At 42.5% G+C, this 129,432-nt stretch overlaps 7 protein-coding genes and 1 pseudogene across 26 annotated transcripts in view; 3 read left to right on the top strand and 5 right to left on the bottom strand.

Annotated features, from left to right (window-relative positions):
- Positions 1 to 10,278: 10,278 nt before the first annotated feature.
- LOC110531822 (solute carrier family 2, facilitated glucose transporter member 4) lies at positions 10,279 to 43,436 on the top strand. The gene is made up of 11 exons (XM_021615262.3): positions 10,279 to 10,786; positions 16,029 to 16,124; positions 33,259 to 33,419; positions 38,574 to 38,698; positions 38,892 to 39,007; positions 39,186 to 39,348; positions 39,544 to 39,731; positions 39,932 to 40,036; positions 41,156 to 41,257; positions 41,430 to 41,633; positions 41,821 to 43,436. Exons 1-11 carry the CDS (start codon positions 10,754 to 10,756, stop codon positions 42,037 to 42,039), a joined length of 1,512 nt encoding a protein of 503 aa, XP_021470937.1. The 5' UTR covers positions 10,279 to 10,753; the 3' UTR covers positions 42,040 to 43,436.
- Positions 43,437 to 43,439: 3 nt separating this feature from the next.
- On the bottom strand, positions 43,440 to 48,551 carry LOC110531823 (uncharacterized). Of its 4 annotated transcripts, none has more exons than XM_036987678.2 (10): positions 48,236 to 48,551; positions 46,969 to 47,032; positions 46,736 to 46,769; positions 46,424 to 46,513; positions 45,864 to 46,121; positions 45,398 to 45,480; positions 45,008 to 45,212; positions 44,755 to 44,913; positions 44,513 to 44,588; positions 43,440 to 43,998 (listed from the first exon to the last, which is right to left on the bottom strand). In XM_036987678.2, the coding sequence occupies exons 1-9, from the start codon at positions 48,312 to 48,314 to the stop codon at positions 44,553 to 44,555; spliced, it is 1,008 nt and encodes a 335-aa protein (XP_036843573.2). In that variant the 5' UTR covers positions 48,315 to 48,551; the 3' UTR covers positions 43,440 to 43,998; positions 44,513 to 44,552. The 4 variants fall into 4 exon arrangements, with proteins under 4 accessions (XP_036843573.2, XP_036843572.2, XP_036843570.2 ...); XM_036987677.2 differs by having other exon boundaries at positions 46,412 to 46,513; positions 48,236 to 48,439; XM_036987675.2 differs by having other exon boundaries at positions 45,864 to 46,142; positions 46,412 to 46,513; positions 48,236 to 48,405.
- A 1,697-nt stretch (positions 48,552 to 50,248) lies between these two features.
- LOC110531820 (eukaryotic translation initiation factor 5A-1) lies at positions 50,249 to 60,719 on the top strand. Of its 9 annotated transcripts, none has more exons than XM_021615257.3 (6): positions 50,249 to 50,692; positions 52,888 to 53,060; positions 53,222 to 53,326; positions 54,363 to 54,494; positions 55,838 to 55,910; positions 59,067 to 60,719. In XM_021615257.3, exons 2-5 carry the CDS (start codon positions 52,893 to 52,895, stop codon positions 55,898 to 55,900), a joined length of 468 nt encoding a protein of 155 aa, XP_021470932.1. In that variant the 5' UTR covers positions 50,249 to 50,692; positions 52,888 to 52,892; the 3' UTR covers positions 55,901 to 55,910; positions 59,067 to 60,719. The 9 variants fall into 9 exon arrangements, with proteins under 9 accessions (XP_021470932.1, XP_021470935.1, XP_090040040.1 ...); XM_021615260.3 differs by having other exon boundaries at positions 50,259 to 50,538; XM_090183914.1 differs by having other exon boundaries at positions 50,269 to 50,692; positions 56,379 to 60,719.
- Positions 60,710 to 68,414, bottom strand: LOC110531819 (G protein pathway suppressor 2). Of its 6 annotated transcripts, none has more exons than XR_016483184.1 (10): positions 68,227 to 68,332; positions 67,773 to 67,890; positions 67,519 to 67,628; positions 67,306 to 67,418; positions 66,809 to 66,888; positions 66,522 to 66,601; positions 66,058 to 66,262; positions 61,858 to 62,018; positions 61,307 to 61,642; positions 60,710 to 61,148 (listed from the first exon to the last, which is right to left on the bottom strand). XR_016483184.1 is itself a non-coding variant. In XM_021615255.3 (10 exons), exons 2-10 carry the CDS (start codon positions 67,864 to 67,866, stop codon positions 61,056 to 61,058), a joined length of 1,002 nt encoding a protein of 333 aa, XP_021470930.3. In that variant the 5' UTR covers positions 67,867 to 67,890; positions 68,227 to 68,414; the 3' UTR covers positions 60,710 to 61,055. The 6 variants fall into 6 exon arrangements, 4 of the variants coding, with proteins under 4 accessions (XP_021470930.3, XP_021470927.3, XP_021470929.3 ...); XR_016483185.1 differs by having other exon boundaries at positions 66,058 to 66,232; XM_021615255.3 differs by having other exon boundaries at positions 61,547 to 61,642; positions 66,058 to 66,232; positions 68,227 to 68,414.
- Positions 68,415 to 80,099: 11,685 nt separating this feature from the next.
- On the bottom strand, positions 80,100 to 86,060 carry LOC110531818 (gamma-aminobutyric acid receptor-associated protein). The gene is made up of 4 exons (XM_021615250.3): positions 85,904 to 86,060; positions 81,218 to 81,296; positions 81,005 to 81,123; positions 80,100 to 80,879 (listed from the first exon to the last, which is right to left on the bottom strand). The coding sequence occupies exons 1-4, from the start codon at positions 85,991 to 85,993 to the stop codon at positions 80,799 to 80,801; spliced, it is 369 nt and encodes a 122-aa protein (XP_021470925.1). The 5' UTR covers positions 85,994 to 86,060; the 3' UTR covers positions 80,100 to 80,798.
- Positions 86,061 to 87,676: 1,616 nt separating this feature from the next.
- Positions 87,677 to 99,656, bottom strand: LOC110531817 (CTD nuclear envelope phosphatase 1A). Of its 3 annotated transcripts, none has more exons than XR_016483182.1 (8): positions 97,767 to 99,656; positions 94,869 to 94,935; positions 93,211 to 93,329; positions 91,430 to 91,501; positions 91,164 to 91,280; positions 89,260 to 91,023; positions 88,998 to 89,082; positions 87,677 to 88,887 (listed from the first exon to the last, which is right to left on the bottom strand). XR_016483182.1 is itself a non-coding variant. In XM_021615249.3 (8 exons), the coding sequence occupies exons 1-8, from the start codon at positions 97,869 to 97,871 to the stop codon at positions 88,827 to 88,829; spliced, it is 738 nt and encodes a 245-aa protein (XP_021470924.1). In that variant the 5' UTR covers positions 97,872 to 99,656; the 3' UTR covers positions 87,677 to 88,826. The 3 variants fall into 3 exon arrangements, 2 of the variants coding, with proteins under 2 accessions (XP_021470924.1, XP_036843564.1); XM_021615249.3 differs by having other exon boundaries at positions 90,912 to 91,023; XM_036987669.2 differs by having other exon boundaries at positions 90,912 to 91,023; positions 98,443 to 98,534.
- On the bottom strand, positions 99,434 to 101,179 carry LOC110533008 (elongator complex protein 5-like; annotated as a pseudogene). The gene is made up of 6 exons (XR_016483183.1): positions 101,126 to 101,179; positions 100,961 to 101,018; positions 100,768 to 100,849; positions 100,262 to 100,685; positions 100,073 to 100,173; positions 99,434 to 99,938 (listed from the first exon to the last, which is right to left on the bottom strand). The product of XR_016483183.1 is annotated as an elongator complex protein 5-like (transcript).
- A 19,582-nt stretch (positions 101,180 to 120,761) lies between these two features.
- Positions 120,762 to 129,432, top strand: part of LOC110531813 (PHD finger protein 23B) — an 8,984-nt gene continuing 313 nt past the window's right edge. The window contains exons 1-5 of the mRNA XM_021615247.3: positions 120,762 to 121,362; positions 122,443 to 122,474; positions 122,606 to 122,698; positions 126,539 to 127,187; positions 127,745 to 129,432. The exon at positions 127,745 to 129,432 is cut by the window's right edge and continues 313 nt beyond it. Coding sequence (XP_021470922.1) covers positions 121,335 to 121,362; positions 122,443 to 122,474; positions 122,606 to 122,698; positions 126,539 to 127,187; positions 127,745 to 127,938 — 996 coding nt within the window. The 5' untranslated portion in view covers positions 120,762 to 121,334 and the 3' untranslated portion in view covers positions 127,939 to 129,432. The remainder of the gene's footprint in view (positions 121,363 to 122,442; positions 122,475 to 122,605; positions 122,699 to 126,538; positions 127,188 to 127,744) is intronic.

Genomic DNA, 129,432 nt, shown 5'->3' with positions numbered 1-129,432 from the left:
GTGTGTGTGTGTGTGTGTGTGTGTGGGTATGTCTCTGCATGGGGTGTTAGAAACAAGGTCCCTTCGCATTGTGTACATTTCAAGCTTTCAACAACAATAAGACAAACATCTAAATAATGTTTCTCGGCCTAACACACTGTTGAGTTTCCTATTTAGTTCTCTTTATATGTCTATGCACCGAGCTTCCAGGTGACTCCAGCCTATGGATGTTCGGTGCATGTACACCGGGGAGATTAGAACCCCAAAGTAATAGGGGGTAAGAAAGATCCTAAAGGTAATTTCAGATTCAGGTTTAGGGTTTAATAACTTTAGGGAAACCCCATTTTACACTATGTACAGACATAGAGAGCCAACACATAAAGGTGTAACAGGGATGAATGGATATTCAATGTACAAGAGTAATCTTCTGTAACACGCAATACGTGTTAAATATGTGCCACAGTCAATCATGACAGCCTCTTTATGAAAGGCCTTTACTTATGACTTAAACAGTTTCATTTTCTACCCATCTTATTCATTAATGCTGTGTGATAAATCAGGTGTTTCTTGGTGGGCTTAAACAAATCTACAGTCAAACAAAAGTGTACATTTTACGCACATGTTTATTGACTTTTAATAAGACCACAGTAACATGACAGATATAGAGGAGATGCTACAAAAATCTGCTAGTGGATATTCAATATACAACAGTAGTCTTCGGTAACAAGCAATACGTGTTAAATATGTGCCACAGTCAATCATGACAGCCTCTTTATGAAAGGCCTTTACTTATGACTTAAACAGATCCATTTTCTACCCATCTTATTAATTAATGCCGTTGGATAAATTAGGTGTTTCCCCCTTTATCTGTAAGAAAGGAATAGTACAAATGTTTAATTATAATGTGCTTTAAACTGTATGTACTAAATATTTTGAATAAAATAAAATGGTTTTAAAATTGTATCTCACCCCGGGAACGGGAAGCTCTCGTTTTCGCTCTCACCCCGGTCTGTCAAGACAAAACACAAAAAGTTGTAATATAATCTGTATACATGTCATTCTATATGGAAAACAGGTACATTCTGAAAGATTATGATGATGTGATTTTTAATTAATCTCTCAATTTAGGATAATACTGTTTATTTTATACTTTACTTAAATTGTATTATTTATCATGTCTCATACCTGGCTAATACACTACCAAGCCATGCAAACAGCTATGGAATTAACCCAGAACCGGTGTGTGTCTTTTTTGGATCAATAATTGATCAATGCAGTGGTTAAGTGCGCTGTACTGCAGCGCCAGCTGTGCCATCAGAGTCCCTGGGTTCGCGCCCAGGCTCTGTCGTAACCGGGAGGTCCGTGGGGCGACGCACAATTGGCCTAGCGTCGTCCGGGTTAGGGAGGGCTTGGTCGGTAGGGATGTCCTTGTCTCAGAAGCAGTGCGGCTGGTTGGGTTGTGTATCGGAGGGCGCATGACTTTCAACCTTCGTCTCTCCCGAGCCCGTACGGGAGTTGTAGCGATGAGACAAGATAGTAGCTACTACAACAATTGGATACCACGAAATTGGGGAGAAAAATGGGTAAAAATTCAACAACAAAAAAATATATAAAAAATATTAATAATTGATCAAGAATGCCCAATAGGCTTGATCTGATCCTGAACCCTATTACGACAGCATATAATGCGGTCCTCTCCATTTTTTTGTGTTTTTTTTGTTGCCATTTTAGGAAAGGCCCCAATGGGAATATCGGGATTGAAATCCTATTGGCCACTGTTTTGAGTTGTTTTAAAATGCTACGTATTACTCTTATAGTTGCAATATGAAAATGTGTCAGACATGGTCAGCTTACAAAGAAGAACTGAGATTTGGAAGGCCAAGCCCCTCCAATTCGTTCATGATGACCGTCTCAAGCTAATATTTTTTTTATGTTCAGAGCTTTCTCTGTGCACTACTGTATCAGTTCTGCCCCACATTTTGATGTAATTAAGACATAAAAAAAACGTTTTTAAAAAGAATAGAAAACAAAGTGATAACTGGCTCAGGCCACAGTGTACTGTGCCCAAATACGCAAAACCATAAAACTCTGACAAGAAAACAATGAAAACCTTAGCAGGACTACATGCATTGCCTTTATTTCAGTTAACATACAGCAATGGCTGAGTTGGGTACTTTTTCTTTGTACATGCACCGAGCCTCCAAGTGGCTGGAGCCATACAACATGCTAAATTAAAAAACACCCATATAAAAAGTATGTGAAAAGATGGGGTCAAATGTAATTTTTATGTTTGGTTTTTGTTACAACCAACAGGTCTTCCTAACATTTGACATAACTAGCAAGCCTTACGAGGGAGATTAGAACCCTAAAAGTAATAGGGGGTAAGAAAGATCCTCAAGGTAATTTCATATTTCGGTTTAGGGGGTTATTAACTTTATGGAAAACAATATTCACACTATGTGGATTATAAACATGTACATACATAGAGAGCCAACACATCAAGATCTAACAGGGATGAGTGGCGATTCAAAGTACAACAGGAGTCTTCTGTAACCTGCAATACATCAACCATACATCAACCACTGAATGGTTTCACAAACTCCCTTTAAAGGTTTCGTAAGAAAGTTGTAACAGGCCTCATTCAACAGTCTAGAGATGAACCTAGAGACACCAAAACATCAATGTTAAGAGCAGCTTGGAGATTATTCCCCATGTAAGGGGGGGACAAAGAGCTGATTTACCCGACACTGGGTATGATAACTCTGACGCGTACGTCTAATGATTATTGTAGATGTTTACAACTGAGGGAGTTTATAGTAGGTCAATGAGATTTATAAAGGCATAGAGAGCAACAAATTGACCTAAGTGACCTCAAAGACCGACAGCCGACTTTATAATATAGAATGCAGGGATGTGTACTGAACATGTACCCATTATAAAACAAAATGGTCTACGGTCAAATGCATCTATAATTTTTAATGAAGTGGTCGCTGCATTCATTTAGATTATTTCAACATAGTCTAGAACCAGTAAGAACATAGATTGAATGATCTGCTTTGTGCTATTGAGCAAGAGGCCTGACCCATTTCTATGTAAGAAGCCACACTTTTTATATTCAGCTTCTTCATTAACTAACTCATAAATATGTTAAGTCAGCTTAACGTATATACTAGTACAACCTACTAGGTACATACACTTCAATCATTAGAATAATTTTCGTACACTCGAGAAAACAACATACAGTGCCTTGCGAAAGTATTCGGCCCCCTTGAACTTTGCGACCTTTTGCCACATTTCAGGCTTCAAACATAAAGATATAAAACTGTATTTTTTTGTGAAGAATCAATAACAAGTGGGACACAATCATGAAGTGGAACGACATTTATTGGATATTTCAAACTTTTTTAACAAATCAAAAACTGAAAAATTGGGCGTGCAAAATTATTCAGCCCCTTTACTTTCAGTGCAGCAAACTCTCTCCAGAAGTTCAGTGAGGATCTCTGAATGATCCAATGTTGACCTAAAATGACTAATGATGATAAATACAATCCACCTGTGTGTAATCAAGTCTCCGTATAAATGCACCTGCACTGTGATAGTCTCAGAGGTCCGTTAAAAGCGCAGAGAGCATCATGAAGAACAAGGAACACACCAGGCAGGTCCGAGATACTGTTGTGAAGAAGTTTAAAGCCGGATTTGGATACAAAAATATTTCCCAAGCTTTAAACATCCCAAGGAGCACTGTGCAAGCGATAATATTGAAATGGAAGGAGTATCAGACCACTGCAAATCTACCAAGACCTGGCCGTCCCTCTAAAGTTTCAGCTCATACAAGGAGAAGACTGATCAGAGATGCAGCCAAGAGGCCCATGATCACTCTGGATGAACTGCAGAGATCTACAGCTGAGGTGGGAGACTCTGTCCATAGGACAAAGTCAGTCGTATATTGCACAAATCTGGCCTTTATGGAAGAGTGGCAAGAAGAAAGCCATTTCTTAAAGATATCCATAAAAAGTGTTGTTTAAAGTTTGCCACAAGCCACCTGGGAGACACACCAAACGTGGAAGAAGGTGCGCTGGTCAGATGAAACCAAAATTGAACTTTTTGGCAACAATGCAAAACGTTATGTTTGGCGTAAAAGCAACACAGCTGAACACACCATCCCCACTGTCAAACATGGTGGTGGCAGCATCATGGTTTGGGCCTGCTTTTCTTCAGCAGGGACAGGGAAGATGGTTAAAATTGATGGGAAGATGGATGGAGCCAAATACAGGACCATTCTGGAAGAAAACCTGATGGAGTCTGCAACAGACCTGAGACTGGGACGGAGATTTGTCTTCCAACAAGACAATGATCCAAAACATAAAGCAAAATCTACAATGGAATGGTTCAAAAATAAACATATCCAGGTGTTAGAATGGCCAAGTCAAAGTCCAGACCTGAATCCAATCGAGAATCTGTGGAAAGAACTGAAAACTGCTGTTCACAAATGCTCTCCATCCAACCTCACTGAGCTCGAGCTGTTTTGCAAGGAGGAATGGGAAAAAATGTCAGTCTCTCGATGTGCAAAACTGATAGAGACATACCCCAAGCGACTTACAGCTGTAATCGCAGCAAAAGGTGGCGCTACAAAGTATTAACTTAAGGGGGCTGAATAATTTTGCACGCCCAATTTTTCAGTTTTTGATTTGTTAAAAAAGTTTGAAATATCCAATAAATGCTGTTCCACTTCATGATTGTGTCCCACTTGTTGTTGATTCTTCACAAAAAAATACAGTTTTATATCTTTATGTTTGAAGCCTGAAATGTGGCAAAAGGTCACAAAGTTCAAGGGGGCCGAATACTTTCGCAAGGCACTGTATACATCGTTTTTACAACTCTTTTATAATCTAAATGCATGTGTTGTGCAAAGTATTTTCTATTCTCAGTCCACAGAATGGAACACCTATCATTGAACCATGATAACGTGAGTTACCAATGATATACACTATTAGTTTCTGGGAAATACATCCTTGTTCCTAATCGCTTCTAGCATATTTATTTTGACCCCATTTATGAAAGCTCACCAAAACAGAAGTTTGTTCCCCCACAACGTAGACCAGTTATAACAATCACATATGTGTGGATTATGTCTGGATTTAGGACTAGCAGAGCATACCTATAAAGCAAAAAGCACGAGGATGACAGTTGAGAAAATGTTGCATATACATTTTTTAGTATCTCAATATTGTGTTATATGTTGGAATGTCTAATAAACAAATATATTGTATACATTCATAATATTATTTTGTCCGAAATTCAAGCCGTTGATACAGTTGTGTACTCTATCGCCCGCCCTGCTGATTGTGCTCAATCTGAACTACATTATGCTTTCATTATTTTGCATCAAATCTTTATTGACCTTAAATTATTCTAGAATACGTGTAAAAACTATGTATATGCTGCTCTTAACATTGATGTTTTGGTGTCTCTAGGTTCATCTCTAGACTATTGAATGAGGCCTGTTACAACTTTCTTACAAAACCTTTAAAGGGAGTTTGTGAAACCATTCAGTCATGGATGTATGTAAAACATATTTAAAACGTATTGCAGGTTACAGAAGACTCCTGTTGTACATTGAATATCCATTCATCCCTGTTACACCTTTATGTGTTGGCTCTCTATGTCTGTACATAGTGTAAAATGCGGTTTCCCTAGAGTTATTACACCCTAAACCTGAATCTGAAATTACCTTTAGGATCTTTCTTACCCCCTATTACTTTGGGGTTCTAATCTCCCCGGTGTACTTGCACCGAACATCCATAGGCTGGAGTCACCTGGAAACTCGGTGCATAGACATATAAAGAGAACTAAATAGGAAACTCAACAGTGTGTTAGGCCGAGAAACATTATTTAGATGTTTGTCTTATTGTTGTTGAAAGCTTGAAATGTACACAATGCGAAGGGACCTTGTTTCTAACACCCCATGCAGAGACATACCCCCCCACACACACACACACACACACACACACACACACACACACACACACACACACACACACACACACACACACACACACACACACACACACACACACACACACACACACACACAATCCCCCTCCCAGACATTCCTGCTTCATAGACAACAACCCTAAGGGCAATAAAATAGGGGGTGTGGGGCCATTTTCTTTCAAAAGTTCAAACACAGACCCCCCCAGTTCAACCAGGTACCTAGACATCAATCATCATGACAACTTTAAAGGAATAGATACAATATATGCATAAATTAGCACACCCTCTAACACGTGAGAACAGGAACAGGAACGTGGGCATAAACACGTGATCAGTTCCCGCCAGGATGTCCTGACCGGATGCCCAAATATGGGCATGCACACGTCATCCGGACATAGGGTCATAAATCATACGTTTGACGTGTGCGGTCTACTTTATTCTCTCTGATCTCAATCCCATTGAGCACGTCTGGGAACTGTTGGATCGGAGGGTGAGGGCTAGGGCCTTGTTGGAAGAGTGGTGTAACATCTCACAGCAAGAACTGACAAATCTGGTGCAGTCCATGAGAAGGAGATGCACTGCAGTGCTTAATGCCAGATACTGACTGTTACTTTTGATTTTGACCCCCCATTTGTTCAGGGACACATTATTTCATTTCTGTTAGTCACATGTCTGTGGAACTTGTTCAGTTTATGTCTGTTGTTGAATTGTGTTATCGTCATACAAATATTTACACATGTTAAGTTTGCTGAAAAGAAACGCAGTTGACAGTGAGAGGACGTTTCTAAATTGAAATACATTTGCCAAAGTTCTAGAATTACTGCCAACTGTTCAGAAGTGAACTCATTCAGAAGACTACACCAGGAGTAGCCACCGAGGATCAATAGACTTTTTATTTTTTTACATATTTATTTTTTATAGCCTAGCTTGGATTGTGTGTAGCCCAATCACAAGGCATTGCCTACAGTTGGGAGCGTGTGGCAAATCTGTCAGTGAACTGCATGCAGCCAAAACAGGCATTTTGCAATATTTCAAATACAATCATGGGATAGCACAGTTTGGAAAGCAAATGGCTCCTGCTGAAACAAAAATACTTCTCTCTCTGTAGGCTACTTCCAAATAGGCCTATTGAGTGAACAGCATTGTTTTTGCAAACTAAACCGAGAGAGAGGCTTTTGGCACGAGCTCATCGACCATCGCTGATGAGTGAGCTGTGTGCAATTGGGTGAGTCATTCAAACTGGAAAGCTTTTTTAGGACTATAAATTACTCCTCATATTATACTATATGTATGTTTCCTTCAGGCTATTGATGGATTCAAGACGAGGTCGTTTTTTAATGATCTCACATTCTCAGTTTGTCAGTGTCAAAATAGCCTCACATTTAAATCATTTGTGCGCTATTAAAGTAAGACTCTGCTAAAGTGTCCAGTCATGTAAAATTACATAGAATTTATAAAAAGGCACAATTTTTCCGGGCCCTAGGCAACAAATAAAAAAATCTGCAAGCACGTCTACTCTACTGTCATGACTGTACTGTAAGGATCCAAATAGGTCAGATCAGCTTGGCAATAAATTACTTCAACCAGACCCTCTCTCACCCACATAGGGGGGAGGAGGGAACTGGCGGTGGGTTGACAGCTCACACCCTGTTGCAAATCAAGGACAAGAACATTCAGACATCTCCCTCTCTAAATTCACACAGGAATGTGCTTTTGTTTCACAGACATGTTCCCGCCAAAACTCGTAACACGTTCCTAAGCAAATACTGGAAAAATATTTCTAACAGACAATGTGGGGAATGGTCAGAGGAGACCCAAAGACCACGAATGTTGTTTGGTTGTTATTTTGAGAGAGGTGGGATCTTAGAAACTATGAGGAAATTGTCCCTATAACTTTGTACAAGTAAGTAGTCACCGCCCCCTTGAGTGAGGTCAGAGAGCTTGTCAGCCTCACCAACCACCCCTTTTGAACAAACTGTATAAAACGATGGGTTAAGAATGAACATATCAGACCAGAAAGGTGTCGAACTGCAGCTCACGTTCAAAGTGGTTTGAAGTCCAAAATCGCAACACGAGGTAGAAACGAGTCACATCCCAGACAATCACTGGTATGGCCGATTTATCTAGAAAAGCTCATTTAAGTGGGACCATTCTACTACTCTTCTCAAAACACCGTAATGCGCTACTCTCATCGCCCCACTGAGAACCATCGACACGGCTGGCTAGCCTATCTTCATAGAATTATCTTCCAGAGCGAGTGGAAGCAGAGTGAGCTCTGTCGTTCTTTTCGGGACTACACAGCGGGTCACCGGATGCCGGGCGACTGCAGAGGAGAGCAACAGTATGAGATGGGTGGGGACCCCTTTTGGACAATCGGAGCCTTACAAGCGTGCCGCAAAAAGGCCCAACATCCTTTCCAAGAAGGACTGGTTCCGACAGAAATACACAAAGAACCAAGACATAAATTCATGATTTCTTACTCCAAACGGGCGGCGGTTCGTGTGCAAGTGTATGATTACTATGAGAGTCGTTTCTAAAATGTACCAACATTAAGTGTCTCTGTCTCTCGCCCTATCCATGTCTTTTGTAACAAGCCGCCATATTGTGTCAGTCCGCTAGGGACCTGTTTCTAACGTATTAAGTCTTCCTGTGTTACCATTTAGTTAGCTAGTAAATAAATAATGAAACCAATGTGTGTGAAATTGAATCAAATGCAAGGCCGGGGTTTTTGCAGATGCAGGAGGTTACGACTGTTCAGAATGACGATATGATACGAGGTTATGATTAATAAGAGTTTATGGATATAATTGGTAAAGACCTTTTTCGAGTTTAATTCGGGAGATAACCCTTTAAAGAACCGCTCTCGTGGTGCCCCAGATCCTAATGAGTTAATTGTCACATGATTAATTTAATTGGGTAACAATTAAACATAGTTAGTTGATTAGATAAATAACAGTCATGAGATTAATGAAAGTAAAGTTACGACACTAGTCTAGACCACTACACAAATGCGATGATATGCAATGCATGCAATGCTTTATTATGAAGGTGATTTTCCAGTACCTCCGAGAGCCCCAGGTCACCCCCCTCTCATGCACACTTTTTGTTCCGGCACCACCTGATTTACAGATTAAGCACTGATGTGTGTGCATCATCCCCCTATATATTTTTGACACTCACAACTAGAGTTTATCTTTGTTTGAGCTAGTTCAGTTGGTTTTAACAGGTATTATACATCAGCGTGTCTATCCATGGATGCCTAATACCCTCATGCTATGTGGTCTAGTGGTTTGGAGTCCTTGGGCCACTGTTCTCCTGGTATAGAGTTTCTTCCTCATTTAGTGTGGGCCATACACATGACTCACTGGCCTGGTGCCCTGGCTTTGGAAGATGGTGTCAGGTTCGGCCCCTCTTTCTCAATCTGTGCCTTAGATCAGAGTAGATAAAGGGAGAGAGGGAGGGATGAATGGAGGAAGGGTAGGGGAGGGCTGAGGAGGAAGAGAGAGTGGTGTGAGTTGGGGGTGTGTTCACAGGGGGTGAGGGAGAGCGCAAGTTGGATTGTGTCTAGACCAGACATTTTTCCATTGTGTTTTTGGCAGGTCCTACCTTGCCCCTCACCACCCCTTCTGAGACACACCTCCTAATCCACACCTGCTTGCTGTCCCCAAGTGGTATGTCCCCAAGTGGTATGTTCCCAATTTAGGGCCCACCTGTTGCCTTGGGAATTCATATTTTGGGGGGTGGGGTTGTAGTGGATGGGGTGAGCTCGCTGCAGTGTACTGGTGGGGAGCATGACCCCTTTGGCATGTGTTCTAAAATAGCAAAAGAATTTAGGACCGCAGAAAGATAGACAATGGGAGCCAGTCCAATGCAGACAAGCCCCGAGCTGTCCAGAAGAAGTGTTGAGTTATAAGTCCAGATAGGTGGTGATGGACATTGGCTTGAGTTCCATATTATCTCCAAAATGCCAGGCGTTCAACCTTTGCAGGTAATTCCCTGCAGCGCAGTGGCCAACAAATCTGGACAGTCCCTTTTTCATAGATTCACATTTTTCTGCCAGGTATCAATCTAATCAATAAAATGAAATGTCTTCTTCAATTGCATTTCATCCAATTGTAACCATTCTTCTTGGTAGTGCAAAACATCACATAAGGTTTAAGAGTTAGGGAATACTTTAGACCAACTAGCCTACTGCACTTTTTATAGTGCTTTTAACAATTGCATGATTCATCACATGATTGGTGCTTTTTCACATACTTACATATGTCCAATATTTAAAAGGAGACTTACAGAATCTGAAAGTGCAAACCTAGTAGGAATCACATTGGCCGTTCTGTGTACAGATAACACTCCTCTTGACTTCAGCCAATGGTGAATAAGGTCAATACAGCTCCTGCTTTCATCTTGCCGCAAAAGACGACCTCTGTGACGGCTGAAACTCCCTCCAGTCACCCCTCACACCCTCCCTCTCTCATTTAGAAAATACCAAGAGAGGTGTGCGCCAATGTCATTCTATCCAAGGTAGACCCGGACTCGCCACGAACTTCAAAGCGAGGAGACTCAGAGTTAAAACTTTTGAACTGTTGCAACCTTGTCGCTTTTCACTTGTGTTTCAATTTTAGCCTTGGATTTGACTTTACCGGTCAACATTTAATACAAGTGCCAGGCTTATTGTCCATATTCCAAGTGAGGGTTTTCACGTCGTGTCCAGTTGGGAGTGTGCGTGGGGGAGCGGGACAACTGTCACGGACTGTAATTGGTGTCTCACGCGGTCAAAGCCATGCCGCCTGGGTTTCAGCAACTTGGAGTGGAGGTATTGTCAACATTACTCGTTTTTATAAGAAAATATGAAATGTTTTCATGCTCACTAACAATGAGTAGCCTCTGATGCATGGAGTAGAATTTACGCATAGGTTATAGCCTATTGAGACCGATTTTCAGTAGCCTAACCCATGTCTCTGCATGTGTGAATTTAAATTTATATTTTGTTTATAAAAAGTCTATAACAGTATAAATATCCATTAAATACATACATTATTTACATTTTGTAATCCACGTTTTAGAGAGCCATTAAGAACGTTTACAATAGGCTAATTGATCTCTCCACCCAGCTAAAAGTTGCCTCTTTATCTCTTCGTTCTCATCCCCTTTCACTTTCTTATCTCAGGTGAGGGATGACTCTTCCACACCTGACGAAATGACTGGTTCATATGAACGCCTTCGAAAAATGTGTCATCAGTGAAATATGGAATATTAAAAATGTGAACTAATTTCCGCGAATGAAACGTTGTGATTTTAGAATAATTATAGCAATTGCTATTCATCCATCAGAATCGGCATTATGAGCATTTACATTTAGAACCCCAATAACGTTACACGGGGAATATGTAAAAAACGCTATGTAACTGAATGTCTCAAATTAGACTTTCACATTCTAAAAGTATTCCAGACCCTCTAAATATATGGCTCTAACAAACATTCTACTTTCAGGAAGATTGTCAAAACAATGTGAGCCCTTATTTGTCCTATAGTGACCTTGACCAGGAGATACCTGCTTACAGGTCAGGCCTGAGATGAATATGGGTTGGTAGGTGACCCAGTTCCACCGGTTTGTGTTACATACCACAGCTCATACAAAAAACACTAAACTAGTACATATATTCAAAAATATGATCAGAATTGCAGCATCTTTGTATTTTTCTTCCTGCTCATTGTTTGTGGCAAAATAGAAAAGATCAAGAAAAGGCACTTCAGAGAACTGGAGACGATGAAAACAAGGTCTTAACATCAGCCCATTTCTTTCCCAATATGTATTTCCCAATATGTTCTACATATGCAGGCTACAGTTGAAATGTTGTAAAGCCCATTCTATGAAGTGAAATGGAACACGACCCTTAGGTTCTTTTTTTGTTGTTGTACAATGTGGGTCTCTCGGGCACACAAAAAAAACAGGAAGTGTCTGGACAACCTCTACTAAAACACTAGATTCAGGGATGTGTGAAGGACCACAGGGATGTCGGGCAACAGAGCAAACGCCTGTCAGGACACGTTTTTTTGTCACCACAAGGCACTCCATTTCACATTGGATACTTATACAACAGGGTGTGTGCTTTCTAGGAGGGAAGAGAAATGGAAATCTAAATTAAACATGAAAAGTTAGGCTAGACAAGGCAATTAGGCATACATGTATACTCACTACTGTATCACAAGTTAAACTAAATAATGTTCTCAATTGTACACTATAAATATAAAACATGCATCATATTGCAGTGCCTGAATCAAACAGTGTGGTTATATAGTAAACAGACCCAGGTAGGGTCTGAAGCTAGCATTAGCCAGGTATGCTATACGACTCAGATCAAGCACTGGGCCTGGAAATAATGTGGGAAAGGCACCATCATTGTAACATACAATTATACCAGTAAATATGCACTATATCTGCACAATAAGGGCTGAAGTGTGAGACAATGGCATCAGACTGAACAGCTCCCATGTAGTCATCGTTATGATTCGCAGTGGGCTACAAACATGTAGCAGGCTAGGCAGGTCATGTTAACAAATGATTAGCCTAGCACACAAACGAGTACAAACATCAATCCCTGCAAAACCGACTTTCCTATCAACTCTCAAATATAGCTACTTACACTATTTAACACAGCAAACACTTCTTTATTGCTAGCTCTGCTCCCATGTGTCCATTTCCCTCACTTTATCAGATTAGCCACGCCCAGTAGGCGGGCCCCGGCAAGGTAATTAGAGGACACACGGGAGCAGCGATTGGTTCGTTGGCAGGTCAATCATGGTCTTTAAGGGCCTTTTTAACAGAAACACACACACACACACACACACACACACACAGTGGCTGAAAAAGTACCCAATTGTCATACATGAGTAAAAGTAAAGATACCTAAATAGAAAATTACTCAAGTAAAAGTGCAAAGTCACCCAGTAAAATACTACTTGAGTAAAAGTCTAAAAGTATTTGGTTTTAAATGTACTTAAGTATCAAAAAGCAAATGGAATTGTTAAAATATACTTCAGTATCAAAAGTGAAAGTAAATGCTATAAATCAATTCAATATATTAAGCAAACCAGACAGCACAATTTACTTTTTTATTTACGAATAGCCAGAGCCGCACTCAGAAATCATTTACAAACTAAGCATTTGGGTTTAGTTAGTCCACCAGATCAGAGGCAGTAGGGATGACCACATGTTCTCTCTTGACAAGTATGTAAATTGTACCATTTTCCTGTCCTGCTAAGCATTCGAAATGTAACAAGTACTTTTTGGTGTCAGGGAAACTATATGGGAGTAAAAGTTACATATTTTCTTTAGGAATGTAGTGGAGTAAAAGTAAAAGTAGTCAAAAATATAAGAAGTAAAGTACAGATACCCCCAAAAATAACTTAAGTACTTCAAAGTATTTTTACTTTGTTGCCTTACGCCACTGCTTAGACAAACACATGCACACACTTTACCTTTGTTTTGCTTTTATGTTGACAAAACACGCCCTATCTGGGTACTCAACACTGCAAGGTCATCATGTCACAGCAACACAGACAGACACACCTCCGACACAAACTCAACCAGGTGTAGGATTCTAATGTAATATGCACACACATTTGGACATTTATTAATGAACCATTCTACCATTTTTCAGAATAGCATAAAATAGAATAGAATGATGTCCTCAGAGGGGAAATGCTTTGCAAAGTCTTGTATAGTTTAAATAAAACATAACAGTGAACACCATGTATATGTTATCATTAATAACATAACATATTGATAACATTTTTGGAGAAGGAAACTGTTAACCCTATCTAGTTAATATCGGATATGAACTAAGTAACTGTGCATTACAACCCATGTTTAACTATTGTGAATTCAGTGGTATGTTGGGAAGGCTGCTAGAGCCAGTCAGCTTGCTGTGTCGAAGGTAAACAGATGTAAGCACTAGGAAAGCCTGGTTAGTCTCTCCCAGAGCCCCAAGCTGTCAGTCGCCATGGTAACAGGTGCCTGTGGACTGATGGGAACATAGAACGCAAATATACTTTATATATACTGTATATATATTGTCATCTTCAACCTAGACGGGAACTAGGATGGAACTCAGCGTTCAGTCACCCAATCACACGATACACAGTTAAGTCCTGGCCACAGCTAGAAAGATCCTTTCCCATTGGTATCACAGTTATAAATAGTGGATATTAGAGAGGCTGTCGCGTGTGTGTCTGGGGGGTTAGGTTGTTTTTGCAACAAACCATGCCTTTCTAAGTTATCCATCCTCTCTGTATCCCTCACCAATGGGCACAATCCAACAGTCCTTGTTTCCCTTTATGAACAACCAGAGACACATATTTAAATCTAAATACAGTGCCTTGCGAAAGTATTCGGCCCTCTTGAACTTTGCGACCTTTTGCCACATTTCAGGCTTCAAACATAAAGATATAAAACTGTATTTTTTTGTGAAGAATCAATAACAAGTGGGACACAATCATGAAGTGGAACGACATTTATTGGATATTTCAAACTTTTTTAACAAATCAAAAACTGAAAAATTGGGCGTGCAAAATTATTCAGCCCCTTTACTTTCAGTGCAGCAAACTCTCTCCAGAAGTTCAGTGAGGATCTCTGAATGATCCAATGTTGACCTAAATGACTAATGATGATAAATACAATCCACCTGTGTGTAATCAAGTCTCCGTATAAATGCACATTCACTGTGATAGTCTCAGAGGTCCGCCAAAAGCGCAGAGAGCATCATGAAGAACAAGGAACACACCAGGCAGGTGCGAGATACTGTTGTGAAGAAGTTTAAAGCCGGATTTGGATACAAAAAGATTTCCCAAGCTTTAAACATCCCAAGGAGCACTGTGCAAGCGATAATATTGAAATGGAAGGAGTATCAGACCACTGCAAATCTACCAAGACCTGGCCGTCCCTCTAAACTTTCAGCTCATACAAGGAGAAGACTGATCAGAGATGCAGCCAAGAGGCCCATGATCACTCTGGATGAACTGCAGAGATCTACAGCTGAGGTGGGAGACTCTGTCCATAGGACAACAATCAGTCGTATATTGCACAAATCTGGCCTTTATGGAAGAGTGGCAAGAAGAAAGCCATTTCTTAAAGATATCCATAAAAAGTGTCGTTTAAAGTTTGCCACAAGCCACCTGGGAGACACACCAAACATGTGGAAGAAGGTGCTCTGGTCAGATGAAACCAAAATTGAACTTTTTGGCAACAATGCAAAACGTTATGTTTGGCGTAAAAGCAACACAGCTGAACACACCATCCCCACTGTCAAACATGGTGGTGGCAGCATCATGGTTTGGGCCTGCTTTTCTTCAGCAGGGACAGGGAAGATGGTTAAAATTGATGGGAAGATGGATGGAGCCAAATACAGGACCATTCTGGAAGAAAACCTGATGGAGTCTGCAAAGACCTGAGACTTAGACGGAGGTTTGTCTTCCAACAAGACAATGATCCAAAACATAAAGCAAAATCTACAATGGAATGGTTAAAAAATAAACATATCCAGGTGTTAGAATGGCCAAGTCAAAGTCCAGACCTGAGTCCAATCGAGAATCTGGTGAAAGAACTGAAAACTGCTGTTCACAAATGCTCTCCATCCAACCTCACTGAGCTCGAGCTGTTTTGCAAGGAGGAATGGGAAAAAATTTCAGTCTCTCGATGTGCAAAACTGAGAGACATACCCCAAGCGACTTACAGCTGTAATCGCAGCAAAAGGTGGCGCTACAAAGTATTAATTAATTTTGCACGCCCAATTTTTAAGTTTTTGATTTGTTAAAAAAGTTTGAAATATCCAATAAATGTCGTTCCACTTCATGATTGTGTCCCACTTGTTGTTGATTCTTCACAAAAAAATACAGTTTTATATCTTTATGTTTGAAGCCTGAAATGTGGCAAAAGGTCGCAAAGTTCAAGGGGGCCGAATACTTTCGCAAGGCACTGTATATGGCTCTGCAAGCAACCACACAATTTAACCTTGATAACAGAGGTGTTGTCTTCCTCTTGTGTGTGTCCACTACAGACAGTGACTGGAACCCTTGCTCTCTCAGTGTTCACTGCTGTATTGGGCTCCTTTCAGTTTGGATACAATATCGGCGTCATCAATGCACCTCAGAAGGTAAGACCAACTTGCAATTTCATTAAAGGGGAATTCCACTACTTTTTAACCTCATATTTATTATCTCCAGCACCATACTAGATTTCCCTTTAACCAGTGCCATAGATAAACAGATTCTGGCAAAATCAGGCCCACTTTGGCACCAAACGTTACAGTACATTCAAGACCGTACAATTCTAATAGAATCCCAATTAGAATGTTGTCAGGGGGCATGTTTGGTATCAAATCAAATGTTATGGGTGACATACACATATTTAGCACATGTTATTGCGGGTGTGGCGAAATGCTTGTGTTCCTAGCTCCAGCAGTGCAGTAGTATCTAACAATCACAACAGTACAGGCACATCTAAAAGTTAAAGAATGGAATTAAGAAATATATAAATATTAGATCAAGCAATGTTGGAGTGGCATTGACTAAAATACAGTAGAATAGAATACAGTATATACATATGAGACGAGTAAAGCAGTATGTAAACGTTATTGAAACATAATTAAAGTGACTAGTGTTCCATTATAAAAGTGGCCAGTGATTCCAAGTCATTTATATAGGGCAGCAACCTCTAAGGTGAAGGGTTGCGTAACCGGGAGGAAGTCGACTAGTGATGTCGATTTAACAGTCTGATAGCCTTGAGATAGAAGCTGTTTTTCAGTCTCTCGGTCCCAGCTTTGATGCACCTGTACTGACCTCGACTTCTAGATGATAGCGGGGTGAACAGGCCGTGGCCCGGGTGGTTGATGTCCTTGATTATCTTTTTGGCCTTCCTGTGATATCGGGTGCTGTAGGTGTCCTGAATGGTTTGCCCCCGGTGATGCGTTGGGCACACCACACCACCCTCTGGAGAGCCCTGTAGTTGTGGACGGTGCAGTTGCCATATCGGGCGGTGATACAGCCCGAAAGGATGCTCTCAATTGTGCAACTGTAACAGTTTGTGAGGGTTTTATGGGCCAAGGCAAATTTTCTTCAGCCTCCTGAGGTTGAAGAGACGCTGTTGCGCCTTCACCACGCTGTCTATGTGGGTTAGCCATTTCAGATTGTCAGTGAGGTTTACGCCGAGGATCTTGAAGCTTTCCACCTACTCCACTGTGGTCCCGTCGATGTGGATAGTGGCATGCTACCTTTGCTGTTTCCTGAAGTCCACAATCTACTGCTTTGTTTTGTTTACATTGAGTGAGAGGTTATTTTCCTGGCACCACACTCCCAGGGCCTTCACCTCCTCCTTGTAGGCTGTCTCGTCCTTGTTGGTAATCAGCCCTACTACTGTTGTGTCATCTGCAAACTTGATGATTGAGGTGGAGGCATGCGTGGCCACGCAGTCATGGGTGAACAGGGAGTACAGGAGGGGGCTGAGCACACACCCTTGTGGGGCCCCTGTGTTGAGGATCAGTGAAGTGGAGGTGTTCTTTCCTACCTTCGCCACCTGTGGGCAGCCCATCACAGGGCGGGGTTCAGACCCAGGGCCCCTAGCTTAATGATGAGTTTGGAGGATATTATGGTGTTGAATGCTGAGCTATAGTCAATGAACAGCATTCTTACATAGGTATTCCTCTTGTCCAGATGGAATAGCGCAGTGCGATGGCGATTGCATCGTCTGTGGATCTATTAGGTCGGTAAGCAAATTGAAGTGAGTCTAGGGTGTCAGGTAAGGTAGAGGTGATATGATCCGTAACTAGCCTCTCACAGCACTTCATGATGACAGAAGTGAGTGTTATGGGGCAATAGTAATTTAGTTCAGTTACCTTTGCTTTCTTGGGTACAGGAACAATAGTGGACATCTTGAAGCAAGTGGGGACAGCAGACTGGGATAGGGAGAGATTGAATATGTCCGTAAACACTCCAGCCAGCTGGTCTGCGCATTATCTGAGGACGCAGCTAGCGATGCCGCCTGGGCTAGCAGCCTTGCTTGTCTGTAGACCCTGCCACATACGTCTTGTGTCTGAGCCATTGAAATGCGACTACTGACGTTTTGTCTGTTTGACTGTCATATTCCCAGTCACCATTGTTAAATGCTGTGGTTCGCGCTTTCAGTTTTGCATGAATGCTGCCATCTATCCACGGTTTTTGGTTTGGGTAGGTTTTAATAGTCACAGTGGGTACAACATCTCCTATACACTTCCTGATTAACTCAGTCACTGTGTCTGTGTATTTGTCAATGTTATTCTCAGAGGCTACTCGGACCATATCCCAGTCCGCATGATCAAAACAATCTTGAAGCATGGATTGGTCCGATTGGTCAGACCAGCATTGAATAGACTTTGCACAGGTACTTCCTGTTTGAGATTCTGTCTATATGAAAGGAGGAGCAAAATGGAGTCGTGATCAGATTTGCCAAAGGGAGGGCAGGGGAATGCCTTGTAGGCATTTAGAGAAAAAAAAGCAGAGTAGCAGTGGTCCAAAATTTTCCAGCACGAGTACTACCACCAATGTGTTGATAGATCTTGGGTAGCCTTTTCCTCAAATTAGCTTTGTTAAAATCCCCAGCTACAATAAATGCGGCCTTAGGATATGTGGTTTCCAGTTTGCATAAAGTTCAGTGTAGTTCTTTGAGGGCCGTTGTGGTATTGGCTTGAGGGGGAATATGCACGCTGTGACTATAACCAAAGAGAATTCTCTTGGGAGGTAAAAATATGGTCGGCATTTGATTGTGAGGTATTCTAGGTCGGGTGAACAAAAGGACTTGAGTTTCTGTAGGTTATCACAATCACACCACGAGTAGTTAATCATGAAACATACACCCCCGCCTTTCTTCTTCCCGGAGAGTTCTTTATTCATATATGTGCGATGTACTGAGAACCCAGCTGGCAGTATGAACTGGGACATTACGTGAAACATGTTACAATCCCTAAGTATGTTACAATCCCTGATGTCTCTCTGGAAGGAGATCCTAGCCCTGAGCTCGTCTACTTTATTATCCAGAGACTGAATATTGAATAAGTAGTATACTCGGAAGCGGTGGATGGTGTGCCCGCCTACCGAGTCGGACTAGAAGTCTACTCCGAATACCTCTTCTCCGCTGGCTGTGTTTTGGAGCAGCCTCTGGAATAAGTTTAATTGCCCTGGGGGGTACGAACAAATGATCCAATTTGGAAAAGTCGTATTTCTGGTCGTAATGCTGGTGAGTTGCTGCTGCTCTGATAACGCAAAGTTCTTTCTGGCTGTATGTAATAATATAAAAACAATTATTGGCTAATAATGTAAGAAATAACTAAATACTGCAAAGTTGCTTAGGAACTAGAAGCAGAGCTGCCATATCTGTTAGCTCCACCTTGCCTTTTTATCGTGGAAGACAGTTGGCTAAGCTCTTCCTACTGGAGTCTGTAGCTCCTGCATGAACAACCCAGCTAGCACATAATGGTCTGAGAACCATATATTCTTGTGAGAGCGTGGTTGTCCTATGGTGGTTTTTAATACAACCTTCCCTCAACTTTCTGGGAATGGTGCATGATAGTCGCTTGGCTTTGGAACATACTCAGCACATTTAAGGAAGTTCAAACATGGTTATATTTAATTTCAATTTTGCTAATGTTCTTGGAATGTTCTCCAACTGGTTTGATATTGGGAATGTTTTAAAATAGTTCAGAGGGCGTTAAGAAACAATGTTCTACTGTGGGAATTTCAGTACTTCAGCCTAACATTTTTTACAAGTTTCCTCATAGTTCTATTTAAAGTCATGTTCTCAAATTGTTCCAAGAACGTTAAGTATGTTAGGCTGTGTTGGCTGCACCCACTAATTGGCAACACCTGATCTTAATTTGTGCTTGTTTCCTATCAAATGGTCTCTGTTTTATTAGACTCAAATTAACAGCTTTGTATGTGTCCAAAAACGTACCAAGAACCCAATGGTCACTCTGACGGAGCTCTAGAGTTCCTCTGTGGAGATGAGAGAGCATCTCAATCACGCCTTTATGGTAGAGTGGCCAGATGGAAGCCACCCCTCAGTAAAAGGCACATGACAGCCCACTTGGATTTTGCCAAAAGGCACCTAAAGGACTCAGACCATGAGAAACAAGATTCTTTGGTCTGATGAAACTAAGATTTAACTTTTTGGCCTGAATGCTAAGCGTCATGTCTGGAGGAAACCTGGCACCATCCCTACGGTGAAGCATGGTTGTGCTGTGGGTATGTTTTTCAGCTGCAGTGACTGGGAGACTAGTCAGGATTGAGGGAAAGATGAACGGAGCAAAGTGCGGAGAGATCCTTGATGAAAACCTGGTCCAGAGCCGTCAGGACCTCAGACTAGGGCGAAGGTTCACCTTCCAACAGGACAGTGACACTAAGCACACAGTCAAGTCAATGCAGGAGTGCCTTCGAGAGAAGTCTCTGAATGTCCTTGTGTGGCCCACACAGAGCCCCGACTTGAAATGATCGAACGTCTCTGGAGAGACCTGAAAATAGCTGTGCTAGGCTCTAGGTTGTAATCACTGCCAAAGGTGCTTCAACAAAGTACTGAGTAAAGGGTCTGAATACTTATGTATGAGTAAACCGCCACTACCATCCGTACTATTGGCCAACGTGCAATCACTGGAAAATAGAATGGATGATCTACGATTAAGACTAACCTACCAACGGGACATTAAAAACTATAATATCTTATGTTTCATTGAGTCGTGGCTGAACGGATACTATAGAGCTGGCTGGGTATTCCGTGCATTGGCAGGACAGAGAAGCTATGTCTGGAAAGACGAGGGGCGCGATTTCTCATTTTAAAGAAGTCTCGAGGTATTGCTCGTCTGAGGTAGAGTACCTCATGATAAGCTGTAGACCACACTATCTACCAAGAGAGTTCTCATCTATATTATTCAAAACGGTCTATTTACCACCTCAAACCAATGCTGGCACTAAGACCACACTCAACGAGCTGTATAACGCCCTAAGCAAACAAGAAAATGCACATCTAGTAGCGGCGCTCCTAGTGCCCGGGGACCTTAATGCAAGCAAACTTAAATCCATTTTACCAAATTTCGACCAGCATGTCACATGTGCAACTGAAGGGGGAAAAAACCTCTATACCACCTTTACTCCACACAGAGAGACACAAACAAAGCTCTCCCTCGCGATCCATTTGGAAAATCTGACCATAATTCTATCCTCCTGATTCCTGTGTACAAGCAAAAACTAAAGCCGGAAGTACCAGTGACTTGCTCAATACGGAAGTGGTCAGATGACACGCATGCTACGCTACTGGACTGTTTTGCTAGCACAGACTGGAATTTGTTCCGGGATTCATCCAATGGCATTGAGGAGTATACCACCTCAGTCGCCGGCTTTATCAATAAGTGTATCGACAACGTTGTCCTCACAGTGACCATACATACATATCTCAACCAGAAGCCATGGATTACAGTGAACCGAGCTAAAAGCTAGAGCTGCCGCTTTCAAGGAGCGGAACACTAATCTGGACGCTTATAAGAAATACCGTTACGCCCTCAAATGAACCATCAAACAGGCAAAGCGTCAATACAGGACTAAGATTGAATCCTACTACATCAGCTCTGACACTCGTCGGATGTGTCAGGGCTTGAAAACTATTACAGACTACAAAGGTAAACCCAGCTGTGAGCTGCCCTGTGACGTGAGCCTACCAGACGAGCTAAAGGCCTTTTATGGTTGCTTCGAGGCAAGCAACACTGAAGCATGGCAAGTGTTTTCACTGACATTTTCAACCTCTTCCTGACCGAGTCTGTAATACCTACTTTTTTCAAGCAGACCCTGTTCCCAAGGAAGCGAAGGTAACCTGCCTAAATGATTACCACCCCAGTAGTCATAAAGTGCTTTGAAAGGCTGGTCATGGCTCACATAAACACCATCATCCCGGAAACCCTAGACCTACTCCAATTCGCATACCGCCCCAACAGTTCCAATCTCAATCGCACTGAACTCTGCCCTTTTCCACCTGGACAAAAGGAACACCTATGTGAGAATGGTGTTCATTGACTACAGCTCAGCGTTCAACATCATAGTGTCCACAAAGCTCATCACTAAGCTAAGGACCCTGGGACTAAACACCTCTCTCTGCAATTGGATCCTGGACTTCCTGATGGGCCTCCCACAGGTGGTAAGGGAAGGCAACAACACATCTGCCACGCTGATTCTCAACACTGGAGCCCCTCAGGGGTGCGTGCTTAGTCCCCTCCTGTACTTTCTGTTCACCCATGACTGCTTGGCCAAACTCGACTCCAACACCATCATTAAGTTTGCTGATGACACAGTGGTAGGCCTGATCAGCGACAACAATGAGACAGCCTATAGGGAGGAGGACAGAGACCTGGCAGTGTGGTGCCAGGACAACAACCTCTCCCTCAATGTGAGCAAGACAAACGAGGTGATCGTGGACTACAGGAAAAGGCGGGCCGAACAGCCCCCATTAACTTCTTATGGATGGGGGGCAGTATTGAGTAGCTTGGATGAATAAGGTGCCCAGAGTAAACTACCTGCTACTCAGGCCCAGAAGCTAAGATATGCATATTATTAGTAGATTTGGATAGAAAACACTCCAAAGTTTCTAAAACTGTTTGAATGATATCTGTGAGTATAATAGAACTCATATGGCAGGCAAAAACCTGAGAAAAAATCCACCAGGAAGTGGGAAATCTGAGGTTTGTAGGCTTTCAACTCTTTGCCTATCCAAGATACAGTGTAAATTTGGTCCGATTGCACTTCCTAAAGCTTCAACTAGATGTCAACAGTCTTTAGAACCTTGTTTCAGGCTTCTACTGTGAAGGGGGAGCGAATAAGAGCTGTTTGACCAAGGGGTCTGGCAGAATGCCATGAGCTAAGTCATGCACGCAGCCGTGAGAGCTAGCTGCGTTCCTTTTCATTTCTAAAGACAAAGGAATTGTCCGGTTGAAACATTATTGAAGATTGATGATAAAAACATCCTAAAGATTGATTCTATACATCGTTTGACATGTTTCTACAAACTGTAATATAACTTTTTAAACTTTTCGTCTGGACTAAGTGTGCCTGCGCCTCATGAATTTGGATTTGTGAACTAAATGCGCGAAAAAAGGAGGTATTTGGACATAAATGATGGACTTTATCGAACAAAACAAACATTTATTGTGGAACTGGGATTCCTTGGAGTGCAGTCTGATGAAGATCATCAAAGGTAAGTCAATATTTATAATGCTATTTCTGACTTTGGTTGACTCCACAACATGACGGGTATCTCTATGGCTTGTTTTGGTGCCTGAGCGCTGTACTCAGATTATTGCATGGTGTGCTTTTTCCGTAAAGCTTTTTTGAAATCTGAAATCTGACTTGCATTAAGGAGAAGTATATCTTGAATTCCATGTATAACACTTGTATTTTCATCAACATTTATGATGAGTATTTCTGTAAATTGATGTGGCTCTCTGCAAAATCACCGGATGTTTTGGAAGCAAAACATTACTGAACATAACGCGCCAATGTAAACTGAGATTTTTGGATATAAATATGAACTTTATCGAACAAAACATACATGTATTGTGTAACATGAAGTCCTATGAGTGTCATTTGATGAAGATCATCAAAGGTTAATGATTAATTTTATCTCTATTTCTGCTTTTTGTGACTCCTCTCTTTGGCTGGAAAATGGCTGTGTTTTTCTGTGACTAGGTGCTGACCTAACATAATCGCATGGTATGCTTTCGTCGTAAAGCCTTTTTGAAATCAGACACTCTGGTGGGATTAACAACAAGTTTACCTTGAACATTATGTATAATACTTGTATGTTTGAGGAATTGTAATTATGAGATTTCTGTTGTTTGAATTTGGCGCCCTGCACTTTCACTGGCTGTTGTCAAATCGATCCCGTTAACGGGATTTCAGCCCATCTCATCTCTAAGAAGTTTTAACATCGACGGAGCTGTAGTGGAGCAGGTAGAGAGTTTCAAGTTCCTTGATGTCCACATCTCCAACAAACTATCATGGTCCAAACACACCAAGACAGTCGTGAAGAGGGCACGACAACACCTTTTCCCCCTCAGGAGATTGAAAAGATTTGACATGGGTCCACAGATCCTCAAAAAGTTCTACAGCTGCACCATCAAGAGCATCACCGCCTGGTATGGCAACTGCTCGGCATCTGACCGTAAGGCGCTACAGAGGGTAGTGCGTACGGCCCAGTACATCACTGGGGGCAAGCTTCCTACCATCCAGGACCTATATACTAGGTGGTGTCAAAGAAAGGCCCAAATAATTGTCAAAGACTCCAGTCACCCAAGTCATAGTCGGTTCTCTCTGCTACCGCACGGCAAGCGGTATTGGAGCGCCAAGTCTAGGACCAAAAGACTCCCTAACAGCTTCTACACCCAAGCCATAAGACTGCTGAACAATTAATCACCCCCCCCCCCCCCCCCTCTGTCTTTACACTGCTGCTACGCACTGTTTATTATCTATGCATAGTCACTTTACCCCTACATACAAAATAACTTGAATAACCTGTACCCCCGCACATTGACTCGGTACCGGTACCCTCTGTATATAGCCTCGTTATTGTTATTTTTATTGTGTTACTTTTTATTTTTATTTGACAATTTTTACTTTAGTTTATTTAGTAAATATTTTCTTAACCAACAATGCAGTTCAAGAAAGAGTTAAGGGCTTACAAGAAAGCATTTAACAGTAAGGTATTGTATTCGGAGCATGTGATAAATAACATTTGATTTGAAATTAGATATTTCCAGTTTTTATTTTCAATAAAAAAAAAATATAAAAAATAAATGTTTTTGCTTTGTCATGTAATCCGTTTTAGAATAAGTCTGTAAAGTAACAAAATGTGGAAAGTCAAGGGGTCTGAATACTTTCCGAATGCACTGTGTGCTCATTGTCCTCACCAGGGTTTTGACCTGACTGTAGTTCAGTGTTGTAACTGACATCAGTGGGCAAATACTCACTTTCGATGGCCAGTGGCACGCTGGAAAAGTGAATCCCGGTTTCAACTGTACTCATGCAGATGGCAGATAGCGTGTCTGGCGTCCTGTGGGCGAGCGGTTTGCTGCAACAAGAGGTCCCGTGAGAAAAAAACTTGCCGCCTATAGAAATCAAATGCCCATCCAACTGATTAATTAAAGTTATGTTAGGATATATCAGTTATCCTGTTAGAGCTTTTGTGCTGAATCCACTGTGTTGACTAAGGTGCCATGTTTATGGTCATGTCAGTGTGTATGAAGGAGATTTCAAGATGTGGGAAGTGTGCAGGAAGGCAAGGGACAGAAGATTGTGTAGTTTCAGTGGATAAGGTTGTGTGTGTTAACTGTAGGGGTGACCATGCCGCTGGGGATCGGAAGTGTCCGGTGCGAGAGAGGCAGGTTGAAGTGGTCAGAGTAGTGCAGAAAGTGTCGTATGCTGAGGCTGTGGAGAAAGTAGAGGGGGATTTTATTTTTTATTTTTATCGTTCATCTCATTTGACCACCTCCCTCCAATGATCACTCAAGTCATGAACTTTCCTACCCTCTCATGATCTACCATCTCATGAATGAGGTTGTTGATTTCTAAATTGCGTGTCTTTTTTGTGTTGCTTTAAAGCGCTTTGATATTCTTTATGTAATGAATAGCGCTTGAATAAATTATTAATATGACCTTTTCGGAAACAGGCTATTGTTGTCTTTTTTCTCAGGACCAGGTTTGTCCCGTTCACAATGAAGTAGAGTCTATAGGCTTTAAAAGCAACATATTAATGTCAGTGCAACAATTAAGGATTCAAACTAAATGAAATGTCGGAATAGAGGAAAGAAGACATGTAGGGATATAGAAGAGAGAGGGAGATTGGGGGAATAGAGAGACTGTGAGGATGGATGTACTATTACAGAATAGGAGATGGATAAAGAGAGCAGGAGGAAGAAATATATTGGAGACAAGAGAGGGAAAGAGCAGAAGAGAGAGTGGCCAGGGGAGCATCCGAATAATGTCAACACGAGCCGCATGAGGAAACACACAGCGTTGCCAAAAAATACCCCCAAACCTCACCCCTCACCCTGCCTCCTCGGCCTCCTCGCCCTCCTCACCCATCCGCAAGCCTGCACAGCTCACACATCTATCTACCCCCATTCCTGCACTTCAACCCCCCCACATCTCAGATATCCTTAACAGCCAAGGGTGAAATTGGAGGCAGAGGGGTTTAAGGCAACGATTCTGGTGTCATGGGAAAGAGGGGCTATTTTGGGCTTTTTTTTAGGACGACACTCAAAAGGTTTGTTGAGGCTTCACGCTGTGACTCAGACAAGGGCGGGCGGTGTCGCGTTCGGAGAGAAACACACCATAGTGCACGTACAGCCTCCCTGAACAATATATAGTTAGATGCTCTCGCTGCAATCTAGACAATCTCTTAGATTCACTGTCGTAAAGCCCCCTTCTCATAAGGGGGCTTTAGTTGTGGTTTGGTGGTCATGGCATATATCAGAACATATACAGTATCAGCTAATTACTAATAGATCAAATATAGCAGATCATATATCAGCTAACATACACCAAATATATTAGAACATATATAAGCTAAAATAGCTAATATATGTTAGAATATATTTGATGTAACAGAAATAAAAAAATATTACAATATATCAGCTAGCATACATCAAATATATTGGAACATACATCAGCAATCATAAACTCAGAAAAAAAAGAAATGTCTCTTTTTCAGGACCCTGTCTTTCAAAGATAATTCGTAAAAATCCAAATAACTTCACAGATCTTCATTGTAAAGGGTTTAAACACTGTTTCCCATGCTTGTTCAATGAACCATAAACAATTAATGAACATGCACCTGTGGAACGGTCGTTAAGACACTAACAGCTTACAGACGGTAGGCAATTAAGGTCACAGTTATGAAAACTTAGGACACTAAAGAGGCCTTTCTACGGACTCTGAAAAACACCAAAAGAACGATGCCCATGGTCTGTGCTCATCTGCGTGAACGTGCCTTAGGCATGCTGCAAGGAGGCATGAGGACTGCAGATGTGGCCAGGGCAATAAATTGCAATGTCCGTACTGTGAGACGCCTAAAACAGAGCTACAAAAAGACAGGACAGACAGCTGATCGTCCTCGCAGTGGTAGACCACGTGTAACAACACCTGCACAGGATCGGTACATCCGAACATCACACCTGCGACACAGGTACAGGAAGGCAACAACAACTGCCAGAGTTACACCAGGAACGTACAATCCCTCCATCAGTGCTCAGATTGTCCGCAATAGGCTGAGAGAGGCTGAACTGAGGGCTTGTAGGCCTGTTGCAAGGCAGGTCCTCACCAGACATTACTGGCAACAACGTCGCCTACGGGCACAAACCCACCGTTGCTGGACACAAACCCGCTTTTTGCCAGTCCTGTCGACTGGCAAAAAGTGCCCTTCACTGGCGAGTCACGGTTTTGTCTCACCTACCGTTGAAGGAATGAGTGTTACACCGAGGCCTGTACTCTGGAGCAGGATCGATTTGGAGGTGGAGGGTCCGTCATGGTCTGGGGCAGTGTGTCACAGCATCATCGAACTGAGCTTGTTATCATTGCAGGCAATCAAAATGCTGTGCGTTACAGGGAAGACATCCTCCTCCCTCATGTGGTACCCTTCCTGCAGGCTCATCCTGACATGACCCTCCAGCATGACAATGCCACCAGTCGTACTGCTCGTTCTGTGCCTGATTTCCTGCAAGACAGGAATGTCAGTGTTCTGCCATGGCCAGCGAAGAGCCCATATCTCAATCCCATAGAGCACGTCAGGGACCTGTTGGATCGGAGGGTGAGGGCTAGGGCCATTCCCCGCAGAAATGTCCGGGAACTTGCAGGTGCCTTGGTGGAAGAGTGGGGTAACATCTCACAGCAAGAACTGGCAAATCTGGTGCAGTCCATGAGAAGGAGATGCCCTGCAATACTTAATGCAGCTGGTGGCCACACCAGATACTGACTGTTACTTTGATTTTGACCCCCACCCCTTGGTTCAGGGACATATTATTCCATTTCTGTTAGTCACATGTCTGTGGAACTTGTTCAGTTTATGTCTCAGATTTTGAATCTTGTTATGTTATGTTCTTACAAATATTTAAACATGTTAAGTTTGCTGAAAATAAACACAGTTGACAGTGAGAGGACATTTCTTTTTTTTCTGAGTTTACATCAAATATATTGAAACATACCCAGCTAGCAGATTTTGTTTCCTGGAAGTTGTGAGAACGTATGTTTTTGGTTTCACATTGTTTTTTTTCCTGCCCGGTAAAACTTTTTTTTAAACATTCTGAGAACAGAAGTGAAAATGTATCCTGTTCTGGGAACATTTATTTTTAGGTAGCAGGGAGGTTCTGAGAATGTTTTACTCTGGTTCCTTTAAAGTTTTCCTGTAGGTTTTATTAATGCTCTGAGAACAAAATGATAGGTTATTTGGAGTTTTTTTTAATAACTTCCTTAAAACTTTTACTGAATGTTTCAATAAGACTTTTAATAACACTACTAGCTTATTTTGGGTTTTGAAATCCAAGCACAGATAGAACACGTAAATGTATTTCCTGTATTTCCACATATATTTTTTATTGCGGCACAGTATAAGTGAGATTCAAACCTGTAATCTAATGTTCTCTAACCATGGAATGAGTCCACTGAGTCACCAGGATGGTAGTCTGAATACCAGTCTCTTTAGCTAACATTCCACTCCTTGTCATTGCCAAAGAGACTGGCATTCTACAACATTATGTGGTACCTGGAAAATATAATTAGAATTTATAATAAAGTCAAAAACAAACATTTAGCTGTTAAGCAGGTTCTATTTCGAGGCATAAAATCAAATCTAAGATTTTTTGTGGTTGGAATTACTGTATTTACTTTGAGAATTTAGACTTGAGCTAGCAACAAACAAAAAACGGTTGCTTAGCAACCAGATACCAATGTGTTTTGTGGCGGAAGAAAGTGAGAGGTCTTTGAATATTTGCATAATCGTTGTGATTGGAAGATTGATGAGGGTGATCGAATCAGCATCAAATCCTCTGTTCTCCTTGATCTCATTAATGATAGAATGTTCATATTTGAAGATAGCAGAAAGACCAGTCTCTTTGCCACATGGCATGGAGTACAGTGAGTGGATTAGGTAAAGAAACTGGTACCCATGCTACCACGATGGGGCTAGCATGCCATGTTTTTTTAGGCTTTCAAAACTGTTCATTTTAGTCTATTAATACAGAGACCATTTCAAAGGAAAACATTTATTTTGTAATTTTTTATTTAACCTTTATTTAACTAGGCAAGTCAGTTAAGACAATATTCTTATTTACAATGACGGCATACCCCAGCCAAACCCAGACTATGCTGGGCCAATTGTGTGCCACCCTATGGGACTCCCAATCACAGCCGGATGTGATACAGCCTGGACAAGCACTCATTAAGATCAGGAGTGGCCAATTAATGAGCGTGGACAACACAGAGAACACTTAACAAGATAGAGGATAGAGAGAGTTTTGTTCATGCTGAGAATGGAATGTACGTTTTTAAATAACATTCTCAGAGCGTTCTCTGAATATTACTAAAGTGTTCTTGTAATTTTTTTACCCCCTTTTCTCCCCAATTTCGTGGTATCCAATTGTTAGTAGTTACTATCTTGTCTCATCGCTACAACTCCAGTATGGGCTCGGGAGAGACGAAGGTCGAAAGCCATGCGTCCTCCGAAACACAACCCAACCAAGCCGCACTGCTTCTTAACACAGCATGCATCCAACCCGGAAGCCAGCCACACCAATGTGTCGGAGGAAACACCGTGCACCTGGAAACCTGCTTAGCGCGCACTGTGCCCCGCCCGACACAAGAGTCGCTAGTGCACGATGAGACAAGGATATCCCTATCGGCCAAACCCTCCCTAACCCGGACGACGCTAGGCCAATTGTGCGTCGCCCCATGGACCTCCCGGTCACGGCCGGCTGCGACAGGGCCTGGGCTCGAACCCAGAGTCTCTGGTGGCACAGCTAGCACTGCGATGCAGTGCCCTAGACCACAGGCCTTGTTCTTGTAGTTTTTATTGAAAAATATCTTGACATTCTCAGAACAATTTGAGAACATGACTTTAAATGGAACCACGAGGAAACCTGTGGGAAACGTTTTGCTGAAGTACTGAAATTCCCACAGAAGAACGTTGTTTCTTAACGTTCTTGAAACAATTTGACAGCATTCCCAATTTCAAACCAGTTGGAGAAAGCTCCTAGACCGTTGCCAAAATTGAAATGAAATGTAACCATGTTTGAACTTTTAATCAAACATTCTGTTAAAGTAATGAAATATAAAATAATATTTTTTAAATGTGCTGAGAATGTTCCAAAGCAAGCAATTGTCCTGCACCATTCCTAGAAAGTTGTGGGATGGTTGTTTGCAAAATAACCATAGGACAACCACGCTCTTACCAATCTCTACGAAACATATGGTTCTGAGAACTTTGTGCTAGCTTGGGTACTGTGTATCAGCTATTATACATAAAATACACAGGTACATATATTAGTATATTATATCAAATGTAGAATCAGTTTCATGCTGTATATATTGCATTTTGTGTAGACAGCAGTATCATTCAACTCCTCATCTGACAAGTAACAAATTTATACTGAACAAAAATAAACGTCACATGGAACAATTTCAAAGATTTTACTGAGTTACAGTTCATGAGGAAATCTGTCAATTGAAATAAATTAGGCCCTGATCTATGGATTTCACATGACTGGGAATACAGATATGCATCTGTTGGTCAAAGATACCTTATAAAAAAATGGTCCTCAAAATGCTCCTCAGGATCTCGTCACTGTATTTATGTGCATTCAAACTGCCATAGATAAAATACAATTGTGTTCGTTGTCCGTAGCTTATGTCTGCCCATACCATAACCCCACTGCCACCATGGACACTCTGTTCACAACATTGATATCAGCAAACCGCTCGCCCACACGATGCAATACACGTGGTCTGCAGTTGTGAGGCCGGTTGGAAGTACTACCAAATTCTCTAAAACAGCATTGGACACGGCTTATGGTAGAGAAATTAACATTCAATTCTCTGGCAACAGCTCTGGTGGACATTCCTGCAGTCAGCATCTATTGCACGCTCCCTCAAAAGTTGAGACATCTGTGGCATTGTGTTACAGTGCCTTGCGAAAGTATTCGGCCCCCTTGAACTTTGCGACCTTTTGCCACATTTCAGGCTTCAAACATAAAGATATTAAACTGTATTTTTTGTGAAGAAACAACAAGTGGGACACAATCATGAAGTGGAACGACATTTATTGGATATTTCAAACTTTTTTAACAAATCAAAAACTGAAAAATTGGGCGTGCAAAATTATTCTTTAAGAAATGGCTTTCTTGCCACTCTTCCATAAAGGCCAGATTTGTGCAATATACGACTGATTGTTGTCCTATGGACAGAGTCTCCCACCTCAGCTGTAGATCTCTGCAGTTCATCCAGAGTGATCGTGGGCCTCTTGGCTGCATCTCTGATCAGTCTTCTCCTTGTATGAGCTGAAAGTTTAGAGGGACGGCCAGGTCTTGGTAGATTTGCAGTGGTCTGATACTCCTTCCATTTCAATATTATCGCTTGCACAGTGCTCCTTGGGATGTTTAAAGCTTGGGAAATCTTTTTGTATCCAAATCCGGCTTTAAACTTCTTCACAACAGTATCTCGGTCCTGCCTGGTGTGTTCCTTGTTCTTCATGATGCTCTCTGCGCTTTTAACGGACCTCTGAGACTATCACAGTGCAGGTGCATTTATACGGAGACTTGATTACACACAGGTGGATTGTATTTATCATCATTAGTCATTTAGGTCAACATTGGATCATTCAGAGATCCTCACTGAACTTCTGGAGAGAGTTTGCTGCACTGAAAGTAAAGGGGCTGAATAATTTTGCACGCCCAATTTTTCAGTTTTTGATTTGTTCAAAAAGTTTGAAATATCCAATAAATGTCGTTCCACTTCATGATTGTGTCCCACTTGTTGTTGATTCTTCACAAAAAAATACAGTTTTATATCTTTATGTTTGAAGCCTGAAATGTGGCAAAAGGTCGCAAAGTTCAAGGGGGCCGAATACTTTCGCAAGGCACTGTATGTGAAAAAAATTCACATTTTACAGTGGCCTTTTATTGTCCCCAGCACAAGGTGCACCTGTATAATGATCATGCTGTTTAATCAGCTTCTTGATATGCCACACCTCTCAGGTTAATGGATTATCTTGGCAACGGAGGCATGCTCAATAACAGGGATTTAAACAAATTTGTGCACAACATTTGAGAGGAATAAGCTTTTTGTGCGTATAGAACATTTCTGGGATTTTTTATTTCAGCTCATGACACATGGGACAAACACTTTATATGCGTTTATATTTTTGTTCAGTGTATATTGAGCAGATTCTTAGGAATCTGATAGTATCTGTATTTAGATACAGACAGGGAGTGAGTCAGACAGAGGAACAGACGGAGATAGTCAGGTGAGTTGTGTTACGAGAGAGGCCTTACAACCGACGTGCCCCCGCTGGTATGTACTCTCTGGTCATGAGTCCTGGTCCCTTGAACCTCTTTAAACATGAGCCAAAACCTTGAACCCTGTGCCATCTATTCAACAGGCGAAACCTTCAGGCCCAAAAGAACCTCTTGACACAACTGTGCTACTCGTTGAAAGTCAATCCATTGAAAGACAATCTATTTGCGTTAAATTCTAGGTAAGGGATTAATGATTGGGAAGTTTTCCGATTTTGATAGACCATTTTGATAGACCATATTTGCAAGAAGCACATAGTATTGAAGGTGGTTATACCCGGCCTTCACAGAACAGTTTGTCATAGTATTCACACAAAGCACATTTCTCTCTGTTCCATTGCCAAAGCATTTATCTCAAGGAAGTAACACTTTTGTATACACTTACCTAGATTCAGTATATGTGGCCCATGTCATGCGGGAACCAAACCAAGAACTCTGGTGTTGGAAGGATGCACAACACTCCAAATAACGGAACCAATTTGAACAAAGCTCATAAATCAATTTTGTCTTGACATTGTTGTCTTCCTGGCCTGGTCCCAGATCTGTTTGTGCTGTCTTACCAACTCCTATGATCCCTGTCATGCTGGGACAGCACAAACAGATCTGGGACCAGGTTACAGTCATCCTGTCATGGTCTCATCTCATCTCTCTTCTCCTGCCTTTCCAGATCATTGAGGCGGACTACAATGCTACATGGGTGCACCGGTATGGAGAGCCCATTCCCACCGCTACACTCACCACTCTGTGGTCCCTGTCGGTGGCCATCTTCTCTATAGGAGGCATGATCTCTTCCTTCTGTGTGGGCGTCATCTCAGAATGGCTGGGCAGGTAGGGGAGATGATACACTCAGACACGAGAAAGCGGACGCACAGACACGCATGCACACGCTAGGGTGACCACATTAAAAACCTCAAAATGCGGGACAACAGGATGATTTTGCAGGACATTAACTGGACAGTGTTGCTTACATGAATTAAACATTTGGCAGCATTTGCATATGCACAGTAGCGGATTTAGGTATGGGCAACATGGGCAGCCGCCCGGGGGGTGAGCAAGATGGTGAATTTGACATTTGCGCGAGCGGTTTCCTATCGCTCATCTGCACGTCACGTCAATGATATCATATCACCGTGTGGGACTGTGGGTCAATTAACCTTGTCGGAGTGGGCGCCCTGATTCTAGTTTGTGAGCTACTGCCTGGAAAGGTCTCCCACTCAGAAGTACGAGATGGGGAGGGGGTAGGTTGACCTCAGGTCTACCCACTGGAAGCCCGAGGTAGGGGGAGCGGGGGAATCTATCAAATAGCGCACCTCTAACTTTGTACAGTACTGATGCAATTAGTACAATCAGTCACACACACTATGTAATGCTACCAAATGAACCACAATGCATTCATAAAACAGTGAATATATAGTTTCACAGACATATTGTTACATGTTTTTATGGTTTGTGCAAAATCATTAAGAATAATATAAAACCAGTCTGCCCACCACCAAGGTGAATTGGTTTAGTCTCGACTCTTGGTTGACAGTGTTGGGGGATGGGTAATGTAGTCTCGACTCTTGGTTGACTGTGTTGGGGGATGGGTAATGTAGTCTCGACTCTTGGTTGACTGTGTTGGGGGATGGGTAATGTAGTCTCGACTCTTAGTTGACTGTGTTGGGGGATGGGTAATGTAGTCTCGACTCTTAGTTGACAGTGTTGGGGGATGGGGGATGGGTAATGTATTGATGCTCGAGTGCCAAATCAGCACAAATGGACACGAAAAGGTCTAAGCCATCAGGTGCCCAGTTTAGGAAAAAGAGGAAAGAAGAAGAGGAGAAACGTACAAAGATAAAGGTTTGCAGCTATGTCATCTCTTTATGAGTATAATATTATGCATGTAATAGGCTAGTATAAAACTTATGTTGGTTAGCCTATGTTACTATGTTGCTTGCTTTGCTATTTTTATTTATTTAACCAGGCAAGTCAGTTAAGAACAAATTACTTTTTACAATGACAGCCTAGGAACAGTGGGTTAACTGCCTTGTTCAGGGGCAGAATGACAGATTTTTACCTTGTCAGCTCGGGGATTCGATCTAGCAACCTTTCGGTTACTGGCCCAACGCTCTAACCAGTTGGCTATCTGCCACCCCTATTACACATAGGGGGACAATATTCTGTTTTCTGTCCAACTAGCTTACATAACATTGGATATAATTTAACACAGTTTCATCATGATAATGTAGAAGAACGATTACAACCCAACTAGCACATTATTGATTTGGTTAACTTTCATTGAGGTGACATCATAAAGGTTTTCTGTGATTGTATTGACTAGGTCCTGAGCTCAGTAAGGGGAATTTCCATTGCTGTAGGCTAACTTAAAATACGTCTATATTATGCTGATATTTTCTATCTTTTGTGATATATTGAATCTTAAGGGGTGTCTTATGCCTAGAATTAGACAAGGAGGTTGTATGGTTCATTTGGTTCCTATTCTGAAAGTTTGATCAATTGTGCATAATGACATGTATATTTAATTGTGCAACAAATGTATTTAGGGTGTCAGACTCATATACTGTATTTCAATGAAAATTCAGGGGCACTTCTGAAATATTTTGGAGCACCCTCTGGCACTGGCCAGGATGAGGAGGCATCTACCTCCTCAGCCACACAGGCCTCTTCAGAAATTATCTCAGAGCCTCAAGATGAGGAGCCATCCACCTCCTCAGCCACACAGGTGTCTTCACAAATGTTGTCTGAGACTGAGGATAAAGACCCATTTGCTTCCACTTCTCCCCAGCAGGATTCTGCAGGATTCTACAGGTGTGTGTCCATTAGAAATGCCTGTAGCAGCATCCCCACCAAATCCTGCTGCTGAGGATGAACCACTGTCTACAGACCCTGCTGCTGAGGATGAACCACTGTCTACAGACCCTGCTGCTGAGGATAAAACCACTGTCTACAGACCCTACTGCTGAGGATGAACCACTGTCTACAGACCCTGCTGCTGAGGATGAACCACTGTCTACAGACCCTGCTGCTGAGGATGAACCACTGTCTACAGACCCTGCTGCTGAGGATGAACCACTGTCTACAGACCCTGCTGCTGAGGATGAACCACTGTATACAGACCCTGCTGCTGAAGATGAACCACTATCTACAGACCCTGCTGCTGAGGATGAACCACTGTCTACAGACCCTGCTGCTGAGGATGAACCACTGTCTACAGACCCTGCTGCTGAGGATGAACCACTGTCTACAGACCCTGCTGCTGAGGATGAACCACTGTCTACAGACCCTGCTGACTGAGGATGTTTCTTGTTTGAAGTGCAATACTGGAATAATCAGGTTATCTTCTTTACAAGTGTGTTATTCTATTTGTGTATTTATGTGATATAGGATTTGTGCAATTTCAATTTATTTGTGTGTTTTTTGTTAGCAATAGTTCTCTCTCTTTCTTTTTTTTCTCTTTCTCTCATTTATCTCTTCTCTCTGAGAACCTGAGCCCTAGGACCATGCCTCAGGGCTACCTGGGCTGATGACTTCTTGCTGTCCCCAGTCCACCTGGTCGTGCTGCTGCTCCAGTTTCTACTGTTCTGCCTGTGGCTATGGAACCCTGACCTGTTCACCGGACGTGCTACCTTGTCCCGGACCTGCTGTTTTCGACTCTCTCTCTCTCTACCGCACCTGCTGTCTCTATCTCTGAATGATCGGCTATGAAAAGCCAACTGACATTTACTCCTGAGGTGCTGACCTGTTGCCCTCTCTACAACCACTATGATTATTATTATTTGACCCTGCTGGTCATCTATGACCGTTTGAACATCTTGGCCATGTACTGTTATAATCTCCACCCGGCACAGCCAGAAGAGGACTGGCCACCCCTCAGTGCCTGGTTCCTCTCTAGGTTTCTTCCTAGGTTCCTGCCTTTCTAGGGAGTTTTTCCTAGCCACCGTGCTTCTACATCTGCATTGCTTGCTGTTTGGGGTTTTAGGCTGGATTTCTGTATAGCACTTTGTGACATCGGCTGATGTAAAAAGGGCTTTATAAATACATTTGATTTATTGATTGATTGATAGTGTAATAATTTGATTCTCTTTGTATTTGTGCTGTTGAATTTTTGCCGCATTAAATATTTTGTGGGGACTATTCTGCTAACCATCTTAAAATCTCACAAGAAACTAGTGGTGTTTTTGTGTCAGATCCAACATGATTCCCTATAGATAGTGTCAGTCAGTTAGATCCCACATGGTTCCCTATAGATAGTGTCAGTCACTCCCTATAGATAGTGTCAGTCACTCCCTATAGATAGTGTCAGTCAGATCCAACATGATTCCCTATAGATAGTCAGTCAGTTAGATCCCACATGGTTCCCTATAGATAGTGTCAGTCACTCCCTATAGATAGTGTCAGTCAGATCCAACATGGTTCCCTATAGATAGTGTCAGTCAGTTAGATCCCACATGGTTCCCTATAGATAGTGTCAGTCAGTTAGATCCCACATTGTTCCCTATAGATAGTGTCAGTCAGTTAGATCCAACATGGTTCCCTATAGATAGTGTCAGTCAGTTGGATCCAACATGGTTCCCTTTGGAGAATGTCAGTCAGTCAGTCAAACAATCAGCATGGGTACAGTTAGGACAAGGTGTTCCTCAAAAGGCAGAGGTCACAGCTGCTGAGTAAGGAAGACTGAACCAGTGTTGATGTGTTTCAGACTGTTTCAAATGATGCCCCTGTTCCCTCTGCTCGGGTTTCTCATGCTGGGTGGCAAGAAACCCTCTTGACGTGTAAATATAACCAAGTTGAAATAAAAAAAATCTCACTCCTCAGCTTGAAATACCACAACCCGCACCATCAAATTGCTAGCTTTCCTGTAGCGCAGCTGGCTAAAGGTGTTTAATGGGCGGTCACATGTGTATGCGAGACCGAGGTTCCAATATTGAATAGCAGTGTGGGTTAATGAGGAAGGAAGCTTTACTGTTGAGCAGCAGCATGAAGTCTGTTACAGATCCTATCTCTGTTTTAGCAGGTTTAGTACACACACAATACTGGAGGAATGCTCTGTATTCTATGCATTTCACACACATAAAGTTTGTTGGAGTATTACAAAATTAATGAAATTCGCTATGCCATTCTTAATCTCTAAAAGTTTAAGCAGTTGGGGGGGGGGGGGGGTGTTCTACTAAGCTACGATATGGAATTGTTTTTATGATGGTCATACATACCATGGCTCATTTAGCTATTTGATTTAGAATTGTATGACCCCTTTAGGTATCAACAAGAAATAGAATAATATTATTTGATAAAATTTTGAATTTGGACAACTACTATAGCCCATAGAAACGCATTGAATAACCCATTCATAATCGGCAAAAAAGGCAGTCAAAAAATGTATCATAAGGTTTTGAAGTGTCTGTCTTATATCTAGGAGATCTTATAAGAACTCCCTCCATACTTCCATTCAGTTGTATGGGTTCCCTTCAAACGAGTCCCGTGACACTTGTGGGGGATGTAAAGCAAAACGGAGAACACCATCGTGTTCGTGCGAGTCTCATGTTCGTTTTGTAGGCCAAAGTGTTCGTGAGAAGACCGATTTTCGGTTTGTCTCAACATGGTCTGACAAACACCGCTTTGGCTCAGCCACCTTCCACCGCTGTCGTGGAAGGTCGACAGGCGGATGCGGTGGGTTGAGACGCAGTACGTGCTAAATCTGTTAGCTCCAGTTTAAATTGACGGATTTTGATGGGGAGTTCATTATTATGTTACTTAGATTGACGCACGGGTGACTCTTAAGGAGTGACAATAGCTGTTCCTTGTAGAAACAAAATATTTTCCTTATGACAATTTGTAACAGTGTCTGTTTTGTGGTGTAAGTCTGCCATCTAGAGGATACATTATAGAACAGTCGAAGGCCTATAAACCACAATTATAAAGTGTTTCTGTAAACTATGACTACTAATAATATTAAAACGTATTTATTCCTTTGTACTCTGTCAGGAGGAAAGCCATGCTCATAAACAACTTGTTTGCCTTCATCGGAGGAGGTTTGATGGGCATGGCCAAAATCAGCCGGTCCTTCGAGATGATGATCCTGGGACGCTTCGTCATCGGTGCATACTGTGGTGAGCACTCATCCTGTAGACTTAAATGATACTTTTCAGTGGTGCAGTAGATAGCCTATATTATTTTAATGGTACTGAAATTCCAATAACCGGTGAAATAGTTCATAGGAATCACTATCGCTGCTCATTTTTTTTTGTCTCCAGACCTTGGCATACCAGTTTCTGAACCTTAGCCTAATGATCTTTCCTCCAGGGTTGGCATCAGGGCTAGTGCCCATGTATGTGGGCGAGATAGCGCCTACAAGTCTGCGAGGTGCTTTGGGCACGCTCCACCAGTTGGCGATCGTCACAGGGATTCTCATAGCACAGGTACAGAAGCTGAGCTTGCACAATGTATTTAACAACATGACAGGGAATCTTGTTTGTTCTACACAATATATTACTATCTGAACCTGCATTAATGTTCTCTCTCTCATTCACGCTCCCTCTCCTATCTTCATCACTCTTCTCTTTCCTTTCCTCTCTCTCTTTCCCCCCTCGTCCCTAGGTCCTAGGTCTGGAGTCTTTGCTGGGCAGTGAGGAGTTGTGGCCAGTGCTGGTGGGTGTGACCGTTCTGCCCACTGTCCTGCAGATGGTGCTGCTGCCTTTCTGCCCCGAGAGCCCCCGCTTTCTCTACATCATCCGCTGCCAGGAGCACCACGCCAAGAGCGGTGAGGATCAAGTCACGACCGGCCACGTCCCAACACTTTCTAGAGGCCTCCTTTCCTCCCTTATCTCCTTTCCTATTTTTGATTGATTGGAGAGGACTACAAGTAGATCAGGAGCAGGGATTGAATTACAAACACACCCCAAAACCCATCCGAAGTTCTCCGCTCAGCGTGACTCTCATTCCCACTCTTCACCAGGCTTGAGGAGGCTGACCGGGAGGCAGGAGGTGGGGGATATGCTGGCGGAGATGAAGGAGGAGAAGAGGAGGATGGACATGGAGAGGAAGGTGTCCATCGCAGAGCTCTTCCGCTCCCCCATGTACCGGCAGCCCATCATCATCGCCATCCTGCTGCAGCTCTCACAACAGCTCTCTGGAGTCAACGCTGTGAGTACTAGAGAGGGCAGGGGAGTGCAGTAGGTGTATGTATCACCTGATGATGAGTATTTTCAAATACATTCTATATCTGGAGTCCTTAGATTTCATCAAACAGTGAAAGAATGACAAAGAAACACAATTACATTGGGATCATTGCTTCAAGCTTGACCCCATTCCATGACCAACCATCCTCTTTATCTTCTCTCCAGATCTTCTACTACTCCACCAGTATTTTCCAGAAGGCAGGGGTCCAGAGCCCCGTCTACGCCACTATAGGAGCCGGCGTGGTCAACTGTGCCTTCACCGTGGTCTCGGTACACAAGCAGGCCCTGTTTCCAGGCACCTCCATTACTGTTTAACACGTACACCTTTATCACTGAACAAACAAGATAACGTAGTGGGTCGACCCAACCTTAATTTCTTTCCCAGACACTCCTGCTCACATGTGCAGAGTCCAGTGAACCAACAATTCAAACTTGGCCTTCCTGAGCCAATACAGAACGGAAGAAACTCCCGACTTAATCTACCAATTAATCATCTCCCAGAACACCTTGCCCCTTCTCTGTACATGTCTTGTGCAACTCTGTTTACGGTGCCACGCCTCGCAGTCTTGTGATTCACTTAAATTAATTGATGATAAATACCTTACTTAGTAAGGTCACTCTAGGAATTGTATAGGTCCCTCCCACTAAGGCCAACTTTTAATCGTTGATGTCCCAGGTTTATATGCGCTGTGGGATGAGGTTATCCCAACCTAGGGCTCTATTCAATCCATACCGTGGAAGTTACCGTTACAAAGTTGGGTATATTTAAAGGTCAATGTTCCCATGTTAGTGGAGTCTGCATTCACGATAAACACTGCAAATGTCGGCTCAATCCGAAATTACCTTTACATTTATACTGTACAATCTGTAACGCTTCAGATAGAATAGAGCCTTTAGTCTTTCTGCCTTCATCCAAAAAGGTCAGATTTGTTGATTAATTTATTGATTGTCTTGGCTGGGTTGAGGGTTGACCTTTGATTTTAAAAATGAAAACTTTAAATCATCAGCTTCACTTTTATGTTTGCATTCTGTAGAGAAAGCTCCCACTTACGATAGTCTTTATCCATGACCAAACCAGACTGGAGAATGACTTAGACCAGTGGTTCGCAAACCTCTCCTCGGGGACCCCAGACATTTCACAATTTTGTTGTAGCCCTGAACTAGCTCACCTGATTAACCTATTCAAGGTCTTGATGATTAGTTAACAAGTTGAATCAGGTGCAAGAAACATGGAATGGCTGGGGGTCCCAGAGTAGAGGTTTGAGACAAACGCCAGTTGGAAAGGTTCGGTCAGAATCATCTGCTAACTTTTGTCTCAATTAGAAATGAGTGAACATGATTCAGGCCTGTTGTTACCTGTTTGTCATCTTGCTCTCGTCCAATCAACAGCTCTTCCTGGTGGAGAGGACGGGCCGCAGAACGCTACACATGCTGGGGCTGTCCGGAATGTGCGGCTGTGCTATTGTCATGACGATAGCTCTTGCCTTATTGGTCAGTCCTTAATGAATAGCAACAAACTCATTAGCCCATTCACGGAATCATGTACCCATAGAAATAAAATACTAGAAGGGGCGCCCCATTCAAAACAGAGGCCATAATGGGTGGTATGGCTATTTCTATTCACGTACCTCTGGCTGAACCATCACCACCTTTCCCTTGGCAGGACAGTGTTCCCTGGATGAGCTACATCAGCATGCTGGCAATCTTTGGCTTCGTGGCCTTCTTTGAGGTGGGGCCTGGCCCCATCCCCTGGTTCTTTGTGGCTGAGCTCTTCTCCCAAGGCCCCAGGCCCGCTGCGATGGCCGTGGCCGGATTCTCCAACTGGACGGCCAACTTCATTATTGGCTTTGGCTTCCAGTATCTCGCTGTAAGTGATTTGTTGTTTTTTTTGACCAGGAACCTTCATTTAGGACTTTAGTATTGGTTTTAATGATAGGCGAAGCTGACATACTCTGGATTGGATGGTGTCTGACAGACATGGACTGATGAGTAAATGTCTTCTCAATGATATACTAATGCATATACGCCCCCCTCCCCTTCCTCCCACTCCACAGGAGCTTTGTGGGCCTTATGTCTTCCTCATCTTTGCAGTGCTCCTTGTCTTCTTCCTCATCTTCACCTTCTTCCGGGTGCCAGAGACACGGGGCAAGACGTTCGACCAGATCTCCGCCTCCTTCAGCCAGCACCCACCCGCCATGATGGACCTGGACATGGAGCTGGGCAAGCAGAGTACAGAGCTGGACTACCTGGGGGGGGAGGGAAGCCTTGACTAATGGGGTCCCATGGGGGAACTGGGGAGGGCAGGCTGAGGAGGCCAGACAGACTCTTGGTTAGGCAGGGAAACTCAGAGGGCTACAACTGGGTACTAAGGGGTGGGCTTGGGCCTAATTCAAACATACTTTGAGTTGTGTCTAGGCATATCGAGCAAGGTTGGCGTATGGGTCAAGGTTTAGGGAGGTGGGATGGATTTGGAACTGGGCCCGTAGTTGGGAAATGGAGCTTGAGGGAGATATGTTGACAGGAACGGGTTGCTCGAGGAAAAGGCTGTGCAACATTAAAGCATTGCACCAACTTAACATACCCCAGAAAGGGTGGCGGGTGAGTGATTTTATTACCAGGGCAACCCATAATGGGTAATAGAGGGGATGATCAGGAACAAGAATAAGGTTCCTGAACTTTGAGGCATTACCCCCGCCCGGGTGTACATATGCTGATGGGGGATGGAGATTTGATTGAGACTGCGCACAGATGTTCTATGGAGAGAGGGGCTTGGAGGTATTCCTGCACTTTATATACAAAAATGTCAGCAGTTTTCAGATTGATAGCTGGTTACAATAACAGCTAGTGTGGAAACCCATGTACATTTTTAGTGAGCAAAGCTATGGTGTGTGGCATTGAGTGATTTATTTCCGAGTTACTGTAAAGTTGTCTCAGTGGGCTAACCAGTCTACTGCTAGCAACCCACTTCCCCTTTGGAAGTGTCCCTAAACTTGATTTCACAAGATGGACAGCTTTAACATGACTCATTGCACAGCCTACAGAGAAGTTACTTTTAACGAGAGCAAATCATGTATTTAGTACTTAAATGTATATAGCGTGCTGGTTTGAGTGAAAAAAACAAAATGGTACAAGGGTCTTCAAATACTCAAACTTTACCCACTCCAATATGAGTTTGTCTTTGGTTTCTATGGGGTTGTGCACAATAGTTGATTTGGTTGGTTTTGACTGCTACTGCATCAGCAATCTGTCCCTGAACTACAACACATGTGCTGTCTTCTGTACTGGTTGTGATTGTACAGTTGTCTTTGAAGATTTGTATTGAACAAAGAGAATCTGTAATTTATATGAAGTGTGAATATTGATAAAGTATCCTGTATGGTTTGTATGACAATTGTTCCCATTTCAAACATGAGCATGTTGATGCCAACATTTCAGTGAGTCTCTAGTTACTACCATCCCGAGAAAAGGGTCATATTGAATACAAATATACTGCAATTTAATGTTACAGCTTTTATCAAGTGTCTGATGCTCTGTTTTCAGATTCTACTGGAGTTGGAATTTAAGAAATGCAATTACTTGCTCTGGTTTTATCCCACTAAAATGAGAGTCAAGGCAGACATATTTTACATTTCCTGGACTGTGTATTGTGGACATTAAAGACATGACTGCATTGTGGTTTTTGCAAACATTTTATCGACATTTAGATACTGACATTGCACATAATCCCCTCCAAAAGAAAAGCACATACAAAAATAAGTAGAACAAAAATGTATATTTTTTTTAAACCAACCCCCGGCCTTGATTTTCCAAATAGGGTGTGGGCTGCAGCATGTTAGAAACTAGGGGGGTGGCAAGGTTATCGTTGCAACTCCTGGACAACTACCCTCACACACGCTTCGCTTTCCACATCATCAAACTTAAAATAGCAGCTGGGACCTCTACTGCTCATGCCCATTCTCAGTCAATTAAAGTAAACTAGCTCGGGGTTTGTGGAGTAACTGGGCATCCAAGCAGATTTTTAAATACTTTCTTTCCTCTAGATCTTTCTAGGCGTATTTTAACATTTATGAATACACGCAACTCCCTCCCTCCCATTTGCAGTGTCTAGCTAGACAAGTCAGGGGGGGGGGGGGGGGGGGGGTCAGTAAGATGGGATGGGGGGATTGGAGAGTAGTGCACAGTGGTGGGTGTGGTGAGAGGGGCTCGGTCCCCCGCTAACCCTCCCTAGGAACCTAAAGAGAGCGACAGGGGGAGAGAGACAGATGGGCAGAGAAGATAAGGGGAGAAAGGCAGGTAGGTGAAAAAAAGACAGGCAGGGGGGGCAAAGACCGACAGAGGACAAGGGGAGAGAGACATTAACACTTAAACCAATAGAACACAATTAATGCCAAGAATTAAGACTTCTAACAGGCAGTGGGTTCCACAGGGTTTCAGACTTCAATTGGCGACCAATTTACAACTGCAATATAGGTGGGCTTTCATTGAACACAAACATCCCAAAAATATAAAGTCATTAGGAAAAGCATTTTTAACACCCGGTTACCCATTCGGACCGCCGGTGCTGACCATCCTTCAGAAGACTCATGCACTTCCTCTGAAAACTCATACGTTGAAAAAGTACCTAAATATCACATACTAGTGACAACAGCTACGAGATAGCCGCGTCGCAGTTTCGGTAGCAATGCAAGAAGCGCAACCCTCCACCCAAACCCTTAAAGGCTGCGCCAGTTTAGAGCGGGGTCCCACCTCTTGTCTGGGGTCACGTTACACCGTCCCATCATGGGCGTCATTCTGTGGCTGCGGGAACTGTCGTGGCAGGTGGCTGGAAAAAAAGGACCCCCCCCTTTTTTTTTTACTTTGTTGGAACATAACTAAGTCAATATTAATATAATGACTACATGCAGGAATACCTACAGTAAAATAGCCAAGTTAAGACCAGTTAGTAAAAGCAAGAGGGAGTTTTGAATAGACGTCAGGGTGCCTCTTACCTCTGGTGATTTGGGGGAGGACTTGGGGGACATTTTGGGGGACATTTTGGGGGAGCCTTTAGGGGAGGATTTGGGGGAGGATTTGGGGTCGGCTGGCTTGGCTGTCTGAAGGGGAGTGCTAGGTTCCGAGGCTAGCTTTTCGGGCTTCTCTGTCCCATCCTAAGATATGAACAGAGGGGAAACTTCTCAACATAATATTGTCATTGTATTATTTTGTATCGCAACATTACATAGGAAGCACTGAGCCGCTCACTTTAGAGACAGAGTTAGATTCGGAGTTCCTCTGCCTGCGGCGGCTGAACTGTCGGCGGGGCTTTTGGCCGTCTTCGTTGGCCTGCTCCCTGTTTGTCTGCTGGCCCTCCTGGGCCTCCACCACCTCCTGCCCTTCTGTTGCCTGGCCCTTTGAGGTGGCAGCACCCGCCTGAACCTCCCCGGGAGGTGGGCGAGGACGGAATGGCCTGAGAAGGTTAGATAGCATGGGACAAAGTCAAATTTACAGCCAAATAGGCCAAAACTACTCCATCAAATCTTGGAATACTAGCCTATGGGCTAAAAGGTCATCCACAAACTGCCAAGATCTATCGACATGAGAACATCCCAAATAGATATAAAAGCCTACACAAAAATGCCATGTCAGTCTCACCTGCGGTACTGGGTCCTAAACCTGCGCGGTGGAGGCCTCTGCTGGTCGCCTTCTGCGCCTACCTCCTGTTCCCCTGGCTCGCCCTGGGGAGAGAACAGACCACACAGCACTTCAAGAGGGAAAACAGATTACACAACTGATATGCACAGGTGGGAGATCCAATCCTCAACTACGCCTCCATTTGCAAACATTTAGGAAAGGAAAAGTCTAAAAGGGACCCTTGGGACATCCCAACTGACTTCACCCCATTGAAGTTTAAATTTAAAAGAGTTAAGGTAGGTAGGGTTTAGGGTGGGGACATCCATTTAGGAACTGGACAGGCGGAAGCAACTTCCTGGAAAAAGTGGCAGTAAATTCCATTCACCATTTTACTTCGTTGGTCTGTTTTTTCCTCTTCAAATAAGTCAAAATGGAGAACGGACTTTAAACATGTGGGGTTGCAGCTTTTTATCCATCTACTCATCACCTCTTGCCCTTCCTGTCTGGGTCGGCGGGGCCTGCGCCGGCGCGGTGGGGGCCTGTCTCCGGGCCGCTCACCGTCGTGCTCTCCTCCGTGCTCTCCTCCGTGCTCCGAAGTGGGGCCTGAGGTGCCGTCGCCCTTCTCGTCACCGGGCCTGGGGCTGCGAGAGGACAAACGCCGGCGGAAACGGCGTTTGGTGGGCGCGTACCGACTGCCTTTAACGGGAACCCCACCAGGCCCTGTCACGTTGGCTGCCTCCGAGCCCTGAGAGGGGGAGAGAGAGAGCTTGTAGGAGACATATTTAAAACAATGATTTGCAATTCAAACAGTTTGAGTGACTCAAATTAAAGGGATCGGTTACACCAAAAAGCTAATATTTCCAATTCATTTGAAAAGTAACAAACGGATAAGGCAGCAGCTACACAATGGCCTGAAACTGAAATTGGCATAGGACTGTGTAAAAAGCACAAAAAGATCTGAACGTTTTATTTTGGGCAGAACTATCCTTAAGACTTGTTAATACGGTAGGTGAAAAAAAAAAAGATCGTCCTTACAGGTTTGCCTACCTTGGCGGCCTCGACCACGTCAAACTCTACCACCTCCCCATCCCCAACACTGCGAAGGAACTTCCTGGGGTTGTTCTTCTTGATGGCAGTCTAAAAATATGGATTGGATGATGTGATACAGGGTTGTATTCACTAGGCACCAAACAGAATAAAACATTCTAAAACAGGGATGGACTGCCTGAACTTGTCCAACAAGAAACCCTCGTTTTCATTTCACATTGTAAAACGTTTTGCTAAGATACCACTGGGTTGCATTCATTAGTGTGTATGAAGCAGCAGGTGCTCTTTTCGACTCGGACTTGCTGGGCTTACCTGATGAACAAAGACATCCTCTTTGGTGTCGTTTCTGGGGGGGGGGGGGGGGGGGGGAAGACAATGATCAGTTATGACAGATCCAAAATGATCAAGCCATATCCATGTTAACATGTCATACCAGTACTACAGAGCATATGCATTGTGTCAAATTAAATGCTAATTAGTGTACTTTTCAATTTCACATCTGACAGCCACATTACACAACCACATTCTAGCACATAGCAGGGTACCTGTTGATAAAGCCATATCCGTTGCGCACGTTGAACCATTTCACGGTGCCTTGGACTGCGGTGGCTGCAACAACAGTTTGATTAAACACGTCTCAAACATCAAAGTCAAGTCAAAAGAAAGACTCAATGATTGTGAAGCTGCATGTGAGGTCTTGAAAGGGAACGTCTACCATACGACCTACTACATTTCTCCCTCATCGCAACTTTAATCAACCAAAACGGTTCAAGCTAGGCTGCAGGACATGCCGTGATTGTGCCAATCATTAACAATACTTGACTAGAAACCTACTGACTATGTCAAGTGGGACAAGTTGTGCTTACTGTGCATAGTTGTGGTGTTACCATTTTAACATTGTAGAGAGTTGATGAATAAGTGCCTACATTAACGTACCAAGTAACTTTGTTGTAACAAATCAATGGCAACTGACACCTCAATTGGAACGTTTAACGGAAACTTGTCAAATAATTTACACCAATGGGCACTGAACATTTAATGAAAGCCCAGTTCACTTGTCAATGCTTGATCGTCACGTTAACATTTTGACCTAAATGGTCAATGGTGGTGAAATCAGACGTCAATCGCTGATCAAGATGACGTTCACCTGTGAACAAACTCCCTCCCCCTTGGAACACGTGACATTTGATGAGGTGAAATTAGGGTCATATTGTGACACCATTAGCCTACATTCAACCACGTTCATACTCGACAACTCAAAATGTCGGTTTAAGTAATTAATCTTGATAACGCGTGTGCATCTAAACAGCCCGGCACATTACCAACCGCACAAACCCACGAGGGGTCAGTTTAGCAAATGTCCTACTTTTAGTCTCACAATTAAAATATATGCGCTTGTTGAACAATATATTTGTATCAACATTGTCAGTCTTAAAATAGAGTAAGCATTTAATAAAATGATATTCAGCCAAGTCCTTGCGTAAAACATGGAGGCACGTGGAACTTGAAACGAAACGCCACAAACTGCTTAGGATCAGCACAACTTGACCTGGGTGTACAATGTGCGCTACTCCCATAGATTAACTTCCAAGAGTTACAAAACAGACATGAGTCACTGAAACATACGCACTTCCAACCACCCAATCTGTAGACCTAGACAAATTTTAAGCAATGATTTGAGGCACAGCCATGTTCTGGCTTTAGTCCGTGGCCATGACGCATAGGTAAATCCACAAATTTATAACGCTCACAAATTATGCTAACTTTTGTCAAGGAAGATATTTTTGTCACTGGTAATTCCACTTCACTTACCTATAATTTTTCTCTCCGGCTGTGGCTGTTCTTCCACCGGAGCCGACGGTGGGGCGCTCTGCGCTTCTGCGTCGGTCATACTCTCACGGATACACGTTTACAACAATATCCCCCTCTCCAAACTTTGCTCTGGCCGCCACCGCAAACTTTTTATCCCGACAACCTCCCGGGATCCACAATGTTAACCGCGCCCTCATTGGTTTCATAGCAGCCAATCCAGGAGCCTCATTAGCTCAGCAAGGAAGCCATTTGGAAGGGCGTAGGCCGCAAAAAAAGACAGGTTTAAAATAAAAGCAGGTAGAGCAGGATAAATGATAGCGCGCAGAGCGGAGCACCCAGATTGTAAAGAGACTAGAAAGGTGATAACCTGAATGAGGTGTTATTAGTAGTGGAAACAGTACTCACAAGTCATACGTGAGTAAAAGTAAACATACTTTAATAGAAAATGACTCAAGTAAAAGTGAAAGTCACCCAGTAAAATACTACTTGAATAAAAGTCTCAAACTATTTGGTTTTAAATATACTTAAGTATCACTATTAAATGGAATTGCTAACATGTACTTAAGTATCAAAAGTAAAAGTATTAATAATTTCAAATTCTTTTAATTTTGAAAACCCGACAACACAATTTTCTAGTTTTTTAATTGTTTTTACGGATAGCCAGGGGTACACTACAACACTGACAATAATTTCCTAACAAAGTATGTGTTTAGTGAATCCGCCAGATCAGAGGCAGTAGGGGTGACCAGGGATGTTCTCTTAATAAGTGTGTGAATTGGACCATTTTCCTTTCAAAATGTAACAAGTACTTTTGGGTGTCAGGAGTAAAAAGTACATTATTTTCCTTTCAGAATGTAGTGAAGTAAAAGTTGTCAAAATATAAATAGTAAAGTCAAATACAGATACCACAAAAAACGACATAAGTAGTACTTTGAAGTATTTTTTACTTAAGTACTTTAAACCACTGGGTGTTATGCATGTAGCCTCTCGTGGCTGTTTTGACCAGAGGGCATAGTCTATATGATTGATAAAGTATTCTGAAATTGTCAATAGCATGCCATTGTCAAAAGTGTAATTCATGTGTGCTGGTCTATCATAATGGGTTACTATGCCTACTAGGTGTTACCCTCTCCTATGAGAAAATGGCTTATATTTCTTTAAATGCAACAATTATGTACAAAGTCGGCTAGCCTAATTCCTACTTAGGCGTACTTTAATTGGTCAGTCAATAAAGCTAAATAGCCCCATATCCTGCTTGTCTCGTCAGTTGCTACAGGTCATACTACAGGCCCACTCCCCTGTGTGCACCTGTCTCTCTGTTGCGGATATTTCAGCTCGTGCAGCCGTCAGTGATAAATTAGACACATGGTTGGCCCTGCGCCAAATCAGTCAGCACAAGCACCCCCGTCCTGGTCTTTGCTCCGACCCATGCCCTGACTCGCATGCCCACCAGTCTCTCAACACTCCCCATCCCTCCATTTTATCTTAGCTCCCATCTGGCCCTCGAGCCCTCCACACATAGGTCATCGGATTCATGTTTCATTGGGCTAAATTTAACCCAGCGGCTCCGCGAACTGCCAATCACTGCGCACTGACTTTGACTGCCTGCCGCCATGTCAATACCACCATGGGGGCAATACCACCATGGGTAGCCTATTACAAAGAGCAAATACTTTAGCCAATAATGAGACGCTGTTATTAGGCCTACATCAGAAACATGTATTGAGCATTACAACCAGAACCCCCTAAAAGCATAATCTACTTTTAAAAAAAGGTTAAAAACAATATTAATCCTAATGTTCCCTTGAAAGTGAAATATGGTGAAGGATAAGGGATCCATTTTTATCGAGGCTTCGGTCATTATCCGAGAGTGCTTACTTGGTGCGTAAAAGCACCCATATCACCTATGCCCAAAATAACGGTCCTTAGAATGAATGAGAGAGGCCCCATGCTCAGTGAATGAGAGGTTCCATTCGATGTTCCGGTGATTGCGCCCTCCCTGTTCTAGAATCTGAGAATTGAGGGTGACCACGCCTGCGCACTAAGCACAATATTGCCTAGGTTCATTTCATGGGTATTTGGAAAGGCTGGGTGAGGGAGTGAGCGAAAGGCGGAGAGTGCTAGGCTACGGACATTGTGGGTTTAAGGTTCCCACTCTTTTTAGGCTGGCGGCTGACCCAAGCGTATGCGCCCCCCCTCCCCTCCCCCAACGAGAACGATTTCGACGGAGCCGCAGGACAAAATAGGGAGGATAGTGGAAGCTACTGGAATGAGAGAAGAAGAGAGCTGATTTAGGAGATAAGGTACGACAGACAGAGGCATCGCGGCGGTAGACACCAACTAGACAACGGTAGCTACGGACGAAGGGAGAAATAGGAAGACATAAAAAAGTGGGAAGGTTTGACAGTTTTGTAAAGCGAACAGAGTAAACAAATTGTGGAAACGTTAGTTCACCGGGTAAGTTAAGCCTACTTATCATAACGTGAATATAACGGGTGTGATTTTGCGTGAGACTAACTAACATTGCCTATGCTCGTCTGCTCATAGCTGTCACCTTATTTTCATTCTAGATAGCTGCTCACTTGTGAGCATTATGAGATGATAGCCTACATTGCATTGTTGTAAGCAATAAGCTGTTAAACAACATTGCATTGTTGTAAGCAATAAGCTGTTAAATTGCCCTTGCTCAATGCCCACTGATAAAGTTTCCGTTACCTATCAGCCAATCAAATGTATAATGTCATGCATATCTTCGGTGGGACGATTTTACACATAGAGATTGACCAAAATAACTTGGGACCGAAACTCAAACCTACCGCTATGATCGCCGTAGCCTTATCATGCGCATTAGCTTAGTCATTTTACTCTAGTAGCCTACATTCCTATCAGCAATGTGCGACGTAGCCTTTTCAGTGTATCAAGACCACGATTTCTCCTTGTGTGGTTCATGCAACAATGTTACACTTGCCTCTCGGCTGGAGCGGAGCCCCCATATTAGTTAGTGGGCCTCAGCCCCCTAGCAGTGCGCATGCATGCAACGATGCCGTCACTGACAGCCGGTTCACGTTTTGTGCGCACTAGGCCGCGCTAGGCTCCTACACTGCGGAGAAGACACGCGTGTTATAAAAATGTGACAGCGACAGTTTGTCTGTTACTAATATGTCAATGAACATATCCTTATTATGAATGTGTGTTTACGTGCAACCGATAGTCTCAAATTGGCCTTGTGTGTGTCAAGCGCCGTGGTTAAGCCTCTACCAGTATAATCAGTCGTTTCCCAGTAGGCCTAGGCTATGGCTGCAGACCGAATTAAATCACAGTAAATGTATTGGAATATGCTATATGATGCAATACTTTTGTAGCTCTTTCTGTTAAATGGATATAACTTTCCACCAATACCGTTGCCATTATTCTAACAGCAAGTTTACCGTTATAATATTATTGACGTTATAACCAAGAACAACAAGTTGACCGTTATAATATTCTTGACGTTACAACCAAGAACAGCAAGTTGACCGTTATAATATTATTGACATTATAACCAAGGCTGACGCACGCGTGCATTGCTTTTGGCCAGGCATGGGGCCTTTCCTTGAATCGCGTGCATTCCTCCGCCGCGATATATAGTCACTCACACACTCGGCAAATAATATACTTGTTTCCATAGTCCATTATTTGAAAATGTTCCAATGTTTGTGTCAATTGCACAAAAGTAGCATAGAGAAGGCCTATACATTTTTCAGAAAAGTGTTATATCCTATTGCTCATAGTGAGTAGGCAATGGCTGACTGGTCCAGTTAAGAGGTGCCCTATCTCGTTACTTTATTTAGCTCGATATTATCTTTTTCTTTCTCCTAATGTCAGTGAACCAGCTCTTTATTCATTTTTGTATTCAATTCATAATGTTGCATTTCTTAACGTTATTAAGTCAAATATGCAAGTATTCCACTGGAGTGTGGTCTTTTGGACACATTTCAAATGATTCTTGAAAATTCACAATAGGAGACAGTGTAGGCCTACTGTACACTTCATTACACTGCAAACAGTGTTAACATCATACCAAGTGCAGTAGGCCATCATTTTTCTATTGCTCAATAATGTGTTTATTGCTAGAAATAGGAATACAGGAATACACTCTCTTTTTATTTATTCTTTAGCAAAACCTTTTCAACATCTATTGTAGATGTATCAGCAAATAGGTAGTTTCCCAAGAATAAGCCACAACTAATATGTATTAGAATGGAGCTAGAGGTAAGTAGACCACTTGGAGTAATTGGACCACCTTCCCCCAATCCCAGGACTCCTCAGTATCTGAGGGGTGTCATTACCAGTGATGTCATTACCAGCGGTGTCATTAACCAGTTCTTAGTCCTCATTAACATTTTATGTTTACATTTTGTCATTTAGCAGACGCTCTTAGCCAGAGCGACTTACAGTTAGTGCATTCATCTTAATAAGATAGCTGGGTTGGACAACCACATATGTCAGTCATAGTAAGTTCATTTTCCCCCAATAGCAAAGTCAGTGCTAGTAGGGGGAGGGAAAAGTCAAGTGCGAGTGTTAAACCATGAAAGGCAATCTTTTTTTTTCATATTTTTTTTTCAACCTCTTCCCACATTCCCCCTCCCCCTGTGACATCATTGCCTCTGCAGCAGGTATGGCAGACGCAGACGTCGACTTCCAGACAGGCGATGCCGGGGCATCCGCCACCTTCCCCCAGCAGTGCTCAGCCCTGCGCAAGAACGGCTTCGTGGTGCTGAAGGGACGACCCTGCAAGATCGTGGAGATGTCCACGTCCAAGACCGGCAAACACGGCCACGCTAAGGTCAGTGGTGTCCGATTTGACTGTAACCATTTGTATAGCCCTTGCTGGTGTGCAGACATGAAGGCGTGTCTGACATCATACTATCTTGCCCTTGTTTCTGAGTCTGTACGCAGTGTCTACAACTCCCTGAACAGTTTGTGTTTTCTTTCCTTTATGGGCAGGTCCACATGGTTGGTATTGACATCTTCAACGGAAAGAAGTATGAGGATATCTGTCCCTCCACCCACAACATGGACGTACCCAACATCAAGAGACTAGACTACCAGGTGAGAGGACATTGGAACGGCCAAAGCAGTGAGGGGGACAGAAAGCACGGAGGGAGAGAAGGAGAAGTAGTGAGAAAGAGGTATTGCTGGTTTGAGTGAGATGGCCAATTAGGTAACACTCACTCTCAAACAAAATGGCCACGTCACTGGTAATAGATGTCCCTTGTGCATTCTGATTCCCTATTTGTAATTCCCTGACTCAATCCCCTGCTTGACTCACACTGGAAGATCTGTGAGGAGTGACTAGGTGTCAGAAGTATGGTGGAACCTCCCTATAGCCCAGGGATCATCAACTAGATTCAGCCGCAGGCTGATTTTATCTTGAGCGGATGATCGGGGGGCCGGAACATGAATACAAATCGTTTGTAGTCGGCAAATTGCATGCGTGGGAATATTAGGAACAGATTTCCAAAAATGTAATAATTTGGAGCTGATTTACTGATGTTTTACAGTCTTTTATGTCCAACAATGAAAATGTGAAATGTTATGTTTTTGCTCAGAAAACTTGGGGGGCCAAATAAAACCACCCACGGGCCAAATTCATCCCGCTGGCCGCCAGTTGGAGAACCCTGCTATAGCCTATTAATAGGATGTGGAGACATTAGCATTTTCCCCGTACTAATCCAGTGCTGTTTAAGCCATGAGGAAAAGTCAATGAGGGTGGAGGAACACATAATGGAGTTTGTAGGGGAATGTAATCACAGTGGTGTGTCTAGTAAAACTCTGGGATGGAATGCCTTTGACCTACACCAGCACAAGTTCCAAACTTTCTCATGGTCCTTCGAGCCGGATAGGGAACCTCAAGTGGGTAGCTGTTTTTTCTCCTGTGTTCATTATTACCCTCTTTCGGGCGGGAGACTCTGGCACTGTGGGTGGACATGACAGTCGGTTGATTGGAGGGCACACAGGAGCTCGAATTGATTGATTGATTGACAGGGCAGTTACAAAAGGGTCAGAAATGAAAAGAGAGTACTTTTCACACGTCTCTGTCTTTTCTGTCATCCTCCTTTCCCTCCCTCCTCTCTTCCCCCTGCAGTTGATTGGGATCACGGATGGTTACTTGTCTCTGCTCCAGGACAGCGGTGAAGTGAGAGAGGACCTGAAGATGCCAGAAGGAGACATGGGCAAAGAAATTGAAACCAAGTACGACGCTGGAGAGGAGATTCTGGTCAGTGGTGTTCCTTATCCTACTTCTTCTATGATTCTCCCTTCGACAAGAAATTGCCTACGTTGCTATTAAGCATGGCGGTTTTGTAAGACACAGTGTTGCATGGGAGTAGGACTTTTGCTAAAGTCCAGAGATTTTATTGTCCTTATTCAGTCCTTTGTACCTCCTCTACATAAGCAGTTGTGTAGGTAGACATATCTGATTAATGTTTTCCACTCCTCTTCTGATCCATTTACCCAGTGTGTGTTTGGTGGAAATTCCATACAATGGGATTAAGTACTTGAGTAAAAATACTTTAAAGTACTACTTAAGTATTTTTGGGGGCTATCTGTACTTTACTATTCATATTTTTGATAACTTTTACTTTACTACATTCCTTATGAAAATATAGTACTTTTTACTCCATACATTTTCCTTGACACCCAAAAGTACTCGTTACATTTTGAATGCTTAGCAGGACAGGAAAATGGTCCAATTCGCACACCAATGAAGATAACATCCCTGGTCATCTCTACTGCCTCTGATCTGGTGGATTCACCAAATACAAATGCTTTGTTTGTAAATGAGTGTTGGAGTGTGTCCCTGGCTATCCGTAAATTTAAAAACACGAAAATCTGGTGTGCTTAATATAAAGATTTTGAAATATATATATTTTTTTACTTTAACTTTTGATACTTTAGTATATTTAAAACCAAACACTTTAAGACTTTTACTGAAGTAGTATTTTACTGGGTGACTTTCACATAAGTCATTTTCCACAACGGTATCTTTACTTATACTGAGGAATGACAATTCAGTACTTTTTCCACCACTGATTCCGTACGTATTATAGCTGCTATAGTCATATTGAACCTGTATACTTACATTACTTCCGGGAATTGAATGTCCCTGTCACGAATAGTTAAAATTAGCAGAGTACACAAATACCCTCACTTATCAGTGAAGACTGGCAGGACAAGGGAGACATGGAATTTGGGAGTAAGACTGTACAGTATGTAGCACATACCAGTCTCTACTGGGAATCGATATCATGCTCTCAGCAGCACTCTGCAAAGTGTTATGGTTTAGGAGGTTGGTGGCACCTTAATTGGGGAGGACAGGCTCGTGGTAATGATTGGAGCGAAATAGGTGGAATGGTATCAAAAACATTCCATTCAATTTGCTCTGTTCCAGCCATGATTAGGAGCCGTCCTCCCCTCAGCAGCCTCCACTGGTTTGGGGGTAACAATTGCTTCAAGTCTCAGGGAAAGGGATGATGTCACAGCCTAAGATAGACACACCTAGTTTACTTCTACTACACTGTTCTGCTAATTAAAATTAATGTATTTTTGTTTGTTTCCCAGATCACTGTTCTGTCTGCGATGAATGAGGAGGCTGCAGTTGCCATCAAGGCCATGGCTAAATAAGACACTGCAGGTAAATGCAAAGGCTTTCAGTATCCCAACTGAACTACATGTCACCTCATACACACACTGCCTGTGACAAAAGTGCCTGGACACACGTACGTGTGTGTGTGTGTGTGTGTGTGTGTGTGTGTGTGTGTGTGTGTGTGTGTGTGTGTGTGATGCCACAGGACACTTTTTAACATGCACGTGCATTGCCAGGTTACACGTACATAACACTGTATGTCTATGGACCAAGGGGAAGGCAACTCCAAGACTGCTTTTTGGAGAACATCTCTATTCAAGACCTTGAACTACAGAGACGTTGGCACAACAGGAGTTATGGTTAATGTTGATCAAGGTCTTTCTGAATGTATCTTATTTATTTGTATGTCTTTTTTTATCAGCCAAGCTTAGGTACATGTTCTACTTTGCCTAAGGACGCACTGAAACACTTTGGCTGGTCCCCCAGGCAACTTATTTATTTGTTTTTATATCACAGGAGGTTGGTGGCATCTTAATTGGTGGAGGACGGGCTCGTGGGAAAGGCTGGAGTGGAATAGGTGGAATGGTATCAAATGCATAATAATGTCTGTAACGGCGCAAATGGAATGGCATCAAACACATGGACAATGTGCCATTATTATGAACCGTCCTCCCCTCAGCAGCCTCCTGTGTTTGAAATGTTACTGTTGGTTTACCTGGTTGTAGTCTTCAGTCACACTTCAGTATATGTCTGTTTTGAAAAACATGTTGAAACAAGGGAATTGTTTAAGAGTACTATACAATATACTGGGGATGTCTTGTTTTTCCATGTACATTGCATTCGGAAAGTATTCAGACCCCTTGACTTTTTCCACATTTTCTTACGTTACAGCCTTATTCTGAAATGGATTAAATCGTTTTTTTCCTCATCAATTTACACAAAACCCCATAATGACAAAGCAAAAACAGGTTTTTAGAAATGTTTGCAAATAAAATACAAAAGAAAACTGAAATATCACATTTACATAACTATTTACTCAGTACTTTGTTGAAGCACCTTTGGCAACGATTACAGCCTCGAGTCTTCTTAGGTATGACGCTACAAACTTGGCACACCTGTATTTGGGGAGTTTCTTTCGTTTCTTTCTCCCATTCTTCTCTGCAGATCCTCTCAAGCTCTGTCACGTTGGATGGGGAGCGTTGCTGCACAGCTATTTTCAGGTCTCTCCAGAGATCGATCGGGTTCAAGTCCGGGCTCTGGCTGGGCCACTCAAGGACATTCAGAGACTTGTCCAATAGGCACTCCTGCGTTGCCTTGGCTATGTGCTTAGGGTCGTTGTCCTGTTGGTAGATGAACCTTCTGAGCGCTCTGGAGCAGGTTTTCATCAAGGATCTCTCTGTACTTTGGCCCGTTCATCTTTCCCTCGATCCTGACTAGTCTCCCAGTCCCTGCCGCTGAAAAACATCCCCACAGCATGATGCTGCCACCACCATGCTTCACAGTAGGGATGGTGCCAGGTTTCCTCCCGACGTGACGCTTGGAATTCAGTCCAAAGAGTTCAATCTTGGTTTCATCAGACCAGAGAATCTTGTTTCTGTAATATTTCAGTTTTTATTTTTTTTTATAAATTTGCTAAAATGTCAACAAAAAAAAAAAGTTTTTGCTTTGTCATTATGGGGTATTGTGAGTAGATTGATGAGGGGGGGACTATTTAATCAATCTTAGAATAAGGCTGTAACGTAACAAAATGTGGAAAAAGTCAAGGGGTCTGAATACTTTCCGAATGCACTGTATATTATATGAAATCTGTGAAAGGTACAGTACTGTTACAGCAATGGACTTGCCTACCCCTTATGCACGTATTACTTGCTTACATATGTTGTTATTTATTTACAGTATTTATGTATGAGCACATGTGTATATATAAAGAGTTGTTTTATATAGATTCCAATGCTTGGTGAATTTGTGTGAATGTAATGGTGTATTTACAGTGAGCTCCAAAAGTATTGGGACAGTGAGCTCCAAATGTATTGGGACAGCGACACATTTTTGGTTGTTTTGGTTCTGAAATGATAATGACTATGAGGTTAAAGTGCAGACTGTCCGCTTTAATTTTGAGGGTATTTTCTTTGATATCGGGGTGGACCGTTTAGAAATGACAAAGCGTTTTGTACATATTCCCCCCTCCATTTTAGGGGACCAAAAGTATTGGGACAAATTCACTTATGTGTATTAAAGTAGTCAAAAGTTGAGGATTTGGCTCCATATTCTTAGCGCCCAATGAATACACAAAGCTTGTGACTCTACAAACGTGTTGGATGCATAATGATTAATGATGGAGAAAGCTAGTTGCACAAATATCATACCACCAATACCTTCTAACCTCACACCATTGCAATAACAGGGGAGGTTAGCAATTTTTATGTCTCTAACTTTCTCACTCATCGTTATTCACGATTCATTCAGGATTATCCGTAATCATGGTAGCATCCACATTAAGGTAGAAGTGTTTAGAATCATATTCTATTCTTAGTTACAATAAAAATGATTCAAAAAATGACACAATACATTGTTTACCACTCATTTCTATTGTGCACAAAATAATCTGAAATACAACCAAAACATACAACAAATGCACCAAACAGGTTTGTAGTCACAACTTGATCTAACTAATCATTGCACGTATGAATTTGTCCCAATACTAAAATGGGGGGGACTATGTACAAAAAGTGCTGTAATTTATAAACGGTTCACCCAATATGGATGAAAAAACCCTCAAATCAAAGCTGTCTACACTTCAACCTCATAGTAATTGTATCATCTCAAATCCAAAGTGCTGGAGTACAGAGCCGAAACAACAAATGTGTCACTGTCCCAATACCTTTGGAGCTCACTGTATATGAAATGTGTACTATGTGAGGTCAAGGTTGTTAAATGTGTGGTGGGTTACTGTATTTTGATGGTATGTGAAAGGATCTTTGTATTTTTTGAATGTTCAGAGTCCATACTGTATGTACCTCAATGCACTTGTGAACTGTTTCGTATTGATGCACACTAAATTATCCTATCCACTTTGTTTTCTTTCTTCCCGTGTCTCCTTCCTATCCCTACGTGTCTCTTCCTCAATCACTTCATCTTCCCTTTTCCCCCCTTTTCTACCTATCCTACCCCTGTACTTTCCTTGTCCTCCCCACTCTCTTTCAGGAGTTAACAAGATGCACTGGACCTGGAAAAGGGAGGGAGTAAGGCCACGTCAATGCTATTCTCCCACTTTTGTTTTTGTAATCTCTCTCCCTCTCACTGTACTTTCTCGCCCTTCTCTGGGTTAAATTAGGAACGCAATTCAATAAATAATTGGAAATGGCAAAACATTCTCTCCACACACACACACACACACACACACACACACACACACACACACACACACACACACACACACACACACACACACACACACACCTGTACAGATGAAACGGAGAGAGAAGGTAGAATAGAGAAATAAGTGTTTTCTCACAAACAAATTGCCGCCTATGAGGGCAGGGCGTAAGTAACTACTGTACCTAGTCAAGGGAGGAGGGGTGAGAATCTCACAAATGTCTGTTTTGTACATTTTTCCGATTCATCAAGGGCTTCTTCAACTCTATGCATGAGTGATGGATGCTGTTCTGTTTAGGAGCTCATTCAGCGGGAGCACTGTGCTTGGAATGTTACAATAGAAATATAGCATACAGCATTGAAATTGGTGCCAGTTCTTGAACATGGAGATTGTGTCAGGTCTATACGTTCCATTTCTATCTGACGTTCTGAGTGATCCGCCCTTCTGAATGAGCCCCTTCTGTCTTGTTCAATATTTTGTGTAATGTATAGCACCTAAACCTGTCTGTTAAAAAAACGTGTCATGATTTACATGCTAGGACCAGGGCCCAGATTCACAAAACCTTCTTAAGAAGAAATGTCTTACCAGCCATTTTTTCCTTAACTATAGACTTATGATGAAAGGTAAACACAGTTGCTATTCCTCAAAAAAGGTTATTGGAAATGTACTTGCACTATTTCTTATGTTTCTCCTTTTAAATAAGAAGTTAAGAAGAAATTAGATTCTTGAATATAAAGTTTGGGGATTTGTTCCTAATTCCAAGATAGCTAAACCCTTTGTCTTGAACTCAGGGCAGTGAGAGAAAAAGCTCATGAAAGCAATGGAACATGTTTAATTCACTCACAAACCTCATCTGAAAGTTTCAGTATTTATTATTTTAAACCCAAGAACATACTAGAACAGTAATCTCAGTAGAAAATAGGATTGCCTTTGCTAGATAAATGTTGTTGCTAGGCAACCGATTTAAGAAGACTAACAAGATATGAGAAGTTTGTAGGAAAATCCTAAAATCTTAAGATATTGAGGAATTTTTTTCTTAAGAATATTCTTATGTAAGTGTTTTGTGAATCTGGGGCCAGTTCTTTGAGTAGGAGTTGAACAAGTGTCACACAGTAGCATTTGGGAGAAATGAAACTAGCAACCCAATTCCAGTGTCAATTTCAGTCTTTCAGATATCTGATCAAGTCCGTGCACAAGACTAAGTCCTTTCTTTGCGCAATCGGCCCCTTATCTTCCATTACCCTCAAAGGCTGGGCAAAGACCTTATCGACAGGGGCTGCCAACAGGGCAGGTAGCTAGCTAGTAGACACACTGGGTCACCTATAGAGAGAAGCATCAAGTTTTTGACCCATTATTACTTTGTACAAACTCCTGAATGAGAAAAAGTTATGGCATTTGGTTTTTGCATTCACAAAAGTCCAAAATGTGCAGAATGTCTCCCCGCCCCAAAACAAATTAAAGAAGACACAAATTGTTAGAAATGGTGTGTGCTTTATTTATTTATTTCACGGACATAATAGTTTAAGGTAATACATCCAAAGACACAATCAAATTGACAAAGTATAACACTATACAGTTTCACAGTGGAGAAAATGGTTTCCTAGAACACCTAGGCCTCTAAAACTAAAGTAATACAGCACTAACAAAATAAACTATACAAGAAATATTACTACAAAAAGTCAAGCCTGTAGGTTTGGGCTTTACAATCAACCATTAAAATCCAAGTTTTACTGTCCCATAATTCCAGTCTTCTAGAAGCCTACGAAATCTCAACGATAAGAACTCCTGGTAAAGGTAGTTTGGGCAGGTAACCATGGTTACTTGCTGTGTTGATAGAATCTCTGTCCACTCTGGGTGTGGGGGAGGAAAGCGTTGCGGGGAGCCGCTTGGGGAGAGCTCTGGAAAGGGGCCTGGTGGACGGAACAACGCCAATGAAATGTTATCAAGCAACAGCTAAGACCTTTAAGCTAAACCATGCATATTTTAAATGACCAAGTAATAATTTAAATTGAATATTATAGTTGACACATTAAAGATGTTTGCGTTCACTGTTAAGATTATTTCATACTCAAGATTCACACTGGTTTTCCTCTGGCTTTGGCTATGAGAGCTTGGACAAATTGTGCAAGAAAACAAAAATACAAATCACTTTTCAATCTATGCTTTAATAAAGAGCACGAGTAAAGCAATAACCAACTTTTCCCAAAATAACCTCTTTCTGAGGCACTCATATTTCTGATGGGGGTGATGGATCAACAGTGGGCTGTAACAGTAAGATGTGGGGTAGGGAGGGGGTAATGAGGTGTACCTTGGGAGTGGGGATCTGGACAGCCATGGAGGGAGTAGGGAGCAGGCTAGCAGCGGACGTATGGAGGGCTTGGGGGTGCATGGGTCTCAGAGCACCCTGGAAAAACACAAGAGGAGTTTAGGGAAAGACAAGGAAAGGACAAGAGGTAAGAGTGAGGACTCCGATTTGAATTGACATTTGTGCACTAAGCACTTAAACATTAAAACAGATTCACAACTAAGTGTATTGGTTGAATAGAGAACTCAATCTTATATAATAGGCACATCTTGAAAGTGCATCTTCCCCCCTATCTGTCTGACCAGTGGTCTTACCGCGTCAGTGAAGCCAGACTGTTGGTTGGCATGTTCCAACTGCTTCTGAAGGGGTATTCCAGCACCAGGGATGAATCCAGGCTGGGATGTGAAGTGACTATGAACAGCATAGCCTGGCTGCTGATGAGGGAGGTACTGCATTGCCTGGAATGCAGACACACCTAGGCAGGAGACAGAAACAATCAGATTGGGTATTAAGGTATTAACCCATTCACATCCTAGTACTATCTTTAGTACAATATCAACACGTGCCACAGAACAAATTCTGTTTGGTGGAAACTCAAGAAATTGTTTCAACATAGTTAGTACAAGTGTCTAGACAGGCCACATTGACGTCATCTATCATACCTCCACTGTCAATCAAAGTTGTGCTTAGAATTATTTGTTCAAATTCTCAATGAGCAGCATCTGTCTTTTTTTTTATACATTTAAGAATTAAATTGTTTAAAAGCATTTATAGGTCCTTCAGCAAGTATTCACAACCCTTGACTTTTTCCACATTTTGCTGTGTTATAGATTACATTCAGATTGGTTTTGTCACAGGAGTTACGTTTTTAGAATTTGTTTTAACAAATTAATTAAAAATGAAAAGGAGAAATAATAGGCATCCACCTCTGTTAGGGAACGACTAAATAAGTTCAGGAGTAAAATTGTGCTTAACAAGACACATAGTAATCTGCATGGACTCACTGTGTGCAATAATAGTGTTAAACATGATTTTTTTTAATGACCACCTCATCTCTTTACCCCACACATACAATTATCTCTAAGGTCCCTCAGTCGATCGATGAATTTCAAACACTAGTCATTCAACCACAAAGACCAGGGACGTTTTCCAATGCCTCGTAAAGAAGGGCACCTATTGCTAGCTGGGTAAAAATCTATTTAAAAGTAGACATTGAATATCCCTTTGAAAATTGTAAAGTTCTTAATTACACTTTGGATGGTGTATCAATACACCCAGTCACTACAAAGATAGATGCATGCTTCCTAACGCAGTTGCCGGAGAGGAAGGAAAACCCTTAGGGATTTCATCATGAGGCCAATGGTGACTAAAACAGAGTTTAATGGCTGTGATAGGAAACTGAGGACGGATCAACAACATTGTAGTTACTCCAGAATACTAACCTAATTGACAGCGTGAAAAGAAGGAATCCTGCACAGAATTCAAATATTCCAAAACATGCATCCTGTTTGCAACAAGGCACTGAAGTAATACTGCAAAACAAATGTGGCAAAGTAATACACTTTTTGTCCTGAAAGTGTTATGTTGGATTTGTCCATTACTAAGTACCACTCTCCATAATTTCAAGAATAGTGGTGGCTGCATCATGTTATGGTTATGCTTGTTATCATTAAGGACTGGGGAGTTTTTCAGGATAAAAAAAGAAACAGAATGGAGCTAAGCACAGGCAAAATCTTAGAGGGAAACCTGGTTCAGTCTGCTTTCCACCAGACACGGGGAGATTAATTCACCTTTCAGCAGGACAATAACCTGGACAATAACAATAACAAGGAACAATCTACACTGGAATTGCTTACCAAGAAGAGAGCGAATGTTCCTGAGTGGCCGAGCTAGAGTTTTGAATGAAATCTTCTTGAAAATCTATGACAAGACTTGAAAATGGTTGTCTAGCAATGATCAACAACCAATTTGACAGAATTTTGAAAAGAATAATGGACAAATGTTGCACAATCCAGGTGGGGAAAGCTTTTAGAGACTTACCCAGAATGACTCGCAGCTGTAATCACTGCCAAACGTGCTTCTACAAAGTATTGACTAAGGGTTGTGAATACTTATGGAAATAGTACATTTCTGTATTACATTTTCAATACAATTACCAAAATGAATTCAGGATGTAACACAACAACATTTGGAATAAGTCAAGGGGTATGAATACTTTCTGAATGCACTGTAATACACTGTATATAAAACATAGACATGGTTTTAAAAAGGTAGTTGTAATATTTCATTAAGTACAGACATTTGTAGGTGGCTTAACTTGTCCCTGTCCCACGGCTCAGTTTACCCCATACCCAGGGTAAGTTGTGCCAAGAGACCACTTTTTTTGGACAGTTATGTTTTCAAAACTGTAATGTTTACATGAATTCTGATTACTTCCAAGGATTCACAACATTCTGAAATATATGTAAACAGAACAAAAATATAAAGCAACATGTAAAGTGTCGGTCCCATGTTTCATGAGCTGAAATAAAAGATCCAAGACATCTACCTGACAGGTGTTGCATATTTGGAAAGTGATTAAACAGCATGATCATTACACAGGTGCACCTTGTGCTGGGGACAATATAAGACCACTCTAAAATGTGCAGTTGTCACAACATTATACCACATGTCTCAAGATTTGAGGGAGTGGGCAATTGGTATGCTGACTGTAGGAATGTCCACCAGAGCTGTTGCCAGAGAATTCAATGTTCATTTCTCTACCATAAGCTTCCTCCAACGTCGTTTTAGAGAATTTGGCACTATATCCAACCGGCCTCACAACCGCAGACCATGTGTATGGCGATGTGTGGGCGATCGGTATGCCGATGTCAACGTTGTGAACATAGTGCCACATAGTGGAGGTGGTATGGGCAGGCATAAGCTTCGAACAACAAACACAATTGCATTTTATCAATGGCAATTTGAATGCACAAAATTACAGTGACAAGTTCCTGAGGCCCATTGTGAGGCCATATTTGTTTTTAAGGTATCTGTGACCAACATACAGTGCCTTGCGAAAGTATTCGGCCCCTTTGAACTTTGCGACCTTTTGCCACATTTCAGGCTTCAAACATAAATATATAAAACTGTATTTTTTTGTGAAGAATCAACAACAAGTGGGACACAATCATGAAGTGGAACGACATTTATTGGATATTTCTAACTTTTTTAACAAATCAAAAACTGAAAAATTGGGCGTGCAAAATTATTCAGCCCCTTTACTTTCAGTGCAGCAAACTCTCTCCAGAAGTTCAGTGAGGATCTCTGAATGATCCAATGTTGACCTAAATGACTAATGATGATAAATACAATCCACCTGTGTGTAATCAAGTCTCCGTATAAATTCTCCTGCACTGTGATAGTCTCAGAGGTCCGTTAAAAGCGCAGAGAGCATCATGAAGAACAAGGAACACACCAGGCAGGTCCGAGATACTGTTGTGAAGAAGTTTAAAGCCGGATTTGGATACAAAAAGATTTCCCAAGCTTTAAACATCCCAAGGAGCACTGTGCAAGCGATAATATTGAAATGGAAGGAGTATCAGTTTTTCAGTTTTTGATTTGTTAAAAAAGTTTGAAATATCCAATAAATGTCGTTCCACTTCATGATTGTGTCCCACTTGTTGTTGATTCTTCACAAAAAAATACAGTTTTATAACTTTATGTTTGAAGCCTGAAATGTGGCAAAAGGTCGCAAAGTTCAAGGGGGCCGAATACTTTCGCAAGGCACTGTATGCATATCTAATTATCCCGGTCATGTGAAATCCATAAATCCAAAATGAATTTATTTCATTTTGACTGATTTCTTCATATGAACTGTAACTCAGAAAAATCTGAGAATTTTAAATGTTGCGTTTATATTTTTGTTCAGTATAGATATCTTTGTTAGAAAGAGTACTTTATTTCCCTTAACTGAGTGATGCAGAATGTAAAACGTGGCAGAACCTATCCCACTCTCCCCTATTGAAAAATGTTCGTTATGGACATGAATAGTTTAAGGCAACAGTAAACCTGTTAGGATGCTATAATCTATTTTGTAAACTGAAATAAGATAAATTAACAAACCCATTTGAAAAACTAAAGCTATACTGAAATTATTATATTTCACTCCAAAACTAAATAAAATAAAAACCATCATGAACTATGTTCAGTTTCCTTCCACCATATGTTTTTGCACCAGCTTCAGTGCTATTCCTTTTAAAACCAAGTCACATTGAGATTTCCTTTATATTTCAAACCTAACCTATGACCTGACCCATCACCTGAAGTATTACAACCCCCCACTGGCAATATCTCCACAAACTATTCAACGCAAATGGCTCCTAGCCTCCCACAAATGTTTTCTCCCTTACACTAAAACAAAGACAAAATATTTTATACAACTAAAACTAAATTAAAAACTAGCAAATCAGGTCTGAAAACAAAATTCAACTTAACTGAATTTCAAATTAAAATCCCAGCTACACACATCCTACCTCTGATCTGGGAGCTGCTGGCAAAGCTAACAGGTACAGAGGGGCCGGGGGCGTAGGTGGAGGGGTGTTGTGTCTGGGCCACGCCGTAGCTCTCGTGGACCGACTGACTACCCCCAAACTGTCCGTGCTCAGCCGGGCCCGCACTGAACCCAGCCTGGTTCTGGTAGTGACGGCCCTGTGGAGCGAGGAGAGTGAAACGGTCACTCTAAGCAAATCACACAGAGCACGGGTTATGCGTCTGTTGGCATCATTGACATTTTCTATGGCTCAGTGGGTAGGGGCGTGGTGTTTGGAACTACAGAGTTAAGGATTTGATTCCAGCTTGGGCCGAATAGTGATGTCTGGAACTCCATTTATTGACCACATTGCTCCTCAGACACAAGTGAAAAGTGTGCTTCATAGAAAGCTCTCAAATGGTTAGAAAGGATATTACACATGCGGAGGGCTTGCCAGTTGCCACTCACCGGGTTGACCGGTGTTGGAAACAACTGCTTACTGCGCTCCGACAGCAGTCCCCCGGCCCTGTTGTGATTGACTGGACTGCCTGACAGAGGGAAGAGAGAACAAAAAAAGGGACGAGGGAGGAGTATAATGAAGTGACAGGTGTCAGTGAAGTCACTGAAGACATTTGTGGAGAGAAACAATGTGCCACATATATTGAAAATCAAAAGGTCTGGTAGACCATATTATTATGATTATTATGTAATTGATAGGGGATTGAATTTATGAACAGATGTAGGCTAAACCTTACATTCAATGTTAAGGAGATGCTGTCCTGTGTGCATGGTTAGACTGGGCTGGTAGCTGGCTGACGTCAGTGTTGTGATGTCACTGCAGGAGAGGTAAAAACAGGTGAGATATCTGACAGGAGAACTCAAACAATCAGCAAATCCTGATATCTACGGCCTTACTACAATCACATTCCTAATCCAAACTGGGAGTATTGCATTTCAATCATCTAAAGTGGATCCTTGACCTTGACCTTTTCTACACCTACATTAACGTTATAATAATAACAATAGTAATACATGGGATTTTAAGAGCCTTTAAAACAAAAACAAAAAAGGACACTATGTGAAGGAAGCTTGACCGGTGAAAGCACATTTCTAGACACATCCAGGCATCCAAACTGTTTTCACCTAAGCTGTTTCCATGTCGGAAAATATTAAGGAAAGAAGACAAGGAAAGAAAGCCACTTAAGATTATTGAGATGCACCTGAGGAGTCATAGAGGCTCAATTCCTCTCACCTCTGCTCCTTCCTGCGTCTCTTCTCCTCCTCGTGCAAGACCTTCTTCAGCTGGAGGAAGAGCTGATGCTTCTCCTCCTGAAGTCCCTGCAGTTTCTCCCCCATCTTCATCACCTGTGAGGAGGAAGAGGGAGGGGAAGAGAGGGTTAAGGTGAACAAGTTATTTCTCTGATTGATCTCCATCTGTTTGTATGTTGTTATGACTTTCTCTGACCTGTTCTTTGGTCTCCTCCAAGGACATCCTCTCCTCTATCTCTTTTGTTCTCTTTCTCTCTTCTTCCTCTTTCATCTTCTGCTCCATCATCTTGTCCACCTCTTCCTCCTCTGAGATTAGGAAGAAAATAAATCACCTTGAGAACAATGAGAAATGTGCACCAATTCCAACAAGATAATTGTGGAAGCAAATCAGGCTTCCAGTTACGGTTGGTGAGGAATGCATTAGTCAAGCAAAGCCTTGTGATATCTCACCTTGTCTTTTACGCTCCCTTTCTCTCATTATGTGTTTGTGGAGGGCTCTGGCCATAGCGTTGGACAGCTTCGGTCTGTCCAGCAGAGCAGGCATGGTGACAGGCAGTGGAGGGGCCAGCTGAATGCAGCAGAATGGAGAGAATATGTTGCTACATGCTAGTTACATGCAGCAATAAAAAAGTGACAATTACCAGCTAGGAACTGAACATGTTGTTTTCTTCAAACATTTACTTTGTTGCTAATAGAAATACATAATCATAGCTATAGTTAATTGCATTAATTCACCATCAGCTAGCTAACGTTGCGTTTAATCTGGCTATGCTAGTTGGTAACTAGAATTGCTAACTCAATGAAGAACGGCCAGCAGGCGTTAAATTGTAAACAGACTTTCGTTGCTTTATGAGTCTCCGCTTGGAGTTTGGTTGTTTTGCATAATTATAAAGCGGAAAATTACCGTTTTTCTATGAAAAACACGGACTTTTTGTCTGTATTGTAAATTTAAAAAAATTAAATCATGGTTAACCCCAACCAATACACTTCCGGTGTGAAATTGAGCTTCCTGTTTTGACTTCAGGGGAAACGGGGGAGTTTCTAATTAGCGCGTGGCCCAGACCTTGATCAGATGATATTATTTGGAATGACAGAAGTTCACGGCCGGCCCGCTCATTATACAGGATTAGGTGGCGGATTGACTAGGGCTGCATGTTCTGAGCTAAACTGACCAAGATGCACCTCCAAAAACTACACTTTTATTTATTTAATTTCACCTTTATTTAACCAGGTAGGCCAGTTGAGAACAAGTTCTCATTTACAACTGCGACCTGGCCAAGATAAAGCAAAGCAGTGCGACAAAAAAACAACAACACAGAATTACACATGGGATAAACAAAAGTACAGTCAATAACACCGTAGAAAAATCTAAATACAGTGTTTGCAAATGGAATAAGGAGGTAAGGCAATAAATAGGCCATAGTAACGAAGTAATTACAATTGAGCAAATTAACACTGGAGTGATATATGTGCAGATGACGATGTGCAAAAGAGCAAAAAAAGTCAATTAAAACAATATGGGGATGAGGTAGGTAGTTGGATGGGCTATTTACAGATGGGCTGTGTATAGCTGCAGCGATCGGTAAGCTGCTCAGATAACTGATGCTTAAAGTTAGTGAGGGAGATAGATATAAGTCTCCAACTTCAGCGATTTTTGCAATTCGTTGCAGTCACTAGCAGCAGAGAACTGTAAGGAAAGGCGGCCACATTAAGCTTTGGCTTTGGGGATGAACAGTGAGATATACCTGCTGGAGTGCGTGCTACGGGTGGGTGTTTCTATGGTAACCAGTGAGCTGAGATAAGGAGTTTTACCTAGAAAAGACATAGATAACCTGGAGCCAGTGGGTCTGGCGACGAATATGTAGCGAGGGCCAGCCGATGAGAGCATACAGGTCGCAGTGGTGGGTGGTATATGGGGCTTTGGTGACAAAACGGATGGCACTGTGATAGACTGCATCCAGTTTGCTGAGTAGAGTGTTGGAGGCTATTTTTTAAATGACATCGCCGAAGTCAAGGATCGGTAGGATAGTCAGTTTTACGAGGGTATGTTTGGCAGCATGAGTGAAGGAGGCTTTGTTGCGAAATAGGATGCCGATTCTAGATTTAATTTTGGATTGGAGATGCTTAATATGAGTCTGGAAGGAGAGTTTACAGTCTAGCCAGACACCTAGGTATTTGTAGTTGTCCACATATTCTAAGTCAGAACCGTCCACAGTAGTGATGCTTGTCGGGCAGGCGGGTGCGGGCAGCGATCGGTTGAAGAGCATGCATTTAGTTTTACTAGCATTTAAGAGCTGTTGGAGGCCACGGAAGGAGTGTTGTATGGCATTGAAGCTAGTTTGGAGGTTTATTGACACAGTGTCCAAAGAAGGGCCAGATGTAAACAGAATGGTGTAGTCTGCGTAGAGGTGGATCAAGAAATCACCCGCAGTGACATCATTGATATACAGTGCTGTGAAAAGTATTTGCCCCCTTCCCGATTTCTTATTTTTTTGCATATTTGTCACACTTAAATGTTTCAGATCATCAAACAAATGTTAATATTACACAAAGATAACCCAATTAAACACAAAATGCAGTTTTTAAGCGATACTTTTACTTATTAAGGGAAAAAAGCTATCCGAACCTTTAAGGCTGTTGACTCACTAAAACCTCACATAATTATGTCAGAAAACAATCACAATTTCTCTCAACCACTTGCATATCGGATTTTTAGGTGAGCAGTGATGCCACCCTGTGATAAACAGTGCCCACTTTGTCAAAGGCAGGTACAGTAAATATTTTGCTTGTCCATTCCCAGAGGCCTCGCCTGGGTGCTGTTGGAGAACCGAGGTAAAGACAGTTTCAAGTTGGATATTCGACTGATGTTTGCGCTCAATAGCTTTCAAACCACTTGAGCCACAGACTCCAAATGAGTATCATGCTGTTGGAATAATTGTGCACAACGTTGCACAGGTTTTATTTTCACGATTTGGACATTAATTCGCTTTCCAAAGCTAATAAACATGTGGAAATGTGAGCAGCATTTTGTATTCCTAGTTGAATTAGTTAGGGAGCGTAAACAAAGTACAAACTTTTTTTTACATTCGAATAGCAATAGCTCCTTGGTCATGTGACCTACTTGACTCAAACAAGGTTCAGAATGTCCACTGACTACCCTTCTATATTGCACACCCTTTGGTTTGTTCATTTTCATCTCACACGTTTTTACATGAATTTTAAATTTCATGTCAATTACATTTCAAAAGCTCCTTGGTCATGTAACCACCTGACTTCAAACAAGGTTCAGAATGTCCACTCAGTGGGCCTACACATTGCACACCCTTTAGTTTGTCAAATTTCATGTCACACATTTGTAAATTTTTCAAACCTTCTAATTTCAATTGTTCCTTGGTCATGTGGCCACCTGACTTCAAACAAGGTTCAGAATGTACACTCAGTGGGCCTACACATTGCACACCCTTCAGCTTGTCCATTTTCATCTCACTTGATTTTATATTAATTTTTCAGAATTAAAACTTAAATAGCTCCTTGGTCATGTGACCTACCGGACTCAAACAAACTTCAGAATGTCCAAGGACTAGCTTTATATATTGCACACTCTTGTTGTGTGCTGTAAAATCGCACAGTGTAACGTACATTTTTCATAGTTTTACATTTCAATAGCTCGTTGGTCATGTCAATTCCACACCTAAGAAGCGTGCAGTGGATATACACCCATATTGCATAACCTCTAGTCATGTATCTTCCATATTGTTGTACATTCATATTAGTTTGACATTAGGGGGTTCAGTCCAGTGTTGTGTTTACCCTTTTCTTTAATATTTATCTATAATAATTGGTAGTTCTAAGTACTTATTTTCCCTGTTTTTTTGCCACAGTATTTAACAGTGGTACACAATAGGAGAAAGACAGATAATATCCCCTTTCATCGTTAATATCAACCATGAAGGAAAATGGCAAAGTACAAGAGTCATGTTATTAATTGTCCAAAGCAGGGATGGAGAGTGAGCTTGTAAGGTAGGCTGCAGTGGGTTTGCTGGTCAATACATATACTGAACATGTAACCACAGTAATGGTGGCCAGTAAATGTCACACCCTGACCATAGTTTGCTTTGTATGTTTCTATGTTTTGTTTGGTCAGGGTGTGATCTGCATTCTATGTTGTGTGTCTAGTTTGTCTGTTTCTGTGTTTGGCCTGATATGGTTCTCAATCAGAGGCAGGTGTTAGTCATTGTCTCTGATTGGGAACCATATTTAGGTAGCCTGTTTGGTGTTGGGGTTTGTGGGTGATTGTTCCTGTCTTTGTGTTTGTTACACCTGAGGGCTGTTTTTTGTTTTTTCACAGTTTCTTGTTTTTTGTATATTGTTCTATCTTCATCTTTATTAAGATTATTATTATTATTATTAAGATTTATTAAAGATGAAGATATAACAATAACAATAACCACGCTGCGTTTTGGTCCGCCTCTCCTTAAACAGAAGAAACCCGTTACAGTAAATCAATGAATAAAAATTGAATATTGACAAATTAAACATAAATTGTAGACTTTATTATTTTTTTTACCCCTTTTTCTCCCCAATTTCGTGGTATCCAATTGTTGTAGTAGCTACTATCTTGTCTCATCGCTACAACTCCCGTACGGGCTCGGGAGAGACGAAGGTTGAAAGTCGTGCATCCTCCGATACACAACCCAAGCCGCACTGCTTCTTAACACAGCGCACATCCAACCCGGAAGCCAGCCACACCAATGCGCCGGAGGAAATATCGTGCACCTTGGTTAGCGCTCACTGCGCCCAGCCCGCAACAGGAGTCGCTGGTGCGCGATGAGACAAGGACACCCCTACCGACCAAGCCCTCCCTAACCCGGGCGACGCTAGGCCAATTGTGCGTCGCCCCACGGACCTCCTGGTCGCGGCCGGTTACGACAGAGCCTGGGCGCGAACCCAGGGACTCTGATGGCACAGCTGGCGCTGCAGTACAGCGCCCTTAACCACTGCGCCACCCGGGAGGCCCTGTAGACAATTTTTTAATTAATTTCCAACATGTCAACAGACACTTTACTTCAAATAAGTACTAAACATTTCACAGGGTTGACTTTCTCTTTTTTCTGGAATTTTCCAAGCTGTTTAAAGGCACAGTCAGCTTAGTGTCTGTAAACTTCTGACCCACTGGAATTGTGATACAGTGAATTATAAGTGAAATAATCTGTCTGTAAACAATGGTTGGAAAAATTACTTGTGTCATGCACAAAGTAGATGTCCTAACCGACTTGCCAAAACTATAGTTTGTTAACAAGAAATGTGTGGAGTTGTTGAAAAACAAGTTTTAATGACTCCAACCTAAGTGTATGTAAACTTCCGACTTCAACTGTAGTTGTGTGGGACAGCCATATGCTCAGTTCATGCCTATGATTTCAGAGTTCAACAAAGCCAACAACTGCTTTATTTAACATGTTTATAATCTTTTGACTACAGTGACGGCATGTAAGACAATTTATGATATAACACAATGGATGGCTAATTCGTCATACTGCATTGATATTTCATATTATTTATAATGTGTTACGCTTTGTTTTGTTTTAGATGTAATGTTTTGCATGCCAACGGTGCTGTGCCTAGGAATGAAGACAAAAGAGTTCAGAGTGAAGAACACAAACTGGAAGTGCTGTTTTTGTTGTTGAAAATATATGCTATACCCCATCCACACTGAAGAGGCTCTGAAATGTACACCATCCCAACTGTGAAGCACGGGGGTGGCAACATCATGTTGCGGGGCGCTTTGCTGCAGGAGGGACTGGTGCACTTCACAAAATAAATGATATCATGAGGATGGAAAATTATGTGGATATATTGAAGCAACATCTCAAGACATCAGTCAGGAAGTTAAAGCTTGGTCGCAAATGGGACTTCCAAATGGACAATGACCCCAAGTATCCTTCCAAAGTTGTGGCAAAATGGCTTAAGGACAACAAAGTCATGGTATTGGAGTGGCCATCACAAAGCCCTGACCTCAATCCTATAGAACATTTGTGGGCAGAACTGAAAAAGCGTGTGCGAGCAAGGAGGCCTACAATCCTGACTCAGTTACACCAGCTCTGTCAGCAGGAATGGGCCAAAATTCACCCAACTTATTGTGGGAAGCTTGTGGAAGGCTACCTGAAACGTTTGACCCAAGTTAAACAATTTCAAGGCAATGCTACCAAATACAAATTGAGTGTATGTAAACTTCTGACCCACTGAGAATGTGATGAAAAATAAAAGCTGAAATAAATCACTCTCTACTATTATTCTGACATTTCACATTCTAAAAATAAAGTGGTGATCCTAACTGACCTAAAACAGGGATTTTTTTTTATTAGGATTAAATGTCAGGAATTGTGAAAAACGGAGTTTGAATGTATTTGGCTAAGGTGTATGTAAACTTCCGACTTCAACTGTACAAAAAAATAAAGACTTTCCATTTACTTTGAATTAAATGTAATTACATACCAGACATTTTTAGTATATCCTCAGCCATTTATTTTTTGGGGAAGTTCTGTGCAACTTCCTTGGCCATCTACACCAAAATATTAAATAGAGTTTTTGACCTACTTGTTCATTATTGAAAATATAACTATCAAACCTGCATTACAAAGACCCCACAGCTGAAAGTGTGAGCTATTTCCCCACTTTATGACCACCCAGTGGTCTTTTCCATGGCAGGGTCTTCTCATTTTGAAGTACTCTCTTTTTTTACGTAAAAATAATGGAATTCTGATTAGTTATAGGCAAATGAATACACAGGCCAAAACTGTTTGCTGATTTCCTTATCACTATAATCTAATAGAGGTAACTTCCGTTATGCCCCATTCTACACACAGCCTAAATTATAGGCACTGAACCATTTACAGGAGAATAATAAAAGTAGCAGACAGGATCCAACCCTATCACAGTGAATAAAAGTAGAGCGTTTGTAGACTTTAAGAATAAAATATTAAGTGACAGTTTCATCAGTGTGTGCTTAAAGTTATATCACAAAGATCACAGATGACAGTGCCCATCAAGTCTATGACAAAAGAGAAGGAATTGTAAGCACCAAAGTGAGTTAAAGTGTGTTTGTCAAAGTGTGTTTATCTGAATATGTCAGTTGTTAAACATAATACTTCTATTTGCAATAGCAATTTATGATAATGCAGTTGATGAATATTCCATGTACCAACACTACATGTAGGACGGACATAAGACATTCCCACATACAGTATACACATACATAGAGGCATTTTTCAGCTATGATTTTACCACTCAGAATCCTGAATGGATATGACAGTGGGGCCAGCACAGGACGTAATACACCTACGTACATCTACGTTTTGATCTTCTTGACTTCTTATCTGGTTAACTGCTACTGTGTGTCAAGAAAAGAGCCCCAATTAGGGGTTAGTGTACTCCAGTAAAAAAGGGCTGGTTTAGATTATTGCCCTGTGTCCCTGTTCATAGGGGCATGAGAGACTAGTCAGTCGTAGAATTGAGTTGGCACTTTATTGGCCCAAACACCCACAGACCCACAAGGTTGAGGTTACTCATGGACAGTAATTAGTCAAAAATAAATAAATTGCATTGACTCATTGTGTCTTCTAACAGAATAGGATCCAAAGTGTTAGGAAATATTTGATCCCATATATAAGGAGGATGTCTCTCCTCATACATCTGGCACATTAGTAAGTCTGCCAGACAGTGTAAAAACTGTCAAGTTAACAAACAGATCACCGACCATTTCAAATCCCACCGTACCGTCTCCACTATGCAATCTGGTATCCTAGGTGGTCATGGGTGCACCTCAGCCACGCTCAAGGTCCTAAACGATATCATAACCGCCATCGATAAAAGACAGTACTGTGCAGCCGTCTTCATCGTCCTGGCCAAGGCTTTCGACTCTGTCAATCACCGCATTCTTATGCAGACTCAATAGCCTTGGCTTCTCAAATGACTGCCTTGCCTGGTTCACCATATACTTCTCAGATACAGTTCAGCATGTTAAATCGGAGGGCCTGTTGTCTGGACCTCTGGCAGTCTCTATGGGGGTGCCACAGGGTTAAATTCTCGGGCCGACTCTTTTCTCTCTCTCTCTCATATATATACAGTGCCTTGCGAATAATTTTGCACGCCCAATTTTTCAGTTTTTGATTTGTTAAAAAAGTTTGAAATATCCAATAAATGTCATTCCACTTCATGATTGTGTCCCACTTGTTGTTGATTCTTCACAAAAAAATGCAGTTTTATATCTTTATGTTTGAAGCCTGAAATGTGGCAAAAGGTCGCAAATTCAAGGGGGCCGAATACTTTCGCAAGGCACTGTGTATATATATATATATATATATATATATATATATATGTCGCTCTTGCTGCTGATGATTCTCTGATCCACCTCTACACAGACGACACCATTCTGTATACATCTGGCCCTTCTTTGGACACTGTGCTAACAAACCTGCAAATGAGCTTCAACGCCATAAAACACTCCTTCCGTGGCCTCCAACTGCTTTTACATGTAGTAAAACTAAGTGCATGCTCTTCAACCGATTACTGCCCGCACCCTCCTGCCTGACTAGCATCACTACGCTGGACGGTTCTGACCTAGAATATGTGGACAACTACTAATACCTAGGTGTCTGGTTAGATTGTAAACTCTCCTTCCAGACTCACTTGCATCTCCAATCCAAAATTAAATCTAGAATCGGCTTCCTATATCGCAACAAAGCCTTCTTCACTCATGGTGCCAAACATACCCTCGTAAAACTGACTATCCTACCGATCCTTGACTTCGGCGATGTAATTTACAAAATAGCCCCCAACACTCTACTCAGCAAACTGGATGTAGTCTATCACAGTGCCATCTGTTTTGTCACCAAAGCCCAATATACCACCCACCACTGCGACCTGTATGCTCTCGTTGGCTGGCCCTCACTACATATTTGTCGCCAAACCCACTGGCTCCAGGTCATCTATAAGTCCTTGCTAGGTAAAGCCCCGCCTTATCTCAGCTCACTAGTCACCATAGCACCATAGGAGCACACTCTCCAGCAGGTATGTTTCACTGGTCATTCCCAAAGCCAACACTTCCTTTGGCCGCCTTTACTTCCAGTTCTCTGCTGCCAATGACTGGAACGAATTGCAGAAATCACTGAAGCTGGAGACTTATCTCCCTCTCTAACTTTAAGCATCAGCTGTCAGAGCAGTTTACCGATCACTGTACCTGTATACAGCCAATCTGTAAATAGCACACCCAACTACCTCATCCCCACATTATTACTTACCCTCTTGCTTTTTTGCACCGCAGTATCTCTACTTACACATCATCTGTTGCACATCTATCACTCCAGTGTTAATGCTACATTGTAATTATTTGGCCTATTTATTGCCTACCTCCCTACTCTTCTACATTTGCACACACTGTACATTGTTTTTTTTTAATGTATTGTGTTATTGACTGTATGTTTGTTTATGTGTAACTCTGTGTTGTTGTTTTTGTCGCACTGCTTTGCTTTATCTTGGCTAGGTCGCAGTTGTAAATGAGAACTTGTTCTCAACTTGCCTACCTGGTTAAACCTTAATTTAACTACACAAGTCAGTTAAGAACAAATTCTTATTCACAATGAAAGCCTATGAACAGAGGTTTTACCTGCCTTGTTCAGGGGCAGAACAACAGATGTCAGCTCTGGGATTTAATATAGCAACCTTTCAGTTACTGGCCCAACACTCTAACCACGAGGCTACCTGCCACATGTCTGAAAGTGACAGAGCCAGCAGTCAAGGGAGTTTTCACAGTATGTCACAAAAAAGTATTACACTTCTGAATTTATGTAAAATGCTAATATGTATTAGATCCAGTACAATGGAATAACTATAGTCCACTGACTATATAAGGGCAGTCAGTGGACATTCTGAACCTTGTTTGAAGTCAGTAGGTCACATGACCAAGGAGCTATTGACATTTGAAAGTTTGAAAAATTCATGTAAAAACGTGTGAGATTAAAATGGACAAACTAAAGGGTGTGCAATATATAAGGGTGGTCAGTGGACATTCTGAACCTAGTTTGAATTCAGGTGGTCACATGACCAAGGAGCTATTGAAATTTGAAAGTTTGAAAAATTAATGTAAAAACGTGTGAGAAGAAAAACTAAAAAAAAAAGTATGTGCAATGTGTGTCTATGCCATCGGGTTAGCTACAACCAGTTTTGAAAGTTTTGTCACTATGTTGACGGTCCCTAACTGCTAGTGGTGGATGTAAGGAAAATTACAGGCGAATATCCAACCTGAAACTGTCTTTACCTCGGTTTTTGGAGAGACGCATTGCTGCGGCGCTCCACCAACGTTCCATAAAAACAAGCATCGAACATAAATCAAATCATGTAGCAGATAAAGAATATGTTATAAAGATTGTGACCTTTTCTGTAGCCTACAGCCTGGAGACAAAATGTATAACAATTGTACGACATGGATACTTTCTACATCATGCAGGTTTCTCCGATCAAATGGACTAACCGAATCAAATAAAAACATGCGCTGTCATGTTAACAAACAACATATCCTAAAAACAGGACAGGTCAAAGTAAAACTGACCATATGGAATGGATAATCACAACGGTTGTCAGGAGTTTCACTTCATTTTCAATGGTTTCAAGTTTGGTTCAGATTTAGTCTGGTCTGGACCAGCCTTGATTTGACCCAGACATAGACCTCTATAAATGACGTATTTTCAACTCTCATTCAGAACCAAACATTTGCCTGATTTCAACATCCCCATAAAGACAAACAGAAAACAGTGAAATATTTGCACATTTATTTTAAAAAAGACAAATAGAAAATGGAAAAACCTTATTTACATAAGTATTCAGACCCTTTGCTATGAGACTCAAAATTGAGCTCAGGTGCATCCTGTTTCCATTGATCGTCCTTGTGATGTTTCTACAACTTGACTAAAGTCCACATGTGGTAAATTCAATTGATTGGAAATTATTTGGAAAGGCACACACTCATCTATATAAGGTCCCACAGTTGACAGTGAATGTCAGAGCAAACACCAAGCCGTGAGGTCGAAGGATAGAGCTCAGAGACAGGATTGTGTCGAGGCACATATCTGGGGAAGGGTACCAAAACATTTATGCAGTATGGAAGGTCCCCAAGAACACAGTGGCCTCCATCATTCTTAAATGGAAGAAGTTTGGAACCACCAAGACTCTTCCTACAGCTGGCCAAACTGAACATTTGGGGGAGAAGGGCCTTGGTCAGGGAGGTGACCAAGAATCCAGAATTCCTCTGTGGAGATGGGAGACCCTTCCAAAAGGACAACCATCTCTGCAGCACTCCACCAATCAGGCCTTTATGGTCGTGGCCAGACGGAAGCCACTCCTCAGTAAAAGGCACGACAGCCTGCTTGGAGTTTGCCAAAAGGCACTTAAAGACTCAGACCATTAGAAGCAAGATTCTCTGGTCTGGTGAAACCAAGATTGAACTCTTTGTCCTGATTGCCAAGCATAACGTCTGGAGGAAACGTGGCACCATCCCTACGGTGAAGCATGGTGGTGGCAGCATCATGCTGTGGGAATGTTTTTCAGCGGCAGGGACGGGGAGACTAGTCAGAATCGAGGAAAAGATGAACAGAGCAATATACAGAGAGATCCTTGATGAAAACCTACTCCCTCTGCTACCACACAGCAAGCAGTACCGGAGGGCCAACTCTGGGACCAAAAGGTTCCTGAACAGCTTCTACCCTCAAGTCACCACTGCTGAACAGTTAGTCAAATGGCCACCCTGACTATTTGCATTAACTGCCTTTTTATTTGCAATGACTCTCTTGCACTCACTGGACTCTACATACACACACAGACACACTTTCACACCCTGTTGCCTAGTAACTTTTACCCCTACCTACATGAACATATTACCTCGCACCCCAGCACATTGATTTGGTACCGGTACTCCTTTTATATAGTCTCGTTATTTTCTTGCACATTTGTCTTACTTTTTACCTCTGCATTGTTGGGAAAGGGCTCGTTGTATTCGGCGCATGTGACAAATACAATTTTGATTTATGAGACTTATGGCAAATAACCCTTTAAAGTGCTTTATTTGAATAATGTGTGGGTTGTTCATAGTACCATTTTCTTTGATAATGCATTATTTCCTTTCCATCAGAGGGCTCTCCAGGAGAGGACTAGGCAGACTGCAGTGGTTATCAAAGGGGCGGCATCCTGACACCAAACTAAACCAATCTGATTGTAAAGGTGAGGAAACAACCTCCTCAGAAAGCCATCTTGGCTGAATAGCAATATGGATGCTAATTTCTGGGCGCATTCCTCTGCCCAGGCGTTCCTGACGCCTGCCAGAGCTTACAACCCCTTAATAGGTATTTTACGTATCAGCTAACATGTTATAGCAATTTGTCATTTGATGATGTAGTACACAACCACTGGTTGATGCATGTAACATCTGAGCAGGGTATTGTGACCTGTCTTTTTCCTCCCTTACAGCTCATGCTGAGCTATGTGATGGTGGGATTGGTTATCTCCACAGTGAGTGCAGTCTGTGGTGTGATCAATGTAGCGATCAAAAGGTTTCCATTTTGAAAGCTAATAATAATAATTTGAAAGCGCAGGTGTGAACGGAAGAAAATAAATGTATGTTCTTTATTCAGGCTCTCCCTCTCAAGACTATGGTCGCGGAAACCATTTCAATATGTTCACATACAGCAGAAAAATGAAGACCGACAGTTAAGAACAGACAGGAAACAAGAGTTCGCTTGTCGTCACATTTTATCATGTATGATCATGAGTGGAGACGCCAGTAACGTAGCTGTATAACGAGTTCCAACTTTTAAAAAAGGAAACAAAAAAAATTGCTTTACAATACCTCAGAAATCAAAAAATAAAGTACAATAATCATAATAATCTAAATTATATATTTTTTAACCACAAAGCAGAGAGGGGGGGGGTGATTGTTCAGTTCAAATTCTATTCTACTCCAGTCAGATGTCAAATACACTACGTCTTCAAAGTATCTTACCAGCACTACGACATTAATAAAACACATTACATTTTTTCATTGCCAAATGGAGCCGAATTTAATCACGGTAGATCCAAAGGCTACCTCCTTTCTTAACCCTCATCTTTAGAATAACTGGTAACATTGCCTAATTCTAACAGTCGTTTCAAAATGGCATCTGTTCTCAGTTTCAGCATGATCAAAGCACTATGAAAACTGGCTTACGGGACCATTCAAATGAAATCCCTCTCTCGAAGACCTGGAGGCAAATAACATTCACACTGTTGGAATAGTACTAAAGGGGTAAAAACAAAGGGATAACAGGAGGGGGAGTGAAAGTGCATCTGACATCTTTGCTCCGGGAACTCCAGGCTGCTGAGCTGGATACAGCATTTCAATAGACACAGGGTGTGGTTTGGGGGGGGGGGGCTTGGTTGAGGAAGGGAGGAGGTTCAAATTTCTGTATGGTTGTCTCCATAGACACTCTCATCACTGTAGGCAATGTAGAGGAAAAAGTCCTCTTCATGGTGCTCCTGAAGGAGAGCGAGAGAGATAGAGGTGTTAGTGTGAGCTGACAAAACAGAGGTAGGGGAATTGTATCCCAATCCCCACAGGAACAAGCAGCAGAAAAGTGAGAATGTAAAAAAATATATCATACCTGGTATAGCAGGCCCATGGTGGCGGAAGTGGGTGGAATGACGTTGTTTACAAAGAAGAATAAGGCGTCTTCTGCCCGCAGGTGGATTCGTTTTCGGATGAGGAAGTAGAACTGGCCCACTGTAGTAAAGGTAGAGGAATTGAATTACAGTTTTGAAAAGAATGGTATGAGTTTGTGATACATGGGTGGCACTGTTATAATAGTTCAAGTTACCCGTGAGGTCGGAGGGCACGAGGTATTTCTTCTTGTCCAAATCTCCTATCCTTGCTTTGGGGGCTTTTTCCACAATTACCTCAAATAAAAAGAACAAAAGCAATCAGTATAGGCCTAAATATTGTGTGGCTATGTATCCAACAATGTGAAGTTTGCTGACACGGTCTAAAAAAGAGCCATACTTTTTACATGAATAACTTTTACATTCATAATTAACTTGGTCACATACGCTTGCACAATTCAAGCTTCTTTGTGTCACATTTCAAGGTAAAGGGGATCGGAGACCTGCGATACCTTACGGTGCGAGGTGATTTTCAGAAACCATGGTACCTTTTGGCTTTGGCTCACTTGCTACTTCTCCATTTAGATTCCACTGCTATGTGAAGCTGACAGGACAGAAATTGTGAGTGGGGAGTAGACATGAAACCAAATCTCACAGAGAAAGAATACTTCCCTGTGCTCTAAGGCCAGAACAACGACAACATTGGTATCGGCCCAATGTCTAGATTAACGGCGATGTGCAAAACCGATGTCAAAGCTGATATAAAACGTAGGTACGCGATGTATTGACGCCACTTAAAATTGTGCGTTACACGTGCAACACAGAATTCCTAACCTAGCCCACAATGTCTGCTGTGTGGACCAAGCAGTCATTTGAAAGAGTAAGAAAATTTCAGCTAGACAACTTAAATGTGAAATCCATTAACGCCAAGATGGTGGAATTAATTGCCCTTGACAATCAACCGTTCCCTGTCGTGGTTGATGTTGGCTTTGGGTACACACTACCAAGTGCCCTATTTTTCAGATGTTGCACTACCATAGTTACACAGTAATAGCATCAATGCTATTAGCTTACCAACATACAGTGGGGCAAAAAAGTATTTAGTCAGCCACCAATTGTGCAAGTTCTCCCACTTAAAAAGATGAGGCATGTAATTTTCATCGTAGGTACACTTCAACTATGACAGACAAAATTAGAAAAAAAATCCAGAAAATCACATTGTAGGATTTTTTATGAATTTATTTGCAAATTATGGTGGAAAATAAGTATTTGGTCACATACAAAGAAGCAAGATTTCTAGCTCTCACGGACCTTTAACTTCTTCTTTAAGATGCTCCTCTGTCCTCCACTTGTTACCTGTATTAATGGCACCTGTTTGAACTTGTTATCAGTATAAAAGACATCTGTCCACAACCTCAAACAGTCACACCAAGACCAAAGAGCTGTCAAAGGACACCAGAAACAAAATTGTAGACCTGCACCAGGCTGGGAAGACTGAATCTGCAATAGGTAAGCAGCTTGGTTTGAAGAAATCAACTGTGGGAGCAATTATTAGGAAATGGAAGACATACAAGACCACTGATAATCTCCCTCGATCTGGGGCTCCACACAAGAGCTCACCCTGTGGGGTTAAAATGATCACAAGATCGGTGAGCAACAATCCCAGAACCACACGGGGGGACCTAGTGAATGACCTGCAGAGCTGGGACCAAAGTAACAAAGCCTATCATCAGTAAGTAACACACTACGCCGCCAGGGACTCAAATCCTGCAGTGCCAAACATGTACTGGCTTAAGCAGGGGGACACGTCCAGGCCCGTCTGAAGTTTGCTAGAGAGCATTTGGATGATCCAGAAGAAGATTGGGAGAATGTCATATGATCAGATGAAACCAAAATATAACTTTTTGGTAAGAACTCAACTCGTCGTGTTTGGAGGACAAAGAATGTTGATTTGCATCCAAAGAACACCATACCTACTGTGAAGCATGGTGGTGGAAACATCATGCTTTGGGGCTGTTTTTCTGCAAAGGGACCAGTACGACTGATCCGTGTAAAGGATAGAATGAATGGGGCCATGTATCGTGAGATTTTCAGTGAAAACCTTCTTCCATCAGCAAGGGCATTGAAGATGAAACGTGGCTGGGTCTTTCAGCATGACAATGATCCCAAATACACCGCCCGGGCAATGAAGGAGTGGCTTCGTAAGAAGCATTTCAAGGTCCTGGAGGGGCCTAGCCAGTCTCCAGATCTCAACCCCATAGAAATTATTTGGAGGGAGTTGAAAGTCCGTGTTGCCCGGCAACAGCCCCAAAACATCACTGTTCTAAAGGAGATCTGCATGGAGGAATGGGCCACAATTCCAGCAAAAGTGTGTGAAAACCTTGTGAAGACTTACAGAAAACGTTTGACCTCTGTCATTGCCAACAAAGGGTATATAACAAAGTATTGAGAAACTTTTGTTATTGACCAAATACTTATTTTCCACCATCATTTGCAAATAAATTCATTAAAAATCCTACAATTTTCTCATTTTGTCTGTCATAGTTGAAGTGTACCTATGATGAAAATTACAGACCTCTCTCATCTTTTTAAGTGGGAGAACTTGCACAATTGGTGGCTGACTAAATACTTTTTTGCCCCACTGTACATACTATCGAAAGCCGTTTGGGTCTTTGCGTGTCAAGTTGTGAGTTGAGTTGAGTTGTGAAGCTAGCCACAATAAAGATAATACACAATAGTGGAATTTGTGGTTTGCCTTCAAAATTAAAGTACCTCTGAAAGTGATGCAGAAGGTTAAAATTGGTGGAATCTTGCAATATTTAGACTGCATAATGTTAAACAAGGTTGCAATTAAATTGGTATCAGTCTACTCGGTGACACCCACACAACACAACTGTGAAGAGTTTACGCAAATATTAGCGTTGTAGCTCCTATTGCGGGCCTGTGACTGTGAAATCACCTCCCCAGTCAGCCTATTGTGTGTAATGACATTCATATGGCACTGTTTTGCTTTACCTAAGGATTGGGGATCAATGAAATTGGGTATATGTCTACTCAATACCCAATATATTTTTTCCCCAATGTCCTCCTCAGAGTTATCAGACTGCAAAACATCCACGCAGTATTGTTTTCCCTCTGGAAGTGTTCAATACACATAGGTTGACAATAAATGTGTCTCAATTCAGTTGTTTGAGTCCCACAATAAGAGCTATGACGCTAATGTCTCTGGGTGTCACTGAGTAGACTGATAGCCCACCATGTCATTGATCCACAATCCATAGGCAAGGCTGTACAGTGAAGTACACCACCAATGCAATTCTAAAGTATAATACATCCAGTGTGATTTCAACAGATTTGCCAAATTAATAAATTATTATATTTTGTTGATTTTATATAACATTACAACCTCGTTTAGCATGATGTATTCAATTATGGCAAAATTCTACTATTTGTATTCATTTGCATCACTGTCAATGACAAACTTTTATTTTGAAGGCTACCCGCAAAGTCCACTATTGTGGGGTTCATCCTTTTTGTGGCTAGCTTCACATAGCTGGGTTCGACCAACATTCATCAAGTAAGTATTGTGTTGTAAATTAGGGCTATTTTAGATGATACCCAGCTATATAGTTAGCTAGCTAACTATAGCTACTGAAACAGATGTCGTTGTTTTGCTATGTTTTTTGGGAAGAACATTGTTTGCATCCATGAGCTAGCACGCTTTTTTTTTTTTGACCAGCACTGTAGGTGCGCGAGACAACTTTACCAGCATCATAGCATACGTATCAATGAATCGTTGCGACATATGAAATACGAGTGAGTGTAATCAATGTGTAATAACTACGTAAAAATGTTATGAACACGTTAATTATTATGTGACATGCAGTCATATTCAGGTCCCGATTGGTCAAATAGTGTTATTTGACGTGTATCTTTTTTGACACGCAAAGACCCAAACAGCGTTTCATAGAAATCCTGGTTGAGAATGAAACTACCAAACAAATGAACAACAAAACAGCACAGCAAGTAAGCGAAATAAATAGGTTTTGGTTGTGTTTTACTGGCAATGGGGACATACGTAAATGCCAACAAAATAACTGTTTGGTCAGTGTGGTGTGTAACCTTTATTTAACCAGGCAAGTCCGTTAAGAACAAATTCTTATATTTGATGGCCTACCCGGTCGGCCAAACACGGTGTGCGGGGGGGGGGGGGGGGGGAGGAGAAAGGCACACGGTGTGCGAGGGGGGGGGGGAGGAAGGCACACGGTGTGCGAGGGGGGGGGGGGGAGGAAGGCACACGGTGTGCGAGGGGGAGGGGGGAAAGGCACACGGTGTGCGAGGGGGGGTGCGGGCTACTATTCTTTCAACACAAACTACCTTAAACTATAAACCTAGAAACTCATTAAAAACATTGAATATTAGATGTCATGTTTAATTTTGACATAAGCTTGGTAGCAAGTTAGCCATTAGCTCCTATTGTTTTGTAAGGATGTTAAACTAGCTACCTGTCTTATGAAATACTGTGTCTGACGCCATGGATTAACAGCAAGCCTGTTGACAGATTGCTAGCTAGTAAAAAATAAAATCCAATTCAATATTGAATAGAATTATGCCTAACTGCGACGATCACGGTAGGCCCATAAGAAGCCATTTGTTGTTGCCAACCCATTTACAAACGCTAACGCGATAGCTAGCTAGTAAACTAATACAACTGCCCTGCTTTGGCGTCGTTATGATAATACACCAAAACCAAACATGACATGGCTTGAGCGGTTATCACGTTAACGTTATCTAATTGGGATTACTAATATCAATACTAGCTTTAATATCCAAATGTTTCCCTATTGACTTTTGGGTAGAAAAAAACATAACGTTAAGCTATGGGAGTTTAGCTAGCTACTTACAGGCACCCTGTCCGGATACTTCTTCCTTATTTTCTCGCCCTCAGACCGTCTCTTTTCAAATGGATGTTCCTCTTTGTATTGGAACTTCATTGTCAAACGAATGACAGGGTGTCGATCTGAGATATCCTCAAGTAACAATTCGATGGAACACAGGTCAAGACTGCTGTTTTGCTCGGATTCTTTCCTAGTACGGCTGCAGCGGAAGGATACAATAACAACAAGCGCAAGAGAGGTCTGCACGTCGAATTTGCTAAATAGTTTAGGCTACGCTCATGGTGCTTTCAAGACAACTTGGAACTATGAAAAAATCGGTGTCAAATCATTACATCAGTGACGTTTAGGTCGGGAATTCGGATCTCTAGAAAGAAGCGGAGTTCCCGACTTGTCGTGAATAGACTGAAGTCAGATATATCCAAGTTCCCAGTTGTTGTGAACGCGGCATCCGTCGCACGGCCTCATTAAAATGAGTTGTGAAAGTTTGAACGCTGAATTAAACATTTAGTAATATTCAGCAATTAATCGAAATGTAAGGATTATTTAACAAATTAGCAATCATTTTGTTTTCATAGTTTTGTTGCAAAATATATATTTTTAATAAAAAACTGATTTTCAACGGAACTACTTTATTTTGACCAACCGGTTGTGATGAGGCAGTTGTCATATGACCGACCCATCACTGCACTTTCCGTGGCGTGTTATTGAGTGTAGCCAGCAGCACATTCAACAGAGACTAGTAAATCGATGGCTGAATTTAATTGTGTTTATAGTGCAGACCTGGAAGTAAATTGTGAGACTAATAATTCCTCCCAGTGTCTAATCACACTTCAAGGTGGGTGTCAGTATCAGTTTGATTGGGCAGTTGCACAAGTGGTCACATGCTTGGGAGTCATAGGTCAGCTGAGGTGGCTGCTGTTGATATTACTTTCCCCCCCCCCTAGGCAAGTCAGTTAAGAACAAATTCGTATTTACAATGACGGCCTAGGAACAGTCGGTTAACTGCCTTGTTCAGGGGCAGAACGACAAGAGTTTTACCTCGTCAGCTCAGGGATTTGATCTAGTAACCATTCAGTTACTGGCCCCAACGCTCTAACCACTAGGGTACCTGCCGCCCCACAATCGTCACAGTATCCTTACAAGTAGTGTAGTCAAAGCATTTGAAAAGGTAAACTATAAAGGGTATACCAGTTCCATAAACAATATGATCTGTTTATGACCCGTTTTCAAAGGTACCTTAATACGCCCTACATCACAAATTCCAGGCTCCTAGCAAAGCTCGTTTTTTTCTCCCTAGCAGTTAATTGATTACCCTGTGTCACAAACAGCGAGTTAACTCCCTGACTGGTTACTAAGGTTCAAATCAATCTTTGATTAAAATGAAAATATGGAAACCAGTGTGGTGGCCCTTCAGTGGCCAACCTGGATATGAATACACCTGCTATGTCAACAGGTAGTCCCCATGTCAAGCAGCGGAGACAATGATGGGGAATGGAGATCATGATGCAGTTACTCATCTTACCACATGAGGGCAGCCAAGTGTAAGATTTGGCAGTGGATCTTATTGAGAAACAGAATATCACCATTACTTGTCCTATAACAAAAATGCAATGTCGGAATTTTTGAAATTTCTCTCACAATTTAAAACTGGTCCCCCTTTCCTGAGCATTCTGTCATACATTCCCACAAAATACAAGCAGACAAAACACCACAACTGGGATGCTTTTTGAGAGCACCGTGATTCTGTTTAAGTTACAAAGGAGAGCCAGATAAAAGTGGTCAATACTGACAAGTGTTTTATTAGTAACACAGACCTGGGGACTGAGCCAAAAAGATGCAGTCTTGACAAGACTGAAATTGTTCAAATGGCATTGAAAAGACAGGAGCAGACAATGGAACCAATACAGTCAGGGGAACAGGAAACAATCAAAAGGGCTGCTCATTCTGCTTCAAATACAAAACAACAAAGTAAAAATCCAGAAATTAAGTGCAAAACCCAAATTGAATTGATATATCAGGCATAAGATTTTCAATAATGGAGATGTCTATGTCATACTATACATCATGGTAACTGAAAGATGAGAAATTAAAATATTTTTTTTAACCATTATTTTCTTTCATAAGTTCTTCAGTCCAGCCTTACATCCTACAATGGGTTTTGGAGGAACAAGCTTGAGATAAATGATCATGTCTAACCAACAGTCATTTGATTAAAAAAAATAAAAAATAGACTGCTTTATACTTCATCCAGAGAGGTCTGTGTTGTGTAGCAAATCTTCATTGCGTAAAATTACTTGTCATAACTCACTCATTGGTACCCTCGACACATGAATTACCCTGGTTGATTGACAGGGCCTATATTCCCCCAATCAAAACTATCATCCTCCATCTAATCCTGTCGTCCGGTTCCTCTTGGCCATCTTAACAGAAGTAAGGTCCAGTACCAAGTTGAGAAAGAGAGAGTAAAATAACAGGCGTCGTTAGAGGTGCAGTCCAGACTAATGACATGTAAGAAAAAAAGGATGGAAACTTGTCTAGTTCATTGCCTTGCTGTCCCTATTATTTTGTAACGTCAAAAGTTTAGCATGACGAACAAACGTGAGCATTCTCCCAATTCATGTACAAAAAGACTCAGCCCCATGCGTACTTACACAGAGTCAGTATTAGGAACTAAGGCAGAGAGACTCCATTTAGTTTTTTTCAAAAATCATACAAGAAAAAGAAAAAAGCTGGCTTCCCCCCCAGTCATTTGCTGGCTCTCCAGATCTTGCTCCGGTCATTCCTTGTTGGATGTTCTGCTTTAACCCTTCTCTCCTCGGTCCTTTTCTGAGAGGAGTGAAAGGTCCACTGCGTGGTAACGGAGGAGCAGGTAGGGGGAAGGGGTATAAAAAGAGCCAATCAGCGAGACCCTCCCCGCAGAATCAGCCAATCACCAGAGCCGGTGCTGGTGGAGGTTTCGACTGAGGACGGATCGGATGTCAGCGGTGAACCTAGCAGACAGTTGTAAGGGTTATGGATTTCTCATGCCACCAGGTAACTGGAAAAACACTGCTACAGTGCAGGAGCCTCATCCATCCATCTGAATACCTTAAATACTCACCTAAGTGCATCTAGCATAGGCAGCAGGTTAAGGAGTGCTGTGTCACTAGGGTCGCTGAACCAAGACTTGATAGGTATTGCATTGTCTGGAAGGCAAATACAGACATTCAAAACCAAAATAAGGATAGTAGGAGAGTTGTGAAACCTAATAATTGGTGTGTAAAACCAGGTGAGTACAAAATGATCTGCTGTTGAAAAATCAACAAAACATTACTTTTATTAATAGGGTACAGGTGGTTGCTCCTTGGTAGCTGCCAACTTACCTTGATTCTCACAAGTCTGTCACAAGGCTAATCACGGTTTCTATAGAAAACGGCAATGTTTGAATTGGTGTGTGGTTTGTTCGCTTAAAAACGTGTAAGAGCTGCTTGGCAACCTTCCACTCACACCCACCAAGCGGACAGCAACTGGTTTGACAACATCTTGACATTTAAAACAAGCTCACCTAGGCGGATATGACCTAGAATGATGTACAGTTGAAGTCGGAAGTTATACACTTAGGTTGGAGTCATTAAAACTTGTTTTTCAACCACTCCACAAATTTCTTGTTAACAAACTATAGTTTTGGCAAATCAGTTAGGACATCTACTTTGTGCATGGTAAGTAATTTTTCCAACAATTGTTTTCAGACAGATTATTTCAAAGTATCACAATTCCAGTGGGTCAAACATTTACATACACTAAGTTGACTGTGCCTTTAAACAGCTTGGAAAATTCCAGGAAAAAAAAAGCTTAATCTGTACAAACAATAGTACGCAAGTATAAATACCATGGGACCACGTAGCCGTCATACCGCTCAGGAAAGAAACGTGTCCTGTCTCCTAGAGATGAACATACTTTGGTGCGAAAAGTGCAAATCAATCCCAGAACAACAGCAAAAGACCCTGTGAAGATGCTGGAGGAAACAGGTACAAAAGTATCTTTATTCAAAGTAAAACAAGTCCTATATCGACAATCTGAAAGGCCTCTCAGCAAGGAAGAAGCCACTGCTCTAAAACTGCCATAAAAAACCCAGACTACGGTTTGCAACTGCACATGGGGACAAAGATCATACTTTTTGGAGAAATGTCCTCTGGTCTGTTGAAACAAAAATATAACTGTTTGGCCATAATGACCATCATTATGTTTGGAGGAAAAAGGAGGAGGCTTGCAAGCCCGAAGAACACCATCCCAACCGTGAAGAATGGGGGTGGCAGCATCATGTTGTGGGGGTGCTTTGCTGCAGGAGGGACTGGTGCACTACACAAAATAGATGGCAACATGAGGCTGGAAAATTATGTGGATATATTGAAGCAACATCTCAAGGCATCAGTCAGGAAGTTAAAGCTTGGTCGCAAATGGGTCTTCCAAATGGACAATGACCCCAAGCATACTTCCAAAGTTGTGGCAAAATGGCTTAAGGACAACGAAGTCAAGGTATTGGAGTGGCCATCACAAAGCCCTGACCTCAATCCTATTGAACATTTGTGGGCAGAACTGAAAAAGCGTGTGCGAGCAAGGAGGCCTACAAACCTGACTCAGTTACACCAGCTCTGTCAGGAGGAATGGGCCAAAATTCACCCAACTTATTGTGGGAAGCTTGTGGAAGGCTGCCCAAAATGTTTGATCCAAGTTCAACAATTTAAAGGCAATACTACCAAATACTAATTAAGTGTTTAATCTGCTGACCCACTGGGAAATAAAATCACTACTATTATTCTGACATTTCACATTCTTAAAATAAAGTGGTGATCTTAACTGACCTAAGACAGGGATTTTTACGAGGATTAAATGTCAGGAATTGTGAAACTGAGTGTAAATGTATTTGGCTAAGGTGTATGTAAACTTCCAACTTCAACTGTACATAAACATCTCATCACAAAGTATGCATACATTTGTGTTGTGTGAGTGTGCACGCATATGTGTATAACCTCACCTGGATGACTCCGGTAAGCTCCAGGCGAGTTGTCCAGGATGACGATACTAGACAGGTCTTTGTGTACAACAGACAGGTCTTTAATATAACTACCTAGATCCAACGTGCAATGCTGCAGACACAGGAAGAAGACATAGAAGATGTAAGCAGATCGTAAATAAATGAGAACGAGGTCACTGATAGAGTACAGTTTTCACAAAGATGTGGATAGACATAAATCAGTTGTGTTCAGATGATAGGGGAGAGCGATACCTGTCTGTAGTATCTGCGTTTCAGGATGTTCCTGTTGTTGTCCAGCTTGTCTGCCACTGCCGAGCCATAGATCTCCATACTGGCCGTGAATACTACCAGCTCATACCACTGGCTGACCTGGGGAGCGGGGTCACACACACAGCGAAGGATACATGTTAGGCTCACGCCATCATTTACAGTCAAAGAACTGGTCAAACAGAGCACAGCATTGTTGACAATGACATACAAAATAGAACTCAGTTCACAAGGACAACATTTTTACTTACCACTTCTAAAAAGAAGTCAACGTGCGGCCTTTTATGTACAAAGAATCTGACAGGGTGCTTGTCAATGACTACCTGCGAGAGAGAGAGAGGGGAAACGAGTGCAACACGTTTCTAGATGCATGACCTCCAATATGATACAGGAAAGATAAGTGTTTTCACTGCAGTCATTTTAGGTGTGGGCTGCCACAATATGGAACACGGGAAAAAATATTTCTGCCGAGGCGCACTTTAAAGATGCTAGAACAGCCCACATTTACTTTCTCTGCAAACAAAATGAGTAATGAATAGAATAAATCAGACAACCCCATAGTAGAACAGTTGATGTATTTACCTAGTTGGCTTGTTGTTGTGGGTTCTCTGCAAGATAATATTCCTCTCGAAGCACATTCATGTTACAAGTGTCATAGGGAGTGAGGGAAACATGCATGCTGACAAGCAGTCAACGCACAACAATTCTCATAATAGCTGGGAAAACAGCTCTTGCAGAACTTTTGACTTCACCCCAGTCTCAAAATGAAATGGTTTTGACAGTTTGGAAGTTAACGAAGTGAGCTTCTCTTTTCCTCCAGCTACAACCACGCAGTGTGACTCACAAAAGTGATTGCAGTCCTCGTTATTAAACTATCAACTATACTCAGCATATGTAAAGAAATGGCCATATACAGTGCATTCGGAAAGTATTCAGACCCCTTCCATTTTTCCACATTTTGTTGCATTACAATTCTTAAATTGATTAAATAAAAATCCTCAATCTACACACAATACCACATAATGACAAAGAGAAAACATTAATTTTAGCAAAATGATAAATAAAACAGAAATGTCTTATTTAAAAAAGTATTTAGACCCTTTGCTATGAGACTCAAAATTGAGCTCAGGTGCATCCTGCTTCCATTTATCATCCTTGACATGTTCCTACAAATTGAAGTCCACCTGTGGTAAATTCAATTGATTGGACATGATTTGGAAAGGCACACACCCGTCTATATAAGGTCCCACAGTTGACAGTGCATGTCAGAGCAAAAACCAAGCCATGGGGTCGAAGGAAATGTCCGTAGACCTCCAAGACAGGATTGTGTCAAGGCACAAATCTGGGGACGGGTACCAAAAATGTGTTTGCAGCATTTAAGGTCCCCAAGAACACAGTGGCCTCCATCATTCTTAAATGTAAGAAGTTTGGAACCACCAAGACTCTTCCTAGAGCTGGCCGCCGGCCAAACAAAGCAATCGGGGGAGAAGGGTCTTGGTCAGGGTGGTCAGTCTTAGCTCCAGAGTTCCTCTGTGGAGATGGGAGAACCTTCCAGTAGGACTACCATCTCTGAAGCACTCCACCAATCAGGCCTTTATGGTAGAGTGACCAGACGGAAGACACTCCTCAGTAAAAAGGCACATGACAGCCCGCTTCTAGTTTGCCAAAAGGCATCGAAAGGACTCTGACCATGAGAAACAACATTCTCTGGTCTGATGAAACCAAGATTGAACTCTTTGGCCTGAATGACAAGCGTCACAAACCTGGCATAATCCCTACGGTAAAGCATGGTGGTGGCAGCATCATGCTATGGGGATGATTTTTAGCAGCAAGGACTGAGAGACTCGTCAGAAAAAGTTGAGCAAAAACTGTTAGTGAACCGACGATTCGTAACATTTAAATCGCATTGCACATTGGGTGAATCTTTAAATCCCTAATGCGCAGCCTGCTTGTCTCTGGACCAGAGGGTCACACGTTCAAGTCCTGATATGACTACCCCCCAAATTCACTGTGTGCTTGTGTGCGCGTTTACCTTGAGGATGAAGTCTGGTGGTGTGCCGGGTCTCACTGTGGGTCTGAGGACCCCGTCGTGGTGAGAGTGGATCAGTGTCTCATCTAGATCCAGCACCAGAATCTTCCTCTTCACTGCATCTAAAGGGCCAAACAAACACATACACCTGCTTATTACATGTTCAACACACCCCCCACCCCCCCTTGCGGTTAGAGTGCGGGGGTTCGCTCCTGGTCGAGTCATAACAAAGACTCAAAATATGGGACCGGACGCCTCTCTGCTTGGCACTCAGCAATAAGGAGATGGATTGGGGATACGGCCCTGCGACAGTCTAGTGTCCTGTTCACCAGGTTGTGTACTTGTACATCAAGCTGCCTCACCTCATGGTACAGAAACAAGAGAAAGGTAACGAGAATATGGGCCACTGGCTCAGACAAGGCTTACTTGTCCAAGGCTGACTTATTACACACACACCTTGCTTTATATCTAACCTATAACACCATAAAGAACATGACAGATGGGTCAATAATACTGATGATTTTACCATCTTACACAAGTGACAAAAAAGTTATTTTGTGTCAATGCATTCACATGTTTTGCACTATGCTAGCTGTTTCAAGCGCCCACATGCTTCAATAAAAGGTATCGGGTTAATGTGATAAGAGATTGCAAAGCCGGTCTGTGCTATGGAAAATCCCTTGGAAGAGACTGGGGTTGCGTTCATACTCTTCAGCCTTAGAGGAACTGAAATGAAAGCTGCAACATGTAACTTTTGGGGGACTTGACCAATTCACAGTTATAGATCTGTCCTCATCGAAAGCAAGTGTAAGAAGTGGTAGATATGTTCTATGTTCCCTATTTCTATGCTTCCTGTTCTTAAATTTAGTTTTTGCATCTTTTACTTTCAGTTTTGTACACCAGCTTCAAACAAACATTTTTGGTTATTGAAAATGTATTTCAGTGTTTTAAATGGTACAACGATAATCTACAATTGCTTCTTTTGTTACAAATTGAAATTAGGCTAACAATTCAAATTTTTGCAAACCAGGAAATGGTGAAGCGATTTCTGCTTAATGCTTTAATAATGGATTTACAGAACTGCGGATCCACATTTGTGTAAGTATGGTTCCCCTGTTGTCCTTTGAGACAAGCAATAAAACAGTAGTAGTCAGAACTCCTAGGTCCCAGCAAGCACCTGTGTTTCACGCACATACAGTATGTTGTCTCTGAAGATGTATACAATTATATGGCCACCACTTTGCTGTACTAGCTGCTTTGTAGAGATTGTATCTGTTGCTGTTTCATTGCATTTAGTTTTGTGTTTTGTGATCATGTTTTTTCCTGTTTGTCTTAATCATAGTTATCAATAAAACAAAAAATAACTGAAAGTAACTGAAGTAACACAAAGCTCTTTCTTTGGAGGCATTTCTGAACAAGGACTTTACTAAATAAAGACAACTGGACTCTGGCAACTAATGTGTAGATGCAGTAGACTAGATGAAACCAGAATGAAAGTTGAGGAAGCTATAGCAAAGGGCAGAGGCATTATGAGGTCATGTCAGTGTGTTTATTCATTCTATAGTTTATACATAATGATCAACTGGGCAGGGTCCAGTTTTCTGGGATCGAGGAATGGCAGAGTGGGTCAGAAAGGATGACAGAGCGACAGCAGTACTCACTAAGTCTATTTCTGGAGATGGGGGACAGTGGTAAAGTGTCATACCGCACCGTCTGGTACTGGATTACCTGAAACAGAATGAGAGAGATTAAACATACTTGTTCAACTCAGCCAAAGAGAGTCACTCAAAGACACTAGTGTTTGTTACATTTGTGAGCATAAATTGCATGAATTTGAAGGCAGAACAGTGGGCAAAGTTGAGTTACTCCTGTCTTGGAAATGGTACAGAAATACAATTTTAATTAAAGAAAAAAGAAAAATATTGGTACATTTATTACAAACCGATTTATTAAAACCCTCATTATTCCATTGTCTGCTCCCTACATGGGAAAGCCTAATTGGGGGAAAGTGTGGTTATGGAAAATGTAGGCCTATGTCTACGTATCCGTGGCAACATTATTCCCATGTCCACAAACAAAAGCGCATGGTCAGACTAGACCTAGGCCTCCACGGCTACTGCTATCCTTGGGAGCATTTCAAAAGTTTATAGTGCGTTCCTCTACTTCATTTAGGTCTCAGCACTAATTAGATCTGTGCTTACACCTGTCAGGGCACATGACAGACCAGTTGGTAAGGATCCCAGAGGAGAGGGAGCCATATCAGATTTAGACACACCGATTTTCCCCACTCCATTCATTCATTGTTCCCTCCTTTTTCCCCCTAAACAGAGTATACAGCTTTTTTGCCTCTCTGTTCTCCATAAGGGCTAGGAATAGGGGGCCAAGTGAAAAGGGAGACCTGCAGGGTGACTGTCTGCGGCTGCCAGGTTGTTTTGTCCAAAACCCTTAGATGACACCCACTGCCAGATCTTTGATACATGCCCTGTGGCGCTTGGCCCGGCCTAGGGATAGCCTGTTCATGAGCAGCTGGTGGATGCCATGGGGGAACCCACAGCCCCACATTCTGTACCCCCTAGGGCAGTGGTATTCAAAGTCGGAGTCGCGGGGGAATTGCACTTTAACTTTTTTTGGGGGGAACCAAAAATTAAGAGTACATGTTATTTTATGGGACAATATACAAACATTGAGAATTATATATTGAATTATTTTTTTTTTTGGGGGGGGGGGAATACAATTTTATTGAGTAAATGAATGTATTGGTTCTCAGAGATGAAAATTTAATGAATAGAAGATTGTTGATGTAAAAATCCAAATGTACAGATTTTAACATTGTGTCATTATATTTGGGGTAGCCAGAATGTCTGGGGGATTGGTAAGAAAAATGGGGTCCCTGCTGAAAAGTTTAAATACCACTGCCCTTGGGTATTGTCTGGATATAACCCTCCCACAAACCCTCTCCAGCCCTCCACTCCTCTGGAAGATGCATTTATGTCATAGTGTTATCTGTCTTGAAGATTATGATGCAACTGGCTTATATGTCTAGCACACATCTGATTAAGGACTGGTAGCATATGCATGCGTTTATGCTCCATAATCCAATTGTAGTGATGACAGCTACCGTCCACTAGGTTCATTGTAACCCTAATTTAGCATACCAAATTCTAATAATTAGCTTATTTGTATCCCAATTAGCTTTTGCATCAGCTTCTTTTCCTGGGGCCCACAAAGCATTACAAGTAACAAAACAACGATCGATAAGGACAGTCACAAATTTGAAATACAATGATAAACAATACAATAAAAATAATGTGCGTATTAGTGTCTGTATGTGCATGTGTTTGATAAACTTGTTGACAAGCTGAATCGGGTTAGTTACAACTGGGGTTGGAGCGAAAACCTACAGCAGGGTAGCTCTCCGGGAACATGGTCTGAGAACCCTGGTCTAAGCCTAGCCTATATAGCTACAGCATATTAGGGTCTCTATTGTATGAACGGGCAACCTGGTTTAGCTAGACACCTAGGCATCATCACATTGGTAGCCGGGAGTGGGAAAACCTGTAATATACTCCAGAGAATTCCCAAACTGAGAATTCTAAGCCTAGGCAGTCTTTCTCCAGCATATTTTGGGCGCACAACATGACGGATTGTTCAGGAAGAAATAGGTTGCTACATTTTGAAACAAATTGTTATTTTATTCATATACAGCATTTTGACTTGAAATGTTCCAAACACTGTCCGCATCCCACTGACTAGGCCCTGAGCGATTATGTATCACTGTTAGGTAATACAATACATGCGGTAAACACTGGAGCTTGCCTAAACTACAACATACTTAAATGTAATACCAGCACTCCCCTCTCACTCTCTGTTGCTGTGAAACAAAGTCAGAAACAAAATCCTTTGATAATGTGGCATCAAGTTTACAGACAGTATATAATAAACAAACCATATGCCCCACCCAACCAGACTGTGTGCATTATTTGGTGGACAGGTGGAGCCTTTGACACCTCAAATGTCAAGTTTATATTTGGGGCATCAGCAAACGTGACCAGAGTCTTGTGGGTCCTGTCCATATATCAAGGGCATGCAAGACCTCAGTCGGACAAGAGCCTTCCTTTGTCCTCCTAACACTCACATCACACTACACTACAGTAGAGGGCTACAAAAGTAACCCAGAAACATGTGAGAGCATTGGCATTCGATTGTCAGAATGAAAATGATTTGTGTGAGTCCATTACAAAGGTTGTGTCTGTTTATTTCAACGGAATCCTACAGCCCCACCGGAAGCACATTACCTGTCAAGACTTTCCACCAAGTGCCATTCTTATCTATGGCTCTGATAAGGGCCATGTGCCCATAGGGAAGTGGAAGCATGTTTGTAAACTGTGAGATGGAGGTTAGTTTTGTTTTAGGTTTGCGACAGGGCCATGACAGCAGTAACCAATGCATTTGAATGTCATGTCTGTCCCACACACACACACGACTTACCCAGACAATGTAAACAAATGTGAAAACAAACAAGAGCAGTTGGTTTGGCTATTTTTCAAAAAAATACTCACCGTGCGTAGGTGCTTCCTGAGAATGTACAAGATGAATCCCCACATTCTGGACGTTACACCTAGGAAAGTGCGGATGCCAAGTAGACACTGACGGGTCTTCAGCATGTCGGCGACCACACAAGGACCCACACAGGAACAGGAGGTCGAAGGTGCTACAAGTTAACCCGCTCAGCTAAATTTACCAATGTGGTTCAGGCTAGGGTCCAAATTGTCGAATTGGAATCCGTCCCTACAACCTCAACAACCGCTCAAAAACGAACCAAACACGTCCAAATTAACAAGAGTAGATCGAGCAAACGTGTGAGTGCCTCTGCACGCTTGCTGCACAACTCTCATAGATTTGAATGCATTGACATTGTGTAGCAGAATATGTTTACTATAGAAACAAGACTTAAAACAAAAGTAGACTCTTGCACGACGTTTGCTATCCAATAGCAATTTGGTCAGTGAGTGGGCTACCGACTGGCTAGCTAGAGTCAGAATATACCACGCAGCTCGTCTCGCCGACAAGCTAAGCTAGCAGCTAGCTCGGTAGGGTGACCACCTTGAACCGTGGAGAACATTAACTAACAACTTTCGTCCTTCGAAATTTGAAAACAGGAAACAATACTCTTATTTGATCTGTGGTATTTGAAGAAAAATAATGTCTGAAAACTAACAAAAGTCAAACAGTCACCATGAAAACTGCTTGCAGTTCACAGCAAATCCGGAATCGAACTGCGAGCCGCCATCGCCGTCACTTCCGCGGGGAGAAGTCTTCTCAACCTGATTCGAACCTGACGGTTGCGCGCAGCACGTCCCCGTGGAAAGCAGACAAATTAAAAGTAAACGAGTAGATGGACAGAATTTTCAAACCTATGTATTCTCTTTGGTAGGTGTGTGGGTTTTTCCAATTTCTAAAGCAAATACATTTGTTGTATTACCCCGAACAAACATTGAAGTGATGAAATATGATGCAGAAGTCAAATCAAGCTGTTTTTATTTTTATTTAACCAGGTAGGCAAGTTGAGAACAAGTTCTCATTTACAATTGCGACCTGGCCAAGATAAAGCAAAGCAGTTCGACACATACAATGACACAGAGTTACACATGGAGTAAAACAAACATACAGTCAATAATACAGTAGAAACAAGTCTATATATGATATGAGCAAATGAGGTAAGATAAGGGAGGTAAAGGCAACAAAAAAAAGGTCATGGTGGCAAAGTAAATACAATATAGCAAGTAAAACACTGGAATGGTGGATTTGCAGTGGAAGAATGTGCAAAGTAGAAATAAAAATAATGGGGTGCAAAGGAGCTAAATAAATAAATAAAATAAAATAAATACAGTAGGGAAAGAGGTAGTTGTTTGGGCTAAATTATAGGTGGGCTATGTACAGGTGCAGTAAGTGTTTCCCTGTTTAGGGAATTCAGTTGCTCCTTTCTGGCATGAAATTGTCAAGACTCTACAAGAAACAATTGTAGGTTTATTTACAAGTCTGTGATTTCATGTGGCTTCTATTACAGTGAGTTGGGTCTGACTCTAAACACTAGTGGTCACTAGACTCAAGCTCACACTCCAGTGGTTAGCGGTAGAAACTACAGAAGTGCAAGCATACTGTACAAAAAGGTGTCAGTTTGAGGCATTACAAATGTGCTAGTATAAAAAAAATACATAACAGACAACCTGAAAACAGTACCCTTTATTTGAAGCTAGATTTAAACAGATACCTGTCATAGATCTACTGTAGGCATCTGTTCTCTGCATCATTCAGTCTTCTGCTGAAATATTCCTGAATTGATTTCTGTAACAAGCAGTATCTCTCTTGTCTACTTACACGGACTCCACCTTAACCACATTCCTCCACTGCAAAAACTGGCATTCGGTAAACCTGGTATTCTGTTAGACTTTAATTTAAATCTCCTCTGAGAAAGTAAAATAAATACATCAGGCAGGAACCCATGCTATTATTTTGGTTGCCGGCATGTAAATGTCCGATGTGGCATTAACTGTAAGGGCTTAGGACACTGCTTTTCATGGATAGTAGCCTGTCCTCTAGAAATCAAGATCATCATCAGGGTCCTCAAATCAAATCAAATCCGGGTCATAATCGGGTCATAATCATCATTGGCATCAGGCTCATACAGGATCCGTCCTGAACTGAGGCCCAGGTGCAGAAGTGCTGACTTCCTGGAAGAAGACAAATGCAGAGTTCAATAAACACTTGAGGCAACTTATTCAGACAGCAGCAAGCAAGGACAGTAGCAAGACAGTTTGGGGAGAAAAGGCATGGATGGTGGAATCACAGTGGAAATAAATCTCACTTCTCTTCCCTGAAGTCGAATGGAAGCAGCAGTTTTTCTTTGGCCTCTCTCTCTGTATCGGACAGGTGGAGGTTAAAGGTCAGGTTGGCTGTTGGATCTACCTGGGGAAAGACGAGAGACTCATACAACACAATTGGCTTATTCCTTCTCCTTCTCATATAGTACATGTCAGAAATAATACAGGTGTGCCAGCTCAGATTTGTCTGCATTCATCCCTGTGTATCCAGGATGACTGAGTTTGCTCTGTATTGTAACTGGCAGGTCCTCATTGATGCTGAATATATCTTCCTGGTAACAGACACACAACACTATCGGCATAAAATGGCTAAGACAGTTTAGCTCCCAGTCTTCTGGTCCCTGGAGCCCCGGTGATGACACTGATTATAAATACCATGACAAACCTTTCTTGAGAGCCTAAAGTCTCTGGCATATGACAGCAGGGTCACGATGCCTCAAAATCCATGAGAGAGAGACAATGATGAGTGTCACTGCTTTGGCCTGAGGTGTTTGTTTGAGAAGAGTGCCTATGTCCTCTAGGGTGAACTGATGGACAGTAAATTGTGAGTTTCCAGTCCAGCTAAGAGGATCTGAGTCGACATTGTGAAAGTGCAGCCTATTTTCAAAGTGGAAAAACATGCAGAAGTAGGCTAGTACAGTTGACTAATTTAAGGAGTTTCTGATTTGTTTCTAGTCACCTCTGTGCAGATGTTCTGTCCAATCCTTTTTTGAGTTCATCTTCACTGGCCTCGAACCCCAATACATGGACTACTGTACCTCCTTCCAGAAACACAATATATTGGAATGATATTAATGCACAACACAAACTATATGAATAATGTTACAAGATAACACAATGAAAATACTTGTGCCATGGAAAAGTGATGTACCGTTTAAGTACTGTATTTATGTAGCTTTTCAGGTGTCGACCAGAGTAATTCACATAATCGGTCAAAAGCAAATGTTCACTAGTAAACTACTGCCAGTGGTTCTGAAAATATTGCTTTTAGTTAGCCAACTGTACAATATGGTGACCACAGACAAGTATATTTGACCTTGTATTAAAATTAATCCTCCAGCTTCTGTTCCTTGCAACACTTCCCACAACATACTGTATTTACAGGCTTAACAGCTTGCTAACGTTATAGCAAGAATGTTGGTTACCGCGTGTGGTACCTCTTCGTCTGCCTTCTTCAAACATTGATGTTCCTCTTCAAATCTGAAAATTATCATGACTAGCTTTTATCAGCTGGATATTTATCTCGGTTAACCCAACTAAAGTCTTGCGTTTACGAGAGATTACCTGGACATTAGATGGAACATGGAAGTTTGCGTTTAAGAGAATAATTAAGTTGTGCGAGTGCATTAAATGTACATTTCAACACAAGGCGATCAGCTCGTGTCGGGAAAAACTCCATGCCCCCAGAAAGCATCTGGTTATTAGCCCTAATCACACCATTCCTTTTCAACCCATGACATTATCAATGTAGCAAATGGAATTACATTATTTATGAAGTGATTGATACAAGTGTGTCCTATATAAATACGATTTCATGGATCTGGAGAGCAGTGAGCATTCTGTTATACAGGTAGAATTACCAGCAGTTCAATGAACCCCGTTCCTGTCTTGTGGAACTTTGGCACGAACGCTGCTCGAGCTGGTTGACTGTTTGGAAAGCTGTGGCTCGTGATCAATCGTTCATAAACAAACTACTCAGTGTTTCAGCTCGGCTGTGCTGTGACTGGGTCAGGGATGGTAGGACATAGTGATGGAGAAGCAAGTATGGAGCATAGTGGTACAAATAAAGGAGGGAGTAGGGTTTGAAGGGGAGCGAGAGGTCTATGGAGACAGAAAATGACATTTATGGAGAGCAACATAGCTTCTAGCGCTATCCAGGCTGTATCACATCCAGAAGTGATTGGGAGTCCCATAGGGTGGCGCACAATTGGCCTAGCGTCGTCCAGGTTTGGCCGGGGAAGTCCGTCGTTGTAAATAAGAATTTGTTTTTAACTGACTTGCCTAGTTAAATTTTTAAAAATAGAGGCAGTTCGGAGGTAGAAAGTGCCGATAAAGTGCAAGACGCGCTGGGAGCATAAAGTGATTCTGAAATTTAGGGAGGAAAGGGGAGTTGGGGGCGATGAGTCCGATAAGGTTGACGGCTGTTATAACATAGTTGATTGGGGGAAGTTGTCAATGCTAAATTGTTAAGAGATGGGAACTTGTTGGTGTTCTGTAAGGACATGGCACAGAGGGAAAAAGCTCTCCGAGTGAAGGTGGTGTCGAGCAGCTGAACTGATCAAGCAGGGAAGCAGTGGATTAAAGGGGTGATAACAGGGGTTCCTGTGAGTGTTAGCACTAAAGAGGTAAGGGTCAATTTGAGAGGAGGCGTTCTAGTGGATGTTCAAAGGTTGTAAGCAGGAAGGGGTGGAGTTAGGGTAGATAGAATATATACGTTATTATGTGAGGGCGTATGTGCCGAAGCCTTTAAGTGGTTATAACTGCCAGAGGTTTGGGCATGTGGCAACAGCCTGTAAAAAGAAAAAGAGGTGTGCCAGGTGTGGAGGGCAGCTTGAGTATGGTATGTGTGGGGATGGTGTACAACCAAAGTGCTGCAGCTGTCGGGGTACTCATAGTGTGGCATATAGCAGGTGTGAGACTATGAAGCAGGCAGTGGAGGTGCAACAAGTGAGAGTGGAGAGAGGGGTGTCATATGAGGCAGTGAGGGTGGTCCAGGGAGATATAGGTTTAAAGGAGAGATGGGTAGGAGCATCGAGACTGGGGATTACTGGGCAGATGGGAGACGATATGGTATACTGTACATAGATAAGAGAAAGCTGGTGATGTTCATAGCAGGAGCTGTCAATAGCACTGCTAAAGTAGAGTCTAAAACAGTAAGGATTCAGCTAATAGTGAAAGCTGCTGGGAGACATCTGAGTATGACAGGGTTGACATTGGAAGAACTTCGAGATGACCTCAATTAGCTGAGGGTGGAGTCATGTATTACTGGATCTTAGTTATGGTGGTAGTACTACAATGGAAGGCTGTTAGCTAATGGGCAGGAGTTCAAGCAGTTCATCGTAGATATGCCAGCCAAGCCTGATGTGATTTGTGTGCAGGAAACATGGCTCAAACAGAATGTGGAGTAGGGACAGAGATGTAGGGGGAGGGGGATGTGCCACCTTCATAATGCAAGGACTTTCCTACAGGATGCTAGGCAGAGGTATTGGAGGTGTGGTTGAGAGTAGTGGTAGTGGTAGTGAACTACTATAAACCGTGTCAGATATTGGACCTGGAAGTGGTGGAGATGGTGGAGGGCTAGGATAGAAGTAAGGTAATGGGGTGTGGGGATTTTAATTCCCACAACACGCTCTGGGGGGATGGATGGATGGAAATGGCCAAGTGATGGAAAATATGCTAGAAATGAAATATCTGGTGTGCCTGAATGATGGCAGAGGGACCAGGATTGATGTAGCCACAGGGAAAGAGTCTGCCTTGGACCTCACGCTGGTATCTAGTGCAATGGCAGGAAACGGTGAGTGAGAGGTATGGGAGGAGTTGACAGTAGGGAGTGGTCTTTACCCCATGGTATGCACAGTAGGCTTGATGGAGGATGTGTTGTCAGTGGACAGAGTAGGCAGGTGGGTGTTTGGAAGAGCAAAGTGGGATCAGTTTCAGGAGCTGAGTGAGCAGGTGATGGCTTGGGTGGATATGGGAGGGGATGTGGATAATATGAATAACTGGGTGAGAACAGCGTTAGTGGGGGCAGCTACTGAGGCTATACCTAAGAGTTCAGGGAGGAGGAGGAAAGCAGTCCCATGGTGGACGGAGGAGTAGGAACAGAACATTTAGAGTACTGAAAAGGACTCACACCTTCCAACATCTGATTCAGTATAAGCAGGCCCAGACCCTGAAGAGGATAACTATCCGTCAGACAAAGAGGTCATGATGGCGTCGGTTCTGGGACACCATTGGAAGGGCGACACCTGTAGGAGAAGTATGGGGGATGATTAAGAGGATAAGTAGGGTCTGAAGGGAGTGGGATTATCCAGTGTTGACGAGTGGGAAGGATGTGGCAGTAACAGAGGAGGAGGCAGAGATGATGGCCAAAGCGTTTATCCAAGTGCGTAGCTCAGCAAATTTGTCAGAGGAGGGGCAGAGAGAGAACCAGAGAGGAGCATCCTGGAGTGCTGGATAGGAGGGAGGATGTTCAGTTGTCGGAAATTTACATAATTTACATAGATTTAGGTTGGAGTCATTAAAACTAGTTTTTCAACCACTCCACACATTTATTGTTAGCAAACTATAGTTTTGGCAAGACATCTACTCTGTGCATGACACAAGTCATTTTTTCCAACAATTGTTTACAGACAGATTATTTCACTTATAATTCACTGTTTCACAATTCCAGTGGGTCAGACGTTTACATACACTAAGTTGACTGTGCCTTTAAGCAGAAGCTTCTGATAGGCTAATTGACATTATTTGAGTCAATTGGAGGTGTACCTGTGGATGTATTTCAAGGCCTACCGTCAAACTCAGTACCTCTTTGCTTGACATCATGGGGAAATCAAAAGAAATCAGCCAAGACCTCAGAAAAAAAATTGTACACCTCCACAAGTCTGGTTCATCCTTGGGAGAAATGTCCAAATGCCTGAAGTTACCACGTTCATCTGTAGAAACAATAGTATGCAAGTATAAACATCATGGGACCACGCAGCCGTCATACCGCTCAGGAAGGAGATGCGTTCTGTCTCCTAGAGATGAAATTACTTTGGTGTGAAAAGTGCAAATCAATCCCAGAACCTCAGCAAAATACCTTGTGAAGATGCTGGAGGAAACAGGTACAAAAGTATCTATGTCCACAGTAAAACAAGTCCTATATTGACATAATCTGAAAGGTCGCTCGGCAAGGAAGAAGCCACTGCTCCAAAACCGCCATAAAAAAGCCAGACTACGGTTTGCAACTGCACATGGGGACAAAGATCATACTTTTTGGAGACATGTCCTCTGGTCTGATGAAACAAAAATATAACTGTTTGGCCATAATGACCATCGTTATGTTTGGAGGAAAAAGGGGGAGGCTTGCAAGCCGAAGAACACCATCCCAACAGTGAAGCACGGGGGTGGCAGCATCATGTTGTGGGGGTGCTTTGTTGCAGGAGGGACTGGTGCACTTCACAAAATAGATGGCATCGTGAGGGAGGAAAAGTATGTGGATATATTGAAGCAACATCTCAAGACATCAGTCAGGAAGTTAAAGCTTGGTCGCAAATGGCTCTTCCAAATGGACAATGACCCCAAGCATACTTCCAAAGTTGTTGAAAAATGAAAAATGGCTTAAGGACAACAAAGTCAAGGTATTGGAGTGGCCATCACAAAGCCCTGACCTCAATCCTATAGAAAATGTGTTGGCAGAACTGAAAAAGCGTGTGCAAGCAGGGAGGCCTACAAACCTTACTCAGTTACACCAGCTCTGTCAGGAATGGGCCAAAATTCACCCAACTTAATGTGGGAAGCTTGTGGAAGGCTACCTGAAACGTTTGACCCAAGTTAAACAATTTAAAGGCAATGTTACCAAATACTAATTGAGTGTATGTAAACTTCTGACCCACTGGGAATGTGATGAAAGCTGAAATAAATCATTCTCTCTACTATTATTCTGACATTTCACATTCTTAAAATAAAGTGGTGATCCTAACTGACTTAAGACAGGGACTATTTTACTAGGATTAAATGTCAGGAATTGTGAAAAACTGAGTTTAATGTATTTTGCTAAGGTGTTGTATGTAAACTTCTGACTTCGACTGTAAATAATGTGTTGAATGTACCATTTAACATGGCAGAGCTGAAAATGACAATAGGTAAGGCTGGGTTAACTTCACCTGGGAAAGATGAGGTGTGCTATGTTATGTTGTCCCATCTTAGTGATGAGGCACTGGATAAGGTTTTGGTGTTGTACAACACAGTGTGGGAGGAGGGGAAACTACCAGGCAATTAGAAGGAGGCAGTAGTGGGACCAATCCTGAAACCAGAGAAGGACCCAACGAGGCCAACAAGCAATCGGCCAATAGCTTTAAGATCACATGTGTGTAAGATTATGGAACATATGATTAAGGAGAGGCTGGAGAGCACAGGGATAGTATCGCCACATCAGAGTGGGTTCAGGAAGGCAAGAGGAACTATGGACCCAGCGCTCTGCTTAGAAGCAAGGAAAGCTCAGGTAAACAAGGAGACTGTTGTAGCTGTCTTTTTTGATGTGGCAAAGGCATATGATATGATGTGGATATGTTAATGAAGTTTGATATTATGGGGGTAGGAGGAAGAACGAACAACTGGATAAAGGATTTCCTGTTTGGAAGGTCAATCCAGGTGATGGTGGGAAAGTCACTATCGGGCAGCTACCTGGTAGATAACGGTACACCACGGGGGAGCGTGATTAGTTGTTCTCAATCATGATCAATGATGTTTACTCTCAGGTACAGCCGGATATTGGGAGGTCGTTATTTGCAGATGATGGGGCCTTATGGAAGAGGGGAAGAAATGTGCCATACGTAGTCAGGAAGTTACATGAAGCAAGTGAGGAGGTAGAGCGGTGGGCATTAATGCAGGGATTCAGGTTCTCTGTAGAGAACTCATAACAGTGTTCTTTACCAGGAGAAAGGTGGGAGATGAGGTATGCTTGAGGTTATATGGGAGAAACTTGGAAAGGGTGGGGGCCTTCAGGTTCCTTGGGGTAAACTTTGACACTAGACTGAACTGTGCAGAACACATTGAGAGAGTGGTGGGAAAGTGTAAGAAGGTGCTAAATGTGATGCGCTATCTGACGGGGAAGGAGTGGGGAGCTGGGCGTTCCTCATCGAGGACCATGTATGTAACATTGATCTGATCTGTAATAGACTATGACAGTATATCTTATGGTTCGGCAGCCCGGACCTCATTGGACTACAGGTGGAGATGGGGGATATGCCATTGCAGATTATGAGACAGCAGCTGGGAATTAATTATTACAGGGGACATGGGGTGTCTCATCCTGCAAAAGGGATTTTACAAGCATACTGGGAACATGAGCGAAGACAGAACACGAGCTTTGGGTTGGGTGGGTAATATCCAGGCGAAGGAGATGGGACTGTATGGAAGAGAGTTTAGTCCAACTGGAGCTATTCCTGTAAATCCACCATGGCTCCTCCCAGAGTCGCCTCTTCGACAAGTAAATGAAAGTGTCTAGTTTGAGAAACAGACGCCTCACAAGTCCTCAACTGGCAGCTTCATTAAATAGTACCCGCAAAACACCAGTCTCAACGTCAACAGCGAAGAGGACATTTCAAAGTGGCCCAAACTTTTGAACGGTAGTGCACGTTTACATAAAGTGGTTTGTAAATTAATACTGCACAAGGTTATTTGATTAAGAATTCATCTTGCAGGATTCAATGTTTGGAATTGTAAGAGTTGTTGCCTTGTCACTTTCTCTGTGATTGTCATTCTGGAATCCAGAAAGAACCAAACCCTGTCCACAAACATTTACATCATAAGGTGCAACGTTATGGGCAACTACCTTTTTTTGCCAAAGCAGAGATGCTGAAAAAAATGTGTTTACCTAAACTACAGATGTCTATATAGGCCCTATATAGGCCCAGTGCACTACTTTTGTGAAGAGAAAAAAAAATCCAAATATATATACATATAAATATATATATTTGTTTTATTCTGATTTTTCATGGGATGCTGCAGCACCCTCAGCACCCCTACTTCGCGCGGCCATGCGTATACACAAATACTTCTCTGCAGCTGCCACCACAACAAGATTCCCCCTCACAACCTCAATCAAAAGAGCTCATTGTGCCAGCAATGCGCCTTGTTCCATAGCAGAAAGCCTCCACACCCAGACCCAGGTAGACACTCATATCCTTCTTGACAGGTCATTGTGCTACACTACAATGTGCATGCATGTAGACCAAGTGTAATCTGCTGTGCTCCTTCTTTCTGCCAGTGATCACCCCTGATGTTCAATTTAAACTCACCCAGCTGATTGCAATGCACACTGGTCAGATTGACCAGCAGATTACCTTTGCATGTTAGAGGAGGAGGTGGCGAGAGAAGTGCAAGAGAATGTAGAAGTTGCGGACTCAGAGGTCCCACCTGCACTTTTCAGGCAGCAGACCAATGGAAGCCTCCCCAGCAGATGTGGCCTGAGGGATAGACATTGTCCTCTATCCGGAGGCAGCCCCACAGAGGAGGGGCAGGTGGTGCACAGTGGCCAGGCTAGCTATGGATCCCAACAGGAATACGTTGCCTCTCAAGAGCGGGTGCCTGCAGCTGGGTGAGCCCAGCGTCCACTCACCCACTCAAAAGCATTGCAAACGAGGCAAGGATGATGTGTGTGATTTGGATGACTTGCTGAACCTGCTCCTCATGGGGGTGTGATTTTCCCTGGAAGAGGCGTAATGAAGGTTCACATTAAAATGATTCAGTGAGGGTTGTTAACTTAGGTACAGTATATGTTCAAAATATGTCTAAAGTTTAGAACTATCTATCAAGTTCAGATGTGTGGGGGGGCACATTTCATGAATATTTATGAGTCTCGACATAGAACCCGTCAGGGTCAGCCCTTACCGACACACAACATGGCGGACAAGTTCTCTAACCTCTGACCTGAAACAAGTATTAACCAACAACTTCAATGACAGTTACCATAATATTGCATTTTTTTTCATATTTGCCGTTTTCTCATAAAACAGCTCAGCTAGCTAGCAAAATGTTAATCGCGATGCTAGCTAGTAAACGTTAGCTAACGTCGGGAGCTCATTGGGACATATGCTTCAGGAACCAGCGGGTTAAATATGATTCCACCATGGGCACCACTACTGGCTACTAGTTAATTTTCAGATAAATATGCTCAACTCATAGTTACTTTATCCAGTGACCATTGTATTTAAGGCAAGAAAGGCATTTTACTGTACTTGTGAACGTGACATTAAAACTTTAAACTATACAGATAGTTACTGAATGAAATGTATCTGGCTAGCTAGCATGCTGGTTCATACTGGCCATGCAGTAGCCAACTAGTTTATCCACTGACCACTGCATTTAGGAGGATAGCTATATCATTTTTATTTTTTTATTTTTTTTATTTCACCTTTATTTAACCAGGTAGGCTAGTTGAGAACAAGTTCTCATTTGCAACTGCGACCTGGCCAAGATAAAGCATAGCAGTGTGAACAGACAACACAGAGTTACACATGGAGTAAACAATTAACAAGTCAATAACACAGTAGAAAAAAAAGAGTCTGTATACATTGTGTGCAAAAGGCATGAGGAGGTAGGCGAATAATTACAATTTTGCAGATTAACACTGGAGTGATAAATTATCAGGTACAGGTAGAGATATTGGTGTGCAAAAGAGCAGAAAAGTAAATAAATATAAACAGTATGGGGATGAGCTAGGTAAAATTGGGTGGGCTATTTACCGATAGACTATGTACAGCTGCAGCGATCGGTTAGCTGCTCAGATAGCAGATGTTTGAAGTTGGTGAAGGAGATAAAAGTCTCCAACTTCAGCGATTTTTGCAATTCGTTCCAGTCACAGGCAGCAGAGAACTGGAACGAAAGGCGGCCAAATGAGGTGTTGGCTTTAGGGATGATCAGTGAGATACACCTGCTGGAGCGCGTGCTACGGGTGGGTGTTGCCATCGTGACCAGTGAACTGAGATAAGGCGGAGCTTTACCTAGCATCGACTTGTAGATGACCTGGAGCCAGTGGGTCTGGCGACGAATATGTAGCGAGGGCCAGCCGACTAGAGCATACAGGTCGCAGTGGTGGGTGGTATAAGGTGCTTTAGTAACAAAACGGATGGCACTGTGATAAACTGCATCCAGTTTGCTGAGTAGAGTATTGGAAGCTATTTTGTAGATGACATCGCCGAAGTCGAGGATCGGTAGGATAGTCAGTTTTACAAGGGTAAGTTTGGCGGCGTGAGTGAAGGAGGCTTTGTTGCGGAATAGAAAGCCGACTCTAGATTTGATTTTAGATTGGAGATGTTTGATATGAGTCTGGAAGGAGAGTTTACAGTCTAGTCAGACACCTAGGTACTTATAGATGTCCACATATTCTAGGTCGGAACCATCCAGGGTGTTGATGCTAGTCGGGCGTGAGGGTGCAGGCAGCGAACGGTTGAAAAGCATGCATTTGGTTTTACTAGTGTTTAAGAGCAGTTGGAGGCCACGGAAGGAGTGTTGTATGGCATTGAAGCTCGTTTGGAGGTTAGATAGCACAGTGTCCAAGGACGGGCCGGAAGTATACAGAATGGTGTCGTCTGCGTAGAGGTGGATCAGGGAATCGCCCGCAGCAAGAGCAACATCATTGATATATACAGAGAAAAGAGTCGGCCCGAGAATTGAACCCTGTCACACCCCCATAGAGACTGCCAGAGGACCGGACAACATGCCCTCCGATTTGACACACTGAACTCTGTCTGCAAAGTAGTTGGTGAACCAGGCAAGGCAGTCATTCGAAAAACCGAGGCTACTGAGTCTGCCGATAAGAATATGGTGGTTGACAGAGTCGAAAGCCTTGGCAAGGTCGATGAAGACGGCTGCACAGTACTGTCTTTTATCGATGGCGGTTATGATATCGTTTAGTACCTTGAGCGTGGCTGAGGTGCACCTGTGACTGGCTCGGAAACCAGATTGCACAGCGGAGAAGGTACGGTGGGATTCGAGATGGTCAGTGACCTGTTTGTTGACTTGGCTTTCGAAGACCTTAGATAGGCAGGGCAGGATGGATATAGGTCTGTAAGTTTGGGTCCAGGGTGTCTCCCCTTTTGAAGAGGGGGATGACTGCGGCAGCTTTCCAATCCTTGGGGATCTCAGATGATATGAAAGAGAGGTTGAACAGGCTGGTAATAGGGGTTGCGACAATGGCGGCGGATAGTTTCAGAAATAGAGGGTCCAGATTGTCACGCCCAGCTGATTTGTACGGGTCCAGTTTTTGCAGCTCTTTCAGAACATCTGCTATCTGGATTTGGTTAAAGGAGAACCTGGAGAGGCTTGGGCCAGTAGCTGCGGGGGGAGAAATGCTTGTTGAAGTTTTCGATAATCATGGATTTATCGGTGGTGACCGTGTTACCTAGCCTCAGTACAGTGGGCAGCTGGGAGGAGGTGCTCTTGTTCTCCATGGACTTTACAGTGTCCCAGAACTTTTTGGAGTTAGAGCTACAGGATGCAAATGTCTGCCTGAAGAAGCTGGCCTTTGCTTTCCTGACTGACTGCATCTATTGGTTCCTGACTTCCCTGAACAGTTGCATATCGCGGGGACTATTCGATGCTATTGCAGTCCTCCACAGGATGTTTTTGTGCTGGTCGAGGGCAGTCAGGTCTGGAGTGAACCAAGGGCTGAACCATCTGTTCTTAGTTCTGCATTTTTTGAACGGAGCATGCTTATCTTAAATGGTGAGGAAGTTACTTTTAAAGAATGACCAGGCATCCTCAACTGATGGGATGAGGTCAATATCCTTCCAGGATACCCGGGCCAGGTCGATTAGAAAGGCCTGCGCACAGAAGTGTTTTAGGGAGCGTTTGACAGTGATGAGGGGTGGTTTATTTGACTGCGGATCCGTAGCGGATACAGGCAATGAGGCAGTGATCGCTGAGATCCTGGTTGAAGACAGCGGAGGTGTATTTGGAGGGCCAGTTGGTCAGGATGACGTCTCTGAGGGTGCCCTTGTTAACAGATTTAGGGTTGTACCTGGTGGGTTCCTTGATGATTTGTGTGAGATTGAGGGCATCTAGCTTAGATTGTAGGACTGCCGGGGTGTTAAGCATATCCCAGTTTAGGTCACCTAACAGAACAAACTCTGAAGCTAGATGGGGGGCGATCAATTCACAAATGGTGTCCAGGGCACAGCTGGGAGCTGAGGGGGGTCGGTAGCAGGCGGCAACAGTGAAAGACTTATTTCTGGAGAGAGTAATTTTTAAAATGAGTAGTTCGAACTGTTTGGGTATGGACCTGGAAAGTATGGCATTACTTTGCAGGCTATCTCTGCAGTAGACTGCAACTCCTCCCCCTTTGGCAGTTCTATCTTGACGGAAAATGTTATAGTTGGGTATGGAAATCTCAGAATTTTTGGTGGCCTTCATGAGCCAAGATTCAGACACGGCAAGGACATCAGGGTTAGCAGAGTGTGCTAAAGCAGTGAGTAAAACAAACTTAGGGAGGAGGCTTCTGATGTTGACATACATGAAACCAAGGCTTTTTTGATCACAGAAGTCAACAAATGAGGGTGCCTGGGGACATGCAGGGCCTGGGTTTACCTCCACATCACCCGCGGAACAGAGGAGGAGTAGTATGAGGGTGCGGCTAAAGGCTATCAAAACTGGTCGCCTAGAGCGTTGGGGAACAGATTTCTGGGCATGGTAGAATATATTCAGGGCATAATGCGCAGACAGGGGTATGGTGGGGTGCGGGTACAGCGGAGGTAAGCCCAGGCACTGGGTGATGATAAGAGAGGTTGTAACACACACGGTCTGGTGTGTGTTACTGAGCAACACACACCAGACCGTTTGTGGAAGGGTAAAAATAACAGTTAGTGGGCTCGTTTTTTGAATGATTGGTCAGTGGAACTAAAATAGATGGTAGCTTGCTGGTGAGGACTTAATTTATTTCCCAATTAATTTGGTGATCACGGCCTCCCGGGTGGCGCAGTGGTTAAGGGCGCTGTACTGCAGCGCCAGCTGTGCCATCAGAGTCCCTGGGTTCGCGCCCAGGCTCTGTCGTAACCGGCCGCGACCGGGAGGTCCGTGGGGCGACGCACAATTGGCCTAGTGTCGTCCGGGTTAGGGAGGGATTGGTCGGTAGGGATCTCCTTGTCTCATCGCGCACCAGTGACTCCTGTGGCGGGCCGGGTGCAGTGCGCGCTAGCCAAGGTTGCCAGGGGCACGGTGTAGCCTGCGACACATTGGTGCGGCTGGCTTCCGGGTTGGATGTGCGCTGTGTTAAGAAGCAGTACGGCTGGTTGGGTTGTGTATCGGAGGGGAGGACGCATGACATTCAGCCTTCGTCTCTCCCGAGCCCGTACGGGAGTTGTAGCAATGAGACAAGATAGTAGCTACTACAACAATTTGATACCACGAAATTGAGGAGAAAAAGGGGTAAAATTCAAAAAAATAAAAAATAAAAAAAATTGGGTGATCACGCTGAAGCTGGGTTCCCAAATTTGTTTGGTCAGTACTACTGCGTTCAAGACAACTGAGAACTCTGAAAAAAACGAGGTCAAATCTTGACGTCCGTGATCTTCAGGAGCTCTAGAAAGATGCTTGAGTTTCCGACTTGGAATTCCGAGACCGTTCAAAAGGATTTTTCCCATTCAGAGCAACATTTTTTCCCATTTTTTCCCAGAGTTCCCAGTTGTCTTGAACGCACTGATGTCGGAAGATATCCGAGTTCCCAATTGTTTTGAACGCGGTATGACAGCACACACAGCTCTGTAGAGCATCTGTGTGACATCACGCACCCAAAAAGGCTCAACCAATCACCCAACATGTCGAGACTCATGAATATTCATAAAATTGACATTGCTTATGCCTGGCTCTGCTAGCTGAAGTTTGGAGAAGCGGAAATGTTGCTTGAATCTGAAAGTGCAGCAAGTGAAGGTTGTGAAAGTGAATGGAAAGCAGTGAAATCAAAAAATTGAACAAAACAAGCAAAAGATGTAGTGGAATAAAAGGGTTGGTCCAATACTGCACTTCTTCTTGGACTGCTTTCTTTTTCGCTTTTGTAACGGGTCGTCAAATGACCCATGGGAACTCCCCTTCACGCAATGTGATTGAGATGCTTAATATCAAAGAGGTTTACAGTCACACACCCTTAATGTACCCACGTGACCTGTCACTATAAAAGGCGGTGTGGTGTGACATACTGTCTTTTCTTCACTCTCACATTTGCGTTTTTCATTACAATATTGATATTAATCCCCTTTAGATGACTTTCTAATTGTTACGATTCTTCAATGACCTGAGGAGGTGCTGCGAGAAGTACATTTGATCTAATCTGCCTCTCTCTCGTTATTGTGCCTGCCCATACAGCTAACTTTTATTGCTTTTTGTTGTGCATTTTTCATCCTTGTGTTAGCAAACTAGATTTACCTCAGAAGTTAGCTCGTAGCTAGCTAGCTAAATTAGCCATACATAGCTTGTTGTAGCTGTTGTTGGCACTTGTTGACCTGCGGTGCCGTGCCAGTCCCCACATGACTGCCAAACCAGCCCGTTGATCCAGTATTACCAATCCCTCGCTTGGAGTTTTGCTGTGATCACGGAGCTCAGTGGTGCTGGAGGCTACCGGTTCTCTCTTGACCAAGTCCACCAACGCTAAGACTGACAGTTCACTCTTGGGAGTTTCGAACTCGGACCTTGATACATATTTAGACAGGAGTCTCAATTCTCTCGAAGCATCCAAAGCAGATACCGAGGCAATCGAAGCATACACCGAGACACATCGAGACAAAATCTGTTTTATTACCGTTTTCTTGGAATACACTTCTCTTGTGTGAAAATACGTTCTTTGCACAATGGTTCAGTGCTGTACACAGGATGTCATTCCACCCATGTCAAGTGTGAAAAACAACTCCCAGCCTCGGATGATGACAAACTTTGGGTAACAGGGTAGCAGCACTTGCATTTACTCTTAGAAATTCAAACCGAGAGCATTGAAATCTCGACTTGCGCACTTTGGGGGCAGAGCTGTGAGGCAGACACATTCTCATCAGATGTGTCTGTCTCACAGATCAATGATCATTCTAAACGCTCCAGGTTTAATGATGGGTCTCACTCCACTCATGGTCCACTGCCCATAAAATGCCATCACTGATCCTCGCATGGTAAAATGTTGACTCACTGAGGCACGCAAGGATATTAAGTCACTAGACAGTTGTATGGAAACCATTGAGTCTGCCCTTGAGCACATCCTGGCCAAGCTTCCCCTACCAGTACCAAACCCAACCCCTACCTCTGAACGGAGCGTGGTTTTTGAATCAGATGACACTGACGTACTGTCCACAAGAGCCTCCCACTCTTATGACACATGAGCACTGATGATGATTATAATGCTATGTATCACTGCGCTAGCATCATCCAGTCCCAGTGATGGTCGACCAGAAAATATCCTTGTCTGAAATCTTTAAGAGGGCAAGCAGAAACCTCAATGTGGAGAATGCTTCTCCTGCCATGGCATCCACATCCAAGTTTGATGAATTCAGTTCTTCAAAGACTGAGTGCATGAGCTCCAATGCACTTGGAGCACACCAAATGACAGAACCCCTGCCATGCCAAGCATGTGCACTTGCTTAGCTACACTTTATGGTGCAGGTGTAAATGGTTATGGCCATTTCCCCCGTATGGACAAATAATTTGCTTTTCTTGTTCTACCTACTCTCCATCACAGTTCAGACCAAGAGCTGCTTAACAAACGATGCAGGGTATCTGATTGCTTCCTACGCAGGACATATGACAGCACACTGTCAGCCGCTAGGCTTGGCAATTGAGCAGCAAGACTGCCCTTATATCAAAAGGAGATGCAGGTACGCCGCTCCGCAAACTACGATGCTGAGACCGTTAAATAACTGTCTACAGTTAGGCCTGCTCATCTAATGCCTAAACGGCAATGCTCAGATAGTTGGAAAATCATTGGCAACACAGTGAGTTGCATGGCGCCGCCTATGGTTTGCGCAGTCCAGGGTGTACCCATATCACCTGGCCAGACATTTGGCCCAGCAGCGGCCAAAGTCTAGAATGCATCAACCAGCAAACCATTACTCCTGTCCAAGGGCCCCAACTGGGATCCCAAGAAACCAGATTCAGAATCACGCTGCACCTGTCAGGAGTGGAGGAACAGACACTCTCAGTCCTACCGAAGAGGTGGAGCGCAGCATCACCAAAGAGGCAGAGGTGCACCATATGCAGGCCGCGTCCCCTCGGCACCACAGCACGCAGCGCCTCGGACTCTCTAGCGCAACCCCGTTTCCTCGAGCACCACCTTTCCAGCTGGAAAAGGTCAACTACGGTGTTATGCATTCTAACACAATGCTATGCACTACAATTTTGTCAGTGACCCCCACACTTCAGGGGTGTCTTGAAAACAACAGCTCACAACCCTGCTCAAAGCAAACACTCTGCTTAGAAATCTCCTTGCTCCTTGAGAAGCATGCAATCGAATAAGTAGAACCAATGCAGCCAAACTGCGGGTTCTACTCAATCAAAGTCCTACGTCCAATCTTGGACCTAAGGTGTCTGAATCATCATCTTTCAGCACTTCCCTTCAAAATGCTGCCAATCAAAACCATCCTTCAGTCAGTACAACCAGGCAATTGGTTCACCACAGTGGACCTGAAAGACACATGCTTTCTTATCAAAATTCTACTAGCACACAGAAAATACTTCAGATTTTCCTTCAAAGAAACAATGTGCATAAGAGCAGCATTAGCTCCCCTTTGCCAAGCAGGAGTAAGGGTCCTGAACTACTTAGATGATTGGCATGGGTCAGAAAGCCAAGCTTTGGCATACACGTCCATGTTCTCACATCACCTCTCCGAGTTGGGACTAACAATGACCTTGGAAAAGAGTTCTCTGGACCCCACTCAGTGTGTGCACTTCCTGGGCTTGACACATTCGACACTCAAATCATGCAAGCTACACTCTGTCCAGAAAGAGTGGTATCATTGACAAATTGTCTTTCAACGTTCAAACTGAGAAAACAGGTGACAGTGCTAGTGAGTCAGAGGCTTCTAGGCCTCTTAGCTGCTGCAGTCCATGTTGTACCGTTGGGCTTGCTCCACATGCGGCCAATACAGTGCTGGTACAACAGACACAATCTATGTCCCAGAAGGGACAAACACGAAAAGGTAATGAGTTGCTGAAGTGCTAGGCACAACCATTGTATTGCTCTTCAAACTCCCAGATGAGTTCTCCTAGGCATAGTTCACAACCGGTGACTTTGACCACAGACGCCTCCATAAAGAGATGGGGAGCAGTCTTGAACCAGTCAGGGGTTCATGGTGTATGGTCAACAGCATGGACAACAGCTCACATCAACGTACTGGAGCTCAAGGCAGTTCACCTTGCACTCTAGCACTTCCTCCCAGTACTGAGAGGACAACATGTACTGATACTGAGACAACACAACCGTGGTTGCACACATCAACCGCCCGTGCGGACTGAGGTCAATGACACTGCACCAGGTAGCAGGGGAGATACTCCTTTGGATAAAGAGACACCTTTCATCCCTCAGAGCAAAACACCTGCAGGGGGTGTAGAATCAGGCGGCAGACTTTCTCTCTAGAGGAGGCCCTCTTCCTTGAGACTGGAGGATACAGTCCACAATAGTGGAGAGGATCTGGGCACGATTCAGAACGCTGATCTGTTCGCATCGCAAGACTCAACCCATTGTCCTATGTGTATCTCCATAAAGGCACCAGCAGGCCCAATCGGGGTCGTCGCCATGCTATATGTGTTTCTACCAATTCCCTTGCTCCCTCTGGTCTTGAGGAAGATCAGTCTTGAGAGTGCGCCAGTTCTACTTGTTGCTCCACATTGACCACAGCATCACTGGTTTTCAGACCTTGTACAGCTGACAACCTCTCAATCATAGGAAATCCCTATTCGAGCGGACCTCCTCTCAGAAGCGAACAGCAAGCTTTGGCACCCTAAACCCAGCATACTGAAGTTGTGAGTGTGGCCCCTGAACGTGACCACCTTATAGCTTCAGGGTTGCCGTCCTTGGTAATTGATACAATTCAGGCAGCCAGGGCATCCTCTATGCGAACGCTGGAGTCCTACTGTCTTCACTTGAGCTACAGTATGTGAGCTCTCAGTCAATACTGACTTTCTATTGACTACTGTTTAAGCCAAGTGTGTTGAAGAATTACATGTGCTTTCTACCCATCCTTCATGCTCCAGAAAATCCAGAAAATGGATCTAAGGCAGTGCTTCGGCCAAATCCAGCATTTTTACCTAAGGTGCTTTCATCATCACATGCTAACCAGCCCTTAATATTTAATTTCACCCGCCTCCCCACTCCTCACAGGAGAGTCGTGAGTTGCATACACTTTGCCCAGTTAGGGCATTGAGTGCCTATCTTCCTGCAACAAGAACTGTTCGTCAGAACAGCATTTTGTGTGTTATGGGGAGAACAGAGTGTAAACATTAAAGGTCTCCAGACCACGTGGTAGCACCGTCCACCAGGTGTATGGCCACTTCATGGCCCATGTTCAGAGGGGCCTCCATGGACTCTCTGTGTTGCTGCAAGTTGGGCAACACCCATAACTTTCATGAGGTACTACAGACTCAATGTTATGTCCACTCCATCAGTGGGGTCTGTGGTTCTGGCCATGGCATGCTCTCTCAACCCAGATAAGTGAGCATACTGTGAACCTTGTACATACTTACTTATCAACCATCAGTGAGATGGATGTTCTATACAGCGGCCTTCCACTCTTGGTGCTGTTGCACCCACTTGAAGCTTCATGTTGTATGTTCTAGCTTTCAGCTTGCTTGTGTATACGGTTGTATACCGCAGTTTAAAATCTGTGTTACCATTTTGGGTAATTATATTCTGTTGCATCCTGTGGTGGATACAAGGACGTCTCAGGGACTGATCTGGACTAAGTTAAATGGTGAGTTATCCCACTTTGTTGTCCGAACAACATCTTTGGTACATACTTTCCCACCCGTTACAAAAACGAAAGAGAACGTTGGGTTACGGATGTAACTTTGGTCCTCTGAGTAGAGTAACGGGTCGCCAAGCGTTCATGTCATTCCATCCCCTCTGTTGGGTTCAAGTGAAGTAATAGATATTGTCACAACACACCACCTTTTTATAGTGACACGTCACATGGGTACAGTAAGGATGTGGCATGATTTTAAACATCTTTGGTGTGAGGCATCTCAATCACATTGCGTGAACGGGAAGGAGTTCACATAGGTCGTTTGGTGACCCGTTACTCTACTCAGAGAACCAAGGTTACATCCGTAACCCAACATTTTTTTGACAAGAGGGTTAATTTGGGAGATCCTTTTTACTATTGAGGACTGTGAAGAGAGCAATGGGAAAGGTGGATTCAATCAAGGTGACTGGAAGTTTTTTAATTGAACCTTTATTTAACTAGGCAAGTCAGTTAAAGAACAAATTCTTATTTACAATGACGGCCTACCCCGACCAAACCCGGACGATGCTGGGACAATTGTGCGCCATCCTATGGGACTCCCAATCACGGCCGAATGTGATACAGCCTGGATTTGAACCAGTGACACCTCTTGCACTGAGATGCATTGCATTAGACCGCTGCAGGAGCCCAATTGGTTAATTGTGTAAATGAAGAACAGAAGAAGCGTGCACTGGATCTGGCCAAATTCCCTACGTCGGAAACAGACCTTCATTGATCTTCAGAGCAGGGCACCTGCTAAAGGAATTATATCTGGAGTCTCATTAGATATAGATGACGTGTGGGCTTACCTTATTCAGAAAATTCCAGGAGCGGTCAGTGCACATTGCCTGACCCGTATTGTGAAAAGGAGAAAAGCTTATCGATATCATTGTTGTTTGAGGGGACTCTGCACATGTGAAGCTTGGATATGTGAGGTATGCGGAGAGAGCAATTGTGCTCAAACCACTCAGTGGCCACATGTCAAATGTTTGCAGACGGGAGAAGTATGTTATTGAAGAATCTATGAAGGGAAAATGTTGCAACTGTGGTGGGGATCGTACTATGGACTTCCTTGAGTGCCCTGTTAGGGTGAAAGAGGTCAAGGTGTGATTCTTACACAAGGACACTCGAAGTCAACCTTAAACGATTCATTGTTTTTTGTCAGCACGCTGGAGAGGTTCCAACCAACTCAATGCACCATCGTACACATGTCAATCGGGAACTCTGCCTGGGCAGACCCAGCAGTTGTCTTATATATGGCAATACACAGAGAAGTTATATTTGCATGATTTAGCATAATTAATTAATCATTACCGTTTTGTTCTATTCATGTGACCGACCAATACTGTTTCATAATATGTGACAGACCAACATCTCACGAGGCTTCTCCTCTCTAAGTGGAGACCTTGAAACCAATATATTGTTCGTTCTCAAAACAATGTCTGTGTGTATAGCCAAATTGCAGCTACTGACAGTTGATTTGTACAGTCAGCCACTTGCATGAACACAGAAATTGGTTTATAGAACAGCACATGAATAGAACATAGAAAATTGTAATAAGAAAAGCACAAACATTAAAATTTCCATTACAGTGTCAAGGATCTGCGTTGTACAGCAGATCTCCTATGTGGTGAAGAGTCGAAGGGGCAAGGGGCCATAGTGCTGAAGAAGATATGGCGGTGGATGCACCACAACCAGTTGCAAATATTTTTACGCCAATCAAGAAATCTGGATACACTCATTGTGAAGGTGGATTTTGTAGCATTTATAGTCAGAGTTATTATTTGTACTTCCAAAAAGTTTTTGTGGCTCCAAGACTTCCTGCCAGAAAATGTACCACCCTCACAGGATCCTTCTGACCCTGAGTAGAATTTTGCATTTTAACTGAAAAGTATGTTGATTTAGTTTAGTTAAACTTTTTTTGTGTGGTTTGTATGAATATTTTTACCCCTTTTTTTTCCCTTTTTGGAGTCTTTGTTATCCACTTGCACAGTAGGTGGCGTAATGCACATCCAATTGTTGCAAACGCCATTATGCCAGAGAAGAAGATGCCTGGCTGGAGTGAGGCGCGCAAGGGACGATACATATTCTAGTCACTCTCGTCGATTTTGTTCGTGTTATGGAAAAACGTAAACTTCATCTAAGAAAAATGTTACCTGAATGCCTTTGTCCTTTACAATGGATTCACCTGCTGCAGTTTTTTTCCGGTGACTTAGTGCGATAGTTTAAAAAACTAGTTGATTTCCAGGAATATTTATGCAATATAACTGCTGTGACGAAGAAATTAGCTAGTAACGTTAGCTAGCTAACCTTGCTTCTTGTTAGCTAGGTAACGGGCAGATAAGGAATTATTTCTGCAATTGTGGTTGGCTAGTCCGTACCTAGCCGGTTAAACAATCTAGAACTGGGGACCATAATCCAAAAAGTCAAGGAAAGTCGCTTGTCGAAGAGTTGTTGAGTCCTGCGTTCTCGGCAGGGGTGTCCCACACACAGTCAACAGTCAAGCCGGGAGAAAAACACCCCAGCTGCTAGCTACCTGGTAGCTACCACCACAACGGGCCTTGTTGCTGAGGCGACAATGCTTGAAATAATGTCTGAACACCAAGGTACGTTAAGTGTCAGTTCACATAGTAAATTGATCTAGAGTTATTTTCTAGCTAGCGGACATTGTTGGTTTTGTTCAAGCCTCCCAGTAAAGCAACTGTTGGTTGTTCAATCACAATGTTAGTTGGTTAACGTTAGCTAACACGTCGCTATAGTTAACTAACATTAACTGTCAGTTAGCTAGATTGACTTAATCTGTATCAAAAAGTCAATTTAAATTAGCTTGTAGAGTTTGATGATAAACGGTGCATTTTTATGCAGTAACGATAGATAGCGTAGCTAGTTAACGTTTGCTTAACCATGGCATTGATGTGGCTAATGTAAAATAACCGCTGGCAAGCTAACGGTAGTTAGCTAGCAAGCATAACGTTCCAACAAAATGGGGCATAATGATTTTTGCTTTGCTAACATGTCTTCAACAGTTGACTATCAGTGTTTGTTTGTTAGATTGTTACAGTAACTAGTTAGCTAGATGATGCTAGTTTGCTAGCCAAGTTCAAAATTCGGGGTTGAGCCGGCTCCTCATGCCAGCTGCTAAAGCTGGCTCACAATGCATGGATGGCATGGTTCAAGTTTGTACGCTAACGTTATCCAACCTAGCCAGCTAGTTACGACTCAACATTTTCACTCCAAGCACCATGTAACAGTCTTGAATTTGTCTTTGCATCTCTATTGAAGTTATTGACCCGTTGTAAAAAATATAAAGACACCATTGTTGGCGGTAACGTTAGCTAGCTGGCTAACATCGTTACTGGCGAGCAGGGTAGGTATTCACTCGTTTAGGACAACTAGCTAACATCATTGTTAGCTAGCAAACTAAACAGTCAGTCAGTACCCTTGTCTGGTTAAGTTTTTCATTGCATTAGCGAGCTAACTAGTTGTTTGTTTATTCTCTCGATACATCTCTAGGCCGAACACAAATAGACAGTGGGGAGAATGAGGTTATTATAACCTGAAAATTGAATTGTACTTTGAAGTAATGTATACTTTTTTTTCATCCAAATGACAGTGTATAAAATGTAAACCGATTATAGCTAGTATCGTAGTTTTTTTTCTTAAGTTGTTTTTTTTTTATTATACAGATTCGTTATTGAAGTGCAAAACGGAGACTCTGGTAAGTAGACTTCCGGTGTGGTATTCAATTTCACCTCCCCCTTAACATGACCACTCTATTTGGTGATGCATGTACGAGTTAGCTTGATTCATGTATGTGTGGATCTCATTCATGTTTTGTTTTCTCTTTAGCCTCCAGAGAGGAGAAAGAGGACCGTCGAAGACTTTAACAAGTTCTGCAACTTTGTCTTGGCATATGCAGGCTATATCCCCAATCCTAAAGAGGTAGGTTAACTAGGCACATCAGGACATAAACCCCGTTTCAACTGGCACTTAAAATTAGAGGCAAATTGAAGATGACTCGAGAGAAACCCGGGCCAGCACAGCCCAGTTTTACAACTGGTGCCAGTTCGATTAGAATTGGGGCTGGTGACGCCATTACTATCAACCACCAGCTGATCACGAGTGGATGATTACACCACGTTTAGCTAGCTCGTCTGAGCTTGTTGCTGCTTGCTAGCACATTGTCAGGCGGTACTGCGATAGTCATACATTACACGAATTGCCACCATAGCTGAATCCTTAATTCATTTTTGCACTACACAATACACTTGTGACAAGTCAGTCTTCGAATGCTAGCTACATAACGCTGGCTAGCAAATCAGAGCTGAAACACGCTAGCAAGCAAGCTAACGTGAGCTAGCAAGAATTTTAGCTGGCCAGGTCGTATTGAAAGCAAACTATCAAACCCGTCGTCTGGTTTCCTTGGTTTGCTAGCTAATAGCCAATGTCATGGCTAACAAAGGTGGAATGTAGCTAGCTAGCTAACCTGCTGTGCTAGCGACGACGCTAACCGTTTAGCTAGCTAGCTAACGTTAGAAAGCTAAATGCATGTCTGAGTCTGTCTGGCAGGAGTATGTGGTAACGTAAGTTACAGCATGGTGGGGGCGAATTAAATTATTCAACATCTTGCTAGCTAGCACCATTAGCGAAGACGGCTAGCAATATGACATTTCTAATTTCTGAAGGATGTGAAAACTCCAGTCGGGCAAGCCCAACCCGGTTGACTTCTGTGTAGGCTTGACACATGCCATTTTAAACAATTCTTTTTTCTGATAACTAGTTAATTTAATCCACTGTGGAGTCCAGTTTCATAATATTACCATATGTCCCAGCTGCTTGCCGTAGTTTTGAAGAAATCGCGAAAAAACAGGCCTTATTTTATGACCTTTTTCACCCCGCCAGCTCCTATTAGTTCTATTGAGCACCAACTAGCCTTCCGAACGTTCTATTTCCAGTTTGTTTTACGTAACAATGCCTGCTTCCCTATTGTTGACAATGAGACCTGCCCACGTTGTTTGTAGTTAAAATGTAAACAAAAAACGGCTCATGGAACTCTGAGGTCCACCCAGTGTTTATTATAGGGAAATACAGGTATGTCTATTTTGTCAAATATCTCGCAATGTGTATATTTAGATTTTTTTCAAATTGGATACCATTTTAATCAGGATCAATCTCTTTCTAATTACATAAGGTTGGATATCGTACTCTGCTATCATCGATTGCCAGGCCAGAAATAGTCAAAAGCAGATTTTTTTTTGGGGGGGGGGGATGCATTGTTGAAACTACCACTACTCAAAATCCACATGGAAACTCAAGATAGGTAAAAATAAATAACTGACCACCCCCAGAACAGTCAACTACATTTTTGAATGTTGTATTTTGATATCAGAATCACCAAAACTGAAAGAGAAATGCATCACTGTTTTGTCAATCACTCATCGATTATCACGTTGAAATCAATTGCCCGGGGGGCTAGGGAAGGTTGCAGATACTGTTAACTAAAACAGCTCAAAAACTTAACGGAATCACTGGTTAGAGGACAATTTGTAGAAGACTGCTCGCTACATTTTAAAGTGTTGAATTTTTATTAAAGTTGGTCACTGACATGGTAAGTGTAACGCAACACTTTATGTTAATCACTTCCATCGATATCAAGCTGAAATCGTTAGAACGTGGCAAATGTTTGGTGTGCAGCGCTGTTTAAACTAACACTATTCAAAGGCCACACGGGAACTTAGATTTACCTAATACATGGTTGGTTAGATTAGAACTTGAAGGCATATACAGTTGAAGTCCGAAGTTTACATACACCTTAGCCAAATGCATTTAAACTCAGTTTTTCAAATTCCTGATATTTAATGCTAGTATTAAAAAAAATATATCCCTGTTTTTAAAACTATTAGGACCACCACTTTAGTGCCTTGTGAACACAATGCATGGTTTTATTCTGTACAGGCTTCCTTTTTACTGTCAATTATGTTAGTATTTTGGAGTAACTACAATGTTGTGGATTGTAGTGACTGGGTGTATTGATACACCATCCAAAATGTAATAACTTCACTACGTTTAAAAAAAACAATTCACTGCTCGACTGAGGGACCTTAAAATAATTTTGGGGTACAGAGATGAGGTAGTCATTAAAAAATCATGTTAAACCACTTGACCTTTTAAGCAAATGTTTACTCCTGAACTGATTTAGGCTTGCCAAAACGAAGAGGTTAAAATACGTATTGACTCAAGGTGTTTCAGCTGTCCATTTTTTATTTATTTGTATAAAAACAGATCTAAAATTGGTATAATGGGTTGTGTGTAGGCCACAGACAAAAAAAACAACATTTAATCAATTTTAAATTCAGGCTGTAATACAACAAAATGTGTGAATACTTTCTGAAAGCACATGTTTTATTCTTTAGTCTAAGATGTTGGGGAGGGGGATGCTAAGCTGACATAGGGAATTGTTTTAAGGTAATTATACTATGGATCATGGATGTTGAATTTTAGGACCCCTTTACGTATAAAAATGAAATTATTTGATAAAATATCTATTTTTGTATTTACTACTAAAGCACATAAAAACTCCCCCCAAAAATGACCCCCTTTTTCTCCCCTATTTCATGGTATCCAATTGGTAGTTAGTCTTGTCTCATCGCTGCGCCTCCCGTACGGACTCAGGAGAGGCAACTGTCGAGAGCCGTGCGTCCCCCGAAACACAACCCAGCCAAGCCTCACTTCTTGACACAACGCCCGCTTATCCCGGAAGCCAGCTGCTCCAATGTGTCAGAGGAAACAACACTGTACACCTGGCGACTGTGTCAGCGTGCATTGTGCCCGGACCGCTACAGGAGTCGCTAGAGCGTGATGGGGTAAGAACATCCCTGTCGGCCAAACCCTCCCCTGACCTGGATGACGCTGGGCCAATTGTGCGCTGTCTTATGGGTCTCTCGGTCGCGGCCGGCTGCGACAATCGGGACCGAACCAGGATCTCTAGTGGAACAGCTAACACTGCAATGCAGTGCCTTAGACCACTGCGCCACTCGGGAGGTCCAGCCCATAGAAAGTAATTGAATAACGCATTCTTAAATAGCAAAAAGGACAGTAAAAAAAAAAAGGAAACAAGGTTTTGACGTCTGTCCAAAATCTAGGAGATATTAAAAAAACAACGGAGAAAAAGAAGTCTTGACATTCGTAGAGCAAAATGGAGAATCTCCCCTTTCAACAGTGGGGTCCCATTTAGTTTGTAGCCCAAACGGTTCGGACGCTACCAAACAGTAGTTGGCGCATTGATGATATAATTCAGATGAGTCTCCTGATGCTTGTGGGGTCGCAGAGCAAAACTGAGATCACCTTCGTGTTCATGAGTCCCTTTTCCATAGTTGTCGTAATAGTTTGAACACTACAGACGTTTACACGAGCAGACCGATTAAAAAAAAATATATATATATTTTTTTAAATTTATGTGTGTGGTTGTGATTATATAATTGTATTAATTTTTTTGGTGGATATCTCATGGTCTGACAAACACCACTCTGCTACCTTTAACCGCAGATGTGGAAGTGCGACACTGGCTGAAGAGGTGGATTGACTCATCCAATGCAAAAAACAATATCTAGCTTATACTGACTGATTTTGATGGATAATTTTATCTAACACAGATTGACGCACCGGTGTGTCAATCAACTCTAGGGGGTTAAGTAACATTTATAACCCTATGCATCAAGTATTGTTTGTCCTATACTGCTTTTTTTCCCTCATTGGTCTTTCTCTACATCTGTGGCTGTGTAGGAAGGTCCGTGGTCGCCAGCGTCCTCCAGCTCCCCACACAGCTCAGGGGCATCGGGGGAAAGTGGAAGCGGCGGCAGCTCTGGGGGGGCCAGCTGGGGAGACGGAGGCAATGACCTGCACACCATCCACACGTTTGTCCACAAGGCTCGTGCCAACAAGGGTAAGAGCATGCGCCACATGCACTCGGACAGCTCCCTGCTGGACAAGATGCGGCTGAAAGACTCTTTGTACGACAGCCAGGCTGCCAGCAAGGCAGAGCGCAAGAAGGACAAAAAGCTCAAAAAGTTGTCAATGGGTTCCGCCATTGGTGGTGCGGCTGACAGCGGGAGCAGTGGCGGTGAGAAGAGGGCCCGCATCAAGCGCAGCAAAAATCCCAAGCAGCCCAAAGCCCTCAAGAAGCTTAAGAGCTCGGCCACTCAAAGCGAGACAGACTCTGAGACCGGCCACGCCCACCCCGGGGAGCGCTCGGTCCAAGAGCACCTGACAGGGCACAGTGTCTCCTCCCCAGGAATGCAGGGGCTGGCCAAGATGCAGGCAGGGATGCAGGGGCTGGCCAAGATGCAGGCGGAGGAGTCCAACCGGGACGCAGAGATAAGTTCGAGCGAAGGTGAGACATGGATAGCCGACGAGGACATCATGGTGGAGTCAGGTAAGCGATTTCATACTGACCACGTTATGGACAAGAAAGCACAAATATTTTTGTTGCTGTAAATGTGTGTGCCCTGTCATTTCCACAAAAAAAGCCTGATCACTTCACTTCAGCTTTTCTAATTGTATGGCTACTGTTTCCTGGCAATATGCTTTGCTGCTTGGCTTACAATGGATCGATATTAGTGCACTGACCTGTTCCCTGAGGTCTAAACCAGAGGCTCATACGAGGTTTGCTTTTCTTGGGCATAAATAAGGGAAAATATGGTATTTTAATTTGAATCTGCTTGGTAACAATAGGTACTTTATTGCATTTGTTATAAGTCACTGAGAAATAATTAATGGGTCATAATTATGTAAATCTGCTGTTTCTATGTAGTTCCTCAGTAAACACCAAGTAATTAGGGGGGCCATAAATTAAAACTTCTGTAAACAAACAGTTGAAGAGCTTTTTCTTTTTGAAAACCTTTGCCCCTGTAAGGTGCCCACTGAACCCATCCCTGCTTGTCCCACTGAGGTGCCCCCTCTTACCTCTCTTCTCCCTCCTTCCCCGCCCAGGTGATGACTCTTGGGACTTGATCACCTGTTACTGCGGCAAGCCGTTTGCGGGGCGACCGATGATCGAGTGCAACCAGTGCGGAGTGTGGGTCCATCTGTCATGCGCCAAGATCAAGAAGTCCAACGTCCCTGACATCTTTTACTGCCACAAGTGCAGGGACACGCGACGGTCGGGGCCAAAGAAAGACCCCTAAAGATAGAGGGGTGAGAGGGACAAAATCCCTCTTATATCCCTTTTCAATCTACCCTTTTTTTCTGTGTACTATTACAACCAAGTTCTTTTCTGCAATGCCAACAGCTGATTGTTAACCCTCATCTGGACGGCAACTGTATTGTTAGTTTTTTTTCTAGGTGTTTTTTTGACAATCACCATCCCCACTTATTCATGTAGGTTCTTTGTCACGTTCTGCCTCTGTGAAAACTGTACTAAAACAGGAAGACATTGGAAGGAGATCTTTTTATTATCTGTAACATACAAATAGACACACTTTTGCTCAGTAGTCTTACTAAATTGAGACTGGCTTCCTTTTTTTTTTCTTAATTGAAATGCTAAGGCAACCATACAGAGATCCATTTCCTGGCTTTTACATTAAGGTCATAGCATAAGGTGCATGACAAGGTATAGATAATTATTTATTTAGGACATTTGATGGGTTGCTTTTCTGTCAACGTTCAAAGGAAAAAGCTAGTATTTTATAATGGTACATCCACTTTTGTCAGACCCTCTGTAACCAGTGTTCAATGCGACTGCCACACCATGGCAGAGGCACAACCCCCTTCATTATCTGAAAAGAAAACAAACATGTTTGTTTTTGTTCATAAGTTTCTCATTTTTAGGTCTAAAAAGGGTCTCTCTTTATTTTTTTGCTACTTTTTTCTTATGTAAGCTTTCAATTTTGGCATTTGTTTATTAGTTTCTGTCTATTACACTCAGTACCGCTTGCCACAGTGTTAAGCCCCTATAGGATTTCTCTCATCAGAGGTTTTCTGATTGAAACAATATCATATCAAATTTGAAATGTTCAATCTATTCCATAGAAATATGCACAAACTTGTGCTACAACAGTGCACTAAAAGTCAAGCCCAAACCAAACACCCCCTTTTTTTGTGGTTATTTCATTTGAAAGTTAATTGCTTTTGGCAATTGCTAATACACTAACTTTTAAACTAAGGGCTGTGCTGTAAAGTTTTTAGATCCAGCCCATAACCAGTAAATATATATTTTTTTTAAATACATTTTTTTTGTCAACTGGTGCAGTATAAGCTTTGAGGAGTGGGTCAACATCTGCTACATCACCACTTGATTACTTTGAGTTCCCTCTGCATGACAATGGAATACCATGACTACCCTTTGGTTGCGGTTTGACTTGGCGACAGACTTCAAATTCCTCCAATGCTTGTTCTGTGCTTTTTTTTGGTTTTTATTCACATTTGTGCGTTCTTTTCATTAGAGACTTCTGGTTTGGGAGATTGATGTGATTGTTGTAAACTGTCGTGACGGAAAAAGTTGGAGCCACTTCACCTTGTAGAAGTGGCTTGAACATCTTTTTGCATGAATGGTTGTAAAATATATATTTTGTATTTCTTTCATGTTATCATTTTTGTTTAAATGTTCAGAAAACGCTAGTTGAGATTTGCTTCCAAATCAGAGAACATACAAATCCCTCACCCTCATAATTCTCATTCGT

Source organism: Oncorhynchus mykiss, chromosome 9, assembly GCF_057628025.1.
Source record: "Oncorhynchus mykiss isolate SJ-2025 chromosome 9, ASM5762802v1, whole genome shotgun sequence".
Taxonomy (NCBI): Eukaryota; Metazoa; Chordata; class Actinopteri; order Salmoniformes; family Salmonidae; genus Oncorhynchus; species Oncorhynchus mykiss.
Note: the sequence above shows the minus strand (reverse complement) of the source record. Positions and strands in the feature narration are given on the sequence as shown.

Coding starts and splice junctions, on each gene's coding strand:
- LOC110531822 (XM_021615262.3), top strand. CDS start 10,754: ATGCCGCCTGGGTTTCAGCAACTTGGAGTGGAG. Junction 16,125..33,258: donor TCATCAATGCACCTCAGAAG/GTAAGACCAACT, acceptor CTGCCTTTCCAG/ATCATTGAGGCGGACTACAA. Junction 41,258..41,429: donor CGATAGCTCTTGCCTTATTG/GTCAGTCCTTAA, acceptor TTCCCTTGGCAG/GACAGTGTTCCCTGGATGAG.
- LOC110531823 (XM_036987675.2), bottom strand. CDS start 48,314: ATGACCGACGCAGAAGCGCAGAGCGCCCCACCGTCGGCTCCGGTGGAA. Junction 46,770..46,968: donor GGATATGGCTTTATCAACAG/GTACCCTGCTAT, acceptor CCCCCCCCCCAG/AAACGACACCAAAGAGGATG. Junction 46,514..46,735: donor AGGATGTCTTTGTTCATCAG/GTAAGCCCAGCA, acceptor CCATATTTTTAG/ACTGCCATCAAGAAGAACAA.
- LOC110531820 (XM_021615257.3), top strand. CDS start 52,893: ATGGCAGACGCAGACGTCGACTTCCAGACAGGCGATGCCGGGGCATCC. Junction 53,061..53,221: donor GCAAACACGGCCACGCTAAG/GTCAGTGGTGTC, acceptor CTTTATGGGCAG/GTCCACATGGTTGGTATTGA. Junction 54,495..55,837: donor ACGCTGGAGAGGAGATTCTG/GTCAGTGGTGTT, acceptor TTTGTTTCCCAG/ATCACTGTTCTGTCTGCGAT.
- LOC110531819 (XM_021615252.3), bottom strand. CDS start 67,866: ATGCCTGCTCTGCTGGACAGACCGAAGCTGTCCAACGCTATGGCCAGA. Junction 67,629..67,772: donor AAGGGAGCGTAAAAGACAAG/GTGAGATATCAC, acceptor TCCTAATCTCAG/AGGAGGAAGAGGTGGACAAG. Junction 67,419..67,518: donor TGGAGGAGACCAAAGAACAG/GTCAGAGAAAGT, acceptor TCCTCCTCACAG/GTGATGAAGATGGGGGAGAA.
- LOC110531818 (XM_021615250.3), bottom strand. CDS start 85,993: ATGAAGTTCCAATACAAAGAGGAACATCCATTTGAAAAGAGACGGTCT. Junction 81,297..85,903: donor AGTATCCGGACAGGGTGCCT/GTAAGTAGCTAG, acceptor TTTTTATTTGAG/GTAATTGTGGAAAAAGCCCC. Junction 80,880..81,004: donor CCATGGGCCTGCTATACCAG/GTATGATATATT, acceptor GCTCTCCTTCAG/GAGCACCATGAAGAGGACTT.
- LOC110531817 (XM_021615249.3), bottom strand. CDS start 97,871: ATGCTGAAGACCCGTCAGTGTCTACTTGGCATCCGCACTTTCCTAGGT. Junction 94,936..97,766: donor TCAGGAAGCACCTACGCACG/GTGAGTATTTTT, acceptor ATTCTGTTTCAG/GTAATCCAGTACCAGACGGT. Junction 91,024..91,163: donor AACGCAGATACTACAGACAG/GTATCGCTCTCC, acceptor CTGTGTCTGCAG/CATTGCACGTTGGATCTAGG.